General features: G+C 44.8%; 3 pseudogenes; 2 read left to right on the forward strand and 1 right to left on the reverse strand.

Annotated features, from left to right (window-relative positions):
- Positions 1-1,465, reverse strand: part of LOC141141204 (protein arginine N-methyltransferase 1 pseudogene) — a 3,261-nt pseudogene extending 1,796 nt beyond the window's left edge.
- Positions 1,466-28,778: 27,313 nt separating this feature from the next.
- LOC141141205 (protein arginine N-methyltransferase 1 pseudogene) lies at positions 28,779-30,069 on the forward strand (annotated as a pseudogene).
- Positions 30,070-30,743: 674 nt separating this feature from the next.
- Positions 30,744-115,233, forward strand: LOC141141206 (E3 ubiquitin/ISG15 ligase TRIM25-like; annotated as a pseudogene).
- Positions 115,234-144,179: the final 28,946 nt, after the last annotated feature.

Consider the following 144,179-nt stretch of genomic DNA (forward strand, 5'->3'; position numbering starts at 1 on the left):
TTCCCCACTCCCTGGAGACTGCAACTAAATGTGGACTGTTTAAAGGGTTTGCATTGATTTTAGCATGCATGGAGCACTTTGCACATGCCAGTGGCGGCTGGTGCTCAAAATTTTTGGGGGGGTGCAAACAAACTAAGAAATTCAGAAAAAAAGACATCAATTGCAGCCTCACTGTGCCCCATCAAATGCAGCCACTGTTCCATCAAACGCAGCCACTATTCCCACCAAACGCAGCCACTGTGCCCACCAAACGCAACCACTGTGCCCATCAATTGCAGCCACTGTGTCCACCAAACGCAGACACTGTGCCCCATCAAACGCAGACACTGTGCCCCACCAAACGCAGCCACTGTGCCCATCAATTGCAGCCACTGTGCCATCAAACGCAGCCACTGTGCCATCAAACGCAGCCACTGTGCCATCAAACGCAGCCACTGTGCCCACCAAACGCAGCCACTGTGCCCATCAATTGCAGCCACTGTGCCCACCAAACGCAGCCAGTGCCCACCAAACGCAGCCACTGTGCCCACCAAATGCAGCCACTGTGCCCACCAAATGCAGCCACTGTGCCCATCATTTGCAGCCACTGTGCCATCAAATGCAGCCATTGTGCCCCATCAAAAGCAGCCACTGTGCCCACCAAACGCAGCCACTGTGCCCCATCAATTGCAGGCACTGTGCCCTCAAATGCTGTCACTGTGCCCATCAATTGCAGTCACTGTGCCCATCATTTGCAGCCACTGTGCCTTTAAACGCAGCCATTGTGCCCCATCAAACGCTGTCACTGTGCCCCATCAATTGTAGCCACTGTGCCATCAAATGCCAACACTATTCCATAAAACTCTTATAATTTATTTAATAACTTTACCTGCTGTTCTGCGGGGTTCCCTTGTGCCTCTCTCTCTGTTTCTCTCTTCCTGACGTCACTGCCAGACCCTGCCCCAGTGCCGAGGAGAAGGGTCAAGCAGTGTGGAGGAGGGTAGGCGGAGCATAAGGCTCCACCTCCGCCAGTCATCGGCCGCTTATGGGGGCGTGAGTCACACGCCGCCCCCCGCATGAAAGTCCCCCCACCCGTCTTCCTGATTTCCGGCTTCCGCGCCCGCCCCGCACACATGCAGCCCACGGCAGCCGCCTTGCTGTAGCGGGCGGCTCTGCTGTGTATGGGCGTGCTTGTCAGAGGGTGTAGGGGTGTGAGCTCTGCTAAGCACGCCCATACACACGCCCCTCCACCCTCTGCCAAGCACGCCCATACACAACAGCGCCGCTACAGCAAGGCGGCCACCGTGGGCTGCATGTGTGCGGGGGGCGGCCGCGGGAGCCGGGAATCGGGTGGGGGGACTTTCTCTCATGTGGGGGGCGGCTTTTTTTGCCTTGTCGGCCTAGGCCAAAACACAGCCCTGTTTTTGATGCTGCTCTCTGGTTGGATACAGAGAACCTCCATGCTGCAGGTGCTTGCTTCCACCATGTTGCCAGCACCGAGTCTCCCTCGCCTGCTGCAGTGCACACAACCAGAAGCCTATGAATATAAAACAGGCTTCCTGTGAGAGAACTGTGACATGTAGGGAGGCCTGGCTCTATATGAATCCTTGGAGAACCCTGCCCACCACTTCAGCAAGTCAGCTAGACCCTGCCTCATTTCCTGGCGCATCTAGCCCTTTCCTTCTTTCAATCGTGGAGACTCATCGTTACATGTGGGCATTATCTAGAATGATCTGTATGCTTATGGAACACCCATTCCTCAGGGGTGGACAACTGCGACCCAATAGCTGGTGCAGTACTTCAAGTCCCATCATGCCTCTGCCTCTGGGAGTCATGCTTGTAACTGTCAGTCTTGCAATGCCTCATGGGACATGTAGTTCCACAGCAGCTGGAGGGCTTCAGTTGCCCACTCCTGCTCCAGACTGACATCCACCCTTCAAAGCATTTTGATAATTTCACAACTCCTTAAAAGAGCCAGCCTACTGCTTGCATTAGGACTGAGGGTTCTTGAGAGGTGTACTTAGGCAGGGTGCTGTAATGTTGTCAGGAAGGTATATACAACACTCTGATGGTCCCTCCTACCAGCCATGATCTGCCTTCATTGTATAGAGAAACACAGAGACCCAGTGATGATAAAGGGTCTAAAAAAAGGTACTGAAACCAGAAAGTTTTTTTTTAAAAATGTCATTACCATGTTGATGAAAGGAGGAATCAGGAAGGCAAAACATAAGCATAAAAAATGTCAATTATAAGTGTGAGGACCCCTTAACACACACGTTATGATAACAGCAGGTGAAACACATGTTTTATTACACATTACTTCAATGCCTGGGATTTTGTGAGAATGTTAGAACTATATGGTCTACCACAGTGGTGGCTGGTGCTCCATTTTTTGGGGGGAACATAGTTTCCACATTCATAATTATGCTACCAAAAGTAGCATGTGCTGTAAATTGCTTCTGGCATTGCTTCTGTTTCTTCTTGCCAAAGGCCACCATTTTGTTGAAGCCCAGAGCAGTCACTTCATTACTGAGAACTTTCCCCCTCTCCTTGGTCTCAAAACCTATATGCCACTTTCTGTAATTAAAATGTGTGCATTACCAGCCTTGCTTGTGTGTCTTGGCTTGGGTAGTAAGGGACAGTGCTGTGTTTTGGCCTAGGCCAACAAGGCCCAGGCCTAGGGCGGCACTTTGCGGGGGGGCGGCAAAAGGCCGCCCCCACCCCACGAGAACGGCACCTGCGCCCTCTTCCCGCACAGCAGGGCCACCATCAGGGGAGTACAGCTTAGGAGTGGCGTCGGGTGAGGAGGAAAAGCCAGAAAGCAATTTAACTAGGAGCCGTCAAGCCGCCCCTGTAAAGCCCTGATTCTATCTCTGAATGACCCTCTGCTGTGGCCAATCATGGGGAGGGACACAGCGGGCAGGAAGCTGGGCGGCGGCCCGCTGAAACCAATTAGAGCCGCTCTTTCTCTCTTCGGCTGACAGAAAGGGGAGGGGGGGGCGAGGGGGGAGTTCTCTGGCAAATGGAGCAGCAGCGCTGTGACAGGGAGAGGAGAGATGCGGGCTGTCTGTGTATCTCCCCCGCTCGCCCCCCTCCTCTCTCTGTCAGCCGAACGGAGAAGAAAGAGAGAGCGGCTCTAATTGGTTTCACTGCGCCGCCGCCCAGCTTCCTGACCGCTGTCTCCCTCCCCATGATTGGCCACAGCAGAGGGCCAATCAGAAGACTCTGGGGGCATCATGGGAAAAGTAGTCCCTACAGCCCCCAGCATGCATGCATGCACTCTGCTGGGGGGGGGGGTTACAGGAGGAGAAAAAGAGTACTGTGCTGGGGGAAGCCAGAGAGGGAGCCACGCTGTACCTGCACCACCCGAGAGGGAGCCACGCTGTACCTGCACCACCCGAGAGGGAGCCACGCTGTACCTGCACCACCCGAGAGGGAGCCACGCTGTACCTGCACCACCCAAGAGGGAGCCACGCTGTACCTGCACCACCCGAGAGGGAGCCACGCTGTACCTGCACCACCCGAGAGAGAGCCACGCTGTACCCGCACCACCAGAGAGAGAGAGCCACGCTGTACCCGCACCACCAGAGAGAGAGAGCCACGCTGTACCCGCACCACCAGAGAGCCACGCTGTACCCACACCACCAGAGAGCCACGCTGTACCCACACCACCAGAGAGCCACGCTGTACCCACACCACCAGAGAGCCACGCTGTACCCACACCACCAGAGAGCCACGCTGTACCCACACCACCAGAGAGCCACGCTGTACCCACACCACCAGAGAGCCACGCTGTACCCACACCACCAGAGAGCCACGCTGTACCCACACCACCAGAGAGCCACGCTGTACCCACACTACCAGAGAGCCACGCTGTACCCACACCACCAGAGAGCCACACTGTACCTGCACCACCAGACAGGGAGCCACGCCACCAGAGAGAGCCACGCTGTACCTGCACCACCAGAGGGGGAGAAAGATGAAGCCACTGCCGGGGTACAGACATGCTACACTACTGACTAGAGTCAGCCTGGGCAACCCAGAGTGAGCGAACGTCCAGACGGAGGGATCACTGTTGCAGTTTCACCGGGTCTGGTAAGAGAGCCTGTTGGCCATTATCCATTACTGTTCCCAGGGACTGAGCCATTAGGAAGTGCCTATCCTGATATACTCTAGGCCTTATTGACCACCATAATGAGCTCCAACGCTGGGCCTCCAGTCCAAAAATTAAGGGGGGGGGCACACAATTTTTACTGCACCAGGTGACACCAAACTTAGTGACACCACTGTCCCGGAGCCCACAACAAGTTACGGCACTGAGCTTCGGTAACTGGCCATACAGGGTGCGCTAGCGTGGGCACCCAGGACATCTGCCACCTGGGGTCCCACAAGCGCCGATCAGCTTTCCGTAGCAGCCACCACCTCTCTCCCCACTGTCAGCCACACACACTCCTCAGCTCCTCCTCCTTCTCGGCTCTAATGTTCTAGTGTACACAGTCAGGAGGAGCCACAGAGGAGGGACATGACTTCAGTGCAAAAGCCACGCTGCTGGTCTGAGGTCTGTGTATAGTTTACAGTGGAGGGGGACACAGTAACCGGGAAGGGGGGCAGATAACAGATGCACACATGGATGAGGGGAGGGGGGGGTAAGGGGATATGTGCTGGGTGCTTTGAGAGGGGAGAGGATATGTGCTAGTGGGGGGGGGTCTGATCCTCCCCTCCCAAAGCACCCAGCACATATCCCCTTACCCCCAAATGAAAAAATGCAGCATCCCTCTCTGTCCCTCTGTCCTCTTCCCATGAAGATGAGAGGGCGGATCTTAAAAAGGAAGCGGTGTGGCCTAAACAGGAAGGAGTGGGTCATATTTAAATTAGGGGGTGCGCGAGCTTAGTCAGGCCTAGGGCAGCACAAAACCTAAATACACCACTGGTAAGGGAGGCTGTAGAAACTTTTCAGTGCTGAAGGGAGAAAGGAGAGAATATCAGGAGGATAGGATAAGACACTATCCTTTTAAATTGAACTCTTTTGTGTCTCCCTGGCAGCAGAGATTGTCCTGTCACCTATCCTGCTTTTCTTTTCCTTCTCCCTAATCTTTGTTTGTTGTTTACAGTCTGTGTCATCTTGTTGTTTCCTCCCTCCCAGCAGCAGTAAATCTTGAGGCTGTCCGGGATTGGCCTCTAGCGACTCATTAATTATCTGCACAGTGCCAAGACTACAGGACAACTGAGGCTAAGCAGAGCAGGGTGAGACAGTGCCATACTGGATTTTAAACAGTATAGGCACTTATTTTTAACATTTTACATAGTTATACCTGCAAAAAGGGCAGCATGAAGTGCTCTATCAGAACTTAATCAACTTAAAACATTTGACCCTTCAGAAGGTTTAACCCACTTCATGACCAGGGCACTTTTTGCTTATTCAGGACTGCTCTACTTTGAGGCTGCAATCACACTACATTGTTTTGAATCGCTGGCAGATCTGCCACGGATCTGCCCATGATTTCACAGCACCAAAGTGTGAATGACAAAACGCGGAACTCGCATTTGAGATGCCATTCATTTGAATGACACCTCACATCGCGGTGTGGGTCTGCCGCAATTGTTGCGCAATGAAATGTGCTGCAATCGTGGCAACCTGCATCGCGGGATGCATGTTGCCCAAAAATAGTTAAGGATCTACTTTGGAGCGACATGCGTCCCGCGATTGCAGCACGTTTTATTTTGTGACAATCGTGGCAGACTGCACTTTGAGGTGTCATTCAAATGAATGGCATCTCAAATGTGAGTTCCGCATTTTGTCATTCACTTCTCGGCGCTGTTAAATCGCAGGCAGATCTGCCAGCGATTCAAAACGCTGTAGTGTGAATGCAACCCTAAGTGGCAATTGCACGGTCATGCAACACTGTACCCAAACAAAATTTGTGACATCTTTTTCACACAAATAGAGCTTTCTTTTGGTCGTATTTGATCATTACTATTTTTTTTTTGTTTTGTTTTGTTTTTTGCAATTTAAACAAAAAAAGAAAAGTTTGAAAAAATATATATATACTGTATTTTGTTATGAAACATATCCAATAAAATCTAATTTATTGGCAAATTTAGATCAAAATGTATTTTGCTACATGTCTTTAAAAGAAAAAAATCCCAATAAGTGTATATTATTGGTTTGTGTGAAAGTTATAGTGTCTACAAACTATGGTATATACAGTATATATATATATATATATATATATATATATATATACAGTATCTCACAAAAGTCTCCTCACACAATATCTTTTCATGTGACAACACTGAAGTAATGACACTTTGTTACAATGTAAAGTAGTGAACGTACAGCTTGTTGTAACAGTGTAAATTTGCTGTCCCCTCAAAATAACTCAACACACAGCCATTATTGTCTAAACCGCTAGCAACAAAAGTGAGTATACCCCTAAGTGAAAATGTTCACATTGGGCCCAATTAGCCATTTTCCCTCCCCGGTGTCATGTGACTCGTTAGTGTCATGGAAAAGACCACTCTGAGGATCTAAAAAAAAGAATTGTTGTTCTACATAAAGATGGCTTAGGCTATAAGAAGATTGCCAAGACCCTGAAACTGAGCTGCAGCACAGTGGCCAAGACCATACAGCGGTTTAACAGGACAAGTTCCACTCAGAACAGGCCTCGCCATGGTTGACCAAAGAAGTTGAGTGCATGTGCTCAGCTTCATATCCAGAGGTTGTCTTTGGGAAATAGACGTATTTGTGCTGCCAGCATTGCTGCAGAGGTTGAAGGGGTGGGGGGTCAGCCTGTCAGTGCTCAGACCATACACCGCACGCTGCATAAAATTGGTCTGCATGGCTGTCATCCCAGAAGGAAGCTTCTTCTAAAGATGATATACAAGAAAGCCCACAAACAGTTTGCTAAAGACAAGCAGACATGGATTACTGGAACCATGTCCTGTGGTCTGATGAGACCAAGATAAACTTATTTGGTTCAGATGGTGTCAAGCATGTGTGGCAGCAACCAGGTGAGGAGTACAAAGACAAGTGTGTCTTGCCTACAGTCAAGCATGGTGGTGGGAGTGTCATGGTCTGGGGTTGCATGAGTGCTTCCGGCACTGGGGAGCTACAGTTCATTGGGGGAACCATGAATGCCAACATGTATTGTGACATACTGAAGCAGAGCATGATCCCCTCCCTTTGGAGACTGGGCCACAGGGCAGTATTCCAACATGATAACGACCCCAAACACACCTCCAAGATGACCACTGCCTTGCTAAAGAAGGTGAGGGTAAATGTGACGGACTGGCCAAGTATGTCTGCAGACCTAAAACCAATTGAGCATATGTGGGGCATCCTCAAACGGAAGGTGGAGGAGCGCAAGGGCTATAACATCCACCAGCTCCGTGATGGAGGACTGGAAGAGGACTCCAGTGGCAACCTTGAAGTAGAATAGTAAAGTATCGAACCAGGCAGAACTTCAACAATGCAGGTTTATTAACAGCTGATAACATACAGGTTTATGTTCAAAATATTACAATATACAGGTCTAATTTATACAGTTTCTTACAATGCAAGCATATTAGATATAAATATTCTTATCCTCTACCTCAATTGATACAATTGTGAATTGTTCTTACCTTGAACCAGAATGGGTCTTTACTGCCAATTCTTGGGAACCTCTCACCTGATAGGGACCAGCCAATTGGCCGGTGGTCTGGTCTCCTCACAGAGTTCTGGGTTCCAGCTCAACCAAGTTTGTGAGGGAAATTCACCTGAGACCACACTCCGGAACAAGTTAAGAAGTCTTCTCTGACTCGTACGAGGAGACAAGTTAGGACAGATACTTGCCCATTGGTTCTGACCTCTATGACCCGTGCAATAGGGCAGCATACATAGAGTTCAGCCTTATGAGCTCCTATCTGACTTGTCCGAGGGGACAAGTTAGGACAGATACTTGCCCATTGGTTCTGACCTCTATGACCCGTGCAATAGGGCAGCATACATAGAGTTCAGCCTTATGAGCTCCTATCTGACTTGTCTGTCTAACAATTGCAGAGCTTGCATTTATATACCATTTCACAAGTCTTATCTCAACTATCTTTCTTACCTATGATTGGTCACTAAGATCTACATCAAAGTAACCAACCATAAATTTGACACCTGTTCTACAACCAGACAAACTTAATTATTCCCAAAATTCCTATATGTTCATTAAAGTGATTTATAATTGTTTTTGTCCAATTAAAAACACCTGTATAGAGACAGTCTGGCACCCAGCTGTGTTATTAAACTCTCCTTATCTTGATAAGATTTAACTAGCTTTAAGGATTTGCAGATTTACAACTTTGAGACAATTAACTTTCAATAACCCCACCAGATGTTTTATATGTTTCACTATATGCATGTATTTTAACAGTTTTAATGAGGGCACAAGCAGACCTTTGTTTGTCCCTGTCAAACTTAATTAATGTTCTGTACATAACTTTCCTGTATTCCACCTAATTATTTTAACCACCTGTTTTCTTATCTGTCTGAGACAATTCTTCATAACTTGAATCTATTCTAATGAACTTTCATCCAGTAGACTATCTTAATACATTTTCGAGAACACCTGTTTACAAGTACTTGTCATAAAGCAGAGGTCATTTAAAGTTCAACACTTATAAATGAAGACTTTCTAAATCTATGGAAAACACAGTATACATTATTAAAGATTAATAATTGTTGCTTTACTTATTGAATAATAATATTGATAAAACCACTACTATATAATAATATAAATAATAATAATAATAATAATTATCAATAAAATATATGCAAATCAATATATACAATATGAAATACATTGGCTAATATGAGATTCCACAACATTTCCTCCCTGTTGAGGCATAAGCCTCACAACAATTACAGTACAGATCACCCACCATGCTCTTCAGAGACCCCATGCACCCAACACTGATCACATAAATTGTCCAAAAAAAATAAAAATAAATCAGTCCAAAAATAAAAATAAATAAATAAATCAGTCCAAAAAATAACACTGCATCTTCTTCTGTAGCTGCAAAGTCCTTCTCCATATGTGGCACGGAAAACATAGTTGTCAGTCTCAGTGGCATTGTGATCATTCTTGCCACAAACTTCTTGCAACAGGCAACAGTTACTCAGCAACATCACATCAAGGATAACAGGGAAGAGGAACAATCCGTTCAGCTAGTGAATGAAAGCCAAGTATGTGGTTCCAGGGACCATTCAGCAGACTCAGTCCCATAAGGCTCTGCCTTTTCCTGCATAGGTCTTTTCAGCTTAGCCAAGTACTTGATGTGTCTGGAGAGATCTCCATCATCATTTGCTGGTCCAGTATCATAGCACAAGCTGCTTTGGATGCTGTAAGACACAAGTTCAGTGCATACCTGTTCTGCAAAGGTACAAGTCTCAGATGTTCCAGTTCCTCCTTTTATGCATGAAATCCTTCCTTTGTAGTAATTAACATTTGTAACAAGTTGCATCATGTCTTTTGCGATCACCCGATATTTGTCTGGATATAAAATACACTTCAAAAATATAGTTATAAAAAATAAAAATAAAAATAAAGTCAGTGTCAGGATACAATAGGTCTCTGGCAAGCACTTCAGGGCAACCTACAAAGCAATGGCTCCTACACTCTCATTTTATTTAATAACTTAATTTAGTGTGTTCCTTTTACTTCTACAACATCCGCTAAAATAATATACATATAGCTATATAGTTTTATCATAATACAATACTCTTACAATATTAATAATAATTATTATTATAAATCCCTTGAAGTACATGTTTTCACTACAAAGTATTTTATATAGACTATTCTTTTTACATTTCCCAACCTATACTATTTCCCATACAATAATTGTAAAATTCTTATAATTTCTTAACCTTGACTCCACCTATCAGTCACTATTACCCTGGTCATGTCATACTGTCAATATAGTCAGTCCAGATATTTCATTCGTTTTAATTTTGTAGTCTTCCCACAAAGTTTGCTAAACCCAAAACCATTTCACTTTTTGTCCATTTCTGCACATACTATACTGCAGAATATTATACAATAACAGTCAGCATGGGTCTCTTCTGTCAGTCACTGCTATACTGTCTAAGTTAGTAGCCTACCTCTCCTATGTCTTAAAACATAAATTATAAAACATCATATTAAATAACTCTGCAAATATCAAGATAAATAACATAACGTATCTTATAAAGCATCAATATTATACATTCTTATTGAAAATGTCATACTCATTACATTACACCTCCCCGCTTTTTTTTTTTTTCTTCAAAAAATGATAAAACTATTTGTTTATAATGATTGAACATTTACTCAAAGTGGAACTCTACTCACAAAAATGTGATAGAATAAGGTTCATTAGCAAGAAAAATACATTCCACATTAATTATTATGCTACCATTTTACTGAAACCCATAACCTTTGAGCAGCAGTAGAATTTCAGGCTGTCAGCAGACTGTCCTCTAGATTTTAAGCAGTGCAAAAAAAATAGAGCACAACTGAGCCTGTGTAGAGCAGGGTGGAACAGTGGATTTTAAACAGTATAGGCACTTATTTTTACTGTGCTTCATAGCTACACCTGCAAAAAGGGTTAGCCTCAAGTGATCCAGCAGGAAACAATTTTCTGACCAAAGTTCCACTTTAAGGTGTTCACAATATTAATATATATAACAAACAAAACAACAGTAAGTCTCTACATACAAAGTATCACATATAATTAATTAGAATTGTCCATTACTGAAATACTTCCAATGTCTTTGTCTGCAACAGTCTCTTGTATGTATTCCATTTGCACTTATGTGAATAACACTCTTGGTAATCTCACTCAGACTTTGACTACTATAGAAACGGAAAATGTCACTGTCACAAATGTGGATTTAAATGGACACTTGAATTGTGAATTCTTCCACTTCCTTTTATGATCTTTAATGTACTTGCAGTCATCAAGAGTTACTGACATACATTCCTTTAGTGGCTTTGACTGGAACAAGAGATGACATCTAAAACAAGGATCTGTTTAGAAACAAAACTACACCAATTTGGTTAATTATTTTAAACACATGAACATTTTATCTCCCACTGTACAGCATGAAGTCTAAGCAACTATCATTTGCCTCTAGAACTCCTAAACTTAGTGACACATCTATCCAAAGTTTCATATGGCCCAGAAAATTGTATTTAATTTGGTCTACAACAGCCCATACAACCTATCCACCAATGAATATGAGTGTGGACACAAGGTTCTATCGTCTATGCCAAGCATAGAGCAAAATGGAACTGATTTTTCATAAAAATGGGTACAATTATCTGATATCAGTGCTGTATACACTCCAAGCCTGGGAAAAATTTCCCACATCAGACACTTAGCTGTTGTCTCATACATTCGCATGACCATATGAAAAACTGTGATTTACTTTAAAAAGGAACAGACATTTATTTAAGTATATCTACAGCTTTGTTCTTTCATTGCAATAAAGTCTATATACAGGCACACAAAATAGACTTTGAAGAACTACATTTTGTGAAACTACATTGTGATTGTTCATAATTAAAAAGAAATCAAAATAAAATTACATGGTCACTTGCACAGTCTGTTAAATCTAAAGAGGTTAAGAAAATGTGCATTACTATGTCCCTTCCTTAAGAATAATTATATACAAATTTTATTTTTAATTAGATCATATTAATGCAGAGTGACCCTAATCCAAAAAACTGACTTTGCCACCTGTAGTAGCATAACTAGGAACTTGAATAATAAAAAATCAAAAGGAGTGAAATTTTACAAAGTATAACTTTACATATGAAAACGTGCTGGCTGCTCCTGGAATAAAGAAACAAATAATTTATTTAGGCACACTAATAATCAACCTGATAATTACTAAATATTGTAATCAGGTAGGACAAAATAAGTTCTAGCCAATACCAATAAGGGACCTTGCTCACCAGAGCTTACAAGCTAAGATTAAAAATTAAGACTCTAATTATCTAATTCACCCCCCTGTATGTGCTACATATAGCACATATAATAAGATGGTAGCACTGTTGTTACCATGCATCACTCTTCACTATTCTTTTTAGAAAATAATAAACAAATATAAATTTGGAGTTCCCTTTTACCAAATATATAAATCCCATTACTATCTTTGTGATTACTACTAAGTAGGCAAATATATAAAGATGAAAGTATACATAATACTGTACAATAAGATGGGGACATGACAAAATAAACAACAAAAGCTACAAGGGAGAATAAGCACCCTACTTACAAGAGTGATACGCTAAAAACAAAATGCACCTTTCACTACTACAGTCCATAATATAAAAGACAAAATACCTATTATAATCTACAGTTTATATTCTAATAAAAAATCAACAAATGTTTGAGAATAAGAACGTATTCTGAGATTTTATTTATTTTCTGGTCAGCTCATCCAGTTTCTGTTTAAAGGCACCGAAACGTGCCCCTTTATCTCAGTACAGAGCACTGAGATTAGCTGTCACAAAAAGTGATTTAATGTAGTTGTTGCACGTACGTGCAGACAGCTATTTCTAAAATGGTGACTATACTTTTCTGCTCTCCTACACTCATACTGAAAGAAATACATTATCTTGCTTAACGTAAAACCTACAACTGTAAAATGTTTTTAAGCATGACATTAATTACATTAGCAACATTGAATTTATCTACAGATATTTTCCTTCCAAAAGCAGTATGCTGGATACAAAAAAATATGGGAGAACTTTGTGTCGTAAATTACTTAAAACAAACAACTTTCTTTTTTCTACAGTTTAAATAACTTCTAACTCCCTCGGCTCATTAATGGTGCTATCTAGCTGAGGTACATATTCAAAAGAATATAAAAAAAAAATAAAAAAATAAAAAATGAATCGTGCCTTCCACACACACACTCACTCACTGCCAATAACATTTAGAACTTTGACGCTAAAGTCTTAACGAAAGACACATACAATCAATCACATAGGGATTCATTTTACACCTCATACAAAAAAAAAAACACACACACACATTTAACTCATATAAATATAAATCCTTCTATCAAATACTAATAGCAAGTGTCATGAAATCAAAGATATGACACAGAAAGTTCTAATTGCATTTGTATGGAGGATACATACCATTTCCCTATTCATCATACACTATGCAGAATTCAGCATCAGTTACATACTTCTTACAATTCACTCATAGAACTAACACACAGGGTCCTTTCACACCAACGTTTTTACAACCACTACAGACTTATTCTAACCTAATTTGGGAGATGATCAGTCTCCCTCACACATACAATATTCCCTAACAGTCTACAAAGATTACAAAGAAATTAACTTACACTTGTGAACATTCATTAACAAAATGTCATTATCTTCTGTTTTCTATATAGCAATACATAGTCACTCCACCTAGCAAAGTATGCATACACATGAACACAAATTTCTGACTATATATAAATATACAAACATTCACAAAATTATTAAAACTGACTGGTTAATTAGTAATTATTTATGGACAGCAGTGCTCAGAGTAAAGCCAATAGGCACCGTACACGCATACGTCTCCTTACCAAAATGCTTGTCTCAAGACACGAAAAACCGCCAAGCCCTGCTTGCCACGGCGATCAGGAATGTCTCAACCTGATCTTAACTCAGTTAGTACACAGACCGTTATAACAGATACATATAAACACATACACTTATAGCACAAAGACAATACATACCTTTTAACTTTGTTATCAAATGAAGCTCCAAAACCTTTACCTTATTTACCTGTCAGGACTTACCTTTCCTGACATCAACCTTCTAAACTCATGAGTATTATTTTACACCACAAAGGTACCTTTTCTACTAGTAGTTACATATCAGTACTGTTTCATTTTTTTAACTTAGGCTTTCTAGGGATTTGATAACCCCAAAGCCTTCTCCTGATTGATTACCAATCCAGGAAACCAACATGCATGTTACGCAAGTTCTCCAGGGGTCTTTAAGTCCCCAAAACCTCATCCAGACAAAATTTTGCAGTCAAGGTAAACAACATGCATGTTACGCCTAGGTTTACATAGAGAGTAATTAACCCTCTACAGGGGTACCCCTTCAGAAAATAAAGAATTGAAAGAAAAGAAAGAGAAAAGAGAAAAAAACAAAAAAAAATTAAAAAAAATAAATAAATAAATAAATACATTTTCTACCCAGGGTATCTCATCCTGTACAATGTACTTTAAGGCACCCACAGTTGAGAAAACCCAACCTGCCATCACAAAGATCTGCCTGGTGGACAGCGATACCCCAACAACAACCACCCGCCCCTCCTAGCGCTAGCAAAACACGGCACAACACAATGCAGAACTAATAATAGGTGTCTGCTAACCTGATGTAAATTGCGCATAATTGTGTTGAGCTCAGTGCCTCACCAGCATGGAGTTAGGCAAGATCGGAGTTGAGGTTATGCTGTCCCCGTACGGGCCACCAAATGAAGTAGAATAGTAAAGTATCGAACCAGGCAGAACTTCAACAATGCAGGTTTATTAACAGCTGATAACATACAGGTTTATGTTCAAAATATTACAATATACAGGTCTAATTTATACAGTTTCTTACAATGCAAGCATATTAGATATAAATATTCTTATCCTCTACCTCAATTGATACAATTGTGAATTGTTCTTACCTTGAACCAGAATGGGTCTTTACTGCCAATTCTTGGGAACCTCTCACCTGATAGGGACCAGCCAATTGGCCGGTGGTCTGGTCTCCTCACAGAGTTCTGGGTTCCAGCTCAACCAAGTTTGTGAGGGAAATTCACCTGAGACCACACTCCGGAACAAGTTAAGAAGTCTTCTCTGACTCGTACGAGGAGACAAGTTAGGACAGATACTTGCCCATTGGTTCTGACCTCTATGACCCGTGCAATAGGGCAGCATACATAGAGTTCAGCCTTATGAGCTCCTATCTGACTTGTCCGAGGGGACAAGTTAGGACAGATACTTGCCCATTGGTTCTGACCTCTATGACCCGTGCAATAGGGCAGCATACATAGAGTTCAGCCTTATGAGCTCCTATCTGACTTGTCTGTCTAACAATTGCAGAGCTTGCATTTATATACCATTTCACAAGTCTTATCTCAACTATCTTTCTTACCTATGATTGGTCGCTAAGATCTACATCAAAGTAACCAACCATAAATCTGACACCTGTTCTACAACCAGACAAACTTAATTATTCCCAAAATTCCTATATGTTCATTAAAGTGATTTATAACTGTTTTTGTCCAATTAAAAACACCTGTATAGAGACAGTCTGGCACCCAGCTGTGTTATCAAACTCTCCTTATCTTGATAAGATTTAACTAGCTTTAAGGATTTGCAGATTTACAACTTTGAGACAATTAACTTTCAATAACCCCACCAGATGTTTTATATGTTTCACTATATGCATGTATTTTAACAGTTTTAATGAGGGCACAAGCAGACCTTTGTTTGACCCTGTCAAACTTAATTAATGTTCTGTACATAACTTTCCTGTATTCCACCTAATTATTTTAACCACCTGTTTTCTTATCTGTCTGAGACAATTCTTCATAACTTGAATCTATTCTAATGAACTTTCATCCAGTAGACTATCTTAATACATTTTCGAGAACACCTGTTTACAAGTACTTGTCATAAAGCAGAGGTCATTTAAAGTTCAACACTTATAAATGAAGACTTTCTAAATCTATGGAAAACACAGTATACATTATTAAAGATTAATAATTGTTGCTTTACTTATTGAATAATAATATTGATAAAACCACTACTATATAATAATATAAATAATAATAATAATAATAATTATCAATAAAATATATGCAAATCAATATATACAATATGAAATACATTGGCTAATATGAGATTCCACAACAACCTGTGAAGCTCTGGTGAACTCCATGCCCAAGAGGGTTAAGGCAGTGCTGGAAAATAATGGTGGTCACACAGAATATTGACACTGTGTCCCCAATTTGGACATTTTTACTTAGAGGTGTACACACTTTTGTTGCCAGCGGTTTAGACATTAATGGCTGTTGAGTTATTTTGAGGGGACTGCAAATTTACACTATTATACAAGCTGTACACTCACTACTTTACATTGTAGCAAAGTGTCATTTCTTCAGTGTTGTCACATGAAAAGATATAATAAAATATTTACAAAAATGTGAGGGGTGTACTCACTTTTGTGAGATTCTGTGTATATATATATATATAATATTTTTTTTTCTGTCAGTAATAAATCAAATGGTCAAAAGTGTAACTGTCTAGAGAATTCATTCTTTCTTCTGTTTTGTCAATTTTAACCAAAATATTACAAGCCTGCCCACCAGGACAAGGTAGACTCTTTTAGGGCAGGACCTACGCTAAACTACACTATGCTAACCTACTCAATGCTAGTCATCGTTTCTTTAGTATTGGATACCTGTTTGAATTAGGCCCTATCCTATAACCTGCCTTCTTGCTTTACAGACTTGTTTACCAAGATCTACATAAGAGCAACCCTTTTCTTACACAAAATGGACATCAGATTTGGAATGGCTGATACTGTTAAAATATGGCGGGTGATGTGGTGGTCAGCAATGATCATCTATAATTTCGCTACACATTTTCCCCTTCTTTGATCGTTTTTGAGCACTCTTCCATATAAATCCATCCACATTAGCCTGGAATAACACAGGTGAAGTGTACAAGATGGGAAGAGTCCCCAAGATGTGTCCATTACCTGATTAGATCTGTAGAGACACTAAGGGTATTGTCACCGATCTTCCACACATATTCTCACCTACTGATCCTCTAATGCAGATGGATGCACATACATTTGTCCCTTACTAGCCTACCAATTAAAAGGCAATGCCCTTTCCTGTCTTCACACAAACCTAGACAGGTAAGTTTACATAGAGGTCGGAGACATGTCCCCACCAGGAATAGAAAGGAATAGTACAAAGCCTTTAACCAATTCCATACCAGGCCATAGTAATATGATGCCTGTAGGAACACCCACCCACCCTGGGCGGGCGTCATATGATGTTCTCCACTTCTTGCCGCTACTGCGAGCCCCCGGGGGCCCGCAGTGCAGCGATCGGGGATGAGGCGTGTCCCTCGGGATACAGCCCATCCCCGACCAGTGTAAAGAGCCAATCATTTTTTTTTTTTTACCACGTGACCGGCTAATCACAGCAGGTCACATGCACTTTCCTCGTGCACGGCACGCAGGCGTGTCACCCTGACCCATCCCCGAACGTGGTAAAGAGCCAATGAAATTGGTCCAATGTCCAATCACAGCCGGTCACAGAATGTAAACAAACCGCGGTAACGAGCTGTTACCAAGTTCTCCTCCTCACACACTGATCGTGTGTAAGGAGGAGATTGCAATAATACCTTGTTACCGCCTACAGTGCACACCAATCACACTGATTGCCCCCCCCAGTAATAAAGAGGACCTGCCACCAGCCCATCTGAGTACCTGTCACCAGCCCATCTGAGTACCTATCACCAGCCCATCAGAGTACCCGAGTACCTGTCACCAGCCCATCTGAGTACCTGTCACCAGCCCATCTGAGTACCCGAGTACCTGTCACCAGCCCATCAGAGTACCTGTCACCAGCCCATCGGAGTACTTGTCACCAGCCCATCAGAGTACCCAAGTACCTGTCACCAGCCTATCACAGTACCCGAGTACCTATCTGCAGCCCATGCCTCATAGAATATACCTTGGTGTGTTAGCTTTCCGAAATGGGGTCATTTTGTTGGTAATTCCACTGTCCTGGTGCTCCAGGACCTTCAAAAGTGTGATAGGGAGGAATTAAATTAGATGTGTAATATATGCTTCTAGAACGCCTGAAGTTACTACTTCACAGTATGTGGACAGGCTGTGTAAAAGTCTCACACATGTGGTATTGCCATACTCAGGAGGAGTAGCAGAATGTATTTTGGGGGGTACTTTTTGCTATGTACATGCTATGTGTTAGAAATATCATATAAATTGACCACTTTGTGTAAAAAAAAAATACGTTTTCATTTTCTTTCCACGTTTTCCGAAGACTGGAAAAAAATTCCAGACTGGAAAAAAATGAACCATTCAAAAGACTCATAATGCCTCATAGAATATACATTGTGGTGTTTGCTTTCCAAAATGGGGTGATTTTGTGGATTCCACTGCCCTGGTGCTCCAGGGTCTTTAAAAGTGTAATAGGTCGTTAGGAAATTAGATGTGTAATTTATACTCCTAGAATGCCTGACGGTGCTCCCTGCATGTTGGACCTCTCTATGCCGCCAGGCTGTGAAAAAGTCACACAAATGTGGTATCGCCATACTCGGGAGGAGTAGCAGAATGTATTTTGGTGTGTAATTGGAAGTATGCATATACTGTGTGTGAGAAATAACTTGTTATTATAACAATTGTGTGTAAAAAAAAAATGATTTCTTAATTTTCCCAAGAATTGTGGGAAAAAATTACAACTTCAAAAAACTCGGCATGCCTCTTACTAAATACCTTGGGCTGTCTACTTTTAAAAAGGGGTAATTTGGGGGGTATTTGTACTTTCCTGACATTTCAGGGCCTCAAGAATTGAGATAGGCCCTCAGTACATCAGGTGTGATCAATTTTCAATGACTGGTAACATCATAGATAGGTGGATATATAGGTGGGTCCTCCTAATCTATAGTTCTGGTAAATCTAAAGGAAATTGTACAGAGATTGTACAATCAGATTGCATAATGTAGCACATAGGAGGGAGTGGAGACACTATTTGGGCACAGAGTGTCTTCAGTATCAGGTACAGTGTGTCTCTATTATCACGTATAATATGTCTCCATTATCGGGTACAAAGTGTTTCCATTATCCGATACAGTGTGTCTTTATGATCAGGTATAATGTGGCCCCCCCCAATACTCACCTGAGCTCCCTCTCGATCCAGTGATGTGCATGAGGGCTGAGCTTCTCCTGGGTCTCTCATTCCTCATTGGCTGAGACAGCAGCATAGCTCCCAACTGTCCCTGATTTCGAGGGACTGTCCCTGATTTGGAGCAATGTCCCTCTGTCCCTCTTTACCCCTCATTTGCCCCTCAATTTGGTCTGATCTATATAGTTATATATAAAATGCACTTTTTATCTTTCAAAAAGTGTTTCTCAATGCTAAACTTTCATCCAAATTCTAAATTGCTGCATTTGTAAATTTTAAAAGCCAATATAAAGGAATAGGAGTGGTAAAAAAAGTCCTTGTGGATTTAATTAACCTTTTTTTAGTTAATTCTCCTTTAAGGGGGTGTACCAGGGGGCGTATCCTATGCCTACATATGCTTGCAAAGTAGGTGTCCCTCATTCCCATCTCAAAATGTTGGGAGGTATGCAACAGCCATTGGCTCCTGCTACTGTCAGTCACAGCCAGTGAGTCAATGAGGAGAGAGCAGGGGGCGGGGCTGAGCCACAGCTCTATGTGTCTTATGGACACATATAGCGGGACTCAGGATTTTTTTTTTTAAATGAGCCTTTAATGTCACTTTAACCCAATCATGCCTGGATATGGGAGGGGTTCCCCTAAGCAGAGTGAGATTCTCTAGACCTGGGGCTCCCAGGAGTACCTTGGGACTTTTGCCTATTCCATGGTTCACCCCTTCGTGTGAGCTCACCCCTTAAGAGATACCTGGTTGACCCTAACCAGTATTCTCCAGCTGCACTTGCCACTACATGCCTTACAGCAATGAGTCCCAGAGCAGCAAAACTGACACAAGCTTGCTACCAGGAGACGTGCCCAACGGAGCTGGGTGAAGGAAGAAGGAAGAGTCCAGAAACAAAGGGCCTTTTTCAAAGCTTTACTGAATAATCAGCCAAATCTACTGTTTGTTGTATATACACACTTACATTCATCCTAGTCCCAAGTGACGGCACATTGCTTGGTTACCAACAGTCATTAGCTAGGTGAGAAGAGAGAGGTGTAACCTGTACCTTTACAGGAGTTGCTCAAAGTCCTTCATCCCGTGGGCATGTCCAGATAGGGTTGCCACCTTTTCTTCAAGCCAAACCCAAACACTTTAGCGGCGGCATTTTTTGGGGGGGTATACGCTATAACAGGCGTAGACAACCCCCGGCACTGGTGCCGCAAGCGGCACATGAAGCCTCTTTTGCCGGCACTCAACTCCCTTCCCATCAGCAGAGCAGCGCAGGGAAGTGTCAGTGAGACACTAATGCATTCTAATCTTCAGAATTCCCCCGCCGCACCTGCACTAAGGGGGAGGCACATTGTAAAATATGGGAAACATTGTTTGGTTCTCTAACTTTGCTGTAGCTGCGATTGTCAGCTTTTGTGATGGGGAAGAGATTGGGTGCAGTTCTGCTTGGGGAGGCGGCCCCTGTTTCCAGGAGGAGGAGGACTGTCAATGGCCACCGCTAAAGCCAATCACAGTCCTGCTAGCCCCGTCCACCATCTGGAGGAAGATGACTCGCTTGGTTGCCAAAACCAATCTCAGAAAGAAGAGATTTCACTGTGATTTAGAAAACCACAATCAGGTGACAGTTTGTGGAATTACTGTTGAGCTTCTGGGAACTTTGTTGAAATTATTCCTGAACCATTGCATCACTTACTACTGAACCCCGGCACTCTGTGTCCCTTTAAGCCACAGCCAGTATTCAGCGCAATGAAAATCACACCCAACTTTTCCTGTGGCACAGAGCGCCGCACTTTTTCTCAGCTGTGGGGGCCCAACTTATGATCCTGCACATAGACCCACTGCTTTCACAAAATACCCCTGACCTGAACTTATCACTGCACATCCATTCCATATGCTGGTATGTGACATCACATACATAACAAACATCACATACATCACATACAAGCACGTGGACTGTATGCAAGAGGTGGATCAGCAGGATGAGTGTGCCAGGACAGGTAGATGTGTCTCATCTCTGCTTCCTTTCAGTGCCATCTTCAGAGCATTATAGGCCCCCGGGCAATACAGTGCACTGGGGCCCTGTCTACACAATCATGCACGAGAAAAAAATGCAAATTATCAATAAGGCTATATTTATTGGTACTTCCAACAAAATCAGTGTTTAAACATTAAGACAACTTTTGGACAATATAACACAGAAATTGAAAAACAAGATATTACAGATTGAAATGGGACAGTACAAAAGCACTAATTATGTGTAAGCATGTAAGCGGGAGATATTTGTAATCTGGCAATGCTGGGGACTTCTGGTCACCCTAGGATAGTGGCCAGCAGGGCCTACAGGTCAGTAACCAGCAGGGCCCACAGGTCAGGGGCCAGCAGGACCCACAGGTCAGTGGCCAGCAGAACCCACATGTCATTGGCCAGCAGGACCCACATGTCAGTGGCCAGCAGGACCCACAGGTCAGTGGCCAGATCCCAGCAGGACCCACAAGCTGCAGGACCTGTGGGTCCTACTTCTCACTGACCTGTGGGTCCTGCTGGGAGCTGTCAGTGGGCCTGTGGGTCCTGCTGGGAGCTGGCCACTGCATAGTTGCCAACAGTCCCGATTTTCCCAGGACGATCCCGATTTTGGGACCCTCATCCCGATTGCAGGCTGTCCCGAATCGGGATTTTCCATAAGGAAAATCGGGAATGTTGTTTTTTTTGTTTTTTTGGAGCAGCGAGCTCCAGCAAAATGGCAGCCAGCGCTGCCGCTCTATCTTCCTCTAGTGTTGAGTGGAGAGGGGAAGGGGACTCGATCCGTGCAGCCAATGAAGTGGCTTCTTTAGCTGCACGGCCCCTCCCCTCTCCACTGAAGCGAGCAGAAGACACGGCGCCGTCGCCGTGTCTTGCTGAAAGTTCCCCAGCCCCGTACTGCGCAAGCGCTGCACCTGCGCAGTACAGGGGGTCCTCCATTGCCGAGGGGAACTTTCTTGGCAGAACCCCGGCCGCTCCTGCACTAAGCGGGGGCCAGGCTGCATTGAGGGGGGGCTGCACTGAGGGGGGGCTGCACTGAGGGGGGCTGCACTAACTGAGGGGGGGCTGCACTGAGGGGGGGCTGCACTGAGGGGGGGTCTGCACTAATAGAGGGGGGCTGCACTGAGGGGGGCTGCACTAATAGAGGGGGCTGCACTAATAGAGGGGGGGCTGCACTGAGGGGGGGCTGCACTAATAGAGGGGGGCTGCACTGAGGGGGGCTGCACTAATAGAGGGGGGCTGCACTAATAGAGGGGGGCTACACTAATAGAGGGGGGCTGCGCTGAGGGGGGTCTGCACTAATAGAGGGGGGCTGCACTGAGGGGGGGGCTGCACTAATAGAGGGGGGCTGCAATAATAGAGGGGGGCTGCACTGAGCGGGGGGCCGGGCTGCATTGAGGGGGGGGCTGCACTGAAGGGGGGGCTGCACTAACTGAGGGGGGCTGCACTGAGGGGGGGCTGCACTAACTGAAGGGGGGGCTGCACTGAGGGGGGGGCTGCACTGAGGGGGGCTGCACTAACTGAGGGGGGGCTGCACTGAGGGAGGGTCTGCACTAAATGGGGGGTGCACTGAGGGGGGGTCTGCACTAATAGAGGGGGGCTGCACTAATAGAGGGGGGGCTGCACTGAGGGGGGGTCTGCACTAATAGAGGTGGGGCTGCACTGAGGGGGGGCTGCACTAATAGAGGGGGGCTGCACTAATAGGGGGGGCTGCACTGAGGGGGGGTCTGCACTAATAGAGGGGGGCTGCAATAAAAGAGGGGGGCTGCACTGAGCGGGGACCGGGCTGCATTGAGGGGGGGCTGCACTGAGGGGGGGCTGCATTGAGGGGGGCTGCACTAACTGAGGGGGGGCTGCACTGAGGGGGGTCTGCACTAATAGAGGGGGGCTGCACTGAGGGGGGTCTGCACTAATAGAGGGGGGCTGCACTGAGGGGGGTCTGCACTAATAGAGGGGGGCTGCACTGAGGGGGGCTGCACTAATAGAGGGGGGCTGCACTGAGGGGGGCTGCACTAATAGAGGGGGGCTGCATTGAGGGGGGCTGCACTAATAGAGGGGGGCTGCACTAATAGAGGGGGGCTGCACTAATAGAGGGGGGGCTGCACTGAGGGGGGTCTGCACTAATAGAGGGGGGGGCTGCACTGAGGGGGGGTCTGCACTAATAGAGGGGGGTCTTCACTGATGGAGGGGGTCTGCACTGATGGAGGGGATCTGCACTGATGGAGGGGATCTGCACTGAGGGGGTCTATACAGACTCTGGCGGGGGCACCTGATGCAAGGACAGACTCTGATGGGGGCACCTGATGCAAGGACAGACTCTGGCGGGGGCACCTGATGCAAGGACAGACTCTGGCGGGGGCACCTGATGCAAGGACAGACTCTGCCGGGGGCACCTGATGCAAGGACAGACTCTGCTGGTGGCACCTGATGCAAGGACAGACTCTGCCGGGGGCACGTGATGCAAGCACAGACTCTGCCAGTGGCACCTGATGCAAGGACAGACTCTGCTGGGGGCACCTGATGCAAGGACAGACTCTGCTGGTGGCAGGCGACGTGGCTAGTGACACGCTCAGGGATCCCACTGATTCGGCATTATGGTGAGTTGAATGATTTAATTTTATATTACAATGTAATAATAGAAATAATGCGCTTCAATCATCCTGACACCATAACAACCATGGTGCCGGGATGATTGAAGCGTTAACACCAGGCGTTTGGAGTATCTTTATCTGCTGATTGTTAAACTTTCTAGAATACACATATTTCTATTGTGTAGGATCTGGGGCGGCTGTCTCGTCATTTCCCTCTCCCCCTTTCCCTCTCCCCCTTTCCCTCTCCATCCCTCATTCATCTCAGACTCTAACCACACCCTCTTGAGCCACGCCCATTTAAGCCATGCCCACTTTCACGTAAGCCACGCCCATTTTAACGTAAGCCACGTCCGCTTTCACATAAGCCGCGCCCAGTTTTCTCATAAGCCACGCCCCTTTCCCCCGTAATCCACGCCCATTTAATTCCTACCTATCACATTTTTGAAGGTCCTGGAGCACCAGGACAGTGGAATTACCAACAAAATGACCCCATTTCGGAAAGCTAACACCCCAAGGTATATTCTATGAGGCATGGGCTGCAGATAGGTACTCGGGTACTGTGATAGGCTGGTGACAGGTACTTGGGTACTCTGATGGGCTGGTGACAAGTACTCCGATGGGCTGGTGACAGGTACTCTGATGGGCTGGTGACAGGTACTTGGGTACTCTGATGGGCTGGTGACAGGTACTCAGATGGGCTGGTGACAGGTACTCGGGTACTCTGATGGGCTGGTAAAAGGTACTTGGGTACTCTGATGGGCTGGTGACAGGTACTCAGGCTAGTGACAGGTACTTGGGTACTCTGATGGGCTGGTGATAGGTACTCAGATGGGCTGGTGACAGGTACTCGGGTATTCTGATGGGCTGGTGATAGGTACTCAGATGGGCTGGTGACAGGAACTCAGATGGGCTGGTGGCAGGTCCTCTTTATTACTGGGGGGGCAATCAGTGTGATTGGTGTGCACTGTAGGCGGTAACAAGGTATTACTGCAATCTCCTCCTTACACACGATCAGTGTGTGAGGAGGAGAACCCGGTAACAGCTCGTTACCGCGGTTTGTTTACATTCTGTGACCGGCTGTGATTGGACATTGGACCAATTTCATTGGCTCTTTACCACGTTCGGGGATGGGTCAGGGTGACACGCCTGCGCGCCATGCACAAGGAAAGTGCATGTGACCTGCTGTGATTAGACACAGCCGGTCACGTGGTAAAAAAAAAAAATTATTGGCTCTTTACACTGGTCGGGGATGGGCTGTATCCCGAGGGACACGCCTCATCCCCGATCGCTGCGCTACAGGCCCCCGGGGCTCACAGTAGCGGCAAGAAGTGGAGGACATCATATGACGCCCGCCCAGGGTGGGTGGGTGTTCCTACGGCATCATATTACTATGGCCTGGTATGGAATTGGTTAAAGGCTTTGTACTATTCCTTTCTATTCCTGGTGGGGACATGTTTCCGACCTCTATGTAAACTTACCTGTCTAGGTTTGTGTGAAGACAGGAAAGGGCATTGCCTTTTAATTGGTAGGCTAGTAAGGGACAAATGTATGTGCATCCATCTGCATTAGAGGATCAGTAGGTGAGAATATGTGTGGAAGATCGGTGACAATACCCCTAGTGTCTTTACAGATCTAATCAGGTAATAGACACATCTTGGGGACTCTTCCCATCTTGTACACTTCACCTGTGTTATTCCAGGCTAATGTGGATGGATTTATATGGAAGAGTGCTCAAAAGTGATCAAAGAAGGGGAAAATGTGTAGAGAAATTATAGATGATCATTGCTGACCACCACATCACCCGCCATATTTTAACAGTATCAGCCATTCCAAATCTGATGTCCATTTTGTGTAAGAAAAGGGTTGCTCTTATGTAGATCTTGGTAAACAAGTCTGTAAAGCAAGAAGGCAGGTTATAGGATAGGGCCTAATTCAAACAGGTATCCAATACTAAAGAAATGATGACTAGCATTGAGTAGGTTAGCATAGTGTAGTTTAGTGTAGGTCCTGCCCTAAAAGAGTCTACCTTGTCCTGGTGGGCAGGCTTGTAATATCTTGGTTAAAATTGACAAAACAGAAGAAAGAATGAATTCTCTAGACAGTTTCACTTTTGACCATTTAATTTATTACTGACAGAAAAAAAAAAAAAAAAATATATATATATCTATATATATATATAGATATATATATATATATATATATATATACAGAATCTCACAAAAGTGAGTACACCCCTCACATTTTTGTAAATATTTTATTATATCTTTTCATGTGACAAAACTGAAGAAATGACACTTTGCTACAATGTAAAGTAGTAAGTGTACAGCTTGTATAACAGTGTAAATTTGCTGTCCCCTCAAAATAACTCAACAGCCATTAATGTCTAAACCGCTGGCAACAAAAGTGAGTACACCTCAAAGTAAAAATGTCCAAATTGGGGACACAGTGTCAATATTCTGTGTGACCACCATTATTTTCCAGCACTGCCTTAACCCTCTTGGGCATGGAGTTCACCAGAGCTTCACAGGTTGCCACTGGAGTCCTCTTCCACTCCTTCATCACGGAGCTGGTGGATGTTAGAGCCCTTGCGCTCCTCCACCTTCCGTTTGAGGATGCCCCACATATGCTCAATAGGTTTTAGGTCTGCAGACATACTTGGCCAGTCCGTCACATTTACCCTCACCTTCTTTAGCAAGGCAGTGGTCCTCTTGGGGGTGTGTTTGGGGTCGTTATCATGTTGGAATACTGCCCTGTGGCCCAGTCTCCAAAGGGAGGGGATCATGCTCTGCTTCAGTATGTCACAGTACATGTTGGCATTCATGGTTCCCCCAATGAACTGTAGCTCCCCAGTGCCGGAAGCACTCATGCAGCCCCAGACCATGACACTCCCACCACCATGCTTGACTGTAGACAAGACACACTTGTCTTTGTACTCCTCACCTGGTTGCTGCCACACATGCTTGACACCATCTGAACCAAATAAGTTTATCTTGGTCTCATCAGACCACAGGACATGGTTCCAGTAATCCATGTCTGCTTGTCTTTAGCAAACTGTTTGTGGGCTTTCTTGTATATTATCTTTAGAAGAGGCTTCCTTCTGGGATGACAGCCATGCAGACCAATTTGATGCAGTGTGCGGTGTATGGTCTGAGCACTGACAGGCTGACCCCCCACCCCTTCAACCTCTGCAGCAATGCTGGCAGCACAAATACGTCTATTTCCCAAAGACAACCTCTGGATATGAAGCTGAGCACATGCACTCAACTTCTTTGGTCAACCATGGCGAGGCCTGTTCTGAGTGGAACTTGTCCTGTTAAACCGCTGTATGGTCTTGGCCACTGTGCTGCAGCTCAGTTTCAGGGTCTTGGCAATCTTCTTATAGCCTAGGCCATATTTATGTACAACAACAATTCTTTTTTTTAGATCTTTAGAGTGGTCTTTGCCATGACACTAACGAGTCACATGACACCGGGGAGGGAAAATGGCTAATTGGGCCCAATGTGAACTTTTTCACTTAGGGGTGTACTCACTTTTGTTGCCAGCGGTTTAGACAATAATGGCTGTGTTATTTTGAGGGGACAGCAAATTTACACTGTTATAACAAGTTGTACATTCACTACTTTACATTGTAGCAAAGTGTCATTACTTCAGTGTTGTCACATGAAAAGATATTGTGTGAGGAGACTTTTGTGAGATACTATATATATATATATATATATATATATATATATATATATATATACTGTATATACCATAGTTTGTAGACACTATAACTTTCACACAAACCAATAATATACACTTATTGGGATTTTTTTCTTTTAAAGACATGTAGCAAAATACATTTTGACCTAAATTTGCCAATAAATTAGATTTTATTGGATATGTTTTATAACAAAATACAGTATATATATATTTTTTCAAACTTTTCGGTCTTTTTTTGTTTAAATTGCAAAAAACAAAACAAAACAAAAAAAAATAGTAATGATCAAATACCACCAAAAGAAAGCTCTATTTGTGTGAAAAAGATGATACAAATTTTGTTTGGGTACAGTGTTGCATGACCGTGCAATTGCCACTTAGGTTGCATTCACACTACAGCGTTTTGAATCGCTGGCAGATCTGCCTGCGATTTAACAGCGCCGAGAAGTGACAAAATGCGGAACTCACATTTGAGATGCCATTCATTTGAATGACACCTCAAAGTGCAGTCTGCCGTGATTGTCACAAAATAAAACGTGCTGCAATCGCGGGACGCATGTCGCTCCAAAGTAGATCCTTAACTATTTTTGGGCAACATGCATCCCGCGATGCAGGTTGCCACGATTGCAGCACATTTCATTGCGCAACAATTGCGGCAGACCCACACCGCGATGTGAGGTGTCATTCAAATGAATGGCATCTCAAATGCGAGTTCCGCGTTTTGTCATTCACATTTTGGTGCTGTGAAATCATGGGCAGATCCGTGGCAGATCTGCCAGCGATTCAAAACAATGTAGTGTTTTGCCTTCCTGATTCCTGCTTTCATCAACATGCTAATGACATTTTTTTAAAAAACCTTTCTGGTTTCAGTACCTTTTTTTAGACCCTTTATCATCACTGGGTCTCTGTATTTCTCTATACAATGAAGGCAGATCATGGCTGGTAGGAGGAACCATCAGAGTGTTGTATATACCTTCCTGACAACATCACAGCACCCTGCCTAAGTACACCTCTCAAGAACCCTCAGTCCTAATGCAAGCAGTAGGCTGGCTCTTGTAAGGAGTTGTGCAATTATCAAAATGCTTTGAAGGGTGGATGTCAGTCTGGAGCAGGAGTGGGCAACTGAAGCCCTCCAGCTGTTGTGGAACTACATGTCCCATGAGGCATTGCAAGACTGACAGTTACAAGCATGACTCCCAGAGGCAGAGGCATGATGGGACTTGAAGTACTGCACCAGCTATTGGGTCGCAGATGTCCACCCCTGAGGAATGGGTGTTCCATATGCATGCAGACCATTCTAGATAATGCCCACATGTAACGATGAGTTTCCACGATTGAAAGAAGGAAAGGGCTAGATGCGCCAGGAAATGAGGCAGGGTCTAGCTGACTTGCTGAAGTGGTGGGCAGGGTTCTCCAAGGATTCATATAGAGCCAGGCCTCCCTACATGTCACAGTTCTCTCACAGGAAGCCTGTTTTATATTCATAGGCTTCTGGTTGTGTGCAGTGCAGCAGGCGAGGGAGACTCGGTGCTGGCAACATGGTGGAAGCAAGCACCTGCAGCATGGAGGTTCTCTGTATCCAACCAGAGAGCAGCATCAAACCATCAGCTGAAGAGATGACTTCTGAAGACTACTACTTTGAACCATTTGTGAACTTTGGTATCCACAAGGAATTGTTGAAGATGAAGTTCGGACTCTGACCTATCGAAACGAAATGCTTCACAACAGACACTTGTTCAAGGACAAAGTTATCTTGGATGTAGGAAGTGGAACAGGAATGCTTTGCATGTTGGCAGTTAAAGCCTCGTACACACGATCAGATTTTTGGAAGACCGTTCATCCGTTTTTTGTTGCATGCTAGTCTCATGTCGAAAGTGAAGAGGTTACTCACCATATGAAAATTCTCGTACCACAGAATACAACTTCAGAAGTGATGTAATGTGTTGAATAGTTTTGTATGTATTCTTTAGTTTCTGAGCATGCATAGTCTTGCTCTTACAATTTTTTTCGTATGCAAACCATACTGATTAAATGAAAATGGAACATTGAGTTCACATTCAACAAAAATTTTATAGTCTGCACATCCAGCTTTTATCTAAAGAAAAACCGGAATCGGCTGTCAAAAGCACCGTACTAATGATCCGAAAATCGGCAGATCATTCGTCGGACGAAATTTTACTTCCGATTTTCGTACGTTTGTACGGGCCTTTAGGCTGGGACAAAAAAAGATTGGGTGCTCAAGTATTTCGGACTACGTCATCAAGATTGTAAAGGCAAACAAACTAGGTTATGATGTAACCATCTTCAAGGGCAAGGTGGAGGAAATGAAGCTGCCAGTCAAAAGAGTTGACATAATATTCATTGAATGGATGGGATGTTGTCTGCTCTATGAATCAATGCTCAACACTGTTACTGAGCAAATGGCTGACACCTGATGGGCTTATATTTCCTGATCCTGCAACACTTTATGCAGCTGCTATAGAAGATGGACAATACAAGGACTGCAAGATGGTGGGAGAATGTCTATGGTTTTGACATGCTGAGTATCAAGATGTAGCCAACAAGGAACCTTTTGTTCACATGGTTGATCCCAAGCAACTAGTCACAAACTCCTGTCTCATTAAGAAGTTGGATATCTACACGGTTAAGGTTGATGACCAAAGCTTCATCTCTTCATTCTGTCTCCAAGTACTGCAAAATAATTACCTGATGGCTTATTTCATCATAAAGTTCACACATTGCCATAAGAGGACAGGCTTCTCTACAAGTCCAGAGTCTCCATACACTCACTGGAAACAGTCTTTTAAATTTGTAGCGCTACTCCTGTAGGAGCCGCTAGTACTTTCCAGGATCTTCCTTTGTTGCAGCCCCCACAGCCAGGCACACAGTATTTTCCACAGCCAGGTGCACAACTTTCGCTCGTTCCTCCAATGACCAGTCTCCTCGCAGGAGGAAGGCACAGCCGGCATTGGCGTATATTTATTCCATTCTATATTTATTAAGTATTACCTATTAATAGGAGGATAGTGGGCGCGCGGACTCAATGCCCGCGATCGCGGTGAGCAGAGGCAGAATGGGGAACTTTTTATGTAAACAAGACGATTCCCTGTTCTGCCTAGTGACATGACAGGGATCTTCTGTTCCCAGTGATCGGGAGCAGTGATCTCTGTCATTTTCCAGTAAGCCCATCCCCCCTACAGTTAGAACACACCTAGGGAACACACATAACCCCTTGATCGCCCCCCCTAGTGTTAACCCCTTCCCTGCCAGTATCATTTTTACATTGCATCTGCACATTTACATCTGCTACAATTCGCAGATCACCGCCATTACCAGTAAAACAATAAAAAAGAATAAAAGTCCCTAAATCTATCTGACCAACACAATTGGCGCATTTGGAACGAATATGGCGTCTGAATGAGTCGCTGTTGGACAAGGAGGACATAGTGGAGAAACTAAGTATTAAGATAAAGGAATATTTTGAAATAAATAAAACAGAAGAAATGTCAGATCAAGTGGTGTGGGAAACCCATAAGGCAGTTGTAAGAGGGGAGCTAATCGCCATTGGTGCGCATATGAAGAAGGAAGGCAAAAGAGAGATAGACGAACTACTAGAGAAGATCAGGGTCCTAGAGAGAAAGCACAAGAAAAATCTTGACCAAATGGATGGTAGATGTCTGGAGAGCTTAAGAGCAGAGCTTTCACAATGCCTAGAATATAGAGCGAAGAACAAAATTAGGTTTTTTGCCAATAGAGCATATGAACAAGGCAATAAATGTGGAAGGCTACTGGCAAAACAACTCAAAAAACAACTGGGCTCTAGGCACGTGCATAGCTTATTAGTGCAAGGCAAGAAAATAATGGATACAAAGGCCATAGCTAAAGAATTTGGTAAATTCTATGAGGCCCTATATAACATCGCTAAAACAGAACCATCTGAAGGAGGGGAAAGAGAGGGTCAAAGGAGGAATGAGATAGATGAATACATGGAGAGCGCCACCATGCCCATAATACCTAGAGAAATATCCGAAGATATGGAATGCCCAATCACGGTCATAAAGTTGAGCAGAGTGATAGCAACCCTGCCCCCTGGGAAAAGTCCAGGGCCAGATGGGCTGACAAACTCATATTATAAGAAACTTCTCCCAGTTTTGGTAAAGCCACTCTGTAGTTATTTCAACTCTATTAATGCTTCAAACCCACTCTCTCCAGAAGCATTACTGGCATATATAACAGTATTACCAAAAGAGGGAAAGGATCCCCAGGTATGTGCTAACTACAGGCCTATCTCTCTGCTTAACTCTGACACCAAATTATTGGCAAAAATCTTGGCCCTGAGACTTCGGGAACATGTAGGCGATTTGGTACACCCAGACCAGACGGGGTTTATAAAAGGACGGGAAGCTAGGGACAACACCATCCGTGCTCTTCATGTATTGCAATGGATGCGACATGGCCCGGATAGAGCCCCAGGAATCACTCTGTCGATGGATGCCGAAAAGGCCTTCGACAGAGTGAACTGGGGCTTTATGAGAGAAGTATTGGGGAGGATAGGTCTGGGGGGAAGAATGCTAGGGTGGATTATGTCATTTTATGGGAAACCAAGAGGAAGAATTAAGGTCAATGGACAGTATCTGAATGTTTTAACATACAAAATGGTACCAGGCAAGGGTGCCCGCTATCCCCTTTGATATTCGCGATAGTAATGGAACCACTCCTGCGCAGAATTAGAAAGAATGTGGAGATAGTAAGGACATACATAGGACATACGGAACATAAAGTAGCAGCGTATGCGGATGACCTGTTATTTTTCCTCTCTGCTCCTCAGGCATCTACAGTTGCATTGATGGCGGAGGTACAGAGATTTGGAAGGCTGTCTGGTTTCAAGATCAATTTCGAGAAATCAGTCATCTTTCCTAGTAATATCCCAGCGGAGATGGAGAGGTCATTGAAGAAGATGTATCCATTTATATGGAACAAGGAGTCGCTGACGTACCTGGGGGTACAAATCAGCGCAGACTATGAACTATTGTATGAACGTAACTATGGCTCATTATTGAAAGAAATATCAGAAGAGCTAAAGAAATGGAAAGGTAAATACCTGACCTGGTTCGGGAGAATCAGTGCCATAAAAATGAGTATACTGCCCAGAATAGTTTATGTGCTGCGCACAGTTCCAATCAGGTTGCCAGCGACTCTCTTTAGGCAAGTACGTAGGCTGTTTGTGGCCTTTGTGTGGAATGACAAAAGGCCTAGATTGGCTTACGATATCTTAAGGAGAAGCAGAGCTGAGGGAGGCCTAGGACTCCCGGATATAACATTCTATTATAGGGCCATGCCTCTAGTAAGAATAGTAGACTGGTGTCATGACCTAAGGAGAAAACCATGTGTACAGGCAGAAATGTCAATGGCGGGGAGAAACCTGGCAGGAGCACCATGGATCCAAGGGTCATTGAGAGGGTTGTCACAATGGACATCACCAATGACCTTGAATTCATTGGAAGTATGGGACAGAATGAATAGTAAAGGTAAATATGCCCCCCCAGACCTCCCCTCTGACTCCTTTGGAGGGATTCCCTTGGTTCCCTCCGGGGGAGGAGATGGGAAGTCTGGGGGCATGGGGCCGGGATGGGAATACTAGATGTGGTAAGTTTGCTCCTGATGGAGCCTTATTATCACTGACAGAGATGGTCATGAGATTTGGTGAGACACGAATGGCAGAATGGAAACACCACCAAATGAAGAGCTTTCTCAAGAAAATAAAACCATTGAGACCCATGAACTCACTTACGGCATTTGAGAGGCAGTGCACACAGATATCAGAATCTGGGCATATGCTATCTCGAATGTACAGAATGATCCTAAAAGAACAAGAAAGGACACCCCCTTACTTTGTAAAAGAATGGGAGAGGGAGCTGGGCCAAGTCTGGACAGATAAACAAATTAATAGAATGATATCGTTAACATTTACAACCTCCATAAGCGCAAAGGTGCAAGAAATGGCATATAAGTTCCTAGCGAGATGGTATAGGACACCAGTAAAATTAGCACAAATCTCCTCGGTATCTAGCGATAGGTGTTGGAGGGGTTGCGGACAGAGGGGAACTTTTCTTCATCTTTGGTGGACATGTCCAATAATTAAGCCATTTTGGGAATCAGTGGCTCCATGGATTAAGAAACTAACAGGGGACACCCTGGAGTTCGGGCCAATACAATATCTGTTTCACGGAAAGCCCGGTTCTGTCAAAAAGTATAGGGAAAGCATAACTCCACACTTATTAAACGCAGCAAAAAAACTGATCCCGAAGTATTGGAGACAGGATCGGAAACCGTCAGTCATGGAGTGGAGAAATGAGGTTAACATAATAAAGGAAGCGGAGAGGTGGGTGCATGTGGTTAAAAATCAAAAAAAGAAATTTGAAACTACATGGGCAAAATGGGAGCAGTGCGCCAGGGAGATAATAGAAGAGGGAAACATCAATGGGTAACGGAGGCAGAAATGGTATAGTCATTAAGAATTAAGAAATAAGATGATGAGCCCAGAAAGAGAGAAATATTGATATGTCTTCTCTAATGCCAATTAAGTAAAAGGGGTGGGAGGTAAGATAATGTATGGTTACATGTTCTCATTCTCCGGGTTTTTTTTGTTTTTTTTTTCTTTTTCTTTTTCTTCCATTCACCCCGAATCCATTAATAAACACTGAGTGGTGAGGGTGATGCGGGCGAGGGGTGTGTTGTTGGAGGGTTGTTTGTCTTTTTTTTTTTTGCACAAATATAAATTATATAATTATGAATTATAGGGATTTATGACACGAATTAGAAAAAGGGGGAAATCACTTTACAATCTCATTTAATACGTTTGCACGATGGGAGGAAGGGATGGAGTAAATTAATATTAAGGAGGGGGGGGGGATATCACAGACAGTGGATATTTTTTTTTTCCTCTCTCTCTCTTCTTCTCACTTTATGAATTGGAGAAGTCACATTATAATTATTGTTTAATCACGTTTGTAGTTGGGAGGAAGGAATTGGAGTAATTAATACCAAGGATAGGGGTGGAGGGAAGAACTACAGACTTTAACAAAGAAAAAAAGACATTTTTTTTTTTTTTTTGTGGTAAACTATAAACCTCGGTTAAATGGGATATGTGGGGTAATGTGTAGGCTTGTTATTGGGTTGAATGTAGGGGTATAGTATGTTGTATAAATGATGTATTATATAAATGAATACAATTTTGATTATTAGAAAGTTGAATCATTGGCGCATAAAGAGGCTGAGCCATCTGGCAATCAGGCATCCGAGTGGATTCCACCATTACTGTCGGGATCCTTCCAGAGCCTGGCGTGGCTCTGTGATGTCAAGTAAGTGCACTACAATGACCCAGAAGAAGAGAATCGTGCCCAAGATACAGTATCTTTGACCATACTTCTCTTTTAAAGGTACAGACTGATGTAAATGAGTAGCATTTACCTAGTATGTGTCACTTTCAAAGCCAGCCGGGGTTTGCATAAGTGAATGTAGCGTTCACCGAAGTACTGTGTCATGGGCTAAAGAAAGCTGGCTCAGGCTAAAGAACCTCTTTAATTAAAGTGACACCACATTCTGTTGTTAAAAAAAAACAAAAAAAACCCACCAATCTGCATTAGAACTTTAGCACCATTTTGTTAGACAGGTCAACAGCATTAGTAGCAGCGCTTGTCAAACCCAAAGGAAGAAGGGTGTGATGTACCTTGCAGCTAGAGGTGCGAGGAGTTGTGGGACTTGTGGTCCCAGCACAGGTGCAACCGTGATGATGTCATCAAGCTGCTCCCCAGCCATACAGTAGGGAAAAGTAGGAAAAAAGTGATCAAAATGGCCAGGTGATTGAACATTTAAAATTGAAAAAAAAGGTATTCTAAAAAATATTTAAAAGTTAATATTTAATGTGCAGTGACCTGAGAAGCGGGTCGGGCCCGGCTTAATTAATTTTTCCGTGACTTGGCTTATGCTTTAATGACCCCCTTCTATCTCCCCAGCTATATACTGTATACTCCCCTTCCTTTCTCTACCACACTGCTTTGTTCTTCTGATATGTGTCTTCCTCACACATTGGAGGGCATTTTTGTAGCATGTGATGTGATTTTCAAATGCCAAGCTCAAAGTAACACAAACGTAATCATGTACAAAGAATGCTGCCATGATCTCCAAGGAGCCGGCATGCGTTCTACTGAACCAGAAAACGGAAGTTCTTTGTACATGATTACATTTGTGTTACTTGTGTAGGAATTGTGTGGAGGAATTTGAAAATGTGAGTGCGCATACTTGCAGATGTTTTTTTAATTATAGTTTTCAATCTTTATGGTTTTATGCGATGAGCCCTCTTATTATTTTATTCTGCATACCCTTATTACTGTTATTGATGGTGAGCAGAGGAGGAGAACTGAAAGTGGTTATAAAAGTTTTATTTTCTATTTTTAAATAACAAACATATCATACTTATCTGCTCTGTGTAATGGTTTTGCAGCCCCGATCCTCCTCTTCTTGGGTTCCCTGCTGAGTACCCCAATAGCAAGCTGCTTGCACTTATGTGTGCTCACTTCCGAGCTGCCTCTGTGTGTCTAAAGGACACACAAAACGTGGCTTAGCCCCCCCCCCCCACATCCCACTAACTGTGATTGACAGCAGCGGGAGCTGATGTCTCAGCCAATGAGGAGAGAGAGACCCATGAGAGCCTCCACTCTCATGCATATCGCTGGTTAGGGCTAAGGTTAAGTATTGGGGGGGGGGGGGGGGCTGCACTCCTGAAGGTTTTTTATCTTCAACTACTTGAAGGCTGATAACAGATCACATACCTAAGCCCTTATAGACTCTTTTCTAATCAAAAGGTCCTTTGTTTTTGGTAAGTCATTCTAGCCTATGGGGGAATGAGCGCTTGGCACTTCATAATGTGGAGCATTGAATATTGGCGAAGAGGAATGCAATTAGTATATTATTTGTCTGAAGAACTTTATTTTGAAGATATTCAGTTTGCAGTAAATCTTTGGCACTTATATTTGCACAATATTTATCATCTAGAAAAAATTGAACAACAAAAGACACAGAGACGTAATTTTTTTGCACGGTTACACTTTATTTATAGGACATTAAGCACTTTTTATTTGGAGGAAATTGTTCAGTTTTATTGATAATTTACACACATTAACTGACCTAAAGCGACTGTAAAGGTAAAATAAAAAATAAATAAATAAAAAAAACCACACACATCTAAACTTACAGTGCCTTGAAAAAGTATTCATACCCCTTGAAATTTTTCACATTTTGTCATGTTACAACCAAAAACGTAAATATATTTTATTGGGATTTTATGTGCTAGACCAATACAGAGTGGCACATAACTGTTAGGCCATGAACCGCCTCTTTTCGGGGGCCCTGCCAGCGCTCCTGGCCCCTCCTCTCTGTCCAGACAGCCGAACTCTTGATTGACAGCAGTGTGAACCAATGACTTCCGATGCCTCAGCAAAGCCAATGAGACCCAGAAGAGAGAGAGGAGAGAACAGCTGCAGACGTGCACAGCGCTGAATTGAATGAGGGCTCAGGTAAGTAAAAGGGGGGGGATTGATGCCTAAACATTTTTTACCTGAATGCAAGGAATGCATTCAGGTAAAAAAAGGTTCAGGCTTTACAACTACTTTAATGTATTTTAGAGCACAGAATAACAATAGATAATAAAATATCATGGTAAAGAAATGGGTATTCCCATGCTGCCTAATGTTTTTTGTTATTAAAAAAAAAAACAAAGACAATGATGCGATTTGGTTGCAGCAAAAACACCGACAGGGGTCAAACCCCACCCAACAAAGTTATAGGAAAAATCAATATTTGGTGTTGCACTCCAAATGGATAAAGTGCTAATGTGATCAATAAAGTGCTAAATTTGCAAAAAATCCATATAAAGGTAGATACAGTAAAATATCCAAAAATCCAAATATACTGTGATCACAAAAAACTATACAATCATACAGAGAGTCCATGAAATTCATGTGATAAACCATATACCGTATATACTCGAGTATAAGTCGATCCGAGTATAAGTCGAGGCCCTAATTTACCACAAAAAAATGGGAAAAACTTATTGACCCGAGTATAAGACTAGGGTGAGAAATGCACAGCTACTGTAAGTGGAAAAGAGGGTCAACAATGCCCATTTGCAGCCTCACTGTGCCCATTTGTATGCCTCACTGTGCCTATTTGCAGCCATAGGTCCCCCGAACTTCAAACTCAGTATTTAAGGGTTCCTAGATGCCCCCTAGCTGCAGCCAAAATTTGGGGTCTCTGAACCCAAAGGGTCCCGAAATGAAATTGCTGCAGATGGACACAGTTGACCGACTTTGGGGCCCCGTATCTCTAGGCCACTTAGTGCTAGGAACCCCAAATTTGGTGTGCAAACCCAGTGGAACTAGCACCATACAATATCCAAAGCTGGGGTTTCTAGCACCAAGTGGCCCCGAGATACAGGGCCCCAAAAATCGGTTCAGAAAATGTCATGCACTTTTCTGCAGCAGAGAATGACATTTTCCAAACCTACTTTGGGGCCCCGTATACTTTGCTGAAAAACTTGACTTATACTCGAGTATATACGGTAATCAAATGTGAAGAAAGGGAAGTATCCAAATTAATATAAAAGATGAATGAGGTAGATATTAAAAAGTCTTCAGGAAAGTGTGCTGGTGATTAGGGTGCTGTGTTGCTTCAAACAATAGTGACACAGTGACTGGGTGGTTTTATCTTCGGTGTGCTCACACCTACAGGTGCAGTGGCTCCTTACCTTACTGCTGTAAGGTAAACAGCATTAGTAATAATCAGGTGAAATACACGGTGCTATATCCTTCAAACGGTATCTCCAGATGTTTATCCGTATTGCTTTCAAGCAAGTAAACAAACTCAGTATTGGCAACTTGTATGCTTTTCTGCTACATACACAAGTTTTGCCTCTCAGGGCAGTATGTTAGGTAAACCAGAAGGAAGGAGAAACAGGAAGCCCCAATAGTGAAGTATGTTTAAAAATATCACATTTATTTAAAAGACATATATTGTAGGGGTGCGCATCTTCACTGGCCTCATGATTCGATTAGATTACGATTATTCGGTCCACGATTCGATTCCGCGATGCATCACGATTACTGCGCACGGTTTTCATCCAAAAAATTCAAGTAGGCAGAAGAACTCCATTTTTTAAATTTTATCTGTTCTTAAAAAAAAGACAACACTCCCTGCATGTAGCAAAGTGTAAACACAGCAGAAGAGGAGCTCCAGACTGCCCCCAAATGAATACAGAAGATGATAAGTGATTGCAGACATGATACAGGCGAGGGTCAGAGACTGCAGACATGAAACAGGAGACGGTCAGAGACTGCAAACATGATGCAGGAGATGCTCAGAGATTGCAGACATACTAGAGGAGATGGTCAGAGACTGCAGACATACTACAGGAGATGATCAGAGACTGCAGACATGGTACAGGAGATGGTCAGAGACTGCAGAGATGATACAGGAGATGGTCAGAGACTGCAGACATGATACAGACATGATACAGGAGATGGTCAGAGACTGCAGACATGATACAGGAGATGGTCAGAGACTGCAGATATGGTACAGGAGATGATCAGAGACTGCAGACCTGCTGGACGTGGTAAGAGAGGTGCCAGACTGTCCTATGCAAGATGATCAATACCCTGCCGCCCTCACCACTAACCTGTCCCCATATAGTACTATTACTATAGCGCTCCCCTGCCCAGTGTCACCACAGACCAATTCCCATCCTTCTCGACCAGCATCCACACAGTCCTCTGCTCTTCCCCCCACCTCTACACTGAGCATGCAGATAGGGCAATAAAACAAAAAATGGTGTGCAGTGTTTTATGGTGACAAATGCACAAAAGAGTCTTATTAAGTAGTGAATAAATATAGTCCTGAAATATATAAATCTGTGATCTGATTAAAAGAAATCTTTTGTGTATTCAAAGTAATTCCAGTGCTGAGTGTGCTCTGCTGTGTTCAAATCATTCACCAGAAATCAGGAATGATTTGAAATAGTATTGTATTGCGCTATTGTAATAGTATTATATGGTGACAGGTTAGTGGTGAGGGCGGCGGGGTATTGATCATCTTGCATAGGACAGTCTGGCACCAACCTTACCATGCCCACCCCCCTCGGTGTCCTCCCCGCGGCCCCCTCACCTGGCTATGCCTCCGTCACACCTGGCTTGACATGCCGCGGCTCCATTTTCCTCCTCGGAGCTCCGTGCTCCACAAGCCGGCTGCCGCCACTATTAGCAACAGCAGCTCCAGCCACCGGCGCTCCATGTCCCCGCCAACGTGCATACAGCATCGCTCCTTGACGCAGGGCAGCAGGGGGGTGACGCCAGTCAGGGGCAAGAAAAGCCAGCACGGCATACTCCCACTGCTCTTCGGCGGCTTTCAGCTCAAGTTGTAGGGACCCCTAACAGTAAAATTATTTTCATAGTGTGGGTTGTCAGCACCCAAGGCAAGGCAAGTCATTTGCGCCCCTAACCCATGGACATTTAGCGCCCCCTGAGTCCCTTCCACACGTACAGTATTAGAACCCCTTATGGTACATTTTAGGATGTACCACTCTTTCTCTTTGTTCTCCTTTCTTTCCATTTTCTCTCTCTCTATCCTAATTTCTTGTTTTTTTCCCCATCCCTCTCTCTAGCCATCTTTCTTGTTCTTTGTACTAATCTTTCTCTCCCTTTTTTCTTTGTTCCTCCCCCTCTTTTCCTCTCCCTTCCATGTATTCTCTATTTTTATTCCTTCTCTTACTCCTTGGTGGGGGGAATGGGATGAGTGGCAGTGCTGGTGGGGGGATGAGATCAGTGGCAGTGCTGGGGGGAGTTCTGATCAGCCAACTTAGGTGCTCTTAATCAGAAGGTCATCTGCTAATCTGAGAACTGTAGTGGCAACTCTAATCACAGCCTGGTAGTGTTACTCACTGTGTCTCCAGCTATGTGGTGTCTCGCAGCAGTGACACCTATGCCGAAAATCAGGAGATAGGGGCTCCTCCCACTTCACATTCCTCACCAGTCAGCTAACCTCTAATCTCTCCCTCCACCCATGCCATGAACTGAATGGGCGCCTGCAAAGAGGTTGAGAGGGCAGCCGCGGGCTGCAGGAACAGCCCAGCTGGGCGGCCACAGGCTCCAGGGACAGCCCTGCTGGGCGGCCGCGAAAAGGCTGGGAGAGCGGTGTGGACTTTAGGAACAGCCCAGGATTCGGTGACCTCTGGCAAATTCTCATTTAACCCCCAGGTTAAGAACCACTGGTCTAGAGGCTTTGTGATGGCTTTAGCCCTCTTTCAGCTGATTCTGGGTCACAGGAGAACAGAAATAGGTGCAATCACACCTGTGATCCACATGAGAAGTATGACCAAAAATGCTTTGGCTATACGTCTCTTAAAATGTATCTAATGTTAATATTTGAGTAAAAGTCCATGTGTGGCTTGTCCCAATTTGTATTTTGGAATCATTTGATCCACAAGTGATCAGTCTCTAAACTTGCCTCTATGCTACCAGCCCTCTTTAGTAACTTGAACCCTCTTTGTAACTAAAAAAAATACTTTATCAATTATGTCTGCCAACAGGTCCACTAGCTTTCACGTTATGCTAGATTACTAAACACAGAAGACACGGAATCCAGAAGGAAGACCAGGCAAAGATGGAAGCGTCTAGGGCCCACTAGATCGAATATTCTGCAGCGCTGGAGGGTTTCTTTGGCAGGCAAGTCTGCGATAATGTACTAATATGCGGTGCTTACCCTGTGTTGCTGTACTATTCGCATAATGATCCACTTGTGCGCAGGATTCGTTTTTTCTTTTTGCTATTCACTGTCCTAATATAGTGACTGTGCTATCACCGACAGCTTCTGGTCACTGTTAATGATGTGAACAGGTGGGCGGGCTTTTGATCACGTAATCATTGTGACCGCCAATCACAGTGATAACATGATTGGAAAGCCCATGTAACACCACTTGCATTATGATTGTTTAAAAGGCCTGCTCATGCTAGCTGGAAAGTGTTAAAGTAGAACTCCTGGTTAATAGTAACAAAGTCTAAACCTGATACCACCTCCCTTCTAACACCTATTCTCAGTCCCAGTCACATGATCCCCCAGCGCCAGCTACAGAGGAGAGGAGAGAGTGATCCGACAATGGCCGAATGTCTGTGCGGTGACGTCACCCATAGGCTTACTATGGGCCATCCATTATCGGCACACCCTCCTCTTCCCTGAAGCCACTGCTAACTGAGAGAGAAGAGCCAATCACAGGACCAGACCAGAGCGCCCTGAAAATAGGCAAGTATATGCATCTTTCTTTTACAGGGTACTTAGCATAGGTGTTATAAGAGGGGTGGGTGCAGTTTTAAGCTTAGTTAGTATTACCCTGGAATTTTACTTTAATAAAATGTTAAAAAGAAAATGAAATTTTGGATTGCATGAAAAAGAAGGTCTGTTCTCTTCTCTCACAACACATGCCTTTCCTGTCAGGACTGCAGGTCCTTTCTACACCCAAAGCTATAGTGGAGAGCTTCTTCATATTTTCCAATGAAGCTGCAGACAAACAAGACAAATACTTTATGAACCTCCAATGTGACTACAGGGGATACTTTGTTTCCTTGAGATCTTTTTAGAAGAGGTGAGACCCTATAACCAGAATATGCAGGTACATGCACCAAAATCAAGCACTGTAAATGCATACTTGCAGTGTTTTTCCTTTTCATTAATAAGTTTCATTGACTTGCAATGTGCCTCTGAACACGCTAAAAATTTTGATGAATGCAGAAAGTGTCAATCTCCTACCACAGCCCCTCCCTCCTTACACGCCATACCCTTCTCTTCCTTTGGAAGGGTCTTATTACTGCCTGTGATGACCCGGCTCCTCCACCTCCCCACCTAACCCTTAATGTAGCAGCCAGGTGAAAAGCGAAGGGGAATACCATAGATCTCAGGCACCCATCCTGCAGCTATTTGGCGTTTTCTGTGCAGCCCTCAGGGCCCCTGCAGGCACTGATCTGTATTTTCCTATTGCCCTGTTATAAAAGTCTCATGTAATATATCTCCAGTCTATTATTGTCTACTGAAGCATATCCAGAGTCTCCAATGGCTCCTGTAGTATGTTTACAGTCTTTGACCGACTACTGCAGCATATTCACAGTACCTGATCATCTCTTGAATCATGTCTGCAGTTTATGATCATTTCTTGAATCATGTCTCTGACCGTCTCTTGTATCATGTTTGTAGTCTCTGATCATCTCTTGTATCATGTATGTAGTCTCTGACCATCTCTTGTATTATGTCTGTAGTCTCTGACCATCTCTTGTATCATGTCTGTAGTCTCTGACCATCTCTTGTATCATGTCTGTAGTCTCTGACCATCTCTTGTATCATGTTTGTAGTCTCTGACCATCTCGTATCATGTCTGTAGTCTCTGACCGTCTCTTGTATCATGTGTGTAGTCTCTGACCATCTCTTGTATCATGTCTGTAGTCTCTGACTGTCTCTTGTATCATGTCTGTAGTCTCTGACTGTCTCTTGTATCATGCTCGTAGTCTCTGACTGTCTCTTGTATCATGTCTGTAGTCTCTGACCATCTCTTGTATCATGTCTGTAGTCTCTGACTGTCTCTTGTATCATGTCTGCAGTCTCTGACTGTCTCTTGTATCATGTCTGTAGTCTCTGACTGTCTCTTGTATCATGCTCGTAGTCTTTGACTGTCTCTTGTATCATGTCTGTAGTCTCTGACCATCTCTTGTATCATGTCTGTAGTCTCTGACTGTCTCTTGTATCATGTTTGTAGTCTCTGACCATCTCTTATATCATGTCTGTAGTCTCTGACCATCTCTTGTATCATGTCTGTAGTCTCTGACTGTCTCTTGTATCATGTCTGTAGTCTCTGACTGTCTCTTGTATCATGTTTGTAGTCTCTGACCATCTCTTATATCATGTCTGTAGTCTCTGACCATCTCTTGTATCATGTCTGTAGTCTCTGACCATCTCTTGTATCATGTCTGTAGTCTCTGACTGTCTCTTGTATCATGTTTGTAGTCTCTGACCATCTCTTATATCATGTCTGTAGTCTCTGACCATCTCTTGTATCATGTCTGTAGTCTCTGACTGTCTCTTGTATCATGTCTGTAGTCTTTGACTGTCTCTTGTATCATGTCTGTAGTCTCTGACCATCTCTTGTATCATGTCTGTAGTCTCTGACTGTCTCTTGTATCATGTTTGTAGTCTCTGACCATCTCTTATATCATGTCTGTAGTCTCTGACCATCTCTTGTATCATGTCTGTAGTCTCTGACTGTCTCTTGTATCATGTCTGTAGTCTCTGACTGTCTCTTGTATCATGCTCGTAGTCTCTGACTGTCTCTTGTATCATGTCTGTAGTCTCTGACTGTCTCTTGTATCATGTCTGTAGTCTCTGACTGTCTCTTGTATCATGTCTGTAGTCTCTGACTGTCTCTTGTATCATGATCGTAGTCTTTGACTATCTCTTGTATCATGTCTGTAGTCTCTGACCATCTCTTGTATCATGTCTGTAGTCTCTGACTTTCTCTTGTATCATGCTCGTAGTCTCTGACTCTATCCTGTTGTCTCTGACACTGAATGTTCATTGCATTGTATGTGGAGCCCTTTGGCAATGGTTTTTACAAGTAAAATATCTGGGGAAAAATATGTTAGATGTACATATAATCTATTGGGAAGATTGTTGCTGTAAGGAACAGTCTGGTGACAGGGTCTCTTTAGGGTATCATAGAATTAGTGCAGTAAAAACCTGACAGGAGTTCTAATCCTTCCCCACTCCATCCAAAACTATAAAAATAAAGATTTTGGCTGGACAAATATATTAAACAGAACAGAGAGCTCTGAGCTGACTGCTTCCTCCTTGAACATTGTTAGGTAAAAGATACAGGCCGGGACACCCATCTATGAGACAGAGTTTCTGCCATCATAAAAAGTCCTGCCCTTCTGCACTTCTAAAAAGACTTCACTCCCACTTGGGAAGCAGTGAATGTCCAGCCAGAATATTTATTCCTTATTTAGTTGGATGGAGTAGGGAAGGATAAGAATCTCCGCTGGGTTTCTACTGCTACTCAGGGTGTTGTTAGAGGAATAATTCTCCCTCATTCCTGTTCTAGTGACAACAGATTTATCAGACAGGAAGTACCCTTGGGTCTGGTGACACCTGTCTAAGGGGGGGGGGGTGGTGAATTCCTTTGACTTCCTGTTGTCTCTGTGGGACAGGATCCAGAACCCAAACACCCCCCCCCCCAAAAAAAAAGAAGAGGGCAGACTCAATGGACTACTCAGTCTTTTTCTGCCATCACTTTTCTATGTTTCTATTCTATAGTTTTGGGAAGAGTTAGCCCCGTAATGAGAACTTTGACTTCCTGTCCCACAAACACAACAGGAAGTGAAAGGAATCCCCCCTCCCCATTGGACAGTTGTCACCAGACCAGGTGTCTCCAAGGGAAAGATTTCCCCTCACCTCCTGACATTTTGGATTCACCCCACCATACTGAGTACCGGACTATCGGGTGTGCCTCTTTCTCAGAACTAAAGGGTAAGCCTCCTTCCCCTCCAATAGCATTCAGTATTGGGCCCCACACTTTAACCACTTGCCGTCTGCGCTATAGCTAAATGACGGCTACAGCGCAGACCTGAATTTCCGGGAGGCCGTCATAAGACGTCCTCCCCTTTGCGCGCTCCCCCTGCAAGGAGCGAGCGGTGTGCGCTGTAATCACCGAGTCACCGAGACTCGGGTGATCACCGATCCCGGCCCCTTACCACGTGATCAGCTGTCAGCCAATGACAGCTGATCACGTGTGTAAACAAAAGCTCTGTGATCGTTTTTTCTTTTTCCTCACTCTGTCAAAAAAAGCCGATCACCGGCTTATATTCAAGGGACATCGGTCCAGAAGAGGAAGGAGGCACATCTGCCTCCTCCTCTGCCTCCTCTGTGCCAATAAGTACCCTCTGCCAGTGCCCACCAGTGCCACCTATCAATGCCCACAAGTGCCACCTATCAATGCCCACCAGTTTTGCCAATCAGTACCTCATCAGTGCCACCTAGCAGTGCTGCCTATCAGTGTAACTCATCAGTGCCCATCACTGCCACCTATCAGTGCCCATCACTGCCACCTATTAGTGCCACCTATTAGTGCCCACCAATGCCACCTATCAATGCCCTTCAGTGCCACCTCTCAGTGCGCACCAGTGCTGCCTATCAGTGCCCACCAGTGCCGCCTATCAGTGCCCACCAGTGCTGCCTTATCGGTGCCCACCAGTGCAACCCGTTGGTGCCCATCAGTGCAGCCTATCGGTGCCCATCAAAGCAGCCTCATCAGCGTACATCAATGAAGAAGAAAAATTACCTGTTTGCAAAATTTTATAACAAAATATAAAAAAATATAATTTTTTTTTTTTAAATTCTGTCTTTTTTAATTTTTTTAACAAAAAATAAAAACCGCAGAGGTGATCAAATACCACCAAAAGAAAGCTCTATTTGTGGAAAAAAATGATGAAAATTTTATTTGGGTACAGTGTTGTATGACCGCGCAATTGTCATTCAAAGTGCGACAGCGCTGAAAGCTGAAAATTGGTCTGGACAGGAGGGGGGTTTAAGTGCCCAGTAAGCAAGTGGTTAAATACACGAAGAAGAGAGGCATTAACATATATGTGGCGGAGATGGGTGGGGGGAAAGGGGTCACAGTATTCTTTCATGGGCCCCTCAGCCCTGCAGAGTGAGGGGCCCCTTACCCCCTCAGGTATACAGGGTGATGGCTCTCTTTGCTGTACACTGTCAGGGGCCCTTACCACTACAAGGAGCCCCTAAACTAAGCACTGTGAGGGGGCCCCCTCCATCCAAGCCTTCAATTTACTGTACACTGTCAGAGGACCCTCCTCTTTAGTCCTATAGGGTAAGGGCCCTTCCACCTCAGACCTGCAGACTGAGGGACCCCTTTACTGTCAGGGGGTCCCTCTTCTCATAAAGACACTGAGGGGCCCCCTCAGCCTCCAGGGCAAGGCCTCCTTTACTGTCAGGGGTCCCTCATTCTCAGGCATAAAAGGTGGCCCGCAGACTGAGGGACCCCTTTACTGTCAGGGGCCAATACACTTTAATCCTACAGGGTAAGGGGCCCCCTCCCACACAGTGATGGGCCCTTCCAGCTCAGGCCTGCTGTACAAATCCCCATTTACTGTTGAGGGGGCCATAGATTTTATATGTACAATGTCAGGGGCCCCTCCACCTCAGACCAGCATGGTAAGTGCCCCCTCCTCAGCTCTGCACTGCCACCAGCCAGCCATGGTAGTCTCAGTGTCCCACACCCCTCCCTCTCCTCATCACCTCCATGTTATGAACGAGATGCACAAATCCTCTCCGTCAGCCGCAGCCACGATCACTTCATCGCAGGGGCGGTTACAAAACAATTTTTTTGGGGGTGCTGAGCAGGTGTTGGAAGCATAAATGGGGAAGCTGATGCGGCAAATGTTTGTGTGTGGGCGTGGCTATAATGTGGGTGTGGCCAACAGGGACTGTTTCTTCCCAGTCTATAGTGTGTTACCTTTCCCTCTTTCTATAGGCTGAATAGAAGCCTGGGGGAACCCTAAAGAGATTGTGGAAGAAAAAGAAGCTCCATTGGAGCTAGCAATAAGAGCCCCCAACATATGTCAGGACCAGTAACGATAACCCCTAGCAAGGTGTCAGGACCATCAATGATAACCCCTAGCAAGGTGTCAGGACCATCAATGATAACCCCTAGCAAGGTGTCAGGACCAGCAATGATAACCCCTAGCAAGGTGTCAGGACCAGCAATGATAACCCCTAGCCAGGTGTCAGCATGATCAATGATAACCCCTAGCCAGGTGTCAGCATGATCAATGATAACCCCTAGCAAGGTGTCAGGACCAGCAATAAGAGCCCCCAACATTTGTCAGGACCAGCAATGATAACCCCTAGCATGGTGTCAGGACCATCAATGATAACCCCTAGCAAGGTGTCAGGACCATCAATGATAACCCCTAGCAAGGTGTCAGGACCATCAATGATAACCCCTAGCAAGGTGTCAGGACCAGCAATGATAACCCCTAGCAAGGTGTCAGGACCAGCAATGATAACCCCTAGCAAGGTGTCAGGACCAGCAATGATAACCCCTAGCCAGGTGTCAGCATGATCAATGATAACCCCTAGCAAGGTGTCAGGACCAGCAATAAGAGCCCCCAACATTTGTCAGGACCAGCAATGATAACCCCTAGCATGGTGTCAGGACCAGCAATGATAACCCCTAGCAAGGTGTCAGGACCAGCAATGATAACCCCTAGCAAGGTGTCAGGACCAGCAATAACCTCAAGTCAATGGGGTAGTGGGGTAGTTAAAGCGGGGGTCCACCCTAAGAAAAAAAAATGCAAATAAAATGCTCCTAAAAATGTGAAAAAAAAATAGAAAAAAAATTATTTTTACTTACCAGAAATGGCTGTTGATAGGCAGATCGTCCTAATCTGCCACTTCCTACACCGCGGTGATCTTCAGTCTTCTCCTCCTCACGTTGTCTTCTGGGGAAGGTGGCGCGGTGTGTTCTGGGAACTGTGTGTGTCCCAGAACACAGCCGTCCATTCACAAAGCACTGCGAGACTCATGCATGCGCAGTAGAAAATGGGCAGTGAAGCCACAAGGCTCCACTGCCTGTTTCCCTTACTTCGAATGGCGGCGCTGGGACCCAATCCAATGGACGAATCAGCCGACATCACGGGCATACCCTGGACAGGTAAGTATGCTTACTAAAAGTCAGCAGCTACAGTGTTTGTAGCTGCTTACTTTTGAAATGATTTTTTTTTTTTTTAAACCAGACCTCCTCTTTAAAGTGGTGTTCCGGCCAAAATGATACTTTTTAAATAAAAATACCCCCATAATACACAAGCTTAATGTATTCTAGTAAAGTTAGTCTGTAAACTAAGGTCTGTTTTGTTGGTTTATAGCAGTAGTTTGTTATTTTATAAATTTACAGCAGGCCGTGGCCATCTTAAGTGTGGGCATCTGAAGCCAGACTGTATTTCTTCCTGGATCTCATCCTTGCAGATCTCGCACATGCTCAGTGCAGCACAAGCAGTGTAATAGGTTTCAGGTCAGGTTTCCATAGCAACGGCAGTTTCAGAGGAAGTTGCCACCCCTTCCCAGAAGGCATTGCAAACAGGAGGAGGAAGTGAAAAATGAATACAGCAGATATACAGGAGGTGCTGAGAAAAAAAAATTAAAAATATCCAATTCGTTTGCAGTGCGCAGTTTAGTGAGGGATGCTGAAGAGTTGTAAAAGTGGGTGGAACTCCACTTTAAGTATAGTAATTTAAGGGCCACAAGATGAGGGTCATGTAGAGATAGCATCTGACAGTGGGAGTGGCTTAAGAGGAACAGGTTACATAGAATCTGATAAATGTGCATAGAAACTTAAGCACTTAGTGGTAATTCATCCGAAAAACGATAATAAAATGGAGAAAGCAGCAGACTACATAAAGTGTGAATATACAAACACTTTGAGAAATAGCTAAATATTAACCACCTCAATACAGTGCACTTTTACCCCCTTCCTGCCCAGGCCATTTTTCAGCTTTTAGCGCTGTCACACTTTCAATGAAAATTGCGCGGTCGTGCAACACTGTACCCAAATGAAATTGTTATCATTTTTTCCCCACAATTAGAGCTTTCTTTTGGTGGTATTTGACCACCTCTGCGGTTTTTATTTTTTGTGCTATAAACAAAAGAATAGTGACAAGTTTGAAAAAAAACGCATTATTTTTTAATTTTGCTATAATAAATATCCAATTTTTTTTTTTTTAAACAATTTTTTTCCTCAGTTTAGCCCGATATGTATTCTTCTACAAATTTTTGGTAAAAAAAAAAAAATCGCAATAAGTGTATATTGATTGGTTTGCGCAAAAGTTATAGCGTCTACACAATAGGGAATAGATTTATGGCATTTTTATTTATTTATTTTTTTACTAGTAATGGCGGTGATCTGCGATTTTTATCGTGACTGCGATATTGCGGCGGACATATCGGACACTTTTGACACATTTTTGGGACCATTCACATTTATACAGCGATCCGTGCTATAAAAATGCACTGATTACTGTATGAATGTGACTGGCAAGGAAGGGGTTAACACTAGGGGGTGATCAAGGGGTTAATTATGTTTCCTAGAGAGTGATTCTAACTGTAGGAGGAGGGGACTCACAAGGGGAGGAGACCGATCGGTGTTCCTCTGTACTGGGAACACACCATCGGTCTCCTCTCACCTGACAGGACGTGGATCTGTGTGTTTACACACACAGATCCACGGTCCAGCTGTGTTACCGGGCAATCGCACGTACATCGCGGCCGCTGGGCACGCGCATTGGGTCCAGAGTGACACGGCGGGCACGCGTGAGTGCCATCGGCCGGGAAGGCGAGGGCGTCATATGAGAACGAGAGCCACGCCGCCTGGTCGTCATATGACAGCCGGCGGGTGACAAGCGGTTAAATAAATGTGCTGGTTTCATGCTGTGCAAAATGAATTAATAAAAGTGCTGAGTGCAAACAACATGATACATACATAACTAGAATAAGGGAATATAGTTAAAACCATAAAATTCATTCATGCATTACAAACAAAAGTTGATCTCCTGACAACTCATTCAAGTGAATAGGGCTGCTCTGCAATGCACACAGTTGTGGTGCACTAGTGCAGGGTTCAAGGAGATAAAGCAGGCAGAGAGGAGGCGATACAACACCTTCTCGCCACCTGTCTAATGTGCTCTGGAGAGCAATTCAAATGTTGATTGCTCTTCAGAGGGCAAAACTAGTGTGAATGAGCCATAAGGGTTAAAAGAGAAGTATAGGGTTTTGATTTATTCCAGATTCATACTTGCCTAGGTGGATGCAGCATTGGTCCGATGCTGCATGTCCCCCACCGCCTCTAACACTGAGAACCGAGCGTTCTAACACCGCCGATCACTGGGTTCTCAGAGCTCCCCGAGCAAAGAGCTGCTGACTGTCATTCACCGACTCTCTGCTCACTGGAGCGCTGGGCTGTGGAGGGGGCGGAGTGGCTGGATCAGGCTCTAAGCAGCTCGCTGAGAGGCTGAGTCGGGTGCTGTCTAGGCATGTGGGCGGATCCAGACTTCATTGTCGTGATCTTGCCTGAGCCTGGAGTGGCTCTGTGACGTCAGCTGACACGGGTCACAGGAGTGCAGAACGAACTGCACTCCTGTGATCTATAGGAGAGGTATAGCCTAACGAGCTTTGGCTGTACTTCTCTTTTAAAGATGGAGCAACCAGAGGAAAGAAACAAAACACAGAGCTTGTGCATTCTTTTCTTCCTGTCAGAAAAATCTCTAATAAACATGATTTTTGCTGATAGAAATGAATGTATGAGGTCTGTGTTCTGTCCCTCTGATGCTGAGTATCTTTAACCACCTCCACCTGCTGTATAGTAAAATGACGGCGGGCGAGATCACCTCTCCTTCTGGAACATTGCCGCCCCAGTCACACGCCTGTGAGGGCATGCAGCACGGTGATCGCGGGCATGCTGTGTCCCTGGGACAAGGCGCAACCCCGATTTCGGTAAAGAGCCAATGACATGGCTCTTTAACCATGTGACTGGCTGTGTCCAATCACATGTACACGGAAGTGCCGGTAATCGGCTCTCCTCGCATCACAATGACAGAGTGTGACATGGGGAGAGCCAATCAGCAGCATTTCCTTGCAGGGGAGACCTGTACAGGTAATCAATGCCCTGATTATGTGTGCAGCCCCAACAGTGCCCATCAATGATGCCAATTTGTGCCCATCAGTGCAGCATATTAGTGCCTTCTCATCAGTTCCATCTCATCAATGCCTATCAGTGCCCCTCAGTGCAGCCTCATGAGAGCACAGAAGGAGAAAAATTACTTATTGCAAAATATACTGATAGAAACTAAGAAAACCTTTTTTATTGATTTATTTTTTTTCCCTATAAATTTTCGTCTTTTTTAGTTTTTTGAGCAAAAAATAAAAAACCCCCAGTGGTGATTAAATACCACCAAAAGAAAGCTCTATTTGTGTGAAACAGATGATAAAAATGTCATATGGGTACAGCGTTGCATGACCGCACAATTGTCATTCAGCCTGGGTTCACACTATTGCAATGTGGGAACCAGCGTGATTCCAGTGGCGGTTCCCACATTGCATCTCCCTCGCAGGCAGTTCACACCGCCTTATGCGAACCGCTGCGGGTGCCAATACAAAGTTAATGACACCCCCAGATCACAGTGCAAACTGTCAATTCAGACAGGAATCGGATCACATAAGGTGTGCACACCCAGGAGCTCTAATTCCAGTGCGGGAAAAAAAGGTTCCTGCAGCATTTTCATGTAAATGTATAGCAAGTTCAGCCATAGAACTGTATGGCAGAATTGGAATCACACAGACATGGCATGTGATCTGCACAGCAATGGGATGCGAATGACATGCGATGTCTGTGTTAGCAATAGTGTTAAGTCAGCCTGAAGGTGTGACAGCGCTGAAAATTGTCCTGGGCAGGAAGGGGGTAAAAGTGCCCGGTGTTGAAGTGGTTAACAAGAGCCTGGTGTCAGAGTCATTACAACACTAAGAACATGTTTTCTTCTTGTCCTGTCCCTTGCCTGCACTAAACAACAAACCTATCACTGTCCAGGCTGCTGTACAAATAGCTTCTCCCCTCCCTGAAGTATACATTAATAAAGATTCATGTGGGAGTTACAGAGCTGCTTCTTCTTCTTCCTGAAATCCAAACAAAGGGGAGGGGCTTCAGCACAGACAAAGCATGATTGGATAAGACTTTGGAGGTGCTTCCAAGATCCCTCCCTCCCTATGCTGCACGGGGCACAGGCATTACATCATCTAGCCTTGCATCTGGCTTGCTGTTTGCCGATCTCCGGACACAAAAGGGGCGTCGCAGATAATCCCGGAGGGCGGGGCCTCCTTGCACTGCTGCTCGTGCTCCATCATGCCCCCGGGACCGATTCCCTGTCAGCGGCAGCCACTATCACTTTGTGCTAGGCAGAGAATGTGGGGGAGGAACCAGGGGCCGGCAAAACATAGGCCACGCCTATCAGACAGCTGCGGGCCGCGAGCTGATAGACAGCAGAAATGCGGGGGCGGAGCCTGTTATGGAGACCGCCAATCAGGTGCGAGCGCGCGGCGAGAGGGCGTTAACTTAGTGCGTCACTCTGAGGGAGGTTCAGTCTGCCAGCTAGAGAAGCCGCATGATTCGCCTGTTCTCCGTCACGCCCACCTCTTGCTGTCTCCCTAAAGCAACACCTTTGACTGGTAAGGGGGCGGAGATTGTAACTAGGGGATTTAGAGAGATAGGGGGCGGGGATTTACTGAAGCCGAGTCGGACATTTTTAAAAAAGAAATCGGAGAAAACTTATCATGGGCGGATCTAGGCCGGCTGTGCCCCCACATCCCAGATTGTAATTGTACCTCCCACCCACAACTCTTCTCCACTCCTGACGCTGCGGAGGCGAATTTTAATTCTACACCGGTGTTGGGATAAAGGTGCCAATAGACATCTCAGAACAGGGGCGGAGTCGTGTAAGAGTCAGAGACGCCCTAAGGTGTTGTCATGGTTACATGAGCCAGGTGTTTGCCGTGGTGGGAGGGGATGGGCTCTCCTCTCCAGCTCCTCCCGTTCATTCTCTGCTGACCTCTAGTCTACGCCCCCGGCCATTCAATACATTGGGCGGTGCGGGCTCAAGGAGCAGCCCAGCTGTCCATTTTTAAGTCCCGCCCATCAAAATCTGACGGACTACAAAAGCCGGATTTACCGGCCAATCGCAGGCCACTCAGCGCGGATATGAAAATGGGGGAGGAGCCAGGGACCCGTAGAACATTGGCCACGCCTATCAGCGGCAGGGCTGCGAGCTGATAGTCAGTAGAAATGAAGGGGCGGAGCCTGCTTTGGAGACCGCCAATCAGGTGCGAGCGCGCGGCGAGAGGGCGTTAACTTAGTGCGTCACTCTGAGGGAGGTTCAGTCTGCCAGCTAGAGAAGCCGCATGATTCGCCTGTTCTCCGTCACGCCCACCTCTTGATGTCTTCCTAAAGCAACACCTTTGACTGGTAAGGAGGCGGAGATTGTAACTAGGGGATTTAGAGAGATAGGGGGCGGGGATTTACTGAAGCCGAGTCGGACATTTTTAAAAAAGGATCGGAGAAAACTTAAATGGGCGGATCTAGGCCGGCTGTGCCCCCACATCCCAGATTGTAATTGTACCTCCCACCCACAACTCTTCTCCAATCCTGACGCTGCGGAGGCGGATATTAATTGTACACCGGTGTTGGGATAAAGGTGCCACTAGACATCTCAGAACAGGGGCGGAGTCCTGTAAGCGTCAGAGACGCCCCAAGATGTTGTCATGGTTACAGACGCCAGGTGTTTGCCGTGGTGGGAGGGGGGTGGGCTCTCCTCTCCAGCTCCTCCCCTTCGCTCTCTGCTGACCTCTAGTCTCCGCCCCCGGCCATGCAATACATTGAATGGGTGGCGTGGGCTCAAGGAGCAGCCCAGCTGTCCAATTTTAAGTCCCGCCCATCAGAATCTGACGGACTACAAAAGCCGGCTGTACCGGCCAATCGCAGGCCACTCAGCGCGGGTATGAATATAGGGAGAATATGGGGGAGGAGCCAGGGACCTGTAGAACATAGGCCACGCCTATCAGACAGCGGCAGGGCCGCGAGGTGATAGTCAGCAGAAATGAAGGGGCGGAGCCTGCTTTGGAGATCCCCAATCAGGTGCGAGCGCGCGGCGAGAGGGCGTTAACTTAGTGCGTCACTCTGAGGGAGGTTCAGTCTGCCAGCTAGAGAAGCCGCATGATTCGCCTGTTCTCCGTCACGCCCACCTTGATGTCTTCCTAAAGCAACACTTTTGACTGGTAAGGGGGCGGAGATTGTAACTAGGGGCTTTAGAGAGATAGGGGGCGGGGATTTACTGAAGCCGAGTCGGACATTTTTAAAAAAGGATCGGAGAAAACTAAATTTCATGGGCGGATCTAGGCTGGCTGTGCCCTCACATCCCAGATTGTAATTGCACCTCCCACCCACAACTCTTCTCCACTCCTGACGCTGCGGAGGCGGATTTTAATTCTACGCCATTGTTGGAATAAAGGTGCCAATAGACATCTCAGAACAGGGGCGGAGTCGTGTAAGAGTCAGAGACGCCCCAATGTGTTGTCATGGTTACAGACGCCAGGTGTTTGCCGTGGTGGGAGGGGGTGGGCTCTCCAGTCATGCAGTACATTGGATGGGCGATGCGGGCTCAAGGAGCAGCCCAGCTGCCTTGGACATGAGACCCCGCTACCAATTTCAACTACCGCCCATTACAATCTGACAGATTGCAGAAGCCGGCTGTACCGGCCAATCAGCGCCGCGCGGCTGCTCAGGCACAGCGTGCTGGTTACCTAGCAACCCGATGTCAACACTGCGGAGCGCACGCAGCCGTCCACATGGCCAACATTCGCGCGCCCGCCTCCTCGATGAGGATTGGCCCGCCCACTTTTTTACCACGTCACACGGCTCTCGTCTCAGAGGAAGGGAGAGCTGATGTTCTGTCAATTTCTCCAACCCATCACAACCACGTGCCCTCCTCCATAAGGCAATATTTGTGATTTGGTAGTTCTGCCCGAACACCAACTCACTGATGTCTAGTCCAGAAGTCCAGTTTAATTTTATTATTAGCTGCATTAAATAAACTATGTGCAGCACGTTTAAAAAAAAAAATAAAAATAAATAAATGTCGTGTGATGGAGGAAGAGAATTCCCGGAAATGATTGTGTGACATTCCGATGGGGACACCCGATTTAAGGGGGAACTCCGATGGGGACATGTGACTTAAGGGGGAACTCCAATGGCTACACGTGACCTAAGGGGAAACGCCGATGAGGACACGTGACTTAAGGGGGAACTCTGATGGGGACACGTGACTTAAGGGGGAACTCTGATGGGGACACGTGACTTAAGGGGGAACTCCGATGGGGACGCGTGACTTAAGGGGGAACTCCGATGGGGACACGTGACTTAAGGGGGAACTCTGATGGGGACACTTAAGGGGGAACTCTGATAAGAACCTGATTTAAGGGGGCACTCTGATAAGAACACTGGATTTTAGGGGGGAACTCTGATGGGGACCCCTGAAATAAAAAGACACAAGTTGTGTTCTGACACTTGCCGACCTGCAACGTATCCGTACCTCACTAGGCTTTAGCTTGTTATACCAGGATGTTGTTTGCATCGGCAGGCACCCCCCCACGGTACCATTTTTTTTAGAGCCGACAGTCGGCTTTCTTGTAGAAGTAATCCTAGTGGCTAATTAGCCGCTGGACTGCTTTTACAAGCAGCGAGAAGGGGATGTCTCCTGCCACTTTCTGTGGCTGTATTGGGATCTCCCATCCCACTGGAAGTCCCGATCAACCAGCTGGCACTTCCGCCGGCTGATCACAGAGCCCAGAAAAGACCCGATCAGCTTTGTTGGGCTCTATAATATAGTAATCCAGAAGTAATGACGATCTTGGTGTAATCAAATGCTTCTATGTTTAGAGGAGGGATTTGGGGTCTTATAGACCCCAGATCGCTCCATAAAGAGTACTTGTCACATGCCTATTGCTGACACAGGAAGTACTTACATTCTTTTTGACAGCAGCAAGAGTTTAAAATTTTTTCTTTAAAGCGAGGACATTGTAAAAAAAAAAAATATATATATATATATATATATATATCTCTATATATTAAAGTAAAGTGCCCTTGTGCAAAGGTGAATACATGCGTTGGTCCCACACATGTAAGGTGAAATGGTAAACGTCAGATCAGGGGCAGTAATTCTAGAAGCAGACCTTCTGTGTAAATCGAAAGTGGAAACCTGTGAAGGCTTTTAAAGCGTCGCCTATGGATAGTACAATTGACATTGTTTGTTGCCGTTGCACGGTCGTACACAGTTTTAAAGCGTGACATGTTTGGCTCAGCGTAACATCTTTTATTTTCACCAAAAATTGGGTTATGTATTGTTTTTTTTTGCCTTAAAATGTAAAACAGTGTGTTTTTTTTCCCCCAAAAAAGTGTGTTTGAAAAACTGTGCAATTACCGTGTCGCATAAAAAACCCACCATTTCATTCTCCAGGGCTTCTGCTTTATAATATATATATAATTAATGTTTTGGGGTTTCTAACTACATTTCTAGCAAAATTCCAGATGTAACAAAACTGTCAGAAAAAGACCTGGAGGTCAAGTGGTTAAAAAAAATAAAAAAATAATAAATATATATATATATATATATATATATATATATATATATACACACACACACACACACACACACACACACACACACACACACACACACAGTATCTCACAAAAGTGAGTGCACCCATCACATTTTTGTAAATATAAAAAAAAAAAATCGTAAAAAAAAAATTGCAATAAGCGTTTATTGATTGGTTTGCGCAAAAGTTATAGCGTCTACAAAATAGGGGATAGATTTATAGCATTTTTATTATTATTATTTTTTTTTTTTTTTACTAGTAATGGCAGAGATCTGCAATTTTTATCGTAACTGCAACATTATGGCGGACACGTCGGACAATTTTGACACATTTTTGGGACCATTGGCATTAATACAGTGATCAGTGCGATTAAAAATGCATTGATTACTGTAAAAATGTTACTGGCAGTGAAGGGGTTAAGTGTGTCCTAGGGAGTGATTCTAACTGTGGGGGATGGGGACAGTGAAGGGAAGACAGCAGATCGTCTGTTCATACTCTGTATGAACAGTCGATCTGTCACTGCCCCCTTTTCATTATTCACACATATATATTGTGTATGTAATATTTTGTCATTATTATTTTAATAGACGTTGTAGGTACTAAAAAGTAGCATTATAAAAATGAATCTGGTTGGTGTGGAACACGCTGAGGCAGCGCAGGAGTTTTTCATTACACATATTAGCAAATCATTGCTTTTTTTTAATGTAGATTTTACACAACGTCCCAACTTTTTGGAGTTGGGGTTGTGTTATTATTATCTATGCTGCTTTCTATCTTCAGCATGTTCTATTGAAGCCCCACTCAGGAGTAAAATAACATTTTTACCCCACCCCCCCTTCCCATCTGGTTCTGACTGTCTATTTTCCCTCTTACCCAGTGAAGATGGCAATACTCACCTAAGTTCCCCATCAGTTGTGTGCAGGACCGCTAATCCAGCATTGCCATGGTGCCCTGTGCCCTCCAATCCCCTACCTTCCCCCTCTCATGATCTTGGTCATCTTCTAACTCCTAAGAGGACCCAGCCGACGGCCATACTGTAGGGATTGTCCACATCACTGCCCAACAAAGGACACCAAGCAGAATAGGAATAGGAGAAGACTCTGGGCTGCGTCGTATTATGTAAAAATGGGCATTTAGATGGGGTTTTTTTTTTCCAACAATCACATAGATGGTGGTAGGTGGCCGGGTGACATTGATCCCGGAGTGGCGTTTTAAAGCAGACTTTCACTTTAAAGTGAAGTGCCGCTTTATCCACCTCCCCACCCTAAACACTTTGAAATGTGTTTTGTTTTCTTTTTTTATTCCAGGGAGCCAGTACCTTTTTGGACAAGAATGACATTGCTCAGCTTGTCCCCTTCTCTACCCCCAGCCTCCTGGGATATGTCACACGTGCAAGGAGTCTGCAGAACCAGTCTTATTGCACCACACAATCTCATGCATGCACAGCGGGGTGCCGGTTGAGATTGCTCAGGAAGTCACAGCAGACTCCCAAATCCCAAGATGGAGGTGCTGGGGACCCAAAGAAGTGCGATGAACCATCTGCTGAATGATAACAGGGACTGGTCAGTACCTCCATTTTAAAGGGTCAACATTTGCAATATTTGTTGCAGGGGACTGTTTATTTATTTATTTTTTTTAGAAGTGAAAAAAATTGTAATATCACCCCATTGCAAAAAATCAGCATAGGATGCATTTATGTGAAGTATCACTGTGACCGTCGGCGTGAGAGTAATTCCGGGGTCAAAATTCATGGATAGTTAATATAATAATTTTCCAATGGTACATTCTTCCTTCCTTAAAAGTCTAAGTCAAGTCCTGTATCAAAGATGGTGATGTCGGGACCTGTAGCGGTAATAAGAACTGGCTGCGGGAAGCTCTGGATCCTGGACATGGAAAGAAGTTACTGATTTTTAAAATATGTATATATAGTATTTGTATCTGCTGATTTTTTTTTTTTTTTACAGAAAACCCAACTGAATTTCCTGGCTTGGTCACATAGCCCGGTCCTCCTATCTCTGCTCATGTCCAGACTAAGGATGGGCTCAGCCATGTTCAGATATGAATCTAAACTCGCCTGGGTTATCTCACCGGGAAGCGCTGATTTATTGTAAGGGCAGGGGGGACTGATGTGAATTGGTGTAATATTTCCCTAGCTGGGAGCGGGACTGTCAGTGCTGTTTGGACTGAAGGGACCATCTGGCGTAGAGAGAGACTGTCTCTGTAACTCAGGTGTCATATCAGTGAGGTGTCTATCATCTGTGCTGCTGCACACTGCTGTCAGTGTCACTGTGAGAATCAATTTCACATGTGTGTAAATCGATTGTATTTACTATCGTCATTAAAATAAAAAAAATATATATTTTTTGCCTTATTATCTACCTTAAATCACTTTGCTAATTGCATATTGTACTTGTTTGTAGCCTAAATACTAAAATGTGTGCTTAAAACTGTGATTTTGTAACTTTTGGAAATGCCAGTAAATTTTGGGTGTTGTGTCAGTAAATTTCAATCTGGTAGGTTGGCAACACTGCCTCTTAACATGCCCTGGCAACAGTCCAACAGCTGTCAGTCCTCAGGCTGAGTGTGCCAACCTTTACCAACCCTGTCTAACAATATATTATTAGCATAGCTGGTAGTAGATTGTCACATTCAGCCAGACTTTCTGTAATGTTGAAGTCATTTTATAGCTTCTTCATCCCACTTCTTCAGTTCTGGAGAAGGTATGATGTGCCTTCAACATTACAGAACAAGTCCAGTTGAATGTGACTACTACTAGCTATGCTATGACCTGGATACATTGGAACCTTCACAGACAGTAATCATGGAAGAAGGTATTTATTATTACACAGCCACAGAACATACAGATGGATCTTCTATCAGACACTTTATTAAATACAGCTTATTACATAAAATTAAAGTAATAAAGGTTCACAAACTTCTTACTGTCAATCTTAATAGTGACAAACCCTTCAGAGGTGGCCCGTACCACACCTTCATTTCCCCAGATCTTCGCCATCTGCACCGACTGTTCATTATCCCCTGTAATAGAGGAGATGAGGGGTACCTGCAATGTACTATCTATACCAGTCCTGGGAAGAATGATAATCGGGTATAACTGATCTCTAAGACACCAGTCCAGAAGGAGCCTGAATAGGCCTTGTGTACACACCAGCAGAGACGCAGCTGGTAATGGACCCTCATCAGGATATCGTTTTCAATGGTCACATTTTAAATCCTAAAGCCCAACTCCAACTAAAGCTCTGTACAATCTGCTTTACATCCACCACCAAATCTGTCATAGAAGGCCCTGTGCATTGGATACAAACTAAATGCATTGTGTAAATTTGTGCTCTTTGATGTAAAAATTGGTAAGTTTAAAAGAAGATTATACAATCAGATTGTGACATGTATGGTCACCCTAATACTTGTGATCTTGTCATGCTACAGGTGACTAACCTGTAGAGAAATAACTCACCTGCTTCCATGGTGATGCTCCCTTTCTGGCTGGATTAGCGAGTTGTCCGTCCCTTGATGGCGGAAACACTGTACAATCGTCCTTCACCAGTGAGGGAGAGCATTACCGCCATAATCCAGCCAATGAGGGAGTGACTCTGCAGAAACAGGAGAGCGGTTCCTCCACCCTCTAGTGACCCTGTGTGACATCGTGTAGGTACAATGCTGGCGGGGCGCCAAACTGCTGCAGAAACATTTTTCTTTTTCATGCCGGGTTCACATATCTCCGGCTGCGGTTCACGGCATGGGGCCCGGTGCGTGTCTATTCACCGGTTCAGGTGCGATTCAGCTCTGAATTTTTGCATGAATTCGAACTTGAACCGGACCCAAAGATGCCCAGCACCCTTCTGCAATCTGAACTGCGGTCACCCCAGACCTGTGTGAAACAGCTCCATTGACAGCTGGTCACACTCACCTGTCATGCAAATTGGATGCATATATGTGAACCTAACCTGAAGCTTTTAAAGTGGAACTAAACCCATCGATCAGTTTCCCAAAACAGTTACATTCGGGGAATGCCGTGAGAAAGAAAGATAAAAGTTGCTTGTGCTCTCAACCAAACTGTCAAGCCACCAAATGGCTGCTGTTATAAATGATCACATGTGCAGCACCCACTGCAGATCAAACTGAGGCAAAGATGGCAGCTTCATGGGCTGTAAACAATCGTTTACAACTTAGGTGCCCAACCTGTGCCCTGCAGACACTACTCTTGGGTCCCCCATTTCCCTGTAATAGCTGGGATTTCTAGCAGTCTCATGTAATGTGTCTCCAGTCTACTACTTTCTCTTGAACCATGTTCCCAGCCTCCAACAACTCCTATATTCTGATCACAGTCTCTGACAGTAGTCTCTTGTAACATACCCACTTTCTCTTGTATCATGCCCACAATCTCTGACCATCTCTTGACTGCAGTTACTAACCATATCTTGTATTATCCTTGCAGTCTTTAGGCTCAACCGCATGTGAATCGCACATGTGAAATGGAATCAATTCCTGCAATTCACATGCGATTCAGTGCAGTGCGATTTGAGCCCATTCATTTTAAATGGGCTCAAATTGCAACAAAGAACTGCATTGCACCATTTTTGAGCTGCACCACAACTGGATCGCATGGTACAGAATGGCGTTATGGTGCAGGCAAATGCACTGTGTTTGCAGTGTCATTAACATTGACACATTGTTACATAGTTAGGTTAAAAAAAGACACAAGTCCATCTAGTTCAAAAACAAAAAAATACAATTCCATATACGCAATCCTTCACTCAACGTTCACCTGGAGCAGGTCACAAGGGCAGTGTGTTTTGCATGCAATAAATAAATTATACATACATATATATATATATATATATATATATATATATATATATATATATATATATATATATATATATATATATGTACTTGCCTGCTTTGTGTAATGGTTTTGCACAGAGCAGCCCTGATTCTCCTCTTCTTAGGTCCCTGTCAGTACTCCTGGCTCCTCCTCCCTGCTGATGCCCCCCATAGCAAGCAGCTTGCTATGGGACACTTGTGCATGCTCACTCCTTAGCCGTCTCAGGCCTGCCCCCTACTCACTGGCTGTGACTGACAGCAGCAGGAGCCAATGGAGCCTGTGCCTGAGCTCTAATCAGTGCAGTAAGAAAAATGTGATGAACAACGCAGCCTACTCTAACAAAACATATACATCATAAAGTGCAAAACAAGTGCAATATCATGAATGACCGCTAGATGTCCCTAGCAGATTAATTAACATAAAGTGAACGTGCAAAATATACAATAATGTAAACTCTGAAGTGCTATTATACATAAAATTACCACCAGATATCTCCAGTCCAGTGTATAGAAAAAATTATAAATAAACTTATGGTGCAGTGTCCAAAAGGTAAAGTAAACTTCCATCAAATGATTTCTAATAGTGCATATGATTCCATTGGTCCATTGCGCCACCAACACCGGTCACACAACCTACTCACCAGATTTTCATGACCCCCATTACAGGAGTCATATACAGCAGATTGGCACAGGCAGGGCACTGTATGTTTATGGATGAAATATAATGAGCACATCACTCTATCCTAATGTGCACACGTCACTCTATCCTATTGGGCACACAGCACTCTATCCTAATGGGCACACAGCACTCTATCCCAATGGGCACACATCACTCTATCCTAATGAGCACACATTACTCTATCCTAATGGGCACACGTCACTCCATGCTAATGGGCACACGTCACTTTATTCTAATGGGAACATGTCACTCTATCCTAATGGGCACGGGTCACTCTATCCTAATGGGCACACAGCACTCTATCCTAATAGGCACACATCACTCAATCCTAATGGGCACAATCACTCTATCCTAATATGCACACGTCACTCTATCCTAATGGGCACAAGTCACTTTATTCTAATGGGAATATGTCGCTCTATCCTAATGGGCACACGTCACTCTATCTTAATGGGCACACATCACTTTATTCTTATGGGAACATGTTGCTCTATCCTAATGGGCAGGGGTCACTTTATTCCAATGGGCACATGTCACTCTATCCCAATGGGCACACGCCACTTTATTCTAATGGGCACACGTCTTTTAAGTCTAAGGACACCCGTCACTCTATTCTAATGGGCACATGTCATACCTCCAAGATGACCACTGCCTTGCTAAAGAAGCTGAGGGTAAAGGTCATGGACTGGCCAAGCATGTCTCTAAACCTAAATCCTATTGAGCATCTGTGGGGCATCCTTAAATGGAAGGTGAAGGAGCGCAAGGTCTCTAACATCCACCAGCTCTGTGATGTCGTCATGGAGGAGTGGAAGAGGACTCCACCAGAGCTTCACAGGTTGCCACTGGAGTCCATGCCCAAGAGGGTTAAGGCAGTGCTGGAAAATAATGGTGGCCACACAAAATATTGACACTTTGGGCGCAATTTGGACATTTTCACTTTTGGTGCCAGCCGTTTAGACATTAACCACTTCAGCCCCGGAAGGATTTGCCCCCTGCCTGACCAGGCCATTTTTTGCAATACGGCACTGCGTCGCTTTAACTGACAATTGCGCAGTCGTGTGACATTGTACCCAAACAAAATTTATGTCCTTTTTTCCCCACAAATAGAGCTTTCTTTTGGTGGTATTTGATCACCTCCTGCTATTTTTATTTTTTGTGCTATCAACAAAAAAAGAGCGACAATGTTGCAAAAAACACAATATTTTGTGGTTTTTGCTATAATAAATATCCCCCAATTTTTTTTTTTTTAAACTAAATTTTTCCTCAGTTTAGGCCGATATGTATGGGCACATGTTGCTCTATCCCAATGGGCACACGTCACTCTATCCTAATGAGCACGTCATTTTAGTCTAAGGGCACTCATCACTTTGTGAATCGATATGAATTTATTGATTTTTATTCATAAATTAAATTTCCAATCAGAGCCTAGCACTGCTCAGGGCAGCTATGAAAATTTTTTTGGCCCCTTACACAGCTTTAGGCCTGACCACTAACACCCATATGCACTCAGCCCCCCCCCCCTCACCTGTATATATGGCAGCTAATCTCTGCCTACCCTCTTGGATCATACCCAGGGATTGCATAGGCAGTGCTGGAGATGGGCGGAGTCCTTACAGAGCCACGCTCCCATCCTGTTATTTTTCTCTGTGTATTCACTATGATAGACTCTCCAGGGGGCGCTCGCATGCCTCCTTATAAGGATGTGGCCCCTCCCACATGACGTCACAGGCCAATGGTAAGAAGTTGCAGCCTGCAGGGGAGTGTCAGCAGTAGTGTGTGCTCAGTGCTCAGGAGAGGACGTGTGACAGAGAGCTCCGGAGCAGCTTAGCTCAGTGGGTCACAGAGATTATCATCATTATGTCATCTTATTTATTGTTATCTATAACTACATATCTATTATCATTTCAAAAAGTAAATAATAAATATTAATAGATGATAATAATCTGGTCAGTAGGGCAGTGGATGGTGTCAATAGGGCAGTGGATGGTGTCAGTAGAGCAGTGGATGCTGTCAGTAGAGCAGTGGATGGTGTCAGTAGGGCAGTGGACAGTGTCAGTAGAGCAGAGGTTGATGCCAGTAGGGCGGTGGGCTGTGTCAATAGAGCAGTGGACGGTGTCAGTAGAGCAGTGGATGGTGTCAGTAGAGCAGTGAACAGTGTCAGTAGAGCAGTGGACAGTGTCAGTAGAGCAGAGGTTGATGCCAGTAGGGCGGTGTCAGTAGAGCAGTGGATGGTGTCAGTAGAGCAGTGGACGGTGTCAGTAGAGCAGTGGGTTGTGTCAGTAGAGCAGTGGACAGTGTCAGTAGAGCAGAGGTTGATGTCAGTAGGGCAGTGGACAGTGTCAGTAGAGCAGAGGATGGTGTCAGTAGGGCCGTGGATGGTGTCAGTAGAGCAGAGGTTGATGTCAGTAGGGAAGTGGACAGTGTCAGTAGAGCAGTGGATGGTGTCAGTAGGGCAGTGGATGGTGTCAGTAGAGCAGTGGACAGTGTCAGTAGAGCAGAGGTTGATGCCAGTAGGGTGGTGGGCTGTGTCAGTAGAGCAGTGGATGGTGTCAATAGGGCAGTGGACGGTGTCAGTAGAGGAGTGGATGGTGTCAGTAGGGCAGTGGATGGTGTCAGTAGAGCAGTGGATGGTGTCAGTAGAGCAGTGGAGGGTGTCAGTAGAGCAGTGGATGGTGTCAGTAGGGCAGTGGATGGTGTCAGCAGTGCAGTGGATGTTGTCAGTAGTGCAGTGGACGGTGTCAGTAGAGCAGTGGACGGTGTCAGTAGAGCAGAGGACGGTGTCAGTAGAGCAGAGGACGGTGTCAGTAGAGCAGTGGACAGTGTCAGTAGAGCAGAGGTTGATGCCAGTAGGGCGGTGGGCTGTGTCAGTAGAGCAGTGGATGGTGTCAATAGGGCAGTGGACGGTGTCAGTAGAGGAGTGGATGGTGTCAGTAGGGCAGTGGATGGTGTCAGTAGAGCAGTGGATGGTGTCAGTAGAGCAGTGGAGGGTGTCAGTAGAGCAGTGGATGGTGTCAGTAGGGCAGTGGATGGTGTCAGCAGTGCAGTGGATGTTGTCAGTAGTGCAGTGGACGGTGTCAGTAGAGCAGTGGATGGTGTCAGTAGAGCAGAGGACGGTGTCAGTAGAGCAGAGGACGGTGTCAGTAGAGCAGTGGATGATGTCAGTAGAGCAGTGGATGGTGTCAGTAGGGCAGTGGATGGTGTCAGTAGTGCAGTGGATGTTGTCAGTAGGGCAGTGGATGGTGTCAGTAGTGCAGTGGATGTTGTCAGTAGGGCAGTGGATGGTGTCAGTAGAGCAGTGGATGTTGTCAGTAGTGCAGTGGACGGTGTCAGTAGAGCAGTGGACGTGTCAGTAGAGCAGAGGACGGTGTCAGTAGAGCAGAGGACGGTGTCAGTAGAGCAGTGGATGATGTCAGTAGAGCAGTGGATGGTGTCAGTAGGGCAGTGGATGGTGTCAGTAGAGCAGTGGATTGGAGCACTGCGCCCCGAGTCCACCCAGTTGTGTGACAATAGCGAATGAATATTACCACATTGCACAGTAACGTAAGTTACTTGCATTGTTGCAGTGGCTGTCAGGATTTATTTTGCCATTACCAATTGGGGAGATTTCCCTTCACTTCCTGTTCAATAGCTGAAACAGGAAGTAAAAGAAAAACACTCCATATTGGGGGGATTCTATAACTAGTGTCTCCATGAAAAGATTTCAGTGCTATTTCTATCTTGGTGACAGCTCAAAATGTGGGATTTTCTTTTACTTTCACGCTTGGTAACCTAAAAGGGACAAATAGAGAGGGTGAATCTCCCTAAGGCCCCATTCACACCTCACATCTTTTTACTCAACACACATAAGGTAGCCTATTCACTTAAATGGACTACCCTATGCGTGGCAAACATGTCAAAGAAGCTTCACATTTTATTTATATTTTACAGTGCGTTTTGGCGCATTTGTGGCCTGTTTTGCTATGCACAAATTGCTCGTATGCTGTCCGCGTTTGGGGTGCCATTGAAAGGTAATGCCACTGCAAGCACAGTGCATGTTTTGCACATGTCCCAGCAAGATGCCCAAAAATGCACACATGTTCATTTCCAGAACACACAGGTGTAAATAGGGACTAACAGGGGCACAGACAGGAATAAATACCTGACAGGTGTTCTCATCCCTCTCCACCCAATCCAAAACTAAAATGTTTTTCCTTTAGCTATACTTTAACTCCTTCCTAAATATTAAATTTAATGGTGCACTCTGGGCAGATTTAATGTATAAAGACAAAACTTTTTTTTTGTTTTGTTTTGGATAGAGTGGAGAAGTATTAGAACTCCATCGGGGTAATTTTTCAGTTTTTTCCCCCATGAAAGTGAAAGAAAATCCCATTTTTGTCTTGACACTTAAAGCGGTAATAGAGGGGAAAATTTTCCAATGAGGACACTAGTTCTGGTGACCCTGATGACAACCAGGGGTTCCCTCATTTTGGAGGGATTTCCTTTCACTTCCTGTCTTGGTTATGGGGTATGAAGTGAAGGAAATTCTCCCCAATGGGGCACAGATGGCAAAAAATAATAATAAAATACAACAGGGATTATAACCCTCCCTTACTCTGTCCTAAATGAAAGGTTTTGCCTATAGCTCTACTTTAAAATACATAAATGAATCTGCTGGATATTCATTACTACATCTTTAAATGTTTTTTTTTTACAATGCAAGCAGTGTAAACACCTACAGTCAGGTCCATAAATATTGGGACATCGACACAATTCTAATCTTTTTGGCTCTATACACCATAACAATGGATTTGAAATGAAACAAACAAAATGTGCTTTAACTGCAGATTTTCAGCTTTAATGTGAGGGTATTTACATCCAAATAAGGTGAACGGTGTAGGAATTACAACAGTTTGTATATGTGCCTCCCACTTTTTAAGGGACCAAAAGTAATGGGACAGATTAACAATCATCCATCAAACTTTCACTTTTTAATACTTGGTTGCAAATCCTTTGCAGTCAATTACAGCCTGAAGTGTGGAACGCATAGACATCACCAGACGCTGGGTTTCATCCCTGGTGATGCTCTGCCAGGCCTCTACTGCAACTGTCTTCAGTTCCTGCTTGTTCTTGGGGCATTTTCCCTTCAGTTTTGTCTTCATCAAGTGAAATGCATGCTCAAATCGGATTCAGGTAAGGTGATTGACTTAGCCATTGCATAACATTCCACTTCTTTCTCTTAAAAAACTCTTTGGTTGCTTTCGCAGTATGCTTCGGGTCATTGTCCATCTGCACTGTGAAGCGCTGTCCAATGAGTTCTGAAGCATTTTGCTGAATATGAGCAGATAATATTGCCCAAAACACTTCAGAATTCATCCTGCTGCTTTTGTCAGCAGTCACATCATCAATAAATACAAGAGAACCAGTTCCATTGGCAGCCATACATGCCCACACCATGACATTACCACCACCATACTTCACTGATGAGGTGGTATGCTTTGGATCATGAGCAGTCCCTTTCCTTCTCCATACTCGTCTCTTCACATCACTCTGGTCCAAGTTGATCTTGGTCTCATCTGTCCATAGGATGTTGTTCCAGACCTGTGAAGGCTTTTTTAGATGTTGTTTGGCAAACTCTAATCTGGCCTTCCTGTTTTTGAGGCTCACCAATGGTTTACATCTTGTGGTGAACCCTCTGTATTCACTCTGGTGAAGTCTTCTCTTGATTGTTGACTTTGACACACATACATCTACCTCCTGGAGAGTGTTTTTGATCTGGCCAACTGTTGTGAAGGGTGTTTTCTTCACCAGGGAAAGAATTCTTCGGTCATCCACCACAGTTGTTTTCCATGGTCTTCTGGGTCTTTTGGTGTTGCTGAGCTCTCCGGTGCATTCTTTCTTTTTAAGGATGTTCCAAACAGTTGATTTGGCCACACCTAATGTTTTTGCTATCTCTCCGGTGGGTTTGTTTTGTTTTTTCAGCCTAATGATGGCTTGCTTCACTGATAGTGATAGCTTTTTGGATCTCATATTGAGAGTTGACAGCAACAGATTCCAAATGCAAATAGCACACTTGAAATGCACTCTGGACCTTTTATCTGCTCTTTGTAAATGAGATAATGAGGGAATAACACACACCTGGCCATGGAACAGCTGAGTAGCCAATTGTCCCATTACGTTTGGTCCCTTAAAAAGTGGGAGGCACATATACAAACTGTTGTAATTCCTACACCATTCACCTGATTTGGATGTAAATACCCTCAAATTAAAGCTGAAAGTCTGCAGTTAAAGCACATCTTGTTTGTTTCATTTCACATCCATTGTGTTGGTGTATAGAGCCAAAAAGATTAGAATTGTGTCGATGTCCCAATATTCATGGACCTGACTGTATATTCAATCTCGTATCAGCCACTCATAGTCCCTGTACAGCAGAGCTCAGATTGGGGAGGGAGAAGCAGCATAGGGAGCCAGTCAGTTTTGGGAGGAGAGAGCAAAGTAACAGAGAAACAAGCTCATCAGACTAAAGCAAATCTTTTCAGTATCCAGGCAGCAGAAAAAAATCAGATCTACTATACTTCAAGCCTGGCTGTGCTGTGTGGCAGAGCTGTGTAATTCTTAGTACTTGGCAGAAATGCAAATCATTAAGCCCCCATTCACACCTGTGCTGCTTGTCATGCGGCTCCAAATTGCATGAAAAGTCTCTGCCTATTGTCGGCAATAGTTCAAATTGGTGTGGTTCCCTCTTTGCAGTGCCACACCGATTTGAAAAAAAGGTTCCTGCACAATTTTTTGCGATTTTCGATTGAATGTACAAGGAATTTTTGTACAGCTTAAGAGCATCTCTACCTTTGGACAACAGCATTGTCAATCTGGGGAAAGGGTAGTGTTATGTCACGTACACACGAGCGGACTTTACGGCAGACTTTGTCCTGCGGACTTTTCAACGGACTTTACAACGGGCTTTCCGAATGAACGGACTTGCCTACACACGATCAACCAAAGTCCGACGGATTCGTACGTGAAGATGTATGACCGGACTAAAACAAGGAAGTTCATAGCCAGTAGCCAATAGCTACCCTAGCGTCGGTTTTTGTCCGTCGGACTAGCATACAGACGAGCGGACTTTTCGACCGGACTCGGGTCCGTCGAAAAGATTTGAAACATGTTTCATTTCTAGATCCGTCGAACTTTTGGGGAAAAAAAGTCCGCTGGAGCCCACACACGATCGAATTGTCCGACGGACTCCTGTCCGCCGAACCAAGTATGGCGTAAAGTCCGGTCGTGTGTACGCGACATTAGATGTACTAGCAGATTTAGATGGACCTGACTAACTATTTAAAGGCAAACTTCAGCTAATTAAAGTGGTAGTAAACCACCACAAAAATATAAAAATTGCAGGTTTAAGTCCCTATGAACTAGTATGCACTGCATACTAGCACATTATGACAGACTTACCTGCGCATGGAGTTCTCTAGAGCAGTGCTGTCACGGCTCCCCTGTGCTTCCATCTTCACCCTTCTGGGTTTGCGGGCTGTATGGATGCTCTGGGTAGGGATTGCCATCCCTTCAGAGCGCATGCGCCGGTGACATCATTGGCTGCATCCATTGTAAATTTCTCCTAAACAATGCACGTTTAGAAGATATTTACTGTACCTACAGGTAAGCCTTATTATAGGTACAAGTTAAAAAGTGGACTTTCCTTCCTCTTTAAAGCCTGCCTAGGAAGACTCACTCCTGCAGATTGCCATCAGAGCCAACACACTGCTTGCATCAGGGCTGAGGGTTGTTAGGAAGAGTACTGAGGGAGGGTGTGGTGATGCTTTCAGAAAGCTATGTACAGCTCCCTGCCAGCACCTCGTACCAACCATGATCTGGCTGCATTGCATAAAGAAGCACAGAAACACAAAAATCATAGTTGCCAACATTGTAAAAAAAAAATGTGGGACACTTTTGTGGCTGTAGGCGGAGCCATACAATAATTAGGGGGCGGGGCATTCGTTTGTAGGCATGGCTTAAGGAAAAATATAAGTGCGTGCCGCTGCGAAAAATGGGCGTGGTTTACGCGACACAGTGGGCGTGGCTTAGATGGGCGTGGCTCAAGAGGGTGTGGTTAGAGTCTGAGATGAATGAGGGATGGAGAGGGAGAGAGGGGGAGAGGGATTAGAGGGGGAGAGGGATTAGAGGGATTAGAGGGGGACAGGAAAATGACGGGACAGCAGCCCCAGATCCTACACAATAAAAATATGTGTATTCTAGAAAGTTTAACAATCAGCAGATAAAGATACTCTTAACACCTGGTGTTAGCAGTTCAATCATCCCGGCACCATGGTTGTTATGGTGTCAGGATGATTGAAGTGCATTATTTCTATCAATACATTGTAATATAAAATGAAATCATTCAACTTACCATAATGCAGAATCAGTGGGATCCCTGAGCGTGTCACTAGCCACTTCGCCTGCCACCAGCCGTCTGTCCTTGCGTCAGATGTCCCAGCAGAGTCCGTCCTTGCATCAGGTGCCCCCAGCAGAGCCCCCCTTACATCAGATGTCCCCAGCGGAGCCCCCCCTCACACCAGGAGTCCCCAGCGGAGCCCCCCCTCACATCAGGTGTCCCCGGCGGAGCTCCCCCTCACATCAGGTGTCCCCAGCGGAGCTCCCCCTCACATCAGGTGTCCCCGACAGAGCTCCCCCTCACATCAGGTGTCCCCGGCAGAGCCCCCCCTCACATCAGGTTTCCCTGGCGGAGCTCCCCCTCACATCAGGTGTCCCCGGCAGAGCCCCCCTCACATCAGGTGTCCCCGGCAGAGCCCCCCCTCACATCAGGTGTCCCCGGCAGAGCCCCCCTCACATCAGGTGTCCCCGGCAGAGCCCCCCCTCACATCAGGTGTCCCCGGCAGAGCCCCCCTCACATCAGGTGTCCCCGGTAGAGCCCCCCCTCACATCAGGTGTCCCCAGCGGAGCTCCCCCTCACATCAGGTGTCCCCGGCAGAGCCCCCCCTCACATCAGGTGTCCCCGGTAGAGCCCCCCCTCACATCAGGTGTCCCCGGCAGAGCCCCCCCTCACATTAGGTGTCCCCAGTGGAGCCCCCCCTCACATCAGGTGTCCCCAGTGGAGCCCCCCTTGCATCAGGTGTGTGTCCCCAAAGGAGCCCCCCCTCACATCAGGAGTCCCACAGCGGTGCGCCCCCCCACCTCAGAGGTGTCCTAGTAGTCACATGTCCGCAGCATAGGTATCAGACAGGAAGACGGCTGGGGGGGGCTAGATGGAGCTCTTGCGTCGCCACCCACCCTCCGCCTCACCCCGCCTACCCCCCACCCAGCTGCCAGTCTGATATGGAAAGGGGCGGGGGGGTAGGTGGGGCGACGCAGGAGCTCCATCTAGCCCCCCCAGCCGTCTTCCTGAACTTCATCAAAATGGCGGCCGGCGGAGACATTGTCTCCGCCGGCCGCGGACCTCTAGCGGCGGCGGCGGCGGAACCGGATTTCTCGGGACATTTCCCGGGACACCAGAAATTCGGGAATTGGGCCCAAGTCCGGGACAGTTGGCAAGTATGAAAAATGTAGTATAATGACATCTAAAATAAGGAATGGAATGTCAAGTGTTATGACACAATTCATAAGCATGTCTGTATTTGCTGGTGCTTCCTCTCTATTTGCTGAAATTACCTGGAAAGTCACTTCTCTACCACCTTGTTTCGGGGGGGAGGACCTCATCTTGTTTTCAATTGTGAAACAATCTGTAATCAGTCTAACTTGTGACCAGTTTTTAGGTCTTTACTTCCTGGCATATCTGGAATAAATAAAGAATTAAAAAAAAACAGAATAAGTCATAAATGTGACAAAGTGAGCAATAAAAAAAAAACAACAAAATTTTGAACTAATCTTCAAAATAAAAATAGAAAGGAAAAAAATGGCTAGATTTACAGTCCAAAGCGTACATACAATAAAAGCTGCAGTACACCGCGCTGTGTTCTGTTATTGTCATATCATAGTGCCAGGTGCGCTGTGTCCTCATATAAGATTGCCAATCTCTCCACTCTCTTATATGGGATAGTGGTGAGTGGGTGTTGTCAATCAATCAAAGATAAATACATTAGACCCCTTTCACACTGGGGCCCTGGCGTTAGCGGCGCTAGTTTTAGTGGCACTTTTAGGCTGCAAGCGGGGCGCTTTTAACACCAAAGAAGGGGTTAAAAACGCACGTGTTGCGGCGCTTCCGAAACGTTTTTCAGGCGCTTTGGAAGCACTGCCCATTCATTTCAATGAGCAGAGCGTTTTGGGATCACTGTATACAGCGCTCCCACACCACCCCAAAGATGCTGCTTGCAGGACTTTTCTTAACGTCCCCCAAATGCACCGCCCCAGTGTGAAAAGACACACTGAAACGAATGGGAGGCGGTTTTCAGGTGGTATTTAGAGGCCACTTCTATCACTAAAATGCCTGAAAACCGCCTCAGCGTGAAAGGGGTCTTAATGTGCAACTAAACTCTCTCAATCACATTAACTATTTTAAATGTTTATGCTGCTCGCAAGAGTAAATAGATGAGAAGATATATCACATTTACTAGTTTTAGGGCCGGTTCCTACTGCTGCGATGCGGGAATGCTGCAAATCTACTGCGGGTTCCCGCATCGCATGTCTCCCGGCGGCAGTTCACACTGCCCTATGCGAACTGCTGGGAGTGTCAGTTAAAAGTTAATGACACCCCCAAATCAGTTCACATATCGCAGTGCGATCTGCAAACTCGAACAGGAATCGGATCACATGGTGTGAACACCCATGCGATCCGATTCTGCTGCGGACCAAAAAAAGGGTCCTGTGCGAGTTTAGTCCGAATTCGATGCGTATCGCACAGAGATCGGATGTGATTTGCACTGCAGTGCGGTGAGAATCACATCCAATCTTGGGCATCGCAGCAGTGGGAACCGGCCCTTAATCTTTTTTTTTTTTTTTTTACATTTCTTCAGTTGCTTCCTGTTTTTTGGCCTAGGCTAAAATTATGTCATACTTCCCAGGAGTCTTCATGGGTATTTTCTTCTTTCATCTGGAGGAGGGAAGGAGAGGCTTTCTCAGCTAAGCACACACTCCTGCCTGCATGCCTGAACTAAGGGCTGATGGATTCCAGGAAGTAAATGCTACATTAATCATTTGCCCTTACTCAAGATGGTCATTGCTAAAAATGCTGCGGATGTTTTTCAAAGTGATTTCTCAATAAAATAAAGCATGGAGACGTGTATGGATGAGTGAGTTTACTTTGAATATTAAAAGAGAAATATGGATTTTTTTTTATCCCATATTCATACTTACCTATGTGGATGCAGCATCGGACCAAATGAGCCCAGGCTGGACTTCTCCTTTAACCGCTTCTGGACTGCCCTATACTAGCTTTATTGCTACAGGGTGGCAGCTGTGTGCTGGATCATGTATAAATACAACAGCTCACTTCATTATACACAGCGGAAGCGAATCGGCGGGTGTAAGATATTAGGTGTCCACCAGCCGATCGTTGGGCAGAGAGACAGAACTTTGATCTGCCTATGTAAACAAGGCAGATTGCCATTCTGACAGAGGGAAGGGATGGCGTTTGTGTCCCTGCTACATTCCATCTTATCCCCTAGTAAAAGCACCTCACACAGTTCACGTAAACACTGGTGAGGCACACAGTTAACCCTTTGATCACCGCTGATGTTAATCCCTTCATTAGTACAGTGTCGGTGCATATTTTTAGCACTGATCATAGTATTAGTGTCACTGGTCCCCAAAAAGTGTCAGAATGTCCGGCGCAACATCACAGTCCACTATACGTCGCTGATCACCACCATTACTAGTAAAAAATAAATAAAAATGTCCTATAGTTTGTAGATGATATAACTTTTGCGCAAACCAATCAACATACGCTTATTGGGATTTTTTTAAACAAAAATATGTTGCAGAATACATATTGGCCTACATTTATGAAGAAATTCAATTTTTTCTATTTTTTTATTGGATATGTTTTATAGCAGAAAGTATTAGTATTATTCTATGTAGTATTATTCTACATTTCTCGTGTTATTTATTATTAAAGTTATTTATTTTTAGGTAAACCTTTATTCACCTGCAATACCATCTAGTACCATCAAGATGCCACGGCGTCCACGGCGCAACAATCGTGAAATACCACCACGTGACCCAACAGGTATGACAATTGTACCATATGAACCCCTTCATGAGCGCATAACACATATATGAGGCATCCAGGAAGTGGCCTTTAAACCTGGGTGCTCCATATTTGTGTTCTTACAATACATACTATTGTTTCTTGGCTCTGTTATGGGCACAAAAAACAAATCACACACATGTGGTTTCGCTGCGATCAATAGGAACAGGAGAATTATTTGTGCAGTTTTTTTTGGTGGTGATACATTGTAATGTCCTAAAATATACAGCTAAATTTAACTACTTCCTGCCTGTAGGACATCCATGGAAGTCCTCGGGTTGAAGTAGTTATATCGGGATGATGTCTGCACCTACAGGCATCATTCCAGTATGGGTTTTTTCAGGCAGCGATTCTGTTTGTGGCAGAAGTGATTCGAGTGATAAATAGCCACTCAATCACTTCTGTGGGTGGCAGAAGAGGGTCCCCCCTCCCTCTTCCACCTTTCCCGAGCTCTAAGTGTAAAAAAAATAAATAAAAAAAAAACATGGTTGCATAAAATAAATAATAATAATTAAAAAAAAAGAATTAAAGCACTCCCATCCCACTGTGCTTACACGAAAATACGAACGCATATGTAAAGGGTGATCGTTCCACACATGTGAGGTATTGTCACAAACATCAGCATGAGAGCCATAATTCTAGCACCAGACCTCCTGTGTAAATCTAAACTGGTAACCTGTAAAGGCGTTAAAAGCGTTGCCTATGGAGAATTTTAGGCACCATAGTTTGCCGCCATTCCACGGGCAGATGCAATTTTAAAGTGTGACATATTGGGTATCTATTTACTCAGCGTAACTTCATCTTTCACATGATACAAACAAATTGGAGTAAATATTGTGTTTTTTTTTTTAAATGTATTATTATTATTTTATTATTTCCCCCCAAAAAAATGAGTTTGAAAAACTGCTGCACAAATACCGTGTGACATAAAAAATTACAACACCCATCATTTTATTTTATAGGGCCTCTGCTAAAAAATATATATAATGTTGGGGGTTCTAAGTAATTTTCTAGCACAAAAAAGGTACAGTATAATCCACCTGGATACAAGTAGTTGTGATGATATGCACAGTTTTACGAACACATGTCAAAGTTGCAAAATTAGGATTGGGCGTTGACTCTGGTCATAAGCCCTGGTTCACATTGCAGCGATTTGGCATGCGATTTGACATGTCAAATCGCATGCAAAATCAGCGACTATTACCAGCAATGGCACCATCTGAATCGGTGCAACGCCACACCGATTCCCGAAAGTAGTTTCTGTACTAGTTTTGGGGACTTCGGGGTGCGATTTCAATAGACATCTGTGCAGAAACCCACACAGATGTCTTTGAAATTGCCCCCGATGTCGTGCCTGACATGAGGTAAAAAGAAATCGATTTCATTCCCGCTGTTAATGTAAACCTAGGCTAAAGGGGAGAAGAATTCCTTTTCTACCTCTGTTAAATCATTTAATTTTGCTACCAGTTTCAAATTATTTATTTAGAGTTTATATATTGACCAATTGCCATTCAGCATACGTGTATATATACTGTACATTCTGAATGGCAAGCAGTTATACTAGGATTATGGGTGCAGCAGCAGCCATAAAACTGTTATCAATTTTTACAGCCGCACATTCACTTTTATTTATTTTTAAAATATGAAAAAAAAAACCCATATGCGCATGTAGGTCTTGCACACCTATGTAAACAGTGATTGCATCACTCAGTGAGGTACCGCTGTGAACACCAGAGTGAGAACAATTATTTTAACCCTTTCATGACTAAGCCTATTTCTGACATTTGGTGTTTAAAAGTTAAAATCCCTATTTTTTGCTAGAAAATTACTTAGAACCCCCAAACATTATATATATTTTTTAGCAGATAATCTACAGAATAAAATGACGATTGTTGCAATATTTTATGTCACACGGTATTTGTGCATCGGTGTTTTAAACGCAACTTTTTGGGAAAAGGGACACTTTAGTGAATTTAAAAAAAAGCAAAACAGTATAGTTATCCCAAATGTTTTGTATAATGTGAAAAATGATGTTACGCCGAGAAAATAGATACCAAACATGTCACGCTTTATAATTGCACGCACTCGTGGAATGGAGATAAACTTTGGTACCTAAAAATCTCCATAGGCGACGCTTTCATTTTTTTTTTTACGGTTGCCAGGTTAGTGCTACAGAGGAGGTCTAATGCTAGAATTATTGCACTCGCTCTGACGATCGTGGCGATACCTCACAAGTGTGATTTGAACACCGTTTACATATGGAGGCACGACTTACATATGCGTTTTCTTTGCTGCGCAAGCTCGCAATGACGGGGGAGCTTTAAAAAAAATTTTTTGTTATTTATTTTATTATTTTTATATTATTAAATTGTGTTTAAAAAAAAAAAAAAATTTGATCACTTTTATTGCTGTCACAAGGAATGTAAACATCCGTTCTGACAGTAACAGGTGGTGACAGGTACTCTTTATTAAGGGATCGGGGGTCTAAAAGACCTCCAATCCCTCCTTTGCACTTCAAAGTATTCAGATCACTGAAAACGGCGTATCTGAATACTGTATATTTTTTAAAATCCGGCGCCATTGGCAGCCGAGTAAACAGGAAGTGACGTTGCTTCCGTGTTTACATTCAGGAGACTGGAACAAAGCCATTTCTAATCTGTCTCTAGCTGCCGGAAGTGGCGGATCGCAGATCGAGTCTCCCGGTGGCATATATTTACCTGACACATCATTATCTTTTATAGTTTAGCAAAAAAAAATGTGTATTATATTGTGTTTGTGTGCAGTAAAAAGCAGACCTCTATCTAATCAGCTGTCTTGCAGGGCAGAGGAGGGATCAAGGATCCAACAGACCCCTGGTTTCTCCATGAAGAGTACCTGGCTGCCACTGCCCAAAGCTATCACAGGGGGTTTTGTCCACCCCTTGTAATAGCAATAAAGTTGAATGAAAAAAATACATTTTAAAAAAAATTTAATAAAAAAAATACATGTGAGGTATCACTGTGAACCTCGTAGTGAGAGCAATAATTCTAGAGCCAGAGCTCACATTTAACACTAAACAGATAACCTATAAAGGCTTTTGTGTGTGGCCTATGGACAATCTCAGGTACCTTAGTTTGTTACCTTTTCACAGGAGTGTGCAATTTTAAATCTTGGCGTTTGATAATGAATTACCTGATACATTATGTATTATATTTTACCAGCAATATTGGGTATTATTTTGTGCACTAAAATTCATTTAAGTGTATTTTGCATGAAAATGTGCAGTATGATGTATTATTGATGGCTCTGTTCTCTGTGAATAGAAGATTAGGAAGGTTTAATTTCAATTCAACTAGTTATCATTGAACTTATGCATGAATCTGAACATTAAAGTGATTCTAAACCAAATTTTTTTATCTTTGAAATAACAAAACAAGTCATACTTACCTGCTCTGTGCAATGGTTTTGCACAGAGCAACCCAGGTCCTCCTCTTCTCATGTCCCCCTTCCAACTCTCCTGGTTACTCCTCTCTGCAGAGTACCCCTATAGAGTACCCCCCACAGCAATACACTTCCTATGTGGGCACTCGTGTGGGCCCGCTCCTAAGCTGGCTCTGTGTGTCCATATGACCCTGCCCCCCTGCTCCCTTCTCACTGGCTGTGATTGACAGCAGCTAAGAAACAATGAAGAGGAAGAGAGCAGAGAGAACCTCTGCTCTCGTGCATAGCACTGGATCAGGATCAGACTCAGGTAAGTGTAACGGGGAGAGCGGCATGTTTAACACTAATGCAAAAAATGCATTAAGGTAAAAAACCTTCTGCCTTTATGTTTATTCTGTTTTTATTGCATTCTCAAATGTTACACAAGAAAACCAAATGGAGAAACTGCTGTGAAACATAAACAGTGTACTGTCTAACAGTGACATTCAAAAAACAGTGTGAAGTGACTATTACACTCAGAACCCCAATTAAAAGGGATTATGTGTCAAAAAATATAAAAACAAATCAAACAAAGATTATAGTGAAATCAAAAATATAAACTGGTATCCATTCTATCAGTACACTTGAAATGCGCATAGAATCACTTGTGAATCTAAACTTCTGGTAAGCGGCCATTTAGTTTGCTTAGAACACGGTGGTGGAGCACTGACACTTTGCATTTGTTGTGCACGAGGACACTGCAATACCATGGATATGGATGGACACCTTTAGTGGACTTTTACTCACCTGTTTATGAACATTTTTGATTTCACTATAATCTTTGTTTGATTTGTTTTTACATTTTTTGTCACATAATCCCTTTTAATAGGGGTTCTGAGTGTAATAGTCATTTCACAACGAATGTGCTTGTGTATTTATGAACTACTTTTTAAAGGGGTTGTAAACCCTCGTTTTTTTCTTATATAACAAACATGTCATACTTACCTCCACTGTGCAGTTAGTTTTGCACAGAGTGGCCCCGGTCCTCCTCTTCTGGTGTCCCTCAGCGGCGCTGGTGGCTTCTCCCCATATCGAGTGTCCACGTTGGAGAAGGCTGTCCTTGGTGGACACCCGTGCAGGCGCACTCCCGAGTCCTGCATCTGTGTCCATTCACACAGAATGCAGGACTCGGCCTGCCCCCTGGCACTGCGTCATTGGATTTGATTGACAGCAGCGGAAGCCAATGGCTGCGCTGTTATCAATCTATCCAATCAGGGCACAAGACACCAGCTACATCTGGTGTGCTTGTTCCCGGCAGGAGGAGGACAGCGTTCAGGTAAGTAAAACATAGGGGCTGGGGGGCTGCAGCACTACAGAAGATTACAATGCATACAATGCATTAAGGTGAAAAACCATGAGGGTTTACAACCCCTTTAAGTACATTCAGTTATTAACTCACTAAGGTTTTAGTGTTGCAGGTGTTAAATTCTATACTGATTTATATATTTACAAGGTTGATTTCTTTGGATTTTTATTTATACTTTGATGCACATATGACATACTGTTTTTTGAATGTCACTATTAGACAACACATTTATGTGTCACAATTATTTTGGATCCTAGTACTCCAAGGATTTTCTACACAGCAGTACTAATAGAGACAACTAATAGAGAAATTGTAGATCACAAAGAATACACTTTCCACCTCCGGTACATTCCAGGCAATACAAAGAGAATGCTGGTGCATTTAGTAGGAAAAAGAACTTAAGCGCACTCTGGACCAAATAGAGGGTGTGTACCAAGTTATTGTAATCACCTGTAAGGGCGAGCTTATGGGCGTAAACACAAAACTTTAATAGCTGTAAAAAAAATACAATATAGAAACAGTATGAAACCAAGTATATAAGGAGCCTCTGCCAATATCTTGAATGACACGAGTATCAATTCTGCCATCTATGTAGTCATAAATATGTGGTAAGTAGTAAAGTTGTAGAAGTAATCAGTATATAGACATCCGCAAATCAATCATTATGCAAGTAACCTATATAGGAGAGAGAAAGGGTGTACAGCGTGAGGTAAGGTAGAGAAAGGGAAGAAGGAAGAGGAAAAAAATGGGGTGGAGGGGGGGCTGGGACTCGAGCGCTACGGACGAATGAAGCCGGGGTATCCAATTTGAGACTGGTAGACAGTAGAGCAACAAATTATACAGAAGAGCCAAACTTTGGAGAATGTCCGAATTGATTCCAAACTGACCATGTGAGGGTATATACCTTCTGCCTTTAGAACATATAGATTGGCAAGCATATGTAAGCCGTGATTGCATCATACATGTATACAGGTATCACTGTGAACCTCATAGTGAGAGCAATAATTCTAGAGCCAGAGCTCACATGTAACTCTAAATGATTAACCTGTAAAGGCTTTTCAAGTGTTGCCTATGGAACATTTCAGGTACTGTAGTTTGTTGCCATCTCACAGGAGTACGCACTTCTAAATCTTGACGTTTGATATCGATTTACTTGAAGAAACATCTTTTATATTATTTTAAAAAATATATATTGGGTATTATACTGTGTACTAAAATTAAATTACAGGAGCCTCTGATCTAGTGCACAGAGCTGCATTGAGATCAAGCTCAGGTAAGTATAAGGGGAAGAGCTGCATGCAGGTTTTTTTTACCTTGATGCAGAGGACATATTAAGGTAAAAAAAAACCTGCTTTCAGAACCACTTTAAGTCTTAAATAATATCAAATTTTCTGGTTTACCTATGAGACAGCCACATGCGCAATTGAAATTTGTTAAAAATTGCCTTAGTCATTTATTGATTAAAACTGTGATAGAATGGGTTACATGACAGAAATGCTGAAATATCTGACATTGTTTATTTCAGGCATGGATTCACCGATTGCACACCACACGGTCTAGGACAGCTCGTCGACAGCAACAGGAGAACGCCAGGTCCAATAGAAGTAGATCTCCAAGAGACCGCATCGTTGCTGAGGACCAGCCAGCACCAGCCAGACCACTGGCCAGGGAGTATCAGGCGCTGCCCACATGTACTATCTGTTTAAGTGAAATTGAGGTGGGAGAGGACACTACCTTACCCTGCTCCCACCAATTTCATTTAAACTGCATCGATACATGGAGGGCACAAAGCAATACCTGCCCTCTTTGCAGAGCAGTAATGGATTTTTTTCCTCCGCAGGTTGTCGACAGGAGAGAAATCCGGAGGATCGACTTCTGGGATATACCCTTCCTCAGTGGGGAAGACGCCATCAACTTTGGTTTCTTCTATGAAATTGATGAATTTGGCAATTCCAACTTAGTTTTCTATGTGTAACATCTCTTCTGTTTGTTTAGATACTGGAAATCAGATGACACCTGCTAAGACCGCTATAAAGAGGAAAACAGGACCACCAACTACCTTGCTCCTATGGTGTAGTAATGTGTACTATATAAAAAAATGTATATCTGCTGTTACTGATAAAAATGTTTATTTGTGGGGAGGGCTGGGAGCACCCAGTTAGGACGGATGGAGCACGTCTGGGTGGGGCAAAGAGCCGGTGGGGCATGGAGAATGGCCCAGTGGGGCACAGAGAGCCAGTGGGGCACAAAGCAAGGCCCAGCGGGGCACTAGGCATATGGAGCCAGGTCCTGCGGGGCACTAGGTGTATAGAGCCAGGCCCGGCGGGGCACTAGGTGGATGGAGCCAGGCCTGTAGAGGCACTAGGCGGATGGAGCCAGGCCCATAGAGGAACTAGGTGGATGGAGCCAGGCCCGTAGAGGCACTAGGCGGATGAAGCCAGGCCCGTAGAGGCATTAGGCGGATGGAGCCAGGCATGCAAAGGCACTAGGCAGATGGAGCCAGGCCCGTAGAGGCACTACGCAGATGGAGCAAGGCCCAAAGAGGCACTAGGTGGATGGAGCCAGGCCCGTTGAGGCACTAGGTGGATGGAGCCAGGCTCATAAAGGCATGAGGCAGATGGACCTAAGGCCCAGCGGGGCATTAGGCGGATGGAGGCAGGCCCGGTGGGGCACTAGGCAGATGGATCCAGGCCCGTAGAGGAACTAGGCAGATGGAGCAAGGTCAATAGAGGCACTAGGCGGATAGAGCCAGGCCTGTAGAGGCACTAGGCGGATGGAACAAGGCCTGTAGAGGCACTAGGTAGGTGGAGCCAGGCCCATTGAGGCACTAGGAGGATGGAGCCAGGCCCGTAGAGGCACTAGGCAGATGGAGCCAGGCATGCAAAGGCACTCGTCGGATGGAGCCAGGCCCGTAGAGGCACAAGGCAGATGAAGCCAGACTCGGCACTAGGCAAATGGAGCCAGGCATGCAAAGGCACTAAGCGGATGGAGCCAGGCCCGTAGAGGCACTAGGCAGATGGAGCAAGGCCTGTAGAGGCACTAGGCAGATGGAGCAAGGCCCAAAGGGGCACCAGGCGGATGGAGCCAGGCCCGTAGAGGCACTAGGCGGATGGAGCAAGGCCTGTAGAGGCACTAGGTAGATGGAGCCAGGCCCGTTGAGGCACTAGGTGGATGGAGCCAGGCCTCTAGGAGCACTAGATGGATGGAGCCAGGCTCATAAAGGCATGAGGCAGATGGACCCAGGCCCAGCGGGGCATTAGGCGGATGGAGGCAGGCCCGGCGGGGCACTAGGCAGATGGATCCAGGCCCGTAGAGGCACTAGGCAGATGGAGCCAGGCCCGTAGAGGCACTAGGCAGATGGAGCCAGGCCCGTAGAGGCACTAGGCGGATGGAGCAAGGCCCGTAGAGGCATTAGGCGGATGGAGCCAGGCATGCAAAGGCACTAGGCAGATGGAGCCAGGCCCGTAGAGGCACTACGCAGATGGAGCAAGGCCCAAAGAGGCACTAGGCGGATGGAGCCAGGCTCATAGAGGCACTAGGCAGATGGAGCAAGGCCCGTAGAGGCACTAGGCGGATGGAGCCAGGCCCGTAGAGGCACTAGGCAGATGGAGCAAGGCCTGTAGAGGCACTAGGTAGATGGAGCAAGGCCCGTTGAGGCACTAGGTGGATGGAGCCAGGCCTGTAGAGGCACTAGGCGGATGGAGCCAGGCCCGTAGAGGCACTAGGCGGATGGAGCCAGGCCCGCAGAGGCACTAGGCGGATGGAGCCAGGCATGCAAAGGCACTCGTCGGATGGAGCCAGGCCTGTAGAGGCACAAGGCAGATGTAGCCAGACTCGGCACTAGGCAAATGGAGCCAAGCATGCAAAGGCACTAGGCGGATGGAGCCAGGCCCGTAGAGGCACTAGGCAGATGGAGCAAGGCCTGTAAAGGCACTAGGCAGATGGAGCAAGGCCCAAAGAGGCACTAGGCGGATGGAGCCAGGCCCGTAGAGGCACTAGGCGGATGGAGCAAGGCCTGTAGAGGCACTAGGTAGATGGAGCCAGGCCCGTTGAGGCACTAGGTGGATGGAGCCAGGCCTGTAGAGGCACTAGATGGATGGAGCCAGGCTCATAAAGGCATGAGGCAGATGGACCCAGGCCCAGCGGGGCATTAGGCGGATGGAGGCAGGCCCGGCAGGGCACTAGGCAGATGGATCCAAGCACGTAGAGGAACTAGGCAGATGGAGCAAGGCCAATAGAGGCACTAGGCGGATGGAGCCAGGCCCGTAGAGACACTAGGCAGATGGAGCGAGGCCTGTAGAGGCAATAGGCAGATGGAGCAAGGCCCAAAGAGGCACTAGGCGGATGGAGCCAGGCCCGTAGAGGCACTGGGTGGATGGAGCAAGGCCTGTAGAGGCACTAGGTAGATGGAGCCAGGTCCATTGAGGCACTAGATGGATGGAGCCAGGCTCATAAAGGCATGAGGCAGATGGACCCAGGCCCAGCGGGGCATTAGGTGGATGGAGGCAGGCCCAGCGGGGCACTAGGCAGATGGATCCAGGCCCGTAGAGGCACTAGGCAGATGGAGCAAGGCCCGTAGAGGCACTAGGCGGATGGAGCCAGGCCCGTAGAGGCACTAGGCGGACGGAGCAAGGCCTGTAGAGGCACTAGGCGGATGGAGCAAGGCCCGTTGAGGCACTAGGTGGATGGTGCCAGGCCCGAAGAGGCACTAGGCAGATGGAGCCAGGCCCGTAGAGGCACTAGGCAGATGGAGCCAGGCATGCAAAGGTACTCGGCGGATGGAGCCAGGCCTATAGAGGCACTATGCAGATGTAGCCAGACTCGGCACTAGGCAAATGGAGCCAGATCTGGCAGGGCAGTATGCAGATGGAGCCAGGCCCGTAGAGGCATGAAGCAGATGGACCCAGGACCGTAGAGGAACTAGGCAGAGCCAGGCATTAGGCGGATGGAGCCAGGCCCGTAGAGGCACTAGGCAGATGGAGCCAGACATGCAAAGGCACTCGTCGGATGGAGCCAGGCCTGTAGAGGCACAAGGCAGATGTAGCCAGACTTGGCACTAGGCAAATAGAGCCAAGCATGCAAAGGCACTAGGCGGATGGAGCTAGGCCCGTAGAGGCACTAGACAGATGGAGCCAGGCCTGTAGAGGCAATAGGCAGATGGAGCAAGGCCCAAAGAGGCACTAGGTTGATTGAGCCAGGCCCGTAGAGGCACTAGGCGGATGGAGCAAGGCCTGTAGAGGCACTAGGTAGATGGAGCCAGGCCCGTTGAGGCACCAGGTGGATGGAGCCAGGCCTGTAGAGGCACTAGATGGATGGACCCAGGCTCATAAAGGCATGAGGCAGATGGATCCAGGCCCAGCGGGGCATTAGGCGGATGGAGGCAGGTCCGGTGGGGCACTAGGCAGATGGATCCAGGCCCGTAGAGGAACTAGGCAGATGGAGCAAGGCCAATAGAGGCACTAGGCGGATGGAGCCAGGCCCGTAGAGGCACTAGGCGGATGGAGCAAGGCCTGTAGAGGCACTAGGTAGATGGAGCCAGGCCCATTGAGGAACTAGGAGGATGGAGCCAGGCCTGTAGAGGCACTAGGCGGATGGAGCCAGGCCCGTAGAGGCACTAGGTGGATGGAGCCAGGCATGCAAAGGCACTCGTCGGATGGAGCCAGGCCCGTAGAGGCACAAGGCAGATGTAGCCAGAATCGGCACTAGGCAAATGGAGCCAGGCATGCAAGGGCACTAAGCGGATGGAGCCAGGCCCGTAGAGGCACTAGGCAGATGGAGCAAGGCCCAAAGAGGCACTAGGCAGATGGAGCCAGGCCCATAGAGGCACTAGGCAGATGGAGCAAGGCCTGTAGAGGCACTAGGTAGATGGAGCCAGGTCCGTTGAGGCACTAGGTGGATGGAGCCAGGCCTCTAGGAGCACTAGATGGATGGAGCAAGGCTCATAAAGGCATGAGGCGGATGGACCCAGGCCCAGCGGGTCATTAGACGGATGGAGGCAGGCCCAGCGGGCCACTAGGCAGATGGATCCAGGCCTGTAGAGGCACTAGGCAGATGGAGCCAGGCCCGTAGAGGCACTAGGCGGATGGAGCCAGGCCCGTAGAGGCACTAGGCGGATGGAGCAAGGCCTGTAGAGGCACTAGGTAGATGGAGCCAGGCCCGTTGAGGCACTAGGTGGATGGAGCCAGGCCTGTAGAGGCACTAGGCGGATGGAGCCAGGCCCGTAGCAGCACTAGGCGGATGGAGCCAGGCATGCAAAGGCACTCGTCGGATGGAGCCAGGCCGTAGAGGCACAAGGCAGATGTAGCCAGACTCGGCACTAGGCAAATGGAGCCAGGCATGCAAAGGCACTAGGCGGATGGAGCCAGGCCCGTAGAGACACTAGGCAGATGGAGCAAGGCCTGTAGAGGTAATAGGCAGATGGAGCAAGGCCCAAAGAGGCACTAGGCGGATGGAGCCAGGCCCATAGAGGCACTAGGCGAATAAAGCCAGGTCGAGTGGGACACTAGGTGGATGAATTCAGGCCTGGTGGGTCACTAGGTGGATGAAGTCAGGCCCGGAGAGGAACTAGGTGGATGGAGCCAGGCCCGTAGTGGCACTAGGCAGATTAAGCCAGGCATACAAAGGCACTCGTCGGATGGAGCCAGGCCGTAGAGGCACAAGGCAGATGTAGCCAGACTCGGCACTAGGAAAATGGAGCCAGGCATGCAAAGGCACTAGGCGGATGGAGCCAGGCCCGTAGAGACACTAGGCAGATGGAGCGAGGCCTGTAGAGGCAATAGGCAGATGGAGCAAGGCCTGTAGAGGCACTAGGCGGATGGAGCCAGGCCCGTAGAGGCACTGGGTGGATGGAGCAAGGCCTGTAGAGGCACTAGGTAGATGGAGCCAGGCCCGTTGAGGCACTAGGTGGATGGAGCCAGGCCTGTAGAGGCACTAGATGGATGGAGCCAGGCTCATAAAGGCATGAGGCAGATGGACCCAGGCCCAGCGGGGCATTAGGCGGATGGAGGCAGGCCCAGCGGGGCACTAGGCAGAAGGATCCAGGCCCATAGAGGCACTAGGCAGATGGAGCAAGGCCCGTAGAGGCACTAGGCGGATGGAGCCAGGCCCGTAGAGGCACCAGGCGGACGGAGCAAGGCCTGTAGAGGAACTAGGCAGATGGAGCAAGGCCCGTTGAGGCACTAGGTGGATGGAGCCAGGCCCGAAGAGGCACTAGGCAGATGGAGCCAGGCCCATAGAGGCACTAGGCAGATGGAGCCAGGCATGCAAAGGTACTCGGCGGATGGAGCCAGGCCTGTAGAGGCACTAGGCGGATGGAGCCACACTCGGCACTTGGCAAATGGAGACAGGCCCGGCAGGGCAGTATGCGGATGGAGCCAGGCCCGTAGAGGCATGAAGCCGATGGACCCAGGCCCGTAGAGGTACTAGGCAGAGCCAGGCATGTAGAGGCACTAAACAGATGGAGGCAGGCCCAGCTGGGCACTAGGTCTACAGAGCCAGGCCCATAGGGGCACAAGGCAGATGGATCCAGGCCCACCTTGGCACTAGGCGGATGGAGTCAGGACCGTAGAGGCACTTGGTGGATGATGCCAGGCCTGTAGAGGCACTAGACAGATGGAGGCAGGCCTGGCTGGGCACTAGGCGGATGGAGCCAGGCCCGTAGAGGCACTAGGCTGATGGAGCAAGGCCCGGTGGGGAACTAGGCGGATGGAGCCAGGCCCGTAGAGGCACTAGGCAAATAGAGCCAGGTCGACTGGTACATTAGGTGGATGAAGTCAGGCCTGGAGAGGAACTAGGTGGATGGAGCCAGGCTCGTAGAGGCACTAGGCGGATTGAGCCAGGCCCGTAAAGGCACTAGGCGGATGGAGCCAGGCCCGTAGAGGCACTAGGCAGATGGAGCCAGGCCCGTACAGGCACTAGGCGGATGGAGCAAGGCCTGTAGAGGCATTAGGATAGAGCCAGGCCCGTAGAGGCACTAGGTGGATGGAGCCAGGCCGTGTAGGCACTAGGAGGATGGAGCCAGGCCCGTAAAGGCACTAGGCGGATGGAGCCAAGACTGGTGGGGCACTAGGCGAATTGAGTCAGGCTTGTAGAGGCACTAGGCGGATGGAACCAGGCCTGTAGAGGCACAATGCGGATGGAGCGTGGCCCTGAGGGGCACTAGGCAGATGGAACACGCCCCAGAGGGGCACTAGGCAGATGTAGCGTGGCCCAGAGGGGCACTAGGCGGGTGGAGTGCAGTCCGGAGGGGCACTAGGCAGATGGAGCATGGCCCGGAGGGACACTAGGCAGACGGAGCCAAGCAGGCGGGGCACAGAGGAGTAGAGACGATTATAGTATAGTGTATATATTATATAGCAAAAAATAAAAATTTACATCTGTTAATCTCTATAAAAATTTATATTTACTTCTTTCTATAAAAATGTATATTGATTTATCTTTATAAAAGTGTATATTTGTTACCACGTACGGATTAGGGTAGGGTGGAGCAGATTAAGGCAGGGTAGAGCGGATTATAGTAAAGTGCACACCAGGGGTTTTGAATTAAAATTCACAAAGGTCCAATCCATAAAAAAAATTGCACCTGAGGTCCGAGTGAATCGCCTGTTTGTGCGATGACTAAGATTATTCGCATCACAGCCCCCTCTTTTGAAATCACAATCTCATTTTTGCACCACAGTTTTCCCTTGACAGTGGTGTCCTCTGTCCCCATCACATCACTCCCCCTACCCCTTCACAGTGCAACCCCTTTAAACTCTGCTCCCCTATTTCACATTACAGGCCCCCTCAGCTCTGCTCCTCCCATTCACTGGGAAGCCCTCCTCAGCTTTGCCCCCCACAGCTCTGCCCTCCTCCCAATTCACATTACAGATGACCCCACAGCTCTGTCCCCCCATTCACAGTGCAGCCCCCCTTAGCTCTATACCCCCATTCACAGTTCAGCCCCACTCAGCTCTATACAGCGGAAGACACAGCATATTTGGATGCAGGGCAGGGGCAGGCACTGACAGGGTTAACTTTTCAAGTGTCCTAGCAGGTGATCTTCATCTTAACAACCACTCACCAGCTGGGACACTTAAAATGGTAATTCCAGCAGTCTCTGCCCTCCATCCAAAGCTGCTTTGTCTCCTGATCCTGTCTAGCATTGTCCCCAGGCTGCCATGCCGTGATGACAGCGACTATAAACAACTGGCTCCTAAATGTTGGAACCGCAGTGATCCGGATGGGACAGTGACTCGGTCTGCATTCTGCTTTATTTGGGTTATAGAGCAGGGTGGAGGGGATTAAGGCTGGGTGGATTTGGGCTGGGTGGAGGAGATTAGGGCAGGGTGGATAAGGGCAGGGATAGAGGGCAGGGTGGAGGGATTAAGGCAGGGTGTAGCGGACTACGGCAGAGCGGAGCAGACTACGGCACGGTGGAGCAGACTACGGCAGGGTGGAGCAGACTATGGCATGGTTATAGGGCAGGGTGTAATGGATTAGGGCTGGGTTATAGGGCAGGGTGGAGTGAGTTACGGCAGGGTGGAGAGGATTAGGGCAGGGTGGAGGGGATTAAGGCAGGGTGAATTTGAGCTGGGTTACAGTGCAGGGTGGAGCGGACTACGGCAGGGTGGAGCAGACTATGGCTGGGTTATAGGGCATGGTGGAGTGGATTAGGGCTGGGTTATAGGGCAGGGTGTAGTGGATTAAGGCTGGGTGGATTTGGGCTGGGTGGAGGGGATTAGGACAGGGTGGATTAGGGCAGGGTTATAGGGCTGGGTGGAGGGGATTAAGGCAGGGTGGAGTGGACTACGGCAGGGTGGAGCAGACTACGGCAGGGTGGAGCAGACTATGGCAGGGTTATAGGGCAGGGTGGAGTGGATTAGGGCTGGGTTATAGGGCAGGGTGGAGTGAGTTACAGCAGGGTGGAGAGGATTAGGGCTGGGTTATAGGGCAGGGTGGATGGGATTAAGGCAGGGTGGATTTGGGCTGGGTGGAGGGGATTAGGGCAGGGTTATAGGGCTGGGTGGAGGGGATTAAGGCAGGGTGGAGTGGACTACGGCAGGGTGGAGCAGACTACGGCAGGGTGGAGCAGACTATGGCAGGGTTATAGGGCAGGGTGGAGTGGATTAGGGCTGGGTTATAGGGCAGGGTGGAGTGAGTTACAGCAGGGTGGAGAGGATTAGGGCTGGGTTATAGGGCAGGGTGGAGGGGATTAAGGCAGGGTGGATTTGGGCTGGGTGGAGGGGATTAGGGCAGGGTGGATTAGGGCAGGGTGGAGGGGATTAAGGCAGGGCGGAGCGGACTACAGCAGGGTGGAGCAGACTATGGCAGGGTGGAGCAGACTACAGCAGGGTGGAGCAGACTACGGGAGGGTGGAGCAGACTACGGGAGGGTGGAGCAGACTATGGCAGGGTGGAGCAGACTACGGCAGGGTTATAGGGCAGGGTGGAGTGGATTAGCGCTGGGTTATAGGGCAGGGTGGAGTGAGTTACGGCAGGGTGGAGAGGATTAGGGCTGGGTTATAGGGCAGGGTGGAGGGGATTAAGGCAGGGTGGATTCGGGCTGGGTTACAGGGCAGGGTGGAGCGGACTACGGCAGGGTGGAGCGGACTATGGCTTGTTTTTAGGGCATGGTGGGGTGGATTAGGGCTGGGTTATAGGGCAGGGTGGAGTGGATTAAGGCTGGGTTATAGGGCAGGGTGGAGTGGATTAAGGCTGGGTTAAAGGGCAGGGTGGAGTGAATTACGGCAGGGTGGAGAGGATTAGGGCAGGGTGGAACAGATTAGTGTAGAGTAAATTAGTGTAATGTAGTGTAGTGTAGATTAGTGTAGTGTAGTGTAGGGCCTGGCCAGAGAGGGATTACTTTGACGCAGTTGGCCAGCTTAAACATGCATTGCAATGCATGTGAACTAAAAATCCCTATTTTTATGTAAAGTTTGCTAGAAGGGTATATAGCTGTGTGCAAAAGGTTCATTTAGTATCTTTAGCACCTTTAGCGAGAACTTACTTTTAACTTCGTAGTAGTATATTTTAACTGGAAATTGATAAACAGTTGTGCTAATATTGTGTGCCTTGTTGCTAGAACGTTGCTAGCGTGATCCCTGGCACTACTACTTGCATTTACAAATCCCTACACATGTATACTCCCTCTTCCTGGTCACAGCAGCTCTGAGCTCAGTGCTCCTCTGACTGAGGAGAGCACAAACAACGCATGCACAGGAATTATCTTAGCAATATCCTAGCATTAAGGCAGGACAGGGTAGGCACCGTCTCTGAGAGGTACGTAAATGGCCTACACCAGGGGTAGGCAAACTGTGGCCCTCCAGCTGTTATCCTAGCATTAAGGCAGGACAGGGTAGGCACCGTCTCTGAGAGGTACGTAGGCAAACTGTGGCCCTCCAGCTGTTGCAGAACTACGAGACCCATCATGCCTATGGCAGTAATTGTAACTGCCAGCCTTGCAATGACTCATGGGAAATGTAGTTCCACAACAGCTGGAGGGTCCCAGGTTGCCTATACCAACAGAAGGGGCATAATTCAGTTTTAATCACAGTACGCAGTTGGCTTCATCAGATTCTGGGAAAGGTGAACTAAAGTAGGCCAGAGATTTTGCAACTTTATTTCCTTTCACCACAGGTTGCTCATTTTTCCCATCAACAATGTCCAAACTTTTTCTTAGTTTTGAGTGGGGAGGGATTAGGACACCTGTCAGGCGTCCCTATCAGTTATTACATTATGAGGAAAAAATATGGAAGCCACCACTGATATATTTACAAAAGTGCTGTCATCCTTATCACCTGTAAGTAGCATGTAGGACAGGATATCAGGCCTGTCTGCCCGCTCATTATAGGGGAGTGATGAGGGAGGAGTAAGGTTCAGGAGGACGACAACCCTGGATCAGTAATGACAGATCACATGAGCACACACGTTATGGAATTGTACAGAGCTCATCACAGAGAGTGACATCTGCACAGGAATGGGCCAAAGGAGAGGTCTGAATAGGTGCAGAGTTGTGCACACCTCGGCCACCTCCAATCCGATCATTGCTTTTTCTCGGATAAGTCTATACAAATACAAAAATGGTGGTGCACACCACTGCTCCGGACAGCAGCTCACCCAATTCTGGCTGAATAATTGTTAATATCTGCAGAGCAAACGTGTAATGGGCTCTCTGGGAGGAGTATGCCAGGAAGAGAAAGCATGCTGGCTATGCTGAAAGGTTATCAAAACATTATACAGTGGGGACGGAAAGTATTCAGACCCCCTTAAATTTTTCACTCTTTGTTATATTACAGCCATTTGCTAAAATCGTTTAAGTTCATTTTTTTCCTCATTAATGTACACACAGCACCCCATATTGACAGAAAAACACAGAATTGTTAACATTTTTGCAGGTTTATTAAAAAAGAAAAACTGAAATATCACATAGTCCTAAGTATTCAGACCCTTTGCTCAGTATTTAGTAAAAGCACCCTTTTGATCTAATATAGCCATGAGTCTTTTTTGGGAAAGATGCAACAAGTTTTTCACACCTGGATTTGGGGATCCTCTGCCATTCCTCCTTGCAGATCCTCTCCAGTTCTGTCAGGTTGGATGGTAAACGTTGGTGGACAGTCATTTTTAGGTCTCTCCAGAGATGCTCATTTGGGTTTAAGTCGTGGCTCTGGTTGGGCAATTCAAGAACAGTCACTGAGTTGTTCTGAAGCCACTCCTTTGTTATTTTAGCTGTGTGCTTAGGGTCATTGACTTTTTGGAAGGTAAACCTTCGGCCCAGTCTGAGGTCCTGAGCACTCTGGAGAAGGTTTTCATCCAGGATATCCCTGTACTTGGCCACATTCATCTTTCCCTCGATTACAACCAGTCATCCTGTCCCTGCAGCTGAAAAACACCCCCACAGCATGATGCTGCCACCACCTGTCATGTACCTGGTAGGAGTCTGAAATGACGAGGTCAGCCTGGGACCTTGGCGTTGAGACAAAATAGCGCCCAGTGCACTCTCAGAGGCATCCACCTTCAAAACGTAGGCTAAGGATGGATCAGGATGTTTCAAGATAGGAGCTGATGTGAATAAAGTTTTTAACTGTTCAAAAGCTGTTTGAGCTTCAGGGGTCCATCGGAAAGGAACATGCTGCTTTGTTAACTGAGTGATGGGAGTGATGATGCCAGAAAAGTTCTTGATAAATTTTCTGTAAAAGTTGGCCAATCCCACAAATCTCTGAACAGCATTCCTGTCGACAGGGGCAGGCCATTCCAGGACAGAAGTGACTTTCTGTGGGTCCATGGAGATACCGTCAGCAGAGATGACAAGTCCCAGGAAATGTATGGTTGGTTTTTCAAAGTCACATTTCTCAGTCTTTGCGTAAAGGCGGTGTTCCCTCAGCCGACTTTCTTTACATGAGTCCTATGGGATTCTAGAGTTTCAGAGAATATAAGGATGTCATCCAGATACACGATGACGAATAAATCAAGGAAGTCCCGAAAAATGTCATTAAACAGATGTTGGAATGTGGCAGGGGCGTTGCAGAGTCCGAATGGCATGACTTGATATTCAAAATGACCGAAGCGTGTTCGGAAGGCCGTCTTCCATTCATCTCCCTCCCTGATTCTGACAAGATTATAAGCACCTCTCAGATCCAATTTGGAGAACACTCGTGCCCCACGCAGCCTTTGAAAAAGTTCAGGGATCAGAGGCAGAGGGTACTGGTTTTTAACAGTGACCCTGTTAAGGTCACGATAGTCCACACAGGGCCTATGGGTATGGTCTTTCTTTTCAACTAAGAAAATACCGGCCCCTTCTGGTGAAGTGGAGGGCCGGATGAACTGTTTTTCAAGGCTTTCATCAATATAAATCCGCAGGGCTTCTAGTTCAGGCTCAGAGAGAGGATAAATTCGCCCAAATGGGATCTCAGCCCCTGGTAAAAGTTCAATAGGACAATCATATGTTCTATGGGGAGGAAGAGTGTCCACTCCTTTCTTGTTAAATACATCCAGATACTCGTGGTAGGTAGCAGGGACCAGATTAGAGGTTTCATGGTCAGGGAGGATACCCAGGAGGGGTGTGGTATTGAAAGTCTTTTCAGGTAGGCAGTGAATTTGGCAGTAGTCAGAGGAGAAGGAGATGTCTTCGGTAAGCCAGTTAATGTGAGGATTATGTGCCTTCAACCATGGAATGCCAAGGATGACCGAGAACATGGGAGAAGCTATGATATCCAAACGGAGGAATTCATGGTGGCCGGAAGAAGTACGGCAGGAAATAGGTAAAGTCTCTTGGGTAATGGCCTGATTTAATGCCGGAACCGTCAGCCAGATGAACATGGAATTCCTGCTTCTTGGCACATACAGGTAGCTGGTGGAGAGAAGCAAATGCAGAGTCCATAAAACAACTACAAGCCCCAGAGTCTATGATTGCAAGTACAGGAACAGTCTTTTTAGAAAACTGGAGCACAATGGAAAGAGAGACATGAGACTGGTACCTCCCTGAGAGATGCATCATGTGAGGCTGACGGGAGAAAGACCTGCGGGTCTTTGCCGGGCAAGTCTGTATAAATTGACTCGCCTCCCCGCAATAGAGACACAGATTGTCCTGTAATCAATGAAGGCGTTCATCAGGAGAAAGGGGTGGGCTTCGAAAACTTCTGTGAGGAGTCTTATGCAGCTTCCTCCTTCTGGGGGATGCAACGGATAAGGATGCAGGAATGTCAGACCTTGAAGCCACAGAAAGGGTTCCTTTGGACCTTTCGGATTGCTTTTCATGTAATCGCTGATCGATCTGAATGGTTAGATCAATCAGGTCTTCCAGGGATGCTGGAACTCACACTCTGGCAAGCTCATCCTTTAAGGTGTCAGACAGTCCTAGTCGAAACTGGTGGCGAAGTGCGGAATGATTCCATTGGGTATCTGCACTCCATACAGGGAAGTCAGTTACATATTCCTCAGCAGACCTTGGACCTTGCTGTAATTTGCCAAGCATGAATTCGGCAGTCTGCTGGTAGAAGGGGTCTGCATAAAGCTGAGCCATGGCTGAGAAGAAAGAATCCGTAGTTGTCAGGACAGGGTCATGTTGTTCCCGGAGATGATGAGCCCAGGAAAGTGGAGTGCAAATGGACATAGACTTGCTGCAGTGTGCTACCCAGAGCAGTGGGGAGGCACAGCGTAAAGCCCAACTAGCCGCAGGGCTAAAGACTGGAAAGGACATGGGGACTATGCATGTGCCTGCTATAATCCAGCAGAGCGCTGGAGAAGTTGAACTAGGGGTGATCAAAACTGTCCTTGTGCCATGTTCCCTAGTGACAGGTGCTGCAGAGTTGCCCAGGGAAATTTCCAAGAAGCCCGCAGTGACGGAGCTGAGAGTTTCCCAGGTCAGCTATGGAGTTGCCCAAGTAGGTAAGAGTGCCCCTTTACAGAGAACGGGCGCTATGAGGAGTAACGCAGAGGTTGTGGTGGCTCATAGACAACCCACAAAAGCAGTAGCTATGTCTCCATGTAATGAGAATGTTGATGGTCATGCTGACAAATGTGTTACTGTTGGCAAATGTGATGGTATTGGTGATAATGACATTGAAAATTGTGTACCCTTTAATGTCATGTCTGAAAATGTTGGAAATGTGTTCGTTACCAATGATGGGAGTAGGATATCTCCCGTGACAACCAGAAGCGCAGGATTCTCCATGGAAGTCTCATGGGGTCTCCATGTGTTGGAGCCAGAGGTTTTCCAGGATGGCTGTGGTGCTACTCTGGTGAAACAAAGGAAGACTGAGTCACACAGTGAGAGTGTGGGGGCGCAGCCCCACAACCCTAAGTGTAACCCAGCTGTCAAGGGGTTAATTCAGCCTGCAAAAGCTGAAAGGGCAGAGCTGTGTGTGTCAGTAGCGCCCCCAGAGCAGGTAGGGCAAAAGCATGTATTGCAGCCTGCCTTGTCAGATGATGTGTCATCCCAAAGGCATATATATAGAAATGACACAGGTGATGTTTTGCCTAGTGAATACCAGGTTTCGGTGGGGCCTTCTAGAGTAGGTGATGGAACCACGATAGACTGAGATAATTGGTATGAGAATGCAATCGCAATGCTAAATAATGTGGTGGACATAACACCTGCTATGCCCAATGGAGGGATCGCAGAACGGCTGGTGCTCAAGGACATGTTTGTCCCTGCGAAGGTTAATGCCCTCCATTCTGAAGGAACTGTTCAGGGTGCTGGCATAGCAGATGTGTTGTCCACAGTCCAACAGCTCAACAGCTCAAGTGTCAAGGTGACAATGTGACTTGTAATGACCTGCAGCGGCTCACTGACACTGGTGCAGAAGGGATAAGTGTGAGACATGTGTGTGACAGCGCTCCAGGGGAGCAACAGGCTGTGATGAGGGGTACCTCCAAGGAGTTGGAGGTCTCTTCTAATGTGTCAACCTCACAAGCTTCAGTGGATGAGCCCCTCCATGTCTTGGACAGGGGAAAAGACCCTGGAAAGGTCTGGTATTTAGACATGGGATGTTTAGAGATGACAGAAACCTTACTTGAAATGCTGGAAATGGTAAAAACGCACACTCACTGTACACTTGGGTGTCTCCACCGTAGTCAGACCAGGTGGTGCTGCGTAGTACCAATGGGTGGAGCCAGGTGGTACAGGCCGTGCTGGGAAGCCTTGATCAAGAATGGTATCGGTGGGACCAATGCTTATTAACAGTGTGGCAGATAGTCTTGAGGTTCTCTGAGAGGGTGCTCCCAGTTATTGAGTGGTATGGAAGGCGCTCAGGAGAACCGTTGGAGACATCAAAGGTCTCTCCGGCTGGTGCAGTGACTAGAAACATCTCTGCTGGTGTGGTCCAAGGTGCGGCTGAACAGTGGTCAGTAGAGGGCAAGGATACTGTCTCACCCGCTAACCCTCATGAGAAGGAAGGGCCCAAAATAGACGCAGCACTAGCAGAGATGCTTTCTATCACTCGGAAAGAGGTACAACTTAAAGTACCCGGAGACACTGTAAAGGAAAGTGCTAATGTTGGTTGCTGCAACAATGTAATGTGTACATCAGAAAGAAGTAGTTTGTGCTTGGATCAGTGTCATTTGTTAGATCAGTTACCAATGAAGTGTTGGACAACAGGTGAGGTGAAGCTGTGCTATGGACCTGTGGGGTGTAATCACTTGCCTGTGTTTTGTCCCTCCTCAAGTCTAGTTCTAACAAGTACTGAGATAGATGGCACTGATTGTGTTCGACAGGGTGTCATTGATATGTATGATCTGCTAATGTTTGGTGCTGTTAAAAGTGATGTGGTTGCTGTGGGTAACCAGAGAGAGGTTTTTGAACCTGAAAGACCTGTGGTGAAAGATAAACCTGACTTCCGTAAGCTGAAAGGTAGGATCAGGGAAGGCAGAGTTCCCTCAAGAGAGGAGAGCATGCTCAGGGACCCCAAGAGAGGAGAGGGAAGGCAGAGTATATGGAATTATAGGACCCTGTTAAGATCCAAGGTGGGACGTACCTGGAAGCACACCCGAAAAAAAAAGTTGGGCCTACGTGGCCGATGGCCAGCACAGAAGTGTCCCAACTGCTATGGTGGGTGCAGGTGTTTCTCCCTTTGGTTCGAAACAAGAGGGGGGGGTATGTGGCAGAGCGAGGCTCTGTTCCTATGAAAATGGGGTTAAAGTGGACACAGAGTTTGCATATCGGCGGATTGCAGAGTTACGGAGCATAGATTTGAAACAGAAAACTGCTCTGGCAGTTTTCTCTGGATCTAGCTATTTCTGAAGGGGGCTCTATAGTTTGGAGATCCATTAGAGTCTTGGGTGGGACGGGATCTCCAACCCTGTGTCCGGGTCTTGTGGACAGCCAGCAGGGTGTGTGCCCAGGTGCACACAGCCCATATAACGAGGGGCTGTTTAGAGCAGAAGGAAGGTGGAGTTGGAGCAGTGGCTGCTAGTGACTGTCTCTCTGTGAGGATAGATGCTGTGTGCATTAAGAAGCTCAAAGCTGTGTGCGTCCAAGGAGACAGAAGCTGTGTGTGTTAAAGAGCTTCAAAGCTGTGTGCGTCCAAGGAGCCAGAAGCTGTGTGCATCCAATGAGCCGGAAGCTGTGTGTATTGAAGGGCTGCAAAGCTGTGTGCATTGAGGGGCTTGAAGCTTTAAGGAGCCCAAAGTTGTGTGCACCCAAGACCGTGGGCCTGGAAGATCTGGTGGTTTGAGTCACCAGTACCTATAACGGCAGTGCTGTTGAAGAGTAGCCAGGTGGGCTTGCGTTTTCAGTTTTGTTTGAATGACGTGTATACCCGTGCATGGGATTCCTTAGTGGATTTATGGACTGTTTTTTTGTTCATTTAATAAACGTGGGCTACCAGGCCCTTGACTATAAATGCATGTCTGATGTGGACTACAGAAAAACGCATCTATCACTGAGCTGAACAATCCCCAATGCCAATATATAATGTATGTGTGTATCTCACAAAAGTGAGTACACCCCTCACATTTTTGTAAATATTTTATTATATTTTTTCTTGTGACAACACTGAAGAAATGACACTTTACATTGTAGCAAAGTAGTGAGTGTACAGCTTGTATAACAGTGTAAATTTGCTGTTCCCTCAAAATAACTCAATGCACAGCCATTAATGCCTAAACCGCCCGCAAAAAAAGTGAGTACACCCCTACGTGAAAATGTCTAAATTGGGCCCAATTAGCCATTTTCCCTCCCCGGTGTCATGTGACTCATTAGTGTTACAAGGTCTCAGGTATGTTAAGCAGGTGTGTTAAATTTTAGTGTTATCGCTCACTCTCTCATACTGGCCACTGGAAGTTCAACATGGCACCTCCATGGCAAAGAACTCTCTAAAGATCTGAAAAAAAAGGATTGTTGCTTTACATAAAGATGGCCTAGGCTATAACAAGATTGCCAAGACCCTGAAACTAAGCTGCAGCATGGTGGCCAAGACCATACAGCGGTTTAACAGAACAGGCCTCGCCATGGTCGAGTGCACATGCTCAGCGTCCTATCCAGAGGTTGTCTTTGGGAAATAGACGTATGAGTGCTGCCAGCATTGCTGCAGAGGTTGAAGGGGTGGGGGGGTCAGCCTGTCAGTGCTCAGACTATTCGCCGCACACTGCATCAAATTGGTCTGCATGCTGGTCGTCCCAGAAGGAAGCCTCTTCTAAAGATGATGCACAAGAAAGCCTACAAACAGTTTGCTGAAGACAAGCAGACTAAGGACTTGGATTGCTGGAACCATGTCCTGTGGTCTGATAAGACCAAGATAAACGTATTTGGTTCAGATGGTGTCAAGCGTGTGTGGCGGCAACCATGTGAGGAGTACAAAGACAAGTGTGTCTTGCCTACAGTCAAGCATGGTGGTGGGAGTGTCATGGTCTGGGGCTGCATGTGTGCTACGGGCACTGTGGAGCTACAGTTCATTGAGGGAACCATGAATGCCAACATGTACTGTGGCATACTGAAGCAGAGCATGATCCCCTCCCTTCGGAGACTGGGCCGCAGGGCAGTATATCAACATGATTACGACCCCAAACACACCTTCAAGATGACCACTGCCTTGCTAAAGAAGCTGAGGGTAAAGGTGATGGACTGGCCAAACATGTGATGGGCATCCTCAAACAGAAGGTGGAGGAGCGCAAGGTCTCTAACATCCACCAACTCCGTGATGTCATCATGGAGGAGTTGAAGAGGACTCCAGTGGAAACCTGTGAAGCTCTGGTGAACTCCATACCCAAGAGGGTTAAGGCAGTGCTGGAGAAAAATGCTGGCCACACAAAGTATTGACACTTTGGGCCCAAATTTGGACGTTTTCACTTAGGGGTGTACTCACTTTTGTTGCCAGCGGTTTAGATTAATTAATCATTAATAGCTATGTGTTGAGTTATTTTGAGGGGACAGCAAATTTACACTGGTAGACAAGCTGTACACTCACTAATTTACATTGTAGCAAAGTCTAATTTCTTCAGTGTTGTCACATGAAAAGATATAATAAAATATTTACAAGAATTTGAGGGGTGTACTCACTTTTGTGAGATACAGTGTGTGTGTGTCTATATATATATATATATATATATATATATATATATATATATATATATATATATATATATTATACGTTCCAGTGTGGTTGTACAGTAAGTCCTTAATTAGTACAGATCAGACTGGAGTTCTCGGTCACCCTGTGCCCCTAATAGACACAGGGTTACTTAGACATAGGCGGTGCATGGGGAGCTGAAACAAGGGTCTCCCAACCTCTCCAAGGGATTCTGGGTTCCACGTACCCCCCCCCCCACTAAAAGTGACTCCCGTCACAATCACCACCAATGAAATGGATGGGGAAGGGATACTATCACCACCACTGACCACCAATGAAATGGACGAGGAAGGGGTAATATCACTGTAATAAAAAGCTTGATATAACAAAAAAGCTTTCAATAATGATGGCTGATTGTGAGACGAATTTCCTTAATTATGTCTGAGTCAGCTTAAATAAAACTGTGTTTTATTGTACACACAAAAACTGTGTTGCTTCATATAGGATTAAAAAGATTCAAGTATAGTTCATTTGTTTCAAATATCTGAAAAGAGTTCTTAAAGTCATTTGACCATATGCTTTTTAAAGATGGCTGATTAACCTCATGTGTGCTGAGGAAAAGTCTGTGTTCTGAAGAAGGAGCTGTGTGTAGCTTGAAGGCAGGAAGTAGAAAGAGGCTGAACAGCTTTCAGCTTTTGCCTATATGGACTCGGATTTTCTAATTTCGTGCCGAAAGAATACACACTCCCTTTTTCTCTCTAAACTTCTCCCATACAACGGAGGGTGTCTGAGAGTGGAAAAAAACATCTTGCTTGTCTTACATAGACTGCCTATTCATAAGACAGAATGTGGGAGAGAGGTAATCAGACTACTTAAAAAAATGCTTCTTTCAAACAGAATATCAGTTACATAGGAATACCTTAAAAACATATATATATTATTTACAATATCCATCAAAATCCTGACAGTTTCTAGATATTTGTGATCTCAGTTCATAAGTTACCATCTGGATGTTATTTAACTCAAAGTCTGCCATTCATACAATTATAGGGAATTCATACTCTGAATAAATCCAATTAAAATTTAGATACTAAGAATATAACAATCACCACCACTGACCACCAATGAAATGGATGAGGAAGGGGTAATATCACCACCACTGACCACCAATGAAATGGATGAGGAAGGGGTAATATCACCACCACTGACCAATGAAATGGATGGGGAAGGGGTAATATAACCACCACTGACCACCAAGAAAATGGATAGGGAAGGGGTAATATAACCACCACTGACCACCAATGAAATGGATGAGGAAGGGGTAATATCACCACCAATGAAATGGATGGGGAAGGGGTAATATCACCACCACTGACCACCAATGAAATGGATAGAAAAGGGGTAATATCACCACCACTGACCACAAATGAAATGGAAGGGGAAGGGGTAATATCACCACCACTCACCACCAATAAAATGGATGGGGAAGGGGTAATATCACCACCACTGACCACTAATGAAATGGACAAGGAAGGGGTAATATCACCACCAATGAAATGGATGAGGAAGGGGTAATATCACCACCACTGACCACCAATGAAATGGATGGAAAAGGGGTAATATCACCACCACTCGCCACCAATAAAATGGATGGGGAAGGGATAATATCACCGCCACTGACCACCAAGGAAATGGATGGGGAAGGGGTAATATCACCACCACTGACCACCAATGAAATGGATGGGGAAGGGGTAATATCACCACCACTGACCACCAAGGCAATGAATGGGGAAGTGGTAATATCACCACCAATGAAATGGATGGGGAAGGGGTAATATCACCACCACTGACCACCAAGGAAATGGATGGGGAAGGGGTAATATCACCACCACTGACCACCAATGAAATGGATGTGGAAGGGGTAATATCACCACCACTGACCACTAATGAAATGGATGTGGAAGGGGTAATATCACCACCAATGAAATGCATGAGGAAGGGGTAATATTGCTGCCATTGACCACCAATGAAATGGACTGGGGAGGGGTAATATAGCTGCCACTGACCACCAATGAAAGAACACCTCTATACATTGTGTATAGAGATGTACCGATCAGACCAAAAAGAGAGACAACAGAGGCTGCACGAGGATCAGAGGGATTTGGTCTAAAAAGGAAGAGTCCCTCCAAATGAGGGAAATTTGGGAGCTATGAAAACAGATAAGTGCATTTTGTTTTAAAGCACACTTTTCCTTTAATTTTTAAGTTGATGGGTTTTACAATTGTATTGTACCTTTTTATTTTTTTTGGATGCGTGTACTTCCATGACACAGAATTCCAGGGGCCCTCTGGGTATATATACAATATTTTGTAGTCTCCTTAGCAGACAGCACGTAGAGCTGGCAATTAAAATTTAGATACTAAGAATATAACATTCCCATCTGAAATATGAATAATAATCATATTTTCAAAATTTTAATTCATTCATAACATTCATGTCACATTCACTCTGACTTTGATCCAATAACTCCAAATGTATTTTCATTATTAACTGAGTTTGCAATACTAACCCATTCTTCTTTTCAGCTTATTTTGCAATAAATCATCTCCTTTCCTGATTTCATTTCTAATTCGATAATATAATTTTTTCATTCTAAACATTAAACATAACTGGAATGTAATGAATAACATAATAATAATAAAAAGAATAACTATAGGATGTGATACAATATTTCCTGCTGCTGAGGTTATTGAAGTTTTTCCCCAAATTGATACACCATTACTGATTTTTTTCCACCAATTACTTCCTGAAAATTCTGACCATTGATGAGATATCTCTTGTAAATTACCTTGTTCATGTTTAAACAATATTTCTGCATTCTGAAGTTCCTTAGCTAAAGCTATCAATAAACCTTTATCCTTATGAATTACATTTGCCCATTCTTCCCAAGGAAATTCATCTATCTGAGATATAATATATTGTGTGGGAAGAGCACTTATATTTTTCATAAGCATATTTGTTAAATTTGTTCTAACCCCATTAATACTTATTGCTACAATGTCTCCTTCTATACAATACAAGCCTTGATTTAGGTTTTCTGTATTTATACAAGAAGAAAAAAAAAGTTTTAACCCTTTCTGTATCTGCCATGATCTGAAAGCAAACCGTCTTCTTTTTATCTACACGAGTAATTAATTCAGAAATTGTTTCAACTTTTTCTATTCTTGCTGAACATAATGTATGATTATGATATCAAGAATGAAAAATACTTTTGTCTTGATTAGGTAAACAGATAACTTTAGACTGAAATTGTAAACATGATGACAGATCTAATTGTTCTAATTCAGAATTTTCATTGTTAAATGCAAAATCTGTATACTGTAATTTATAGTATAATTGTGTATTGCTGATAGGTAATCCCAACACAGTGATTGGAACCAAAATGTGTTCTTGTCCTGCTATTGGAATCATAGAAGAACTATAACAAACATCCTGTTTGCATCCTATCCATTTATTTACCCATAAATCTGTATGATTTATAGCATATACATATTCTCTGGGTAAATTCTGTAAAATGCCAAGAGGAGTTATTCCACTCTGAAATGCTTGCGCAATTATTTTAAAATTAGTGGAATATTCAGTCTGGATCTCTAAACATGCTCTAGCTATATGAGAATGTTGTTCACTTGTCATTAAATCAAGAGTAATATTTTGAAGATGTAAAATAGATGGACCCATTATATTAGCTGTTTTAATAACCATATTTTCTAAAATTTCATTTAAATTTCTCTGTAATTTAATCCCGTTACTACCCACTAAACCAGCTGTTTCAAGATCAGACTTTAAAGTATTAGTATCCATACTATTTGTTATACTCCCGATTGTGCCAATCCCTCCTAAAATACCTTCAATAATACCATGCTTATTTCTGTTATGATTTATACTATTAATTCCAAACCATCTCTCAATACCCAATTCCATATTAACCAAATGTCCTTGACATTGTGGAAACCTTGTAGAAATTTTCCATTCTGAAACATTAAAGTTCCACAATATAATGACAAACTTTCCCTCTCTCAAAAGAGTTCTGGATTGGAAATGGTTAATCTGAAATGGGTTTGCCGAAACGCTTTTCTTACCAATGCATGCAGTTTTCCCAGGAGACATTACAACAACACTTGCCTTCGCACATTTCACCGGATAATTTCCTATTGATATGCAACATTCATATATACCAGTATCATTCTACAATACATTCATTTGTTGATAAACAAATGTATTATTGATCCAATTCACACTACCAAAAATTCCTTTATGAATTATAATAGTAGAACTGTGAAGAAAACTTCCGAAAAATTCACTGTTCCTTTTCCAAGTTAACAATGAATCTTGAGGTAAATATATTTCTGCTTTACATATCAAATGCAAACTATCTTTTTGTCTTCAATAATTTTCAAAGATTGTGGGAAAATATACATTTCTAGAATAATCATGTTGACCACAGAAATACTAACTTTAACCCTTATTTGAGCTAATTGTCTTGTTAGTTTAAAATCCCATGTTCTTACAACGTCCCCTTTTTCATCTCCAATTATATTTAAATGTTCTGGATCTAATATTTTCACAAAACTTTGTAATAGGTAATAATATTGTACTTGACAATGGTTTGTAGCAAGAGATATACAAATAAACCGCCCCTGAATCTCGATTACTCCACTGCGCCAAAGAAAAGTGCAAAGCTATATAAAAGATGTGTAAATGAATACAAAATGTGTGTACATACACAGTGTACAGTGAAAAAAGCTGCCACTTAAATAAATACGTAAACTGATCAGAATCCCAAAACTATACCTCTCACACGTGTACAGATAGAGATAGCGGCGCTAATATAAATTGCGTAAAATAATGGGTCAGAGCAGCATAATGCCTATAACCCTCTACTTATAAATAAAAATAATAATAGTGTCATGAAAAATATTATTTTTATCATGAAAAGAAATTTCTTTAACACCCATGAAAAGTGTCACTATAAATAATAAATTACAAGAAATGAATGAATAAGTTCAACAGTTGTTTTTCAATCTTCTTGTTTGAAAAATCTTCTACTCTTCCACCACACCACCGTGATAGTGACACCACTCCCTCTGAAGAGCGCACTCACCAGATTGTATAGCCTCCCACTCTCGTGTTCGACAAAACAGCAATTGAATCACACCTGGGTTGCATGTGATGAACCGTGAATCCAATCAAGCCAGCTCCATATGTGAAAAAATGAATAAAGTGCTCCACATAGCGTGATACCATTTTGACAGATTTATTAAAATCACTTCAAACACACTTCAATGGTTACATTCACTTTTAAACTGAAACATAAAAGCCTTTAAAAAAAATCCACAGCAAGCACAGCAAGCAACAGGATCAGTGATCCAACGGTGCACAGCGGACCTGAAGTGTAAACTGGTGTATCTCTCACCCAACCTTCTAAGGCCCAGCCATCCGATCGGTGTAGTCCTCCTCAGACAGCGGCATCTAATGTCAGTGCGTTGGAATGCCGTGTAACCATGCCCAAGACATGTTTCGCCGAAAAGACTTCTTCAAATGGGATTTGTTGATATATCCCAAACTGGAAAGATGTGATTAATCAACATCCTAGCAGTTGTTAAAATATCTCTGTGCACAGATTTGACAAGATTTAATTTCTCTGTCTACTGTCTCTTCCATTTTGTCCCAATAGAATTTCTCTTTAAAAATTTCAAGCAATTTTTGCTTACCAATGTGACCTAAACTGTCATAGTTAAATTTGGTGAATTCCACCTGTAGGTGTTGTGGTATAACAAAATACAGAAAATCTGTCTGAGTCATGATATAAGATCCTGTTTTCATAAACAAAGGAAGATCCCATATCACCCGATGAAGAAAAAAGATTGACGTGTCCTCTTTTATTCCAAGGAGAACTAAGGAAAATCTTATATTTGTTTTTTTCACAACATTAATTTTGACCATATTCAGGTTTCAATCACTAATTCTCCATACAAATCTGCATCAGTAGCTAATTGAGTACAAAGCTGCTAATTATCCCCTTTTCAGGTGAACTAAACCTCTCAATGTTCCATCTGAACAAAACAAAAAATGAAAAACATAATAATCATAAAAGGGAAAATTAATAAAAAATTAATAATCCAGAGGATTATCCTTGAAAATACTAAAAAAAATATCAAATAAAAACCAAATCTCTGAACCTCAAATCATAACCTTATTCATAGCAAAGAAACAATAACCAGAAAATCCTTACCATCCATGCAGTTCATTTAAGGACTGCTAACATTGTTTTTCACAGTGTTATATGGTACATAATGATTCCTTTCCTGTCTTAATGGACTATTTGCAGTTTGCAATCTTTGCATTTGGGTCTTAAAAGGGAAATTAGTTTGATTATTATGGCCTCTATACCTCAAATTATTACACCATCGCACAGAATACACTTCATAGTGTCTTGGCATCATTTTCGGATAATACAACCTCTTTTGTATATCATTATTATTAGCCATCACACAAAACCTGGCTATGTGACCCTTTCTTTTGCAAACAAGACATTTAAGAGTTGTTTTTTTTTAATATACCTTTCTTTGAGTATATGGCGATGAAAATTTACATTTCTGTTGAATATTACTATTATTCAAATCAACAGACTTCACGCTTTCATTGTCTGAGGAAATATTAACAATAGACTCATCAGACGTCTCCACTGTTTCAACTCCTGAATCAGCATCGTTAACCCACGCATCTGACGTTGTCACATGTTCATAATCTAAACACTGAGCATGTGCAGAAGACTGAGCTTCTAATAATTGCTTTTTAAGCAAACTTATAATATTCTCCTGTTCAATCTTTTTCTGAGTGAAAAAGACAATACAACTTTTTTTCTTTAAACGATTCCAATAGTGCATTCATTTTATGTTCCAATTCACCTTTCTCAATCAGTAATTGTTCAAGATGCAAATGTGTTTGTGCAATTTCTGTTACACTTTGCCTTTGTTTTCCTGACATATCAAAAACCATTGCATTGAAAACCGTAACTAGCTTCATTACATTACTTAATTTTCTCTTAGATTTAGCTAATGAAAATCTAGCCTTCTCAATTTCAACATTTGCTTGAAAACATTGATTATACATTGACTGCCTTAAATCAGCGTCAGAGATGTGATTCGCTAAACCTTTAAATTCTAAATTTCTTTTTCTGCCAACACATTTATAAAATTCATATTTCGCTACTCACCAAATATAAAACTTTTTCTGCTGGACTCGAATTAAACCGTCTGTCAAGACTTCTGTATATCCGAAATTCTCTGGTCCTTTACAATCATCGATCTCATCAATCTAATTTTCTCTCTAGGTTTGTTTAATTTATGCAAAGTTAATTTCTGTTCATCACTTTTTCCCCTCTGATCAACGGAAGAAAGTGGAAACAACTTCTGACGATTGATACTGGCTCTGGCTAGCCAATGTAATAAAAAGCTTTATATAACAAAAAAAGCTTTCAATAATGATGACTGATTGTTAGACGAATTTCCTTAATTATGTCTGAGTCAGCTTAAATAAAACTGTGTGTTTTATTGTACACACAAAAACTTGGAAAATACTTACAAACATAGTACATTCATAATCATAATTAGTGTTGCTTCATATACGATTAAAAAGATTCAAGTATAGTTCATTTGTTTCAAAGATCTGAAAAGAGTTCTTAAAGTCATTTGACCATGTGCTTTTTAAAGATGGGCGATTAACCTCATGTGTGCTGAAGAAAAGACTGTGTGCTGAAGAAGGAGCTGTGTGTAGCTCGAAGGCAGGAAGTAGAAAGAGGCTGAACAGCTTTCAGCTTTTGCCTATATGGACTCAGATTTTCTAATTTCGTGTCGAAAGAATACACACTCCCTTTTTCTCTCTAAACTTCTCCCATACAACGGAGGGTGTCTGAGAGTGGAAAAAAACATCTTGCTTGTCTTACATAGACTGCCTATTCATAAGACAGAATGTGGGAGAGAGGTAATCAGACTACTTTAAAAAATGCTTCTTTCAAACAGAATATCAGTTACATAGGAATACCTTAAAAACATATATATATTATTTACAATATCCATCAAAATCTTGACAGTTTCTAGATATTTGTGATCTCAGTTCATAAGTCACCATCTGGATGTTATTTAACTCAAAGTCTGCCATTCATACAATTATAGGGAATTCATACTCTGAATAAATCCAATTAAAATTTAGATACTAAGAATATAACAATCACCACCACTGACCACCAATGAAATGGATGAGGAAGGGGTAATATCACCACCACTGACCACCAATGAAATGGATGTGGAAGGGGTAATATCACCACCACTGACCACTAATGAAATGGATGTGGAAGGGGTAATATCACCACCACTGACCACTAATGAAATGGTTGGAGGAGGGGTAATATCACCACCACTGACCACTAATGAAATGGATGGGGAAGGGGTATTATCACCACCAATGAAATGCATGAGGAAGGGGTAATATTGCTGCCATTGACCACCAATGAAATGGACTGGGGAGGGGTAATATAGCTGCCACTGACCACCAATGAAAGAACACCTCTATACATTGTGTATAGAGATGTACCGATCAGACCAAAAAGAGAGACAACAGAGGCTGCACGAGGATCAGAGGGATTTGGTCTAAAAAGGAAGAGTCCCTCCAAATGAGGGAAATTTGGGAGCTATGAAAACAGATAAGTGCACTTTGTTTTAAAGCACACTTTTCCTTTAATTTTTAAGTTGATGGGTTTTACAATTGTATTGTACCTTTTTATTTTTTTTGGATGTGTGTACTTCCATGACACAGAATTCCAGGGGCTCTCTGGGTATATATACAATATTTTGTAGTCTCCTTAGCAGACAGCACGTAGAGCTGGCAAGGCGTAGGTCAGGCAAAGTCAGCAAAAATGCTGAGCACTTTATTTTATAATCCATCTATTTTTTATAGTGGCTCTAAAGGCAAAACATTGTTTTATCTTGATGCAAAAACATTCCACTAACTCTCCCCCACCCCTCGCCAATGTTGTATCCTGGCCTAGGCCAACAAGGCCCAGGCCTAGGGCAGCACTTTGCAGGGGGGCAGCACGGAAAGAGTCCCCGTCGGCTTGCGCTACACTGTTAATGTAGTACCAGTCCCATGGGGCCGACTGGGCTGAGAGGCAAATTAGTCTAGCGCCCCCATAAAGCAGCCGCACTGCTTCCGGTATGCGGGCGGCCGGCATTCCGCAACTGTGTGTGTGGGGGGGGGGGGGGGCGCTTCTAATTTTGACTGTCCTCTCATCCTGGACCACAAACCTTCCTCACTGTGCTATATGTTTTCTGCTGCACCATTGGCATGGTTATATCTTCTTAGTCCTCTCCATAAAATTATCAGAAATTTTGTGCTTAAAGTAGAACTATAGGCAACACTTTTTTTTTTCCATTTTGGTAAGAGTAAGGGAGGGTTATAACCCCTGTCAGTTTATTTTTTACAATCCCTGTCCCATTGCAGAGATTTCCCTTCACTTCCTGCCCCATAGCCAAACAGGAAGTGAGAGGAAATCTATGCAAATTAAGGGAATCCATTGCCCCCCCCCCCCCCCCAGGCCCTCAGAACTAGTGTCCCCACTCGAAAATTTCAGGGTGTGTCTTAAACAGCAAGGGGTGTGGCCTTGACAGGAAGGGGTGGGTCATATTTAAATTAGGGGGTGCATGATTTTGTTCAGGCCTAGGGCAGCACAAAACCTAAATACACTACTTGTCTGGTATTGCATTTCACTGAACCCTGCTCACACTAAGCCCAGGGCAATTCAGTTCATTCCTACTGAAGACTAGAAAAACAAAGTTTTGGGTGCAATTAAAGCTGAAATTTAGCTATGGCAATTTCTTCATACAGTGGTTACACTGCTCCAGCTTGGACCAATATAAGTATCAATGTATCACATTAGTGGGATCCCTGTGGAAGCTGGAAATTATTGTTGTAGGCAAAGGTGTGCGCAGCCTATTGCATTAGGCACCTTTCACATGGACGGCTGTTCTGCCACAGTTAAAAGCATATAATATGTTCTGTGAAATTCAAGACTCCAGGCACTGCGATCAGCTGCATTTGGACAGTGCGATTACCTGCATTTACGTGCGGTTGCGCTTAGCTGCGATAGTCATTCCCATATTGTTTTTTTTTTTTGTCCCTTGAATCTACCCATGATGCATTTCGGTCCTCTGCATTTCAAACCATCTATTTCCTGTCTCTTTGTTGACTGGTTGAGTGTGTATTGGAGTTTTGCAGTGAGAGGAGTGTATGTATATTGTGCTGAGATCGTTCAAGATGAATGCATGTATGGGTAGTTTGATGGCAATGCTCATATTGCTGCTCATGAGAATGAAGAGGGTATTCTGAGTCCCATAACTCCGGTTGGGCATGCACCAGGGCTATAATGGCCTCATGGGAGATATCTTGTGCCACCATGCTGCCTTCTCCTCTTTCCTCTATCCCTCTGACCTTCCTGTGTCATTTTCCAGGTATACCTACTGATTATGATGTGCTTACTGTTCCTTTTTTTTCTCACGCTGCTATCCGCAGTTGACACAAAAGACTGCGATTACCTGCGGTTATGTGCATATAGCTGCGCTAAATCGCTCCTGGACGCAGTCAATTCTATTTTTTCTATCCGCACCAAACCGCATGTAACTAAATCACAACTAAACACAGTGTGTAAATGGTGCCATAGGAAAGCATTGTGTACTTTTAGCTGCGGTAGAAAACTAGAAAATCCGTAGCTAAAAGTACAATTCTATCCCTCCGTGTGAAAGGGGCCTTAGGGTGTGCACCCCAAATGTATTAACCAGTTCCCGACCGGCGCACACCGATGTACGTCGGCAGAATGGCATGGCTAGGCAAATGGGCGTACCCATACATCTCTTTAAATTTGCCGCCGTGCCATTGCGTGCTCGCCCCCGGCGGCACGTGCACGCACCGGCCGGAAGCTCTGTGAGTCAGGTCGCGGGTCCCGCGTGGACTCGATCGCTGGGGGGATACCCATGATCGCCTCATGGAGAGGAAGAATGGGGAGATGCTAATGTAAACAAGCATCTCCCCGTTCTGCCTAGTGACAGTGTCACTGATCTCTGCTTCCTCTGATCGGGAGCAGAGATCAGTGACATGTCACACATAGCCACGCCCCCCCACAGTTAGAAACACTCCCCAGGATAAACTTAACCCCTACACTGCCACCTAGTGGTTAACCCCTTCACTGCCATTTGTATAGCACTGATTGCTGTATAAATGACAATGGGCCCAAAAATGTGTCAAAAATGTCCGCTGTGTCTGCCATAATGTTGCAGTCACGATAAAAATCGCCGATCGCCGCCATTACTAGTAAAAAAAAAAAATATTAATAAAAATGCCATAAAACTATCCCCTATTTTGTAAACGCTATAACTTTTGCACAAACCAATCAATAAACGCTCATTGCGATTTTTTTTTTTTTTTTACCAAAATTACGTAGAAGAATACATATCGGCCTAAACTGAGGAAACTTTTTTTTATATATTTTTGGGGGATATTTATTCTAGCAAAATGTAAAAAATAATGCGTTTTTTTCAAAATTGTCACTCTTTTTTTGTTTATAGCGCAAAAAATAAAAACCGCAGAGGTGATCAAATACCACCAAAAGAAAGCTCTATTTGTGGGAAATGAAGGACGTCAATTTTGTTTGGGAGCCAGGTCGCACGACTGCGCAATTGTCAGTTAAAGCGACGCAGTGCCAAATCGCAAAAAGTGCTCTGGTCTTTGGCCAACAAAATGGTCCGGGGCTTAAGTGGTTAACAGTAAACTGAGCTTATATAGTGAAATTCTGAATTTTTAAATCCGTCGGACTGTTTTGTTGTTGATTTTTCAAAGCAGCGGGGTTCTGCCATATTAACAAACTTGGGAGATCAGCAGGCTTGCCGCTGCTTTTAAAATTCAACATCTAAACAGTCTGACGGATTTAAAAATACTGAGTTTACTGTTAAAAATAAGTGTGAAATGCAAGACTCCGGTGGGTGTAACAAGATGTCCGCTTGCCGCCTTCTCACTGTATCCTTACTGTGGATGAGTGCGGGGTGTAGCAAGATGGCGGCGACGGAACGTCACTTCCGTTACAAATTCTGACGGGTCGCCTTATCTGATGAAACACGGGCAGGAGGATGTACTTCGCTGAAAAATCCCCTCCACTCCTGAAGACTCCTGGGATGTATGACATCATTTGCCTAGACATGGGAACCAGGAAATGACTGAAAAAAAGTTATAAAAAAAAGTTTAAAAACAAGTAAATATTATATACTTTCCTATCTATTTACTAATGCTAGCAGCATAAGGATTAAAAATAGTCAATGTTGATTGAGAGAGTGAAGTTCCAATTTTAAGCTCAATGCATATGTTCCAATCTTGCCATACAATCTCCTTTAGATCTACCTACAGTTGTGTTGTGGATAGGCTTCAATTTGAATAGACAGTTGGTTTTAATAGTACATAGTTTTGGCAATTGTAAAGGAGATTGTACAGTGAAACCTAAAAACCTTAAAAATCTTTGCGGCAGCTTTTCTGTGCCTGTGAACATTATCTAAGTGCTTGCCAACCAGTAAAAGGACTTGGTTGTAGGCTCAGCATAAAAGGGTTAAAAACTAGGCAGCAGCAACAGGAACAGATCCCCGCCCACTTCCTGAATCCGGCAAGTTTCAAATTCTCCCAGCTTTCCCGCACAATGGCATCTGCAGAGCTGCGCAAGGATCTGAGCTGCTCCATCTGCCTGAACCTTTATACGGATCCGGTGACACCTGCCAGGTGTGCATCGAAAGAGTTCTGGATGTTCAGAAGGATTCAGGCAGCTACTCGTGTCCTGAATGCAGAGAGGATTATGCGGAACGTCCCATGTTGGAGAAGAACAGGAAGCTGTATAATATAGCAAAACATTTCCTTATTACTCAGACACACCTGGAGAGGTCTGGGGTTGCCTGTACTTACTGTGTGCACGCTCCCATCCTAGCCATCAAGACGTGTCTTCAATACGAAACTTCCCTGTGTGGCATCCACCTAACTATCCACAACAGCACTGTGGACCACGTTCTGATCAAGCCCATTGATTCCCTGGTCAGCAGGAAATGTCAGACCCAGAACAAGCTCCTGGAATACCACTGCTGCAAAGATGCTTCCTGCATTTGTGTGTCCTGCTTTGCTGTAGGATCCCACAGAACACACAACATGGAGACCCTGGATGAGGCTGTGACGAAGAAGAAGGGTAAAGTCAAAGTGGTCCTGAATAAGTTAGTTTCCCAGGTAGAAGGCATTGAGAAACAAGTTCAGAATCTACTGGACCTCCAGTTCGCTGAACACTAAAAATCCTCCGATGTTAAAAAGGGAGTCATGTCCCTGTTTGAAGATGCCAGGAAACAACTAGAAGAAAAGGAAGCCTGGATCCTGGGTGTTATCTTTAGGCAGGAAGACAAAATTGATTCTAAAATCTCTCGTCTTATCAAAAATCTGGAGACACAAAAAGAATCAATGTTTGAGAAGATGCGTCAACTTGATAAACGTTGCAAGATGACAGACCCATTGCTCATCCTGCAAGACAAGGAAGCAGACAGCAAACATTTGATTGGCCTTGGGGGGGAGACGACAGGTCAGAAATGAGATTAGATGAAGGTTTGATTACGTCAAGCTTGCATGTGGCCCTATCTGATTTAATGTGCAAAATGAAGAAAGCATCTTATATAACTAAGTCAGCGAATCTAGTGCTGGATTCTGACACGGCATGCAACAATGTCCTTGTCTCAGGAGATCAAAAGTTGCTTCCTGGGTGAGTAGGGTGCTAAAACGACCGGTCAGTTTAAAGTATTTCACATCTTACTGCCAGTTGTTTGCCAAGATTTTTTTCCTTAAAGGAAAGCATTACTGGGAAGTGGACACCAGTGAATCAGCCTTCTGGATGGTGGGCTTGGCATATGCCTCCATACCGCGTGAGGGCCTAAGGTCGAAGATTGGAGGCAATAAATATTCCTGGTGCATGACCAGGGCCGGGATAAGCTATTTTGTTATTCACGACTCGTTTGTGACCGATCAAAAATATTTAAAAAAATAGCTCCACTTTGAGGGAAACTTTTTCTCTTGATTTTCTTCAGTGAAAGTACCACATTGCACCATCTATAGCAGTGGTTCTCAACCCTGTCCTCAAGTACCCCCAACAGGCCATGTTTTGGGAATTTCTCTTAGATAAAATAGCTGTCCAAAATACCAAGTCATTGACTCTGTTTTAAAGCACCTGTGCAAGATAAAGGAAAACCTGCAAGCATGGCCTATTGGGGGTACTTGAGGACAGGGTTGAGAACCACTGATCTATAGCACGTATGTCAAACACAAGGCCAGGCCTTGTCATGTGACCCTTGCACCCAGTTTTGCAGTCGGAATGTGGCAGAACTCCATTCTGCCACCTCCAGCTCTCACCCTCCACTCCCACTCCACATTGTACAAGATCCGTAAACCCAGTAACAAACAAATGGCCCCTGCCCCCACCTATAACTGGCCTTCACAGCAAGGAGCACATGGAAGGGCAAACACATGAAAGACAAAAACAGAACATTCCATAGCTCAACTCACCAACCAGTCTGCCAACTGACCAAATTAACCTGTCCAACAGTCTGCGTTAAAAACAGGGGTTTAGTTAGCACGCATTTGCAAACGCATGCATAAGCTGCAAGGCCTCTTCACGGCACCCTGTGTATGCTTGCAGTCCTAACGCTACTGAATTTATAAGCGTCTCCACAATGGAAGCACATGCATTAAATGGATAGGCAGCCCAATCCCCCTTAAAGGAACAGGAGCATACTGGACATCCAGCAAGAGCACAGTGGCAGCAAAGGTGTACAGTGTGTCCTCGGACCGTATTTTACACCAATAACAACCAGTAACAGCCTTGTGAATTATCGTGGTTGCGGGTTAGTGGTCTATAGATCTATTCAAGCGCCTGGGTCCCATAAAACATGGTGTGTGACATAATGTGGAGGAGTTTTCTTGCACCCACCCCAAGAGGGTGACCACTTCTAACTACCACCAGCTCCCAGCATTGTGGAACTTCCTGCACACATTACTTGACTTCAAAGAAGTATATAGTCAATTCGGAGGCATTGGAGTGGCTTTTTGAAATTTTACCAAAAGTATTAGGTGGCCTTCAGACATACAGTTACATTATGTCTTCCAATAACCATTTGGTTGGCTTTACAGCTCAGCACGTAGCAGTAAGAGTCCTAATTAGAGATAGCTCAAACTCCAAGTTGCATTGTATAAACCACGACAACATGGCTGTAATAGGTTCTAGAAGTCCCACTAAAATTATCCAGGAGGGTTTGCTGTGCTCCCATATAGGTCCTCTTCAGGCACTAGGCCTCATGTTACTCCCTTCCCCCATAGGGGGACATGCTCCCATCCTACGCTATCTTCATAGCTGATTGTTCTACATGAAAATGTGGACCATGAACTGCTCCTTCTTCTGGTTTATATAGGAGAAGGATTATTGACTACTGAGCACCACACACCATGAGGGGACATGACTACATATTGAATGAAGACCTCTCTCACAAGTTGTCTGGTTGCAGAGTAGTATTATCGGTAGAGGTTTGGGGGGGGTTTAAGAAAACATGCTCCAGCCATTCAGTACCGCCCACTGCATTATCTTGCTGTGGACGAAAGAAGAGGGCGTCAGTGACTACACTTCTCTATCTCACAGCTGCTTCTGTAGAGAGTGGTCACAGACATTCCACTGCATGTGCCACTACTAGGGGAATCTACATGTGATTTCCAATACAAAGCCTTAGAATTTGCAGGTAAATTCATTTCATCACATCACCGAACACCAAAAATATGAATACAACTTTATTGGGGTGCTACAGATCTACCTTATACCTAACTGTCAACCCTCTCTATATTAACTCCTACCATAGCGTATTCACCCCATCAGGTGCTAGGTGCACTCGTGTCCCAAGCCCCGTGTTCGGATTGGACACAGCTAAGATATTCACCATGAAAACTACCAATCCACCAACAAAGCGTTTATCTGTCTGTGTTTTTTTTTTAATATGTTATTGTGTCCAACAGCTATACACAAGATTGATAGTTAAAAAAAAAAAAAAAAGATGATAACCCAACACTAAAACCTTATATAAGCTTTTGCAGGCTTATTAATAGGCTACAATTTATATATTATTTTTTTTTTATATGAATATATTATATTTATTATTATTTATCTAATCTTATATAATTATTATTATTAGGTTTATTTCTAGGTTATTATTTATAAAATATTATATAAGATGTATTAGTTTTACTTCTAGGTTATTGTTTTATATAATCTTAAATTAGGCTTTACTGGGTTTATTTTTAGAGTAATGTATGAAATCTTATATAAGCTTTATTATGTTTAATTATTTTATTATATATATGCATACCTCCCACACCCCCGGCCACAAGTGTTGTTTTTTTGTGTGTGTTTTTTTACCACTACTATTCCTTTTATACAGGTTTTTGAAATGTACAAATACAGCAATTTAGAAAATTGGATGAAAGGTTTAGCACTGAGAAACACTTTTTGAAAAAAAAAACTATATATATATATATATATATATATATATATATATATATATATATATATATATTAATTATATATATAAATAATGCATTTTATACACAACTATATAGATCAGACCAAAATGAGGGACAAATGAGGAGGAATGAGGGACATTGCTCCAAATCAGGGACAGTTTGGAGATATGTATATATTTTTGTTCCCAGCCATAATACACAAGATTTATAGTAAAATAAAAAAAGATAACTGTCAAAATCTTATATTCGGCTTTATTCAAATTATTTATAGTTTATTATTTATGAAATATTATATTAGCTCTAGTAGATGCAATTATGTGTTAGTATGGAGGGGGTCCTCTCAGGGATCTGATTTAGGGATGTTGGATTTTTCTTTGTTTTCTGATTTGAGAAGAATTGATGAAGAGATGAAATAATTCACTGACCAAAAATAACCTGCTGATCATTGGTCTGTATTTTGATTCATGCAGTTCCCATGTTGAACACTAGATGTTGCTGTGTACACTGTGTTGTATAGAGAACGATTGTTCGGTGGAACGTTTTGTTCCTGTTTTGTGTTCCCCGGATCATTGATCAGGTTGTGCACACAGTGTGTGTGAGATCCCCGGGGATAGGTCAGTGTGAGCAGATGGGGCTCATTATATGTAGGATCAAAGTCACCTCACCAGACCCCTCTGTTATCACTGAGCACAGGAGGAACACAGGGGCCACAAGAGGGAACACAGGGGCCACTGGAGGGCTACAGAGGGAACACAGGGGCCACAAGAGGGATACAGAGGGGCCACAAGAGGGATACGGAGGGAACACACAGGGCCACAAGAGGGAACACGGGCACAGGAAGGATACGGAGGGAACACAGGGGGCCACAAGAGAGATACAGGGGAAACACAGGGGCCACAAGAGGGATACAGGGGGAACAAGAGGGAACACGGGTCACAGGAGGGGTACAGAGGGAACACAGGGGCCACAAGAGAGATACAGAGGGAACACATGGGCCACAAGAGGGAACACAGGGGCCACAAGAGAGATACAGGGTAATGGGCCACAGGAAGAACACAGGGGCCACAAGAGGGAACACAGAGCCCACAGGAGGGACAAAGAGGAAACACACGGGGCCACAAGAGGGAACACGGGTCACAGGAGGGATACAGAGGGAAGACAGGGGCCACAGGAGGGACACAGGGAGAACATAGGGGGCCACTAGAGGGATACAGAGGGAACACAGGGTCCAGAAGAGATACAGAGAACACAGGGGCCACAGGAGGGATACAGAGGGAACACGAGGGACACAGAGAGAACACAGGGGGCCACAAAAGAGATACAGAGGGAACACAGGGGGCCACAGAAGGAATACATGGGGCCACAAGAGGGAACACGGGTCACAGGAGGGATAGAGAGGGAACACAGGGGATACAAAGGGAATGTAGGTGCCACAGTAGGAATACATGGGGATACAGAGGAAACACAGGGACCCTGAGAGGAACACAGGGTCAACAAAAGGGCCCCTAAAATAAACACAGAGGCAACAAGGGGGGCCCTAAGGGGTGACAGGAGGCAATAATAGGGAGCCACAAAAGGGACCCAAAGAGGCACACAGGGGCCACAAGAAGGGCCCTAAATGGGACACAGTGGCTACAAGGGGGGCCCTATTCACACCTAGCGAAGTGGGATCACACATTTTTGTGTACTTTTGTGCTATAATGTTGAAAGAAAGAAGCAAAACAAACAACAAAACAGACTCCAAAGGGTGATAAAAAGAAGTCCAGTATTTCACAAAAGTGCACCATCCATCACCGGAATGGTGTGTAGTCACCAGTAATAAAACCAGCTCCTACAGACCTCCTGTTACGGAAAGTCTCTCTCACTTGTGGCTTTAAACCCAGCCAAGGCCTCTGTCCATTCAGGGGGATTAAGCTGAAGGGAAAGGTACCCGCCACTCATGGGGAAACTCGATCACATACAGACCCCAAAAAAGATAAATCTTCCATAGTATAAAATCTTTTAAGCTTTTAATGGTAAAACCAAAGATTGCACTTACAAGATGTAGCATAAAAACATGCATTAATATAAAAGCGGCCGGCTCTGTATAGCAGCCCGTCCTTTCTGGGACTTGTGCAAACACGGTGCCGTCAACACGTCACTGCTGACGTGTTTCGTCACAAGATGATGCCGTCCTGGGGCACCGTTCCTGGAGGGTTCCGTTCTCTGGGTTTAAAGCCACAAGCGAGAGAGACCTTCCATAACAGGAGGTCAGTAGGAGCTGGTAAGTGGCCAATCTATGAGGTGAAGGTTTTATTAATGGTGACCACACACCATCCTGGTGATGGATGGTGCACTTTGAGATATATTGGACTTCTTTTTTATCACCCTTTGGACTTTTTTGTTGTTTGTTTTGCTTTTTTTTTTCCTTTCAATATTATAGCGCAACTTTATTTGGACTATACGATTTGTGCTGTGCGTGTCTCACAGAAAAGTCACATATTTTTATGTTCTACGATTTGCATTCTGGGACAGCGCAGTTTTACCCACGTTTTTAACTCCATACATTTTCACTCGATGCACATATAGGGCAACTCATTTACTTAACGTGCACCAAAAAAAAGGCACCTTTTTTTGGGGAGTAGAGCTTTGCGCGTTTGTTGCGCATTTTGCCAAATGCAAAAACACGCATCTGCTGGCCATGTTTATGGTGCCCCTTAGAACCAATCGCACCGAAAGCAGGATTTACATTTACAAACGTTTTTTGTGCATTTTAGACCCCACAAGAGGGGCCTATAAGAGACACTGGGCCAAAGAAGGGGCCCTAAGAGGGCCACAAGAAGGGCTCTAAGAGGGACACAGGCTGCAAGAGGGGCATTAAAAGACATAGGCTATAAAGGGGGCCCTGAGGGGTAACAACTTGGCCGTAATAGGAGCCACAAGGAGGACCCATAGAGGGACACAGGGGCCTTAAGAGGAGGGGCTCTAAGATGGACCAGGGGCCACAAGAGGTGCTCTATGAATGACACAGGGCCACGAGACACAGAGGCCATAAGATGAGCCCTAAAAGGGCAACAAAACAAATACTAAAAGTGAAACTGGCTGCAGGATGGGCATTAAGAGAGACCCAAGAGGCCCTAAAAGGAACACCCCCTAGCATTTCTGGCTGTGGTCATCTTAAGTAAGGGCAGATAATTCATGTAGCATTTACTTCCTGGAATCTATCTGCCCTTAGCTCAGGCAGGCAGGAGAGTGTGCTTAGCTAAGAAAACCCCCTCCTCCCCTCCCGAAGACTCCTGCGATGTATGACATAATTTGCCTAGGCCTAGAAACCAGGAAGTAACTGAAGAAATGTAAAAAAAATGTTTAAAACAGGTAAATATGATATACTTTCATATCTATTTACTAATGCTAACAGCATAAGGATTAAACATAGCCATGTTGACTGAGAGGGTGAAGTTCCGCTTTAAGTGTGTAGCGCTGGTAGATTTACAATCTACCGCAGATTAGGTAAATTTAGTAAATTGTGTGTTAGGAAGGTTAAAAGTTCGCCTCTGTTCCAGCTTGGCTGACGTTGTGTGTACTTCCGTGCTGACTGGTGGGTGTCGCTGTTACCATTAGTCAGTGTTGGAAGGGCAACGTGTCGAAGTGTATAGATGCTCCTCTGTCTCGGAGACAAGCTCGGTGGAGGTGGTCCTCCGAGTTGCATTCTGGGAAGGGGGTATTTATGGGACAGACGCCATGTTCTAAGGTCGTTTTGCAGCCACCTGCTGGCCCTCCAGGCCGACAGGTATGCGTTAAGGAACTACTGTGCAAGGGTGGGTCCAGAGGCTTGTCTGGGCCCTACCACCGCTGCTGAGGAATGGTCCTGAGCTGTCGGTCCTGTGTGACGAAGCTGGACAGCCGAGGAGATCCCAGGGGAGGACCCGTCTTGGAGAGATCGCGCAGCGTGCTGGTCTATAGAGGGGCCTGGTGACTCGGTTGTAGGACGTATCCAAAAGAAGTAATTATACAGCATAGTGTCGCCGCTTCGGCTTAAAGGTTCAGGCACTGTGACTGAATGTTCACTGCAGAAGATCTGATACATCCTGTGGCAGAGGATCATGCAGATTTACCCCCCAAGTAAGTCTGTGGCAGAGACTTTAGATTCGTGCTGCGTACTGGCTGCTAGACCGGTGAGAGAGGCCTATCCAGACGAGCAAAGAGTGCGTCCCATGAGGGGAATGCATTCCACATAATTATCTGAATTCTACCGGGACATTTGTCGCTAAGATCTTGTAAGAAGATATTTGAGTTTCTCCTGAAGGTTTCCTTTTCCATCTCTTTCCTGCTACTTCCTAAAGTTTGACTGTTCAATAAAGCATTGAAAACGTACTCCAGTGTTGGTGCGTGTGTCGTCCAGCAGTAAACTCAACGGAACCCCTAGACCCGGTGTCGGTGAGACAGAGGGAAGCAAAGTGAAGGTAACAGACCCGCTTAAACCAGCAGCTCCACCATGAGTTATTGCTACAAGTGTTTCTCCCTTTTAGATTGTAAGCTTTTTTTTGAGCAGGGCCCTTCTAACCATATTATAACGTGTTGTGAAAAATGTTGCACTATAAATGCCAGTCAGTTTTCTTTAACAAAGGAACTGAATGTACAAAATTGTGTTCCTATTGTCCAAATAAAATGTAGAATTTGTTTTGGATGATGTCATTTTTTTTTGTTGACGATTAATAAAATATTTTATAAGTGGAATGTATTGTTAGCACTCCTTCAATTCTGTATTAAATCTAGTAGCCTACAAAATCATTTTATTCTGCACACATGCATTTACACACACAGTCATTAAAACGACTCTTCAGTCATTTTTTCAACTTTCCATCTATTAAATCTTCTGCCCTTGTTGTTGTTTTAACTTTGGATAGTAAAACATTTTTTTTTCTGCCAGTAAATACCTTATACAGCCCACTTCCTGTTCCTTGTCTGGTCATTAGCCTAGGCCAGTGATGGTGAACCTTGGCACCCCAGATGTTTTGGAACTACATTTCCCATGATGCTCATGCACTCTGCATTGTTGTTGAGCATCATGGGAAATGTAGTTCCAAAACATCTGGGGTGCCAAGGTTCACCATCGCTGGCCTAGGCTTATGACATCATGCACAGCTCTCTCCCTCACTCTCGTGAGAGATTGCCAGGAAGGAAAGAGGGATGAGTCATGAGAGGGCCAATGAGAGCTGCAGAGCTGGAGGTGTGTGTCTGTGTAAATCCAGGAAGTGAACAGGCAGCAGCTTCAGCTGCCCACAGTTAAAATGGATGCAGCCAGACTCAGTGGAGGGAGATTTCTGCAGCATTTTCGGGAAGTACAGAATCACAGTATATATAGAATGATATGCAAAATGGTTGGAGGGAAGCTTCAGAATGGCAAAGATGTTTTTATTACAAATTATGTTAGCAGACTGCAGTTCCTCTTTAAATAAAGTAGAGAAAAAGTGTAAATCCAAAACTAAAAAAAAGCAAGCTTTTAACAGCTCCAATACCGAAAGCGATTTGTAAAGCCTTAATTTTTTTTTCATTAAAATAAAAAACATGTTATACTAATACTGTGTGCAGTGGATTGGCACAGAGTGGCTCGGATCCTCCTCTTCTCGGCTCCTGGCTCCTCCCTCCTGACAGGTACCTCCACAGCATGCAGCTTGCTATGGGGCCACCCGATCTGAGCCGCTGCTCTGTGTGTCCATTCACACACGGAGTCATGGTTCGGCCCCGTACCCTCCGTCTACTGATTGGCTCACTGGCTGTGATTGACAGCAGCGGGAGCAAATGGTTCCCGCTGCTGCCAATAGCCAATCAGGAGTGTGAGTCCTCGTAGAGGCAAGGCTCTTGTGGACATCGCTGAATTGAGAGGGGGCTCTGGTAAGTATTCGGGGGGGCTGTGGGTGTTCCAGCACATACTGCAGAAGTTTTTTTATACCTTCATGCATAGAATGCATGAAGGTAAATAATAGGAATGAGCTTCGAGTTCACGTCGAACCCATGTTCGATACGAACATAGCGTGTTCGACCGTTCCTCGAAATACGAACAATATGGGCCGTTCGCGCCAAATTCTAGTGGCGCGTCACGGCCCATAATTCACTGTGGCATCGCAGTGCATTGCTGGCTGATGATTGGCCAAGCATGCACTATGACCCGCATGCTTGGCCAATCACAGCGCCGTCTGTACAGAGAGCCGTAATTGGCCAAAGCTAGGGTGGCTTTGGCCAATTATGGCTCAGGGGGTTTAGTACACGCCCCAAACTATACACAGGGCCTGCACGTCGGCCCTGTGTATTGTGTTCCGGTGTTGAGAGAGAGAAACAGTGTCATTTAAATTTAAGTTAGATAGAGTTGGCAGGCGAGTCAGTTAGTTGCACTTACAGTGTATTGTGTGTATATATATATATATATATATATACACACACACACATCCTAGGTGTTGTGTGTGTGTGTGTGTGTATATATGTGTGTATGTGTGTATGTATGTATGTATATATATATATATATATATATATATATATATATATATATATATATATAATTATATATACATACACTGTATTCAGTTTATCTAGATCAGTTCCTGTTATTCTCTTCCTACTGACAGGCAGGCAGGTGTTTTTACAGTATTTACAGCTACCTGAAGAAAATTGCTGGTGTTCTTCTGATCCTATTAGTCCTATTACAGTATTTACAGTTAGTGTAGTGCGTCCTCTGCACAGTGTCCACCTAAAGCTACCTGAAGAAAATTGGTGGTGTTCTTCTGATCCTATTAGTACCGCAGGCAGCTGTAGTATTTACAAGTTAGTGTAGTGCGTCCTCTGCACAGTGTGCACCTAAAGCTACCTGAAGAAAATTGGTGGTGTTCTTCTGATCCTATTAGTACCGCAGGCAGCTGCAGTATTTACAAGTTAGTGTAGTGCGTCCTCTGCACAGTGTGCACCTAAAGCTACCTCAAGAAAATTGGTGGTGTTCTTCTGATCCTATTAGTACCACAGGCAGCTGTAGTATTTACAAGGTAGTGTACTGCGTCCTCTGCACAGTGTGCACCTAAAGCTACCGGAAGAAAATTGGTGGTGTTCTTCTGATTCTATTAGTACCGCAGGCAGCTGTAGTATTTACAAGTTAGTGTACTGTGTCCTCTGCACAGTGTGCACCTAAAGCTACCTGAAGAAAATTGGTGGTGTTCTGATCCTATTAATACCACAGGCAGGCAGCTACAGTAGTTACAGTTAGTGTACTGCGTCCTCTGCATAGTGTGCACCTAAAGCTACCTGAAGACAATTGCTGTTGTTCTGCTCCTATTAATACCACAGGCAGGCAGCTACAGTATTTACAGTTAGTGTACTGCATCCTCTGCACAGTGTGCACCTAAAGCTACCTGAAGACAATTGCTGGTGTTCTCATACTAATAATACTACAGGTAGGCAGTTGATTCTGCTAGCTGCAGTATCAGTATATATATACACATCCCAGCTTTGTGCAGCTACATCTCACTGCAGGCCATTAGTATGTCTGAAAGGCCAACAAGGAGAGGCAGACAGTCAAAAGCCAATAAAAGAGGGCAAGCAGGCTCTGTGTCTAGAGGCAACAGTGCTAGTCGTGGAGACGGTGCATCCTCATCAGCACGCGGCCGTGGGACACGCTTGCCCTTTTTTTTGGCAGCTGGCCATGATGAGCTGCAACATGCGGAAGACTTGGTAGAGTGGATGACCAAGCCGTCCTCACCCTCCTCATCCTCTCTCACCCAGGCTCAGGGTACTTTGTCTGGTAAAGCAGCTGCCAACGCGGCCTCTTCCCGTGGCTCAATGGCATCAGTCACTCTTTCCCTAGCCCCACCATGTCCTCCTGAGGAGTCCCCCGAACTGTTTGACCACAGTGTTGGGTAAATGCTCCAGGAGGATGCCCAGCGTTTTGAAGGCTTCGATGATGGTACCCAGCTAGAGGAAGGCAGTAACGTGAGCCCAGAGAGAGGGGGTGCCCAAGAAGGACAGCAATCTGGCAGTCATGTTCCCCCAGCTGCAGCATACTGCCAGTTTTGCTCCAGTGATTAGGAGGGAGGGGATGATGAGGTCACTGACTCCACGTGGGTGCCTGATAGGAGAGATGAGGAGGAGGAGGCACATCACCAATGAGGCAGGATGCCCTCCAGGGGCCAGCTTAAGGGCAGCACACCGACTGCATCACACCGCAGAGCTCCGCATGTGCAGGGCGCTGCTGTCTCTGCGTTATTCCAAAAGTTCTTTGGTGTGGGCCTTTTTTGAGATGAGTGCATCAGATCCCACCGCTGCTATTTGCAACATATGTCTCAAGTGTATCTCGCGTGGCCAAAACATCACCCGCTTGGGCACCACATGTTTGACCAGACATATGTCGACCTGCCATGCAGTTTGTTGGCAAGCGTACCTAAAAGACCCACACCAAAGAACAAAGAGGACCTCTCTTTGCTCCTCATCAGCTGGGATCTCCAACCTCACTATACTTTCAGTCCTCTCTGAGACCTGCACTGAGAGGAATGAAGGTGTAGAATTAGGTGTGTCACAGCCAAGTACTTGGGGGCAATCTGCTATCGGTACACCGACGTCAGATTGTACCAGGCAAATTTCCCTGCCCCAGCTGCTGCACCGCCGAAAGAAGTTCGCTCCCAGCCATCCACATGCCCAGCGGTTGAATGCTAGCTTGGCTAAATTGCTAGCACTTCAACTGCTGCCTTTTCAGTTGGTGGACTCTGCCCCCTTCCGTGAGTTTGTGGAATGTGCGGTTCCTCAGTGGCAGGTTCCCAAACGCCACTTTTTCTCATGGAAGGCGATTCCGGCTCTCTACCGGCATGTGGAAGGCAATGTCTTGGCCTTGCTGGACAGGGCGGTCAGCGGTAAGGTGCATATTACCGCTGACTCATGGTCCAGCAGGCATGGACAGGGACATTACCTATCTTTCACCGCGCACTGGGTGACTCTTCTGGCAGCTGGGAAGGATGCAGGACAGGGTGCAGTAGTGTTGGAGGTTGTTCCGCCACCACGCCTCCAAAATTATACTAGTGGTGATTCTGCCACACCTCTCTCCTCCACCCCCTCCTCTGCTTCTTCCTCCATGGCCTCTTCCTGTGCTGATTTGTCCTCGGAAACCAGCGGTGCTCCATAGGCATTCAAGGGACTACGCAAGCGCGCAGGCAAAAAGATGCCATGTGGTGCTTGAGCTGGTGTGCTTGGGGGACAGGAGCCACACTGGGGCAGAGAGGAGCTTACAGGATGTCCTGAGGCAGGCCAGGAAAGTCTGTGTGCATTTCCGCAGGTCATATAATGCCAGTGCTCGGCTGGCTGACCTCCAAAAGGAATTTAACCAGCCCAAGAACCGCCTAATCTGTGACATGCCCACCAGGTGGAACTCAACGTTGGCCATGCTGCAGCAGAGGGCCATCAATGAGTACCTATGCGACTATGGCACCAGGACAGGGTCAGGGGACCTTGGTTTTTTTCCCCACGCCAGTGGGCTATGATCAGGGATACATGCACTGTCCTGTCACCTTTTGAGGAGGCCACGAGGATGGTGAGCAGTGACAGTGCATGCATCAGTGACACTGTACCTCTTGTCCACCTGTTGGAGCACACGCTACGTGGAATAATGGACAGGGCACTTGTGGCAGAACAGAGGGAGGAAGAGGAGGACTTCCTTACCTCTCAAGGCCCCCTTTATCCAGACAGTATTCGTGCGTGCCCACCGATCACACAGGAAGAGGAGGAGGATTGTGTCAGCATGGAGGTGGAGCCTGGCACTCAGCATCAGCAGCAGTCTTCAAGGGATTATTTACAGTCCCAAGAAACCCATGGACTTGTATGTGGCTGGGAGGAGGTGGCTGTGGATCATGTCGTCCTTAGTGACCCAGAGGACTCTGGACCGAACGCCTCAGCAAACCTACGCTGCATGGCCTCCCCGATCCTGCAAAGCCTGCGGAAGGATCCTCTTTTTCGTGGTATCAAGGAGAGGGATCAATACTGGCTGGCAACCCTCCTTGATCCACGTTACAAGGGTAAGGTTGCGGACCTTATCTTGCCGTCGCAGAGGGAGTAGAGGGAGCAGAGGATGAAACCTCTTTGGGAGGCCCTGCAGAAAGGTCTGTGCAACGCGTTCCCAGAGACTGGGAGGTTACAAACTCCTGTTCCTGGACAACGTGTTGTTGAGGCTTCGGTCAGTCAAAGAAGGAGCGGTGGAGAAGGTGACCATCTGACTGATGCGTTCAGACAATTTTTTAGTCCGCAGCCCCAAGGTATGATCGGTTCCAGCAACCATTGCCAGCGTCTGTTTTACATGGTGCAGGAATACCTAGGGACAAGATCTGACTTGGACACCTTTCCCACCGAAAATTCTCTGGGCTACTGGGTCTTGAGGGTGGATCACTGGCCAGAGCTTGCACAGTATGCAATTGAGTTACTGGCCTGTCCTGTAACCACTCACAGGGTGCGCCTGTCCACCGACTCGGTCGATCGACTGACCTTCATAAAAATGAATCAGTCTTGGATCACCACCAGCTACCAGGCACCTGATGCTGATGTAACCGAATAATTTTTTTTGAAATGTCAGATCCCTTCAAGACTGCCTATGCTGATGCTGAGTGACTATGCTGTTATGCTGAGTGATTATCCTCTTCCTCCTTAATGATCATGCTGATAGATTGTAGGAACATTTTTGGTTCTGGGCGCCGCTACCAGTGGCTAAGGCCCAATTTTTCAGCCCCTGTTTAACAGGGTCATGTAATTACAATTTTTGATGCAATATTTTGCAGGAGGGTTTGTTGCTGCGCTCAACTAGAGAATATGTGAGGGATTGCAGTGTTGTGGCACCAGCACCAGTGCCTAAGGCCCAATTTTTCAGCCCCTGTTTAACAGGGGCTTGTAATTACAATTTTTGATGCAATACTTTGCAGCAGGGCTCATTCCTGCGCTCCAATTAGAGTATCTGTGAGGGGTTGCAGTGTTATGGCACCACCACCACCAAAGGCCCAATTTTTCTGCCCCTGTTCAACAGGTGCATGTAATTACAATTCTTGATATAATATTTCACAGCAGGGCCCGTTCCAGCACCCACCAAGAGTAACTGTCAGGATTTACAGTGTTGTGGCACCAGCACCACCACCACCAAAGGCCCAATTTTTCTGACCCTGTTCAACAATGGCATGTAATTACAATTCTTGATCTAATATTTCACAGCAGAGCCCGTTCCTGCGCCCACCAAGAGTAACTGTGAGGGCTTACAGTGTTGTGGCAACACCAACACCTAAGGCCCCAATTTCTGCAGAGTATATAGGGCAGGCCCCTACTTTCAAACATCCAACTTACAAAACGACTCCTACTTGCAAACGGAAGGAGACAACAGGAAGTGAGATTAAATCTACCCATAGGAAGGGAAATTCTCTCCTGTAAGAGTTAATATGGGAAAAACGTGTCTCCTCTCCACTGTTGCTTTATCACCAATCCTTGTTTCACTAAAAACCCCAAATTTTCAAAAAACATTTGTCATTGGGACAGAAAGTGAGGTGAAATCTTCTGAAGAGGTGCACAGACAGCAAAACAAATGTTACAGGGGTGATAACCCTTCCCTATGTTTTCCAAAAAGCTTAAAAATAGATTTTTTTGGCGGGAGGTACACTTTAAAAATGTACCAGTTCAAAATTACAAACAGATTCTACTTAACAACAAACCTACAGTCCCTATCTTGTTTGCACCGCCTGTATACTGCTGTTCAGAGTATATAGGGCCTGGGGGCCCCACGCCTTTCCTTTTTTTTATTTGGGTGCGGGGTCCCCCTTAATATCCATAAAAGACCCAAAGGGCCTGGTAATGGACTGGGGGGGTACCCATGCCATTTGTCTTACTGATTTTCATCCATATTGCCAGGACCCAACATTACATTAAAGCCGCAAGCAGTTTTAAATTACTTTTATTCCTTTAAAAATGTCATTTTGTGCAGGGACTGTTCTAAGCACAGGAAACAGATGCCACTTTACAGGCATACTATACCCTCCGGGTACGATATTTAAAGGAATATTTTCACTTTTTTTTTCACTTTAAGTATCATTAAAATCACTGCTCCTGAAAAATGGCCGTTTTTTAAACTTTTTTTTGCATTGATACATGTCCCCTGGGGCAGGACCCAGGTCCCCAAACCTTTTTTAGGACAATACCATGCATATTAGCCTTTAAAATTAGCACTTTTGATTTTGAACATTCGAGTCACATAGACTTTAATGGGGTTCTAAAGTTCGCACGCAGGTTCTGGTGCAAACCTTGTGCCTTTACAACTACAGTGGAACCTTGGATTATGAGCATAATCCGTTCCAGGAGAATGCTTGTAATCCAAAACACTCACATATCAAAGCGAGTTTCCCCATAGAAGTCAATGGAAACAAAGATAATTCGTTCTGCATTGACTTCTATTACATGCAATACCACATGTGGCCAGAGGTAGGGGGGCGCCGGAGAGCCTCGGAAATACTCGGGGACAGCTCGGCTGAACTCGGAAACCCTCGAAAAGGCTCAGAAACAATCAGGATTGGAGTATTTCCATGTGTTTTTGAGTATTTCCGAGTGATTCCGAGTATTTCCGAACGGCTCTGAACCGCTCCGAGTGTCTCCGGCGCCCCCGCACCTCTGGCCAAATGCGGTACTGCACACCCCATTAGCTTGAATTCTGCTCGTTTTGTGAGAAAACACTCGCAAACCGAGTCAGAATTTAAAAAAAAAAGTTGCTCGTCTTTCAAAACGCTCGTTAACCGCGTTACTCGTAAACAAAGGTTCCACTGTACTTGAATTTCAGGTACCAGTGATTTCTGCTATGGCCTAGGTAAACTATTGAAGATGTCAAACTAAGTCTTTATTTTCTTTCTAATCACCAGTTGCCACCCCATAAAGACCATTTTTTTAAAAAGTCATTTTGCAAAATAAGCATTTTGACAACGTTCGAAAAGAAGTTAGTGAGCATGGATTTAGCCGCAGTCGCACATATCTCTACGCAAATGTGTCATTTCCAAAGCCAGAGTCCATTTGCAAGGTAAGAGTGAGATATGTCTTAGTGTTCCCGGGGTTTAGAGACACGTCAGTTCCCCTTTCTATGCAAACTAGACTTCCTGCATTTGTACATGTACATGTAAATACAACGTGGATTGTGTATCTGTGTGTATATTATATATATACACACTTATGCATTTTAGCAAGTGCTGCACAAACTGTTGGCCCAAAATAAATACTGTATAGTCATATTGTACTCTACACACGTGTAACTTTGCTAGCAATTTTTACCACCCCATACATCATAGCTCCCAACTGTCCCTGATTTTGAGGGACTGTCCCTGATTTGGAGCAATGTCCCTCTGTCCCTCTTTCCTGCTCATTTGTCCCTTATTTTGGTCTGATCTATATAGCTGTGTAAAAAAAAAGCACTTTTTATCTATCAAAAAGTGTTTTCCAGCACTAAACCTTTCATTTGATTTCTAAATTACTGCATTTGTAAATTCTAAAAGCCAATATAAAGGAATAGTAGTGTACAGAGGCAGAACGGAAGTCTGTCTATGTAAACAAGGCAGATCACCGTTCTGTCAGAGAGGAATGCATGGATCCTGTGTTCCTGCAAAGCAGGGACATGGATCTGTGCCTTTCCCTATTAAAAGCACCTCCCCCACAGTTAGAAAACACAGGCTAGACACACATTTAACCCTTTGATCGCCACTGATGTTAACCCCTTTCCCAGCCAGTGTCATAAGTACAGTGACAGTGCATATTTTTAGCACTGATCACAGTATTAGCGTCACTGGTCCCCAAAAATAGTGTCAAAAATTAGTGTCAGATTCGTCTGCCGCAATATCACAGTCCCATTATAATACGCTAATCACCGCCATTACTAGTGAAAATAAATAAATAAAAAATCCATAAATCTATCCCATAGTTTGTAGAACTCTATAACTTTTGCGCAAACCAATCAATATACGCTTATTGGGATTTTTTTTTTTTTTTACCAAAAATATGTAGCAGAATACATATTGGCCTAAACTGATGAAGAAATTAGATTTTTTTTCCAGTTTTTTTAATTGGGTATGTTTTATAGCAGAAAATAAAAAAAATATATATTTTTTTTGAAATTGTTGGTAATTTTTTTTTTTATAGCGCAAAAAATAGAAAAGGCAGATGTGATCAAATACCACCAAAAGAAAGCCCTATTTGTAGGGAAAAAAGGACATCAATTTTATTCAGGTACAGTGTGCATTTTTCAGTTAAAGTAACACAGTGCCACATAGCAAAAAATGGTCTGGTCATGAAGGGGGTAAATCTTCCTGGGGTCAAGTGGTTAAAGTTCTAAAGTCAAACTGTTTTTTTTTTGGTTTTTTTTATCTTAATGTATTCCCTGCATTAGAATAAAAAATAAATGTAAAAAAGTTTACGTAAAAAGGCTCTTAATTAGGGTTGCTACCTCATCCCTTTAAACCTGAACACATATGAAGTACACAGGTTCTGAGGTTAATTGAATGCAGGTAAGGCACCAAGTGAGTTTAATTACCACCTTAATCAGCCACAGAACCTGTGTAATTCATATGTGTTCGGGTATAAAGTAGGGTTGCCACCTTTTCTTAGCGGCCTGGGACACCTTTGGGTGCCCCAAGTAGAGTAGTAATGTGTTGCGCATAGCATGCCGTAGTGAACAGTGGGTGTGGCCAAATTGCTCTTGCTGCCATCATCGCCCTGGCTGTGTGTTTTTTCCTCCGGATGGGTTTTTCATTGAAATCAATGTAAGCTCATCAATGAGCCCGCCATCGTGTTGCAATGCACATTGTATTGGGTGTCACCACATATCATAACACATGTCAGCGTGCGTTGACGCATGTCATGATGAATCTACATGCGATATGACACATGGACATTAATATGCATCCTAACACATGCATTGGGATGCAGTTTGCTGTTAACAAAAAGCTCAAAAATGCAAAGAGGTGAGTCCAGCCTGATTGGTTATTCCAACAATTTTTAGTAGCTTGACGGATGTAGTAGAAAGATTTTGGCTCAGTTCACACCATTTCATTGCGCAACGCGTGTATTACCGCAACGCGTGGCAGTGCTTGTTACTTGCATAAGTGCGATGTGGATTGTGAACTCGCCTTGCTGATGCACATGGGTTGCATCATTCATGTGTTTGTGGCTTTCATAACCTGATTACCATTATTCTACAGTGTATGCATGATCATTGCCATTCTGTTTTGCATTATTGATTCTAACTGTACGCCTGTTTAGTAAACTGCATGCTACATTTGTTCTCTGATCAGCTGGTCAATTATCTATTCTATTAAAGGGCCCGTTCACATTTGTCACTGACTGCGGTCACTGACACCAATGCTGGGGGTTATTTTGGCCACTGACACCAATGCTGGGGGTTGTTATTGCAGACACTAATACCTGTGCTGGAGGTTATTATTGCAGTCAATGACACCAAAGCGGGAGGTTTCTATTGCGACCACTGACAACAATGCTGGAGGTTATTATTGCGGTGACTGACACCAATGCTGGAGGGTTTTTTTGTGACCACTGACACCAATGATAGGGGTTATTGTTGCAAATATTGGTATTAATGCTGGAAGTTATCATTTCATCCACTGACACCATTGCTGGGCATTGTTATTGTGGTCACTGATACCAACGCTGAGGACTATTGCTGCAGTCACACACACCTATGCAGGAGATAATTTTTGCATCCACTGACACCAATGCTGAGGGCTATTACTGCAGTCACACACATCTATGCAGGGGATAATTATTGCATCCACTGACTCAATGCTGGGTGTTATTATTATAGTCACTGACGGCAATGCTGGGGGTTATTGTTGTGGTCACTGATGCCAATGCTGGGGGTTATTCCAGTCACTAAACTCAATGTTGGAGGGTATTATTACAGTGACTATCACCAATGCTTTGGGTTTGCTATTGTGGCAGCAGCCTTTGTTGGAGGTAGAGGTGATAGCCAGCTAATCTGAGAGTGCTAAATTACATTTGAGGTAGTATATCAGAACATCATCCTCACATACATGGCCATACATTGGGGGGGTGGAAGGGGGGGGTGGAAGATGATCAGAGGGTAAGACCAACTGGGGCTGTAACTCAAGATCTTGTGGACTAATGAAAAGCTTACCAGGTGTACCCGGGAATGGATCCTCACAGCTGCGGAAGCAGTGTGGCCAAATGCATACTGACAGATGCACACCGTTGGGGTTAGGAGTGCACTGCTAAGGTTGTGGTCACTTCGGCTGATTGCTGCAGGTGGAGCTCGGGTACCCAAACTATTACATTCTACTATACATAAACAATAAAACAGTGGACCCCCTAATGGTGGACTTTTAAGGCACTTGAAGAAAATATTACAAAATATTAATACCAATGTTATTATTATTATTAAATTTCAACATTAAAAACAATAATAGTATAACAAATACCGTACGGAATGCATAACAGACATTTTTACATGTATGTACACAGTTTCAGAAGTACTCTTGCACCCGACGCGTTTTGGAAAAAATATATCTCCTTCCTCAGGGGTGAGTGTAAGTTAGAGACATTTTTATTCTAAAAAAGGGTATATAAGAAAAAATAGAAATATATGTCAACATTCAAACATATATATAGGTATAGCAATATGGTTTAATCTCCATGTATTTTTACACTTACATTATTGTAGTGTGTTGCTGACTTAGCATTCTATATAACTGAAAATTAAAAACAACAGCAGGGACACGGTCTGTCAACCATAGAATGTCTTGGTTCCAAGAGGAAGCAATGATTTTCAGTTGTTAGAAGTTTGTTTGGTATCCGTATTGGAAGAGAATTGAGATGAAAAAATTCATTCAAAAATATCTTTGGTGAGGGAGGGGGGTTAGAGCCTCCCTTGGCCTTCCAACAAAAAGAGGAAGGGAGGCCAGTAGGGGGCGTAAAGATATAGTATTTCTGAGAATACACTGAGGCTGAGAGGCAAATCCTGCAAAAAAAGGCATAATAGAAAAAATATGTCATATTTTCTGGAAATTACAAACACTATTTTTATTTATTTTATTATAGTATTTATTTTAATAAAGGTAATTTATTTGTGCGCAGACGATAAATCATACCTGAGAGTTATTTAGCGGCCCGGCTACTGATGTTGTTAGTGTATAGGGAGTAACTATAAAAGCAACAAATGAAAAATCACCTGTTCATTGGTAATTTTTTTTTTTTTTATTTAAATCTTATATATAGACATCATAGATGCACTAACATGTTTATTGTTTAGTTGTAACCTTTAGAAACAGGGTAGATTTGTTTATTATAATTTGTTACCAATTACTGGGAAATGAAAAAGCCCTGAGCCCTGGTAGAATGCTCTTAGGGTCAGTTCACACTAGGACGACTTGTCAGGCGACCTAGCCGCCTGACAAGTAGCGTCCCGTTCTGTACAATGGAACCGTTCTAATCGGAGCGACGCAAGTCGCTCCGACTTAGAAAAAGGTTCCTGTACTACTTTGGGGGCGACTTGAGGCGACTTGCATAGACTTCTATATAGAAGTCATTTTGCAAGTCGCCAGTCCCTGTCGTGTCCAGGTCACTTTGGAGCAGCCGCGCTGCAAGTCGTGCTGCTTCAGTGTGAACCGGGGCTAAATGATACTCTCAATTACTTTAGTTTTCCAAAATAGGATAACAGCATTCTTTTAATTTTAGATAGTGTTTTAGTATGACATTAAAGTAGCACAAAAATGGAGTGGTAACAGTCAAAGGACAAAGGAGATGTCTTACCTGAATGTTCCAAAGATAAGCAAACTTGGCAGGATCAACCTGAGCAAAACATATTTAAACATGGTATAAAGCAAAGGAGTAGGAATCTGCTTAGTATAGTGGTTGATATAGGTTATTAAAGACATGATTAGAAAAAGTCCAGTCACATACTTACTGTGCATGTTTCTATGTGGGCAAATTTTATTGTTCCCTTCCTCCCGAGGAGAAACCTTCGAGGAAGAGTTTAAACCAGATTGTTTCATTTAAACCGGGGGGCTGGGTAGCTTTTAATCTATGAATCCACTGTGATTCCATTTGCAGTAGGATTTTGTTCCAGTCCCCTGCTCTGGGACTTGGATGTACACGGTCCAAAATTAGGAACTTTCGGAAATTTTCCATCATGAACTAATGTAGTATGTCGATCAAGAGGGAGGTCAGGGTACAAGTTTGCATACTCATTACATGTCTATATGCCCTTCTCCAGAATTCTAATTTCGTTTTGCCAACATAGAAACCAGCACAGTCACATAGAAGCAAATAAATCACTCCTGAGGTTTTACAATTAGAAAAGTGCCTTGGGTAGAGGGTTTGGCCATTTGGGAGAGTGGGATTTTTTTGTGTGAGCATGAATTTACAATAATTACATGCCCCACATTTAAAAGTTCCTTTATACTTGCAATGGGATTTATTCATCTCTCCATTGTATTCACTGGTGACAACCCCAGTGAATACAACCCCATATAGACATGTAATGAGTATGCAAACGTGCGACCCTGACCTCCCTCTTGGTCGACATACTACATTAGTTCATGATGGAAAATTTCCGAAAATAAAGTTCCTAATTTTGGACCGTGTACATCCAAGTCCCAGAGGAGGGGACTGGAACAAAATCCTATTGCAAATGGAATCACGGTGGATTCATAGATTAAAAGCTACCCAGCCCCCCGGTTTAAATGAAACAATCTGGTTTAAACCCTTCCTCGAAGGTTTCTCCTCGGGAGGAAGGGAACAATAAAATTTGCCAACATAGAAACACGCACAGTATTTTTCAACAAGAAATGCTTGGTATTGATCCTGCCAAAATACCATTTGATGTGTGATATATACCACTTAATCCTGCTAGAATATATACTACTCGATGTGACTGGACTTTTTCTAATCATGTCTTTAATAACCTATATCAACCACTATACTAAGCAGATTTCCGCTCCTTTGCTTTATACCATGTCTAAATGTGTTTTGCTCATGTTGATCCTGCCAAAAATGTATTCACTCATGGCGATCATGCCAAAAATGTATGTCAGTAAACATAATGTGCAATATATCTATGCTGTCCAATAAGCATTATCATCTAAATTGTTGATGTATTTCTACATTTGATCCTGCCATAATACTAAAACACCATTTGATAATATATATACTACTTGATCCTGCTAGAATATATATCATTGAATGTGACTACATTTTCTATTTAAGTCTAATTGTGTCTCCAATAACTAATATCAACCACTATACTAAGTAGATGTCTGCTCTTTTTGTCCTACACCATGTTCAAATGTGTTCCATTCATTTTGATCCTGCCAAAAATGTATATCATTATGTATGACTGAACACAATGTGCAACATGTCTATGTTGTTCAATAAGTACTGCCATCTAACTATTGATGTATATTCATATGTATACTTTTTAATATACCTGGATCCATGTAACTAAAAAATTCTATGCAACCCTGTCATTTTAAATAACATCTGTCACCAATTCTTCTTGTTTCCAAAAGGCTCTGCATTACAATCAAGTGCATCAAATCCATACATGGAAAATAATTTCCGTTTACCAAGTATGATTCTGAATCTGAGCGTCGCCCGGCACACAAAGCCGCCCGGACTATGCAACACGTGGCGGCTTATGGTGTGGGCACAGTCACTATACAGCCTGTGACTGTTTCCCACATTGCGACCCCAGTGGACATGCGCAGTCCGCTGGGGAAGCTTGCTGTGTCGGCGGGTGAAGTGGGCAGCCCCGCTCTGACGTGCGTGCGGGCTCGCGCAGGCGCGTCATGGACGAGGCGGCGCGCACTTAGCCCGGGGGGCCATACATGGCAAAATCCTGCCTCCTCTCCCTCCCACACCATCAGCGGTTGCAATTAGCAGCAACAGCTGATTGGTAGGAAGAGGATTTTTATACTGATAGCCCAGCATGCCAGATGTCTATCACACTCTGCTACATGACACCGGTCTGTGCTGTTAGAAGTTTGCTTATCTTTGGAACATTCAGGTAAGACATCTCCTTTGTCCTTTGACTGTTACCACTTCACTTTTGTGCTACTTTAATGTCATACTAAAACACTATCTAAAATTAAAAGAATGCTGTTATCCTATTTTGGTAAACTAAAGTAATTGACAGTATCATTAAGAGCATTCTACCAGGGCTCAGTGCTTTTTCATTTCCCAGTAATTGGTAACAAATTATAATAAACAAATCTACCCTGTTTCTAAAGGTTACAACTAAACAATAAACATGTTAGTGCATCTGTGATGTCTATATTTTTTTTTTAAAAATGACCAATTAACAGGTGATTTTTCATTTGTTGCTTTTATAGTTACTCCCTATACACTAACAACATCAGTAGCCGGGCCGCTAAATAACTCTCAGGTATGATTTATCGTCTGCACACAAATAAATTACCTTTATTAAAATAAATACTATAATAAAATAAATAAAAATAGTGTTTGTAATTTCCAGTAAATATGACATATTTTTTCTATTATGCCTTTTTTTGCAGGATTTGCCTCTCAGCCTCAGTGTATTCTCAGAAATACTATATCTTTACGCCCCCTACTGGCCTCCCTTCCTCTTTTTGTTGGAAGGCCAAGGGAGGATCTAACCCCCCCTCCCTCACCAAATATATTTTTGAATGAATTTTTTCATCTCAATTCTCTTCCAATACGGATACCAGACAAACTTCTAACAACTGAAAATCATTGCTTCCTCTTGGAACCAAGAATTTCTATGGTTGACACACCGTGTCCCTGCTGTTGTTTTTAATTTTCAATTATATGGAATGCTAAGTCAGCAACACACTATAATAATGTAAGTGTAAAAAATACATGGAGATTAAACCATATTGCTATACCCATATATATGTTTGAATGTTGACATATATTTCTATTTTTTTTTATATACCCTTTTTTAGGATAAAAATATCTCTAACTTACACTCACCCCTGAGGAAGGAGGTATATTTACTCCAAAAAGCGTCAGGTGCAAGAGTACTTCTGAAACTGTGTACATACATGTAAAAATGTCTGTTATGCATTCTGTACGGTATTTGTTATACTATTATTGTTTTTAATGTTGAAATTTAATAAATTACATTGGTATTAATATTTTGTAATATTTTCTTCAAGTGCCTTAAAAGTCCACCATTAGGGGGTCCATTGTTTTATTGTTTAGCTTATTACTGGATGTGGAACAAAAATATACAGTAAGCTGCCGTTCCACAACAGAATCCCTTCTACTATACATAGTTACATAGTCAGGGTGAAAAAAGACACAAGTCCATCCAGTTCAACCATAAAAATAAATAAATAAAATAAAAAAATATCGTACAATCCAATATACCCAATTCTATACCCACAGTTGATCCAGAGGAAGGCAAAAAACCCCAGCAGAGCATGCTCCAATTTGCTACAACAGGGGAAAAAAATCCTTCCTGATCCCCCAAGAGGCAATCGGATTTTCCCTGGATCAACTTTACCTATAAATGTTAGACCTTACATTCCAAGACCACAGGGATATACTATACTAATTCAGAGTAAATAGAACAAACTCAGAATTTATAAGTCAATTTAAATCTATATCAATATTTAAACCAGTAGGACATAAAGTGTTAAGATCAAAAATCCATTTTGTTTCATTCATGGAAACCGCCTGAGTCATATTCATACCTCTCCAGTATTTCTCTATTCTGTCTATTCCACAAAATTATAATAAACTGGGATCTCGGTTGTGATAAATGATGTTTAGGGAATCCTTTTTTAATATTGTTAATATGTTCATTAATCCTTACTTCCAATTTTCTTGTTGTGCGGCCTACATATTGCAGCCCGCATGGACAGGCTGCAAGATAGGTCACATGGGTAATCTGGCAAGTTATAAATCTCTTCATTTTGAACTCTCTACCTAAACTGTTTGATTTAAATGAGTTCCATTTTCTTTTCCTCTTTTTTTAAAGTTCTGCAACTCACACATCTCACACAATAAAATAAGCCTGTCTGGTCCAGAAATGCGACCAACTTCCTGGGTGGATCCAGAAATTTTGGGGCTAGAATATTCCTCAGTATTTTTCCTCTCCGGTATATAAATTTCATTTATTTATTGGGGGAGAAAACCACTCTTAATATTATAGGCCAGTATTTTTTTTATGATAATTTCAATAGATTTGTAATCTCTACTGTAATCCACTAGAAAAGTCGTTTCTACTAAATTTTTTAAATTTTGTATTTCTTGATTTATCTTCTAGTAGTAGATCTCTATTTCTATTTCTTTAACCTGCTTTTGTGTTGATTTTAGTATTTCCCTGTTATACCCTTTATTAATAAACCTTTAAATTAGGGCATCTGATGTAATTAATCATCTATTCTGTTACAATTTGCCTAATGCGCATTAATTGCCCTTTCGGGATACCCCCTAACCACTTTGGGTGGTGAAAGCTGGGATGTAACGGTTTCTATCGGTTTCCCTTAAGAAGGTTTTGGTGTATACAGTAGGTGACCGCGAAAATGTGTCAATCTCGCAGTTGTTACCGGGAGATTTGAAACCTGCGAGCCCCATCGTGGGAGCCAGCGCCGAGCTGGCTCGCTCATCGGGAAATGTGTTTTTTCCTTTCCCGATGAGCGACACGCATTGCTGACAGGTGTTTAGTATGAATCATGAGGGGGAACGCCACGCCAAATTTTAAATAAAAAACCGGCTTGGCCCCTTTGGTCTGGTATGGATCTTAAGGGGAACCCCCTACGTCGAAAAATCGTCGTGGGGTCTCCCCAAAATCCATACCAGACCCTTATCCGAGCACACAGCCTGGCCGGTCAGGAAAGGACGAGCGAGCGCACCCCCCCTGAACCGTACGAGGCTGCATGCCCTCAACATGGCGGAAGTGGGTGCTTTGGGGGAGGGGGGCACCCTTCGGCCCCCCACCCCCAAGCACCTTGTCCCCATGTTGATGAGGACAAGGGCCTCTTCCCGACAACCCTGGCCATTGGTTGTCGGGGTCTGCGGGCAGGGAGCTTATCGTAATCCAGGAGCCCCCTTAAATAAGGGGGCCCCCAGATCCCGGCCCCCATCCTATGTGAATGAGTATGGGGTACATCGTCCTGGAATTCAGGCGTTGGAGTTCAGACACGGATTGGAACGACGCGGCCCTGCGTTACCAACTTCGCATGGGTCTTTCCGATCCGCTTAAGGATGAGTTGGCGCGGGTTGGAGTACCACAAACATTGGAGGACCTTATCAACCTGTCCGTTCAGATAGACCGCTGCCTCAGAGAGCACCGCTCCAAAAGAACCACCAGTCAGTTCCGTCCCACCTGGGTCCTCCCAAAGGTCCCTAGTGCCACCAGCTCTGTCGGCCCAAGCCCTCGTGTACCGCCTACTTCGGTCCTTGATGCCCCTGAGCCAATGCAGCTTGGCCTTCTCTGACCATCCCTCACGCCTGAAGAGCGACAGCGTCGACGGGTCAACAACCTATGCATGTACTGCGGAGAGTCAGATCACTACGTGAGATCTTGCCCTAACAAGACATGTAAGTCTTTTTCAGCCTCTACTAAGTGTGCTCCTGTCATGCGTAATCCTGCTAATCATCTTGCTCTCCCCATTGTTCTACAGCTTCCAGGACAGGATCTTACAGTCTCGGTCATAATTGACTCCGGAGCTTGTAGCTGCTTTATGGACCTAACCTTTGCCGCTAACCACCGCATTCCTCTCCAAGCAAAATCACAGGGACTTGCGGTCCATCTCGCTGATGGTTCCACCCTCAGCTCTGGTCCCGTCATCCAGGAGACTATTCCTCTGTTGGCCATCATGGATACTCACCATTGAGAATTCCTTCGTTTTGATGCGATTGCTTCTCCACTTTTTCCGATTATTTTGGGAATGCCGTGGCTACAAGCCCATAACCCTAGTATCAATTGGGTTTCCGGAGAAGTTAAGTTCTGCTCCCACTATTGTCAGCAAAACTGTTTGCCTAGTACCTCTACTGATTCTTCTCAACTCATGTGTCTGGACGCGGACACCGAATCGCACTCCGTATAGGGATTTTCTTGATGTCTTCAGTAAAAAGGGGGCGGAAACCCTTCCTCCTCACAGACCTTATGATTGCCCGATAGAACTTTTGCCTGGGTCTGAAGTTCCTTTTGGACTAATTTTCCCGTTAACAGAGCAGGAGCTGGGTACTCTCAAGACCTATATTGATGAGAACTTAAGGCGAGGATTCATCCGTCCATCCACCTCACCGGCCGGGGCCAGGATTTTCTTCGTGGAAAAGAAGGACCACTCCCTTCGGCCTTGTATCGACTATAGAGAGTTAAACAAAATAACTATCAACAATCGCTACCCCTTACCTCTGGTACCCGAACTCTTCCAAAGACTGGGCTCAGCAACAATCTTCACTAAACTCGATCTCCATGGGGCCTATAACCTAATCCGCATCAGAGAGGGAGATGAATGGAAAACTGCCTTCCGTACCCGGTTCGGGCACTTTGAATACCTTGTTATGCCCTTTGGTCTGTGCAACGCACCTGCAACGTTTCAGCACTTCATTAACAATATTTTCCGTGACCTCCTGGACTTATACGTTATAGTATACCTAGATGACATTTTGATTTTCTCCTCCTCAGTCATTGAACATCGCAGGCATGTCCGAAATGTACTAACCCGCCTCAGGCAGCATGAACTTTATGCCAAATTAGAAAAATGCGAATTTGAACGCCAATGCATCCAGTTCCTCGGCCTAATCATTGCTAATGACTGCATTAAAATGGATCTGCAAAAAGTGGCAGCTATTCTCCACTGGCCCACTCCTTCTGATAAGAAAGGGGTCCAACGCTTCATTGGCTTCGCCAACTTTTATCGCAAATTTATTAAAGGCTTCTCTGCAATTATTACACCAATTACCGAACTAACCAAGCAAGGGAACAGTTTTTTTTGGTCTACCAAGGCGCAATCTGCCTTTGACAAACTTAAAAAGTTGTTTATCTCCGCTTCCATCCTGAAACATCCAAACCCTGCCTTACCTTTCGTCCTTGAAGTGGACGCTTCAGAGGTTGCAGTGGGGGCAGTACTCTCTCAGCGGCAAGGTGCCAAGTCCCTGCTTTATCCAGTGGCTTTTTTTTATTGGAAACTCTCCACTGCGGAAAGGAACTACGACGTTGGAGACAGAGAGCTTCTAGCTATTAAGGCCGCATTGGAAGAGTGGCGTTATCTCTTAGAGGGTGCTGCACATCACATTTTGGTCTATACCGACCACAAGAACCTTGAGTACTTGAGAACAGCCAAGAGACTGAGACCTCGGCAGGCAAGGTGGGCTCTGTTCTTCCCTAGGTTCCAGTTTCACCATGACCATAAGTTAGCTGGGCATTTTGGCGTACTGAAGACGACAGAGCTGGTGCAACGTACATTTTGGTAGCCCCAACTGGTAAAGGATTGTAAAAGTTATGTGGAGTCCTGCACCACCTGTGCTCGGAGTAAGAATAGTCGGACAAAGGCCTGGGGTCTACTAAAACCTCTACCCGTTCCAGAAAGACCCTGGAAGATGATTGCGATGGACTTCATCGTAGAACTCCCTCTGGCAGAGGGTTTTTCCACCATTTTTGTCATTGTAGATAGGCTGTCCAAGATGGCTCATTTTTTACCCATGAAAGGTACACCTTCTGCTGTGGAAACTGCAAAAATTTTTGTCAGAGAAATCGTAAGATTACATGGAGTGCCATCAAGTATAGACTACGATAGAGGTGTGCAGTTCACTTCCAGGTTCTGGAAGTCTCTCTGTGGGTCACTTGAAATTAAGTTGGTGTTCTCATCTGCCTATCACCCCCAGACAAACGGGCGACAGAGAGAACTAACCAAACCCTGGAGCAATACCTCCGATGCTTTTCCACCTTCTCACAGGACGATTGGGTCTCTCTTCTGCCTATTGCTGAGTTCGCATACAACAACTCTGTGCACTCAGCTATTAAACAGACACCATTCTTCGCCAATCATGGCTTTCACCCGTCATTCCTGCCTGAAACCTTACCCGAGTGCTCTATTCCTTCAGCTTCTGAAACAATGGACTTCTTTGTCACCAACAATAAATTACTACGCGAAACCATGGCTAAAACCCAAGAATATAATAAAAGGATGTTCGATAGGAAAAAGCGTGGAGAACTTATTCTGGAACCTGGCAACCAGGTTTGGTTGTCTACCCTCAACATAAAGTTGGCTTGTCCCTCAAAGAAGTTGGGTCCCAAATTCATGGGTCCCTTTCCAATCAAAAGGAAAATTAATGATGTGACCTATGAACTGGATCTACCCAATACATTAAAAGTTCACCCAGTCTTCCATGTATCCTTGCTGAAACCCGCTGTTCCCAATTCCTTTTTGGGTCGTAATACCGGCCCACCTGAACCTGTAATTGTGGACAACGAAACAGAGTTTGAGGTGGAAGCAATCCTGGACTGTAGGAAGAGACATGATCAAGTCCAATATTTGATCAAATGGAGGGGGTATGGACCAGAGGATAACTCCTGGGAACCAGAAGGCAATCTGCACACTAAGGAACTTTTAAGAGTCTTCTGGAATGCTCACGCTGATAGACTGGCCCAGATGGGCATCCGGAGGCCGCCCTTTAGGAGGGGGCACTGTCAGAGGAGTTCTCCAAATAGATTGGCTATTGGGCGTTCCGGTGTGCGCCGGTTCACGCCCGTCCACGCTGGCGCGCGCCCGTTCGCGCCACTGTGCGGGCGTTTGGCGCCAACCGCCCTATTTAGTCTGCTGGAATCTTCTGCTCAGTGCTGTCCGATCTGCAGCTCCCAGTTCCTGACTTCCTGTTTCCTGTTGCTTCCTGTTGCTTCCTGTTTGCCTGTTTGATCTCCTAGTGACCCCAGCCTGCCTTTGGACTTCTCTTGTTATCCGCCTGCACCTGACCACGGCTTGCTACTACGACTCTGCCTGTTCCTTTGTACCACGCTGCCCGCCTGCTGCCAACCCTGCCTGTGACCCGGACTTTGAGCCTGCCTCTTCCTCTGTACCTCGCTGTGACCGGACCCCCCCACTTGCTCCTGCTCTGCACCAGCTGCCTAGACCCTACCTTCTAGGACTTCCAGACCATATGCATCAGGATCCTGGGCCTTACCTCCGCAAGTCACCTGCCAGGCTCTCTTACCACTCTGCGCTCCTGTGCCTTCTGTTTACACTACCAGGGGCCGGGAACCAGATACGTACGGGAGGCCTCCCCTGCTTTACCGGGTTCGTCAGTCAGGTACGTCTAAGTCTGACACACTGGAGGTGTGGATGTTGCGCTGCAAGGCAGCTCCCAGGTTGCGGCTCTCTAGCACACCCGTACGGGCACAGTGCATCCACATAGGCATAATATTACTTAGGTTCAGGTATTATTGTGTCCTCTGACATCAATGCTTGGGGGATAATATTGCTTCTACTGACACCAATTCTGGGGATTTTTGCACCCACTGACACCATTGTTGGTAGTTATTATTGTGTCCACTGACCTCTTATCCTTTACAAGCAAGGAAGCTTCCATCTTAATTTCTGTTTGATCTGCAGTTCTCATGGTGTTGTATACGCGATCAACCATGACACCAGCCATATGATGTGTTTATAGTTTGGTTGAAAGCAACCTGTTCTGCTTTAACAGTGCCCTATAATTTGATAAAAAGTACATTTGAAAATTGATAGTCCTTCAGTCTGTTAGATACCCTGCTGCCAGGTTCTGTCAACTTGGCTAGGTGCCCTGCCACCTGGGTCTGGAAGCTGGCTGAGTGCCCTGCTGCTGGGGTCTGGAAACTGGCTGAGTTCCCCACAGATCAGATCCTTTAAGAAGTACAACACTTGGATCTTGCAGCTCCACAAGGCAGAAAATATCCCAATGCTGGGATCCCATGGACTATCTGCAGGCTTAACATGGAGTCCCTTAATAAAGAGAAAAACACATGTGGGAGAGACGCATGCGCTGCACACCCCGAAACAATAATAGTAAAAAATGGACAGTTTCCCCGGTGGGGCTTTAGACAGCAAAACCTTGATATTCAGAAATAATAAAAAAAAAAATGTATAACCAGTAAGTGCTTTTATTGAACCATGAACAATTGCAATGCTATAATTCAATTGGCATTACAACATAGAGCACTGGCCAAGTAGTACAATACGTATTCCACAATATAAAGTCAACACATCTTTACACAAAATTATATACAGTCATACATTTCCGGGCTGTTGACGGTATAAATCCCTGACGCGTTTCGACCTGTGTACGGTCATCATCAGGGGGATAGTTGGTTCTATAAAATACATTGAATATCTTCAAAATTTAAGAACATGTCATCATAAATCTCATTGTAAGGTTAAAAGTGGTAGTATATTTACCGCTGAAAAGTAGAGGGAATAATCCTTTGGCCAGTAAAAGCCGTAAATGGATCCGGGGGGGC

This window comes from Aquarana catesbeiana, linkage group LG04 (assembly GCF_042186555.1).
Source record: "Aquarana catesbeiana isolate 2022-GZ linkage group LG04, ASM4218655v1, whole genome shotgun sequence".
Taxonomy (NCBI): Eukaryota; Metazoa; Chordata; class Amphibia; order Anura; family Ranidae; genus Aquarana; species Aquarana catesbeiana.